At 52.8% G+C, this 132,224-nt stretch overlaps 2 protein-coding genes and 1 long non-coding RNA gene across 7 annotated transcripts in view; all 3 read right to left on the minus strand.

The window, feature by feature from the left end:
- Positions 1-24,764: 24,764 nt before the first annotated feature.
- LRRC32 (leucine rich repeat containing 32) lies at positions 24,765-38,492 on the minus strand. 4 transcript variants are annotated; one of them, XM_034995186.1, is made up of 4 exons: positions 38,272-38,492; positions 33,226-33,316; positions 26,772-28,721; positions 24,765-26,275 (listed from the first exon to the last, which is right to left on the minus strand). In XM_034995186.1, the coding sequence occupies exons 2-3, from the start codon at positions 33,310-33,312 to the stop codon at positions 26,817-26,819; spliced, it is 1,992 nt and encodes a 663-aa protein (XP_034851077.1). In that variant the 5' UTR covers positions 33,313-33,316; positions 38,272-38,492; the 3' UTR covers positions 24,765-26,275; positions 26,772-26,816. The 4 variants fall into 4 exon arrangements, with proteins under 4 accessions (XP_034851077.1, XP_034851079.1, XP_034851078.1 ...); XM_034995188.1 differs by lacking the exon at positions 38,272-38,492 and adding an exon at positions 37,825-38,123; XM_034995187.1 differs by lacking the exon at positions 38,272-38,492 and adding an exon at positions 37,591-37,789.
- A 15,264-nt stretch (positions 38,493-53,756) lies between these two features.
- On the minus strand, positions 53,757-94,995 carry LOC118004023 (guanylate cyclase D-like). Its single transcript, XM_034995145.1, has 20 exons — positions 94,894-94,995; positions 90,872-91,631; positions 88,063-88,358; positions 85,543-85,897; positions 81,933-82,017; positions 81,167-81,263; positions 80,955-81,083; positions 79,749-79,767; positions 79,584-79,633; positions 76,946-77,122; positions 76,554-76,710; positions 76,127-76,276; positions 72,646-72,794; positions 69,361-69,524; positions 68,736-68,928; positions 62,026-62,200; positions 60,935-61,033; positions 60,009-60,103; positions 58,128-58,213; positions 53,757-54,047 (listed from the first exon to the last, which is right to left on the minus strand). The coding sequence occupies exons 1-20, from the start codon at positions 94,993-94,995 to the stop codon at positions 53,939-53,941; spliced, it is 3,447 nt and encodes a 1,148-aa protein (XP_034851036.1). The 3' UTR covers positions 53,757-53,938.
- A 32,911-nt stretch (positions 94,996-127,906) lies between these two features.
- LOC118004108 overlaps positions 127,907-132,224 on the minus strand; it is an 8,725-nt gene continuing 4,407 nt past the window's right edge. Inside the window, exons 3-6 of one of the 2 annotated variants that reach the window (XR_004677481.1) lie at positions 131,558-131,712; positions 130,686-130,854; positions 129,894-130,086; positions 127,907-129,261 (exon numbers count right to left, since the gene is read on the minus strand). This is a non-coding gene — a long non-coding RNA (uncharacterized LOC118004108). Of the gene's footprint in view, positions 130,087-130,685; positions 130,855-131,557; positions 131,713-132,224 lie in introns of both variants that reach the window. The other variant, XR_004677480.1, reaches the window with a different exon arrangement.

Here is a 132,224-nt window from a genome sequence, read left to right on the forward strand (position 1 = left end):
AGAAAGAAAGAAAGAAAGAAAGAAAGAAAGAAAGAAAGAAAGAAAGAAAGAAAGAAAGAAAGAAGAAAGGAGGAAAGGAAAGAAAGGAAAGAAAAAGAAAGAAAGAAACCGGCTCCGCAAACCATCGAGGGGTGGGGGCTGAGGCGCCAAGGAGGCAGCGGCACTCCCCAGGGCTCACAGCGGCCCCTGAGGCCCCACATGTCCCAACGCCCTCAGCAGCCTGGTCCACAGCAGCCTGGTCCGCAGGCCCACCTGCTTCCTCACTCACATGGGACCTCTGACACTCGTATTTCTCAGGCCCAGGAAACCACGTTCCTGGAAGAGCCACCGGCCATGGTTAAGACTCAGAAGTTCTGTCATCGCCCAAGAGGAACGCAAAGCACAGGGTAATGAGGGAACGTTCGCCTGTGCGCACCTGCAGTTATACGCGCTCATCACGTGCGCATGTGTGCGCATCACACGCAAATCCACCTGCACACACACATCTGTAGATCTCCACGCAGGCACGTGTTCACAAAGGCACCTACAGAACACTTAGCCCACAGGCATCCGTACACCCACATCACACCTATCCATCCTCCCACATTAAGGTGCACCTCCGGAGTAATACGCACCCTGCACGAACATACATGTGCACCCCACGCCACGCACATGGATCAACATCAATGCACAGTGTGTATTTGTGCAAAAGAGCACAAATATGCACATATATACATATGCACACACACATACCCGATCATCATACACTTCCATGGATAAACAGATACATATATTCAACACACTTGCATCGTGAGAACTAGTGTACAAACAGTTCACACAATCACGTGCAAATATCAGTGCGCAGACATTCTGCATTTATACATATTCAGACACAATGACAGTCAACACAGGTACATAAGCCTCTGTATCTACATAACAACACATCCCAGCCGTCCATACCCGCATGTGCAAACACTCCTGCACACACCTGCACACACACACACGCACACACACCCTTGCATGCACAAGCGGAAGTTCCCAAGGCCACATGCCAGGTGTGCCACTCGGTCTGGTGCTGAGCCATCCTGCAAAGATGCAGAGACACAAACACCTAGTTCCACTTCACCTGAAAACCCCCAGCCCCTGGGTGTGTGGGAGGGTGAACCAGACCGCCCTCCCTGCAGGGGGCACGATGGAAAGTATGACCCAAGTTGACTTTTGCAATAAGAACAAAGGTGAGGGTTTTTTCCACCCTGTTACCTCACTGCGTCGGGGGTGACCAGGGTCATCACGGCTAACCCACCTCCCATCATCCCCTCAACCCTCAAGGCCGTTCAGGTCCAACATCAGAATTCCCTATCTTTAGTTTACTCAGCAATGAACTCACCGATGACTGACCCCAGTGTGTGCCGGGCCCTGGGCCAAGCACTTGGGGCAGAGCTGGGCCTGGGCCCTCCTCACAGGGCTCACAGTCAGGAGGAGGGGTGGGGGAGCTCTAGGTCAAGTTCCTTAAAATGTATCCACTTGATGGCCAATTTGCCAAGTGATCAATCTTTCAAAAGACTGGTTGGCTGAACACACCAAGTTATCAATTTACTATTAATTGATATTATTTTTCTTTCTGTTCCGAAGTATACAAATATACAGCAATTTCATTTGATGTGTTGAAATTTGTTTTCATTTTGTCTTGTAACAGCATTTTAAGGAACGTTCAGATGTTCAAAAGCTAAGAGTTAGGGAGTGGTTTGGTTTAATAAAGGCACTTAATAGTTATAATTGAAGCAGGGCATTCTGGGAGCTGGGTGGCATGGCGGGCCTCATGGACTGACCCCTGATCCCCAGATGCATGTGACCTGTACCTGGGTTCTCATCTGACTTCCCTGTGATCCTGGCCATGTCCCTTCTCCTCTCTGATTCTCAGCCGCCTCACATTCAAAGAGCTCATCTTTAGGGCCTTGCTGACATTTAATGAGACCCCGGAGCTCCCTGTGACCTCCATCTCCCAGTGTGGCCTGGGTCAAGGCCCAGGAGCTGGAGAGGGTGCTGACTCTGTTGGGGGTGGCCTCGCCCTGCTCAGAAGTCAAAACTGTTAACAGTCAGCCCTCACGCGTATTGTCTGAACCGTGACATTTCTGGGCCCTGTCCCCTGCTCCAGGCAGAAGGGCTTAGTGTGCTGTGGGGGGCCGTGGGGGAGGAGCGTGGGGCTGCAAAGGGTGGGGCCCAACTGACTTTCCTTTCCTGGTAACACGCTCACTAACCTCATTTCCTTTTTCTGAAAGGAAATGCCATTGACATCACACAACTGGATTTTCAGTGAGGCCAAATGAGAACTCATGACCCCCTTGCAGGCAAGAAGGATGCACGCATAGGCTGGGTCCAAGTCTGTCTGGGGTGAACGCTCTCAATCACCTGCACCTCCCCACCCCCGTCTTCCCCTGATCTGCCCCTTTGCTCCTTCAGTGCAGAGATTACTTCCATGCCCAGATTGTGGAACCTTCCTGTACTTGCTCACACTCCTCCCCCTATACGCACATTCCTGCCTAAGTTCACTCTGGCTCTGCCCCCATCCCCCCCTTGGAGGGAACACCCCAAGTCTTCCTCTCCACTTCCCTGCGAGCAGCAAAGACATTTTATTGTGGAAAACTCTAAGCACACACAAAAATGCACACCAAAAATGCATATTCCTTAGTCAGCTTCAACCCTTACCACCTCAAGGCCACTCTTGTTTTTCTGATATCCCCCAGCTCCTCCCCTACTGGATTATTTAGAGCAAATCCAAAACATCAAATGATTTTCCCCTGTCTTTCTCATAAATGGTCTTTTAAAGTTGGTTTGTTCAAAATCAGGATCCAAACGAGGTCCGTACTTTTCACTTGGGTGCTGGGTCTCTTAAATCTCTTTTAATGTATAGGTTTCTCCTTCTTCTCTTATTTCTTCTCACATTTATTTCTTGAATAAACCACGTTGTCTGTCCCCTATTCTCTTCTGTTTTCCGAATCCTGGACTTTCCCCACTGTATCCCCCATGGTGTTGTTTACCATATTCTTCAATCCCCTCCCTTTCCCACAAATTAGCAATTAGATCTAACCACTTGATTAGATTTGGATTCCAGGTTGTCCTATCCAAACCAAGGAGCAGATCTTCTAGTCCAGGGTTGGGAGAGAAGGCTCTCGCCCTCTCCTGCCAGACACGTACACAGAAGCATGGAGCCCCCAGTGCCACTGGCAGCCACCTCCACCCCGAGGAGAAGGTCGGCTATCATGGGGCCACGGGGGAGCCAGCTAAGGACAAGAGAGAACTAGAAAAGCCTGTGCTCTTCATGAGCCCAGGAGCTGCCTCTGGTGTCAGGGCCTCCCACTCCGGACTTGCGGTGGAAGGAGATTGATGTCTCTGCGGCTTACTGAGATGTTGGAGGCAACACAAGCAGGGGGAGCGGCAGGCAGAGGGAGAGGGAGAATCAGACTCCCCGCTGAGTGGGAAGCCTGATGCAGGGCTCAATCCCAGGAGCCTGGGACCATGACCTGAGCCAGAGTCAGATGCTTAACAGACTGAGCCGAGCCACCCAGGCGCCCCCAGCTTCATTTATTCCATTTGGCTTTTGATTTGGGGGATTGTTTTGACTTTTATTTTGATTTAATCCTGTCCTATTTTTGTGTGAAGCACATACCGGGTTCTAAAGTGAATCTACAAAATGAGGCATATTCAGAGACGTCTAGCTTCTGCCCCAATTCCCTTTACCATATTTCCTCTCCCATCCACTAAAGAACAAGTTTGACATTTTATTTTTTACACTTTAGCTGCTTGTTTTAATGAAAGAAAATATGCATTTTTGTTTATTCCCTTCTCTTCCTTTGATAAATGACAATGTACTATACACATTTTATTCCACCTTGCTTTTTCACTTAACATTGTACCCTAGAGATGCTATCATCACAGTTTCTTTGAGATGTTCTGCGTTCCCTTTTTAGATGCAGAGCCATCCATTGTGTGGTTAGCTAATCCCTACTGATGGGCATTTGAGTGGTTCCTAGAGTTTTCCTATTAGAGCTATGGTGCTTTCAGGAATTGCTTTATGCATACTCTTGTGTAACTTTGCCAGTGTATCTTTGGGATAGATTTCTAGAAGGATATTTGCTGGGTCAAAGAGTAAACACACATGTAGTTTTGCTAGAAGTCACCGAATTTCCCTTCAAATAGGGCTTGCACTAATTTTGTATTCCCACCAGGTAATCTATAAGAATGTTTGTTTCACCACAGTCCTGCCAACAAAGGGCATTGTCCAACTTGGGTGTTTTTGCCAATCTGAGAGATAAGATTTGGTAACTTGGGTTTAATTGGTATTTCTCTGATATGAACAAGTTTAAGTATCTTTTTGATATGTTTAGATTCTGATTCACTTTTGGGTCTCTAGTGCCTGGCTGGCTCAGGTGAGGCTCTTAGGAGAGATTTCTAGAAGGAAGGAAGGAGCGAATGAACAAATCAATGAGGAAATCAAGTCATGAAGAGGTGGCCGACTTGCCCAAGGTTATGTGTCCAATTATCACCAGAGTTGGGACTAGAATTGATCTCTTTTTTCCCCTTCCTCTAATTAGTTTTTTTCTAGCTATAAAATGAGTAAACATTTACAGCAGAGGTTTTCAGACAATGGAATGAAGGCAAGTTTATAGTAGAAATTTTGGAAAGTGCAGGGAAGTAAAAACCTAGGGAAAATTTTAATCTTCCCACCCCAGGTCAACCATTTTTAGCATTTTAGTCTATTTTCTCCCAATCTGTGTGCATTTTTTTCAGTTATGATCATACTACATGTATGGTCTCGTATTCTGTTCTTTTTCACTTAATGCTTTTTTGTGTTAAGAACAACTTGCAAAGATAATTTTAATGGCTGTACAATATTTCACTATCTGAATATATGTTAATGCATTTAACCTTTCTGTTACTGCTAGACTGCTAGATTGTTTCCAGATTTTTCCTATTATGAATAAATTCTGCCGTGTTCATCTTTGTTCACATTCTAGATTTTCCCCCTTAGGATTAATTCCTGGAAGTGGAGCTCCTAGAATCCCAGCACTGAGTTCCAAGTTCAGGGCTTTTCTTGGCTGCGCTCAGAGAGGACTGTTTGTTAAGATTTGCCCTTGTAATTTCCCAGAGCCCTGAGCCTGTCTTGGTTCTCAGTGTCTGTGCTCTTGAGTAGAGACACACTCACACCCAAGCCAGATCAGCAGATGGGTTGAACCTGGTGGAGGGTGCAGGCAGCCTGTGATGCTGAGTGGACGTGTCTCTGTTTTGGAAGCACTCACCATCCGGGGGAGCAGGCAGCTAGAGTCCGACCCTCCCACCCTGAGAAGGGCTCCAGCACAGCACCATTCAGAGATGGAGGGATCTGGGAAAGCTGCCCGGAAGAGGCATCAATTGAGTTTAGTGGTAAGGAATATAGGTCTTATCTGACAGATGAGGTTGGGCAGTGGCCAATCCCGAGGGGCTTGTGAGCTAGGTTATAGATCCTGGATCTTGTCCTATAGGCAGTGAAGCAGGGGGATGACAGAGTCAGGTCTGTGTTAAAAACAATCCCTCTGGCTGCCGGGGAAGGGAACAGCAGGATTGCACGTGGGAACCGGACAGACCATTAGAATGAGGCCAACACTGAGGCAAGAGAGCCTGAAGCCGGAACCAGAGCAGTGGCCATAGGGATGGAAAAAGAGGATCAAGACAAGACACACCAGGTATTCAGCTGATACTCAAAACAGAAAGATCTACGTCAGTTTATTTATTTTTTTTAAAGATTTTATTTATTTATTCATGAGAGACAGAGAGAGAGAGGCAGAGGGAGAAGCAGGCTCCCCGCCGAGCAGGGAGCCCGATGCAGGACTTGATCCCAGAACCCTGGGACCATGACCTGAGCTGAAGGCAGACGCTTAACCATCTGAGCCACCCAGGTGCCCAATCTATGTCAGTTTAAAACCTTCTGATAGCCTATAGGAAAGACTCCTGGACTGAGAGTCAAAGTACCTGGGCTGTAATCATGTAAAGTTTCTTGCTTATATCTGGGGTCTCAGTTTCCGCTTTTGTACACCAAGGAATTTGCACTGGGTCATGTCTAAGGGCTCTCGTGTTCTGGAAACTCTATGATCTGAAGACTGCAAAGTGGCCATGGCCCCTGGAGAGGAGAACAGGGGAAAAAACCAGAGGCTAAGCAGAAGGAGAAGCTGGGGCTGGGGTCTCGGGGTCCAGGCTCTCTGCCTCCCCGCCCCATCAATCTTGCAGCGTTAATGTCAGTGGGCTGGCCTGGGCTGAGGCCAGAGGCCAGCTGCGGAGAGGGAGGAATTGTCTCTGGCTCAAGGAACAGAGAGGAAAGAATGCAGAGCTTCCAAAAAGCCGCGAACAAGTCGTCAGCCCTGGCCGGGAGCCCAGAGGTTTCGCAACTGTCCTCCCGGCTTAAATATCCAGAGTGAGCCAACATGGGGAGGGCGACTTGTCTCCCCTCTGTGCATCAGAAACTGTAAGGTGAGGAGGGGACGCTGGAGATGCCTTTGGCTGCAAGTAAGAGACAGCCTGCCTCCAAAATCTCAGTAAGCTGCGGAGACATCAATCTCCTCCCACCGCAAGTCCGGAGTGGGAGGCTCTGGCGCCAGAGGCAGCTCTTGGGCTCAGGAAGAGCACAGGCTTTTCTAGTTCTCTCTTGTCCTTAGCTGGCTCCCCCGTGGCCCCATGATAGCCGACCTTCTCCTCGGGGTGGAGGTGGCTGCCAGTGGCACTGGGGGCTCCATGCTTCTGTGTACGTGTCTGGCAGGAGAGGGCGAGAGCCTTCTCTCCCAACCCTGGACTAGAAGATCTGCTCCTTGGTTTGGATAGGACACCTGGGTCATGTTTGCAATCAGTAATGGTCTCTGGGGGCCTGCCATGTGCGGACTGGCTTAGATGCATTGGGATCTTGGGTTAAACCCGGGGGTGGGGGCAACAAGCGGTATTGGGGTGCTATGAGGAAGAAAGAGAGAAATCGGTGCTGGATGGGCAACCAGCACGTCCACATGGTGATGAGCTTCCACTACCCATCAGCTCATCTGATCCCTACTCAGCCCAGGGCTTGGCAGGACAGCCTTATCTCCAGATGAGCCCTGGGGTCACTGAGGTATAGACAAGCAAAAGGGCTCGCTTGGGTCACCCTGGGTAAGTGGCAGAGCCCAAACTGAGAAAAAGAAAGGCAGAGCAGACAAACCAAGCAGGCCTCAAACTGCCAGCCCTTGAATCAAGCTGCTGACCCCGTTCCCTCAAGCCCGGGGCCCGCGGCCTCCTCTAGGCTCCCGCGGTGCCTGCCCACCAGCCACCCTCTGACTCAGAGCTCATGCAGCGCCAGGGGACTGCCTCCCTCTTTAGCCCGAGCATGCACACTCTCGCTCATGGCGTCAGGCTTCCCAAGAGCTTCGGGATCCAAGGCCAAGGGCGTGGGTTCGAATCCTGGCTTTGAACTTCTGAGTTTCCCTCTGTGCAGTGGGACCATGAACCCCACCTATATCTCTCGGCATAACTGTTGGGTCAGATGACATGACTAACTGTAAAGTGCTATGGTGCCATCAGGTCTGTCTCCTGGTGAAAAAGGGTCCTTCCAAGGGTGTCATCTACACTGGAAGACACCAAGAGACAGGCAGCCGGAGAGACCCCTGAGACAGCCAGATGTGGATCCATTCAACCACAAATGCATAGTTCGATGTCATCTGATGGATGAGGAGATATGCCCAGAGAGGGGCAGTAATCCACGTAAGGGCACATAGGACTAGAACCCCGAGCCCCCGGCTCCCAGGCCTGTCCTCCCTGCACCAGGCCCCCAGCACCGGGTGAGGTCCACTCACCAGCCCGGGGTGGGGTGCTGCAGCTGCAACACCCGTCCCTGCTCGCCAGCACGTCCCCATGTTTCTCGGGCACCAAGCTTCAGGGTTCACTGAGGCGAGGCGACACTGCCCCTCGGGCGGCTTCCTGTTTGGGCCAAACAATGACTTTTGCCAGGACCTGGTGCCAACTGGCTGCAGCTGTTGCCAAGGCCTTGACTTCTTGCCTGCAGAAAGAGGAGATCCTGGCCCCTGGGGTCAGAGGCTGGCCTCCCCCGGCCAGGAACCCCACACTCAGAGGGGCCTCACTGAATTCAGTAATCCCTTCACGTACCGATCACACACACACGAGCACCTTCTGCTTGCCAGGCTTCATCTGGATGCCCAGGACACAGATACGTAAGGGCGAGAGTTGAACTATTCTACAAATATTTATCCCCTACCCATGAGGAGTAGGATGTTGTACAAGGTCCCAGTGATACAGACATGAATAAGATACACCCTAGAAACTCGCTGACTCGTCCGCTTGTCCTCCCTGGCCTGTGCAAGAGCTCAGAGTTGGCTGTCAGTCATTTACCTGCTTATGTGAATTAGTGAATGCAGCTCCTTCCTGAAATAATCTCTCAGGGCACATGGGGAAGGGGTCATAAGGGGTGTGGGTAAAATAATAAAGATGAAATGTTTAGAATGACTTGTTTTCATGGGTGAGAAAAGCAAGATGCAGATATGTAAAGGGAGTTGCTAAGGAGGGGACGGAGCTAGGACCTTGACCCAGGTCTTTAGACTCTAAGCCTTGCACCCCAAGATGCTTCAGAGAGCTTCCAATCTCATTTGAGGATTCACAGGACTGGAGACGCTGGGGGCTGCCCCTGGGTGCATGGGGGGGATGCTTGCTGCTGAATACAATGCAGGGGGACCCGATGACAGAGGGAGGCAGGGAGGGCTTATATGTGACCAGCACCCAGCCACCTGCAGTCATACTGCTCCACCGATGTGGAAAGTAACGAGGTGGAAAATCTCCCCGAGCATCTGGAAAGCCGTGCAGCGGGCACCTTCACCCCGGTCCACACTGTGCCGGTCATTCTCCATGTGCCCCGGTCCGTCCCCTGCCCTGCTCTGTGTCCTAGGGGGCTGACTTCTGCAGCTGATTTACCTCCCCATTAGGTTCGCCCGCCAGGAGGCTGTGGGAGGAGAGCAACGAGAGAGGACAAAGAGGTCCAAGCCCGCCGTCTCCCTGCTCCTCCCTGCCTGGCCACAGCCCTGGCAGCGCCCCTTCCTAGAGCTCCAAGCACGACTGGCTCCACCACACCGTCGCCGCCTCCTGACCCCATCGGCCGTGGAGGGGAACCGCTTCCTGAGGCTGCTGGGTCGGGTGCCCCTCACCCCCTGTTGGTTCCCTTCACCCTGCCCATCCGTTCACTCACTGCTCCTCAGCCCCTCACTTTGAGTGGCCCCATTTCCTGCTGGGATCCCACCTGCTGGAATCCTAGCCAGGACCGAGCTGGACCCTTGTCCTGCCTTCCCGTCTTGCTTCCTGTTTCCATTAGGATGCCCCCCACCAGCCCATCCACACCCGCCTGAGACAGGGCAGTGACTTGGCAAAGTCTGCTTCTCCCTGGGCCTCCTGAATTGTTTCTGGGCTGGTGCTGCTGGGGAAACAATGAGAGGGAGGCTTCCAAGGGATGGGACCGAGTCCCTCTGTGTCCCCCCACCTCCTGGGACAGGCTGGATCTCCCTGGCTCTAGGCCGAGAAGAAGCAGAGTGTCCTGCTGGGGGATCTTGGGAGAGTAGAGGTCTAGACCCAACTGGTCCATCCTCAGGGTGGTGGTGAGGAAGGTACCAGAGACAGGGTTTGCTGCAAGACCGTTAGGAGTCACCAAGGTAAACCCTCCTGGTTCAGCAGCAGGAACAGGCCCAGGAGTGACAGGCACTACAGAAGTCCCTAGGTAGACACCGTCTACTTCAAGCCCAACCTCCCTCCCGGGAGCCACACACACCCCCCAGAGACCTTCGTAACCCATGAGAACCCACACCCAACATATCCTCCTCCTCCCCAACTCCTGTCCCATGTCCCCTCCAAGTTCTGACCAAGTGCAGAAGTTTGATCTTTTCAACTACTCTTGACCCTACCCTCCTCTCTCCCTCGTCTGGATCCCGTTATCTGGGTCCCATTATCTGGGTCCCGTTATCTACACTCGGTACCACAATGGCCTCCTTACTTGTCTCCCTGAACCCATCTTGCTCCCTCCAATCTGTCCTCCACAGAGCAGCCAAAGTAGTCGTTCAGAAATACAAATCTAAGCATGTCTCTTCCATGCTTATGTGGAGCCTAGACCCTTTTTCTTTTTTTTTTTTTTTTTTAAGATTTATTTATTTTAAACGGAGAAAGAACACATGCGTGCAAGCAGGGGGAGGATCAGAGAGAGAGGGAGAGAGAAACTCAAGCAGACTCTGCTCTGAGCCCAGAGCCCGACACGAGGCTCCGTCCCATGACCCTGAGATCATGACCTGAGCCAAAACCAAGAGCTGGACACTTAACCCACTGAGCCACCCAGGTGCCCCGAGCCTAGACCCTTTAACCTGTATGCATGCCAGGCCTCCCTCTCCAACTTTCCCTCTAAAGCGAAACCCTATTTGCTGATCCATAAGCCACCAGCCTTTCCTGGCTTCCTGCTGTGTGGCTCTGAGTCCGTCTTGGAATGGCCCCTTGGAAGGGGTTCCTCCTCAACTCCTCCAGTGCCAGCACCACTGTCTTAGTTTGGATTCCTCTAAAAGCAGAGTATGACGCAAGGTCTCGGTGTGAGTCGTTTGCCAGGGTGGTGATTGAGGAAGCAGGAGGAGGGACGTGGGGAGAGCAGAACAGGGAAGGAAGAAAAGCCCGTGCTCGGGGGTGTTATGTCTGCCTCCACAGTGGGTGACGGGGCTGCATTCCACCAGTGCCCCGTGACACCTGCAGAATGCCTCCCAGAACCCGCCGCCTGCATGATGGGCAGCCGGAAGTCTGTCTGCTGCCCCCCGCCCATTCGGGCAAGGCCCTTCAGTCCTCTTGGCCGTGCTCGCCTGCCCAGGCAAGCTCCTGTGGTGTGAAGAGCCTGCGGGAGGATGCCGGCCAGGAGGCGAGCTTCGGCTGAAATCAGAGGTGAGCCAAGGGATGTGAGCACGGCTTCGGAGGCGGCTGAGCAGGACTGTGCCTTCATCAGCCCATACGTCTGGCTTGTCGGAGCTCAGCTGCACCGGAGGTGCCTCGAGTCGCCGAAGAGGAGGCTGCGGTCAGAGCGCAGCCGAGGAGCTCCAGAAGGAGATTGGGCTTCACTGCCGAACCTCCTGGGTTCCAACCCCGTTCCAGCTGGTACCTGCCGAACCAAATGTACCCTCAGAAATGAATGTCTGTGGCAGAGTCTGATGCCAGATGCAACCAGCAATGTCTGGTTTTTCCTTCCCTCACGGGGCTGCCGCCCTGGATCCTTCCTCCCTCCGCTCCCTCAGTCGAGAGCACCCTGTGTCCTCCACGCCATGGCTTTAGCGGACCTTACCCAGGAGCCCTGGCCCCCAGGAGGCGGCACTGGTTTGGCCCTGTCCCGGCTTTGCAGCCGGGACTTGTGCAATGCCCTCCCCTACTCCACGCTCAGAGCAGAAGGAGCTTCTGTGGAAGCACAGAAGGGTTGACGGTGCATACTTTTTTTTTAAACCCCCATGAGCTGTTTCTGTCCTCCTCCAAATCCCTCTTCTCACCTGGCTGCCTTTCGCACATGGGCAACTCTAGCCTGAGCTTGCACCTCCCATTCTATTCCTCTATGCTCACCTCATCCCTTTGGGCTCTGGCCTCTGTTCACCTGTGATGGGTTGGATTTCATCCCCCCAAATTCATATGTTGAGGCCCGAAACTCCCCATCCCTCAGAATGTGACCTTATTTGCAAATAGGGTCTTTGCAGATGTTAATTAATTAAGAGGAGAGCCTGCTGGAGTAGGGTGGGCCCTTGATCCAGTCTGACTGACGCCCTGGGAATCTGGGGTGGACACAAGCACACGGGAAGAATGCCCTCTGAAGACTGGAATTGCGCTGCCCAAACCAGGGAACGGACCAGAAGCCAGGAGAGGCGCCTGGAATGCATCCTTCACGGGCGCCTTCAGAGAGAGCTGGTACCACCCACACCTTGACCTCGGACTTGCAGCCTCCAGGACTGGGAAACACGGGTTTCTGTTGTTTGAAGGCATCCAGTTCATGGTACTTTGTTCTAGCAGCCCCTAGAAACTCATATGCCCCCTCAAAGGGCAACGTATTTTTCCGCTACAAATATCATTTTCCAATCCTTCCCTTCGAATCCCTTTGTGTCTGTGTTTCTGGGTTTGTGGGTGGACCATGAACCCCCTGGAGGCAAGGCTTGTGGTCACTCTCATTGCTGTATGCTCAGGGGCCCAGGACAGACCCTGGCCCACAGGAGCCCTCCAGTAAAGTTTTCTGAAGACTGCTTGAAAGAGGTAACTTTGATGCTTGCCTTTGAAGCGTGGTCCCTTTGGGCAGGCAGAGCTGCAGGGGAAGGCATTCCAGAGGGGAGAGCAGCAGGAAAGGGCCATGTGGGAAGGAGCGAGCAGACTGAAGACTGGAGACCGGGGAGGTCGGGGGGTGGGGGGCCACAGTGCAGTGGCCCAGTGCGGCCCAGGGCCTGAAACCTCAGGCGGAGAGAAGATGAGAGACACTAAGGAGGATGCAATGTGGGCCTGATGACTGATTTGGAGATATTTCCCCTTTGAGGTGCCTGCCTCCAAGCTCCTCCTTCTTCTGAAGATGCCACACTGAGACTTTCCATGATGTCGGCAGTGACATATAACTCACCCCACCCCCGGTCCCCACTCTGACTATTGGCAGTCTTGGTGAGGGAGCAAGGGAATGGGCCACCCCCTGCCCAGGCTGCTAAGGTTTCTGGTCCCCCGTTGAAAATGTCAATTCATGGAAGCAAGTCATTTTTCACCTTTTTTAAATATCATTTTTTCTCATCACTCCTGAGTAAGGTAAGTTCACTGTATAAACAAATCTGAAAATACAATGGCATTGGGTCTTAGGAGTATACGGTGAATATTGCATTCAGTAAAAATGACCCTGGGTAATCCCTTCAGTGGAAGGACCTGAGATATTAGAAATTTGAAAGACAAAGATGACACTGTGTCATTTTCTTTACCTCTAGACTGTGACTTCCTTTTCCCTAGAGCACCAAAGGCCAACGTGCAGGAGGTGAGAGGGCATGGTTTGCAGGTTGGGTGGGAGGGCTGGATTCAGTGTTTGGAGGTTGGGTGGGGGGCTGGATTCAGTGTTTGCTGGGTGCAAGTCCAATAAACGTGTAAGTCAAAAAAGAAAATAAAAATCATCTGAAGTCCTCCTCCCGCTCTTATTTTTTGGCCAATATCCTCCTTCCAGTCTTTTCTCTCCTAACACGTATTAAAAGCCATACTCCGTGGAGCATGAGGGGCCTCCTGATGTGGTGACCTGAGAATGAGAGACATCGCTTTTGTGGCCTTGTTGCCAAGAAGGCAGGACCTGACAGAGGAAATGTCAGACAAAACCGAATTGAAAACCAGTCTACAGAAAAATCGGCCCAGACTCATCAAATGTGCCAATGTCATAAAACACTGTGGAAGACGAGGAGCTTTCCAGGCTAAATGAGATGAAAGAGACGTGGCCACCAAATAAATGCAGGATCCTGGGTTAGGTCCTGGATCAGAGGGGAAATTGTTAAAAGGACATTACTAGGGCAATTCGTGGAATTTTGATCTGGCCCGAGGACTAGATGGTAGTCTCATAGCAAGGTTACATTTCCTGAATCCATCACTGTCCTGTAGTTACATAAGAGAGTGTCTTTTTCCCTTAGGAAATAACATGTTGAAAGATTTGGAGTAGTGATGTATGCAATTTACTCTCAGATGGTTTGGGGGAAAATGTGGATATACAGAGAACGTGACAAAGCAAAATGTTAACAATTGCTAACAGCTGGGGAATCTGGGCGAAAGCTCTATGGGCGTTCTTTGTACTATTCTTGTAATTCTTCTGCAAGTTTGAAATTATTTCAAAACTGAAAGTTAAAAAAAAAACCAGTTCCAGTCTAATTTAACCGCAACTTCGGTCTCTGGGAGAAAGACCTATCTGATAAAGGACCGCTCTAAAAACATTTCTGCCTTAAATACACACACACACACACACACACACAGAAGAAACTTCATTCTCCCGGTACACTCCTACTAAATAGATCATGTTAAATAGATCAACAAACAATGGTACCAAGTGTTGGTGAGGATGAAGAGCTACTAGAAGTCTTACACGATGCTGACGGGAATTAAACATTAAACAATCACTTTTGGAAAACAGGTTGGCATTGGCTTTGAAAGTTAAACATACACTTGCCTTAGGACCCAACCGTCTCATTCCCAGGTTTTACCCAACAGAAATGAGAATGTGTGTCTGAACCAAAACCTGTATGTGAGTGTTTAGAACAGGTTTATTTATAATTCCAGCCCCAAACTGTAAACAGCTCAAATGTCCTTCGAGAGCTGAATGGTTGGGTGCACACTCAATGGTACCTCCGTTTAATGGAGCACCATTCAGTACTAGGAGGGAACTTCAATCCTTTCAACAACGTAGATGAACCTCAAGTGCATTGTACAAAGTGAAAGAGCCCAGACTCAAAAGGCTACATATTGTGTGCTTTCATTTATATGACACTCTGGGAAAGGCAAAACTACGGCAGAAAACAGATCGGTGATTACTAGGGGCTGGAGATGAAGAAGGAGGTTGGCTAGAGAGGGTCACAAAGGAACTTTCCAGGGCAATGGCCAGTTTGATATCTTGACTGTGGTGCTGGCTTCACAACTGTATGTGCTCATCAAAACTCCTAGAACTCTACACAGAGGGTGGATTTTACCATCTATAAATTATACCTCAATTGCACAAGCAAACAAATGAATCAACCTGAGTTTCTCAATGCTCCTCTCTTCCCCTCCTGCTCTCAGCCGGAGTTCAGACAGCTGCGGTAAGGAAAGGACGGATCTTTTGCCTCTCTTTCTGTTCTGTATCTTTGAATCAAGGCTCAGAGTGGAGTGGAGGTCAGGGGAGGGTAAAGGAAAGTGCTAGATCTGCTCAGAAGGGGGTTTTGTAAACTGGCGTTAGACCCCTCTGGGTGGCAGATGCACACATTCTGGCCCTTGCTCTCATGAGACTAACACTTTTCTGGGTTGTGCGGAACCTCCTTTGTGGCCTCTTCCCCCTAGTCCCTGGGCTCAGGGGACGTGCACCTGGCTGACCCCCAGAGCCTGTTCTCTCCACACCTGCTGAAGAGTCCCTCTGCAGAGGCAGGGCAGACATCTCAGGCAGAGGTCTCTCAGGATGACTCACACTCAGCCATTGTGCACTGGGCCCAGTAGATCCCACAGGAAATATTCCTCTCTTTTGCTGGCAAGCTCTGGAAGCACAAGCTGCTCGCACCGCAGCCCCCATCCCCACCTTAGGCGACCACCAGGGTGGCTGCCACCCTCCTCTCATCTTCAAACCTTTCCATGCAAGAGATGGGCTCAGGTTCTGTGTCCTCTAAGCTCCCGGGGAGCCCCGGTTGCGTGGCTTGAGCCATGTGGGGTGATGCCGGGAGCTTGGACAACTGTCCCCATAGAAAGCCTCCGCAACCATCCTCCTCTCCAGGGTCGGTGCCTGCTGCTAGGCCGGAGGCCCGTGAAGGGGGCGAGGACATCACCAGCTCCGCTCTAGTCCTCCTGGCTGAGTCTGGTGCTACTTTTGAGGCTCTGGGGGACAGCAGCGATTCTGAGACAGGACAAGTCCCATTTAACATCCTATCACGCATAACTATTACGTTATTTTAACGATCTTACACATATTTTATAACCTATTTTTTCACTTCATACTATGTTTTGAGCGTCTTTACATGTCAATAAATACACCTCTATATTCATATCATTTTAGAGGCTTTTTGGGGTTTTTTTAAGATTTATTTATTTATTTGAGAGTGCGAGAGAGCAGGGTGGGGGGAAGGGCAGAAGGCGAGAGAGAGATTCTCAAGCAGACTCCCCATGGAGCACAGAGCCCAACAAGGGGCTCGATCTCACAACGCTGAGATCATGACCTGAGCTGAAATCAAGAGTCGGATGGATGCTTAACAAACTGAGCCACCCAGGCGCCCCTCATATCTTTTTAAATGACTGATCAGTATTCCCTTGTATAGATATACTCTAACTTACTATATCAAGCTCCAATTGTTGGCTGTGTTAGGTTATTTCTAATTTTAGATTATGACTGCTAATGCTATGACTGGGCCAATTTATGTGAAGATGATGAAGCTTCAGCTGCAGGGTCCCTCTCAACTGTAGAAACTCAGGTCCCACAAAAGCTGGATGTGTACTTGGCTCCGATAAACATCCTCACACTCAATTTTCCTTTGGCTACATCTTTATTTCCTTAGGATAAACTCCTAGAAGCAGAATTGCTAGGTTAAAGCAGATGCACATTTTTAAGATTCTTGGAACATATTGCCTAAGAGCCCTCCAGAAAAGTGATCTAATTTACACCTCACCCCCACCCTGCATGAGAACACCCAAGACTGGGGTGGCTTCTGTGGGGTGTGGTTCCATTGTAGCTGCCATCAGCTCCTTCTCCCCAAAGCAGAGTCCTTGAACTAAGATCCAGGGGACCCACGGGTGGAATTCTTGAGGTCTGGGAACTTGGATGAGAAAAAAAGCTACATTTTTATTTTCATCATTAGCCTTGAATTGAAACGTAATAGTTCTTTCCATCATGAGTGTAGACCTTGTACAAACCCCCATAATATTAGCAGTGCCTATTACGTTAGCAGTCCCTTCACCAACAAAAATTACAGATGTTTTCACACCTTGTTACAGTTGTTGCAGATCTCTTAAAATATTGTTCATACCCACTGGTGCTTTGAAATTACAGTAGTTATTAGACCTACCACTAGATCTCATTATTTGAAGTTAATAAAAAACATATATTACTCAGTCACAATTATTTTTTTTTTAATTTTTTATTTATTTGAGAGAGAGAATGAGAGAGAGAGAGAGCATGAGAGGGGGAGGGTCAGAGGGAGAAGCAGACTCCTCGCTGAGCAAGGAGCCCGATGCGGGACTCGATCCTGGGACTCCAGGATCATGACCTGAGCCGAAGGCAGTCGCTCAACCAACTGAGCCACCCAGGCGCCCCACAATTATTTTCTTAATATTTTGATAACTACATTCAACAGAATTTATTTCCTTTGTAATCATGTGTATTTTTTGTTTTAACAAATTAAAACACCTTATTCTGAGAAGGGGTCTATAGGCTTCAACGGACTGCCAAGGGGTCCACGGCACAATAAATGTCAGAACACTTACTGTAAGAGACTCTACCTTCATGTGTTCTTGAAATGTGTGCATGATACAAAATGAAAGAAATCGAACTTTCATGACCCCCCCTGGAGCCAGGCTTTGTGTCAGGTACTGGAGTATAGAGGGGATAGGATGACACCTTGTTTTCGAGAAGCTCATAGTCTAAGTAGGAGATACCATTCCACAGCTTGGGCCACTCATTGCCGTGTTGGCTGGGGTCCAGGTTCTCAGATTTCCCAGGATTTTAAGAAAAATTGGAAAGCCAGATATGATATGTTCTCATATAAGACAATTCTTCCAATTTTTAAATGTTGGCAATTAAACCAGATTTTTTTTTAAAGATTTTATTTATTTATTCATGAGAGACAGAGAGAGAAAGGCAGAGGCAGAGGGAGAAGCAGGCTCCCCACTGAGCAGGGAGCCCGACGTGGGACTCGATCCCAGGACCCCGGGATCATGACCTGAGCCTAAAGCAGACGCTTAACCATCTGAGCCACCCAGGCGCCCCTAAACCAGATTTTAACAAACCACTGTGTGGGCCAAATAAAGCATGCCTAAAGGCTAAATCTGGCCCATAGGTCACCAGTTTTCAACCTTTGCTCTAGGAGGAGGACAGAATTCCAGTTAGGGTGGAACAAAGCAGCAGGGATTCTGAGCTCCCTCCACCCACAACTCCACTCTGCTCCTGCAAATCAGGGAGACAGAGGATGAGAGCCCCAAGTCTTGGGAAGAGAGGACGTGGAAGAAGAGGCTCTATGGTGGGCGGGGGGGGGGGGGGGGGGGCCCCCCCCGGGGGGGGGGGCGGGGGGGGGGGGGGGGGGCCCTGCAACCTGGCTGCAGGCCAGGCAAGGAGAGGCCTGGCTGAGGCAGATGCTGCTGTGGGGAGGGTAATCAAGGGAGCTGTGGGAGCAGTGAGGTCATTAAATGGTTGTATACCTAGAAAACCCAAGAGTCTCTGCAGAGAAACAGAAAGCAAAAACATATGCAAAACCAAAAGAAACAAACAAAAAACTTTATTTGAGTGAAGAAAAATTGATAAGGTTATTAGGTGCAAGATAAATATACAAAACCAATCTCTTTTCTCTGTTTTGAAAATAAGCACATCAAAATGGAAATGGAAAAAAATATTCCACCTATAATGTTGACAAGAAGTACAAAATAGTTAGGAATAAATTTAACAAGAAAGATATAGGGCCCACATGAAGAAAGCTATACAATCTTGTAGAAGGATTGAAAACAAGTTCTGAACAAAAGGAAAGACATACCATACTCTTGGATGGGAGGCTCTGATATCACAGAAATGTCAAACCCCCCCCCCAGATCAATTCCAAACAGCATGAAATGTCTATTTGGAAGAAGAAATGCCTGAAAATAGTAAAAAAAATTATGGAAGATAATAGCAGTGCAAGAGGACTTACCTTATACATATCAGAACAAACTCTAAAATCAATCACTAGAGTATTGGTATAGGAATAGACGTAGATCAGTGAAATATACAGAGGAGGAAATCCAGAAATAGATACCAAACATATATCAGAATTTAACATTTGACAGAGTGAACTTTTAATTATTTAATAAATGATGCTGGCACAATCACTGTTCACCTGGAAACAAAATTTGACCAACCACCCAACTCCATAATCAAAAATACATTTCCGATTACTTAAAAGATTTAAATGTAAAAAATAAAAGAAGGAAAAAAACTAGGAGACTATACGAGCAATCTGAGTGAAACAATCGAATCGAGAACTCTAAAGGAAAAGCAAGGCCCCAAAACACTGGGGGGCAGATACATAAGCAGAGTCAATAGACAAACGAGACTTTGGAAAACATTTGTTACAAAAGTGCTAAAGTTGAATAACTACATTGTACAATGAGGTTTACACCTTGACAAGGAAAAGATAACAGAAAAATGGGCAAAGGACAAAAATGGGTGATTCATGGAAGAGTTCATCCAAATGGCAAACAAACAAAGGAAAAGCTACTCAGATCCAGCAATAGGGAAATGTGATTTAAAGTAACAATGGGTGACCACTCTCCAGACCACTCTTTAGCTATTACCTGCATTTCTGGCAGGGAAATGCAAAAAAGATACTCTTATAAGTTGTTCATGGAAAGGTGAAACATTACTGTATTTTTTAAAGGTAAGCTTTATTAAAATCATCTATATCATATATATAATATCTATCCCTTGATCTAGAATTTTGCTTTAAGAACTTATCTGACAAAAGTACAACTCCCAGAGATATGGGCATATGAACAAGGATGTTTTTGCAGTATGTTTACAATGGCAAGAAAAGATTAAAAAGTGAATGTCTCTCAAGTGGTAAACAGCTGAATAAATTATGGAATATTCACACTATGGAATATTATGTACTGTCAAAAATGAATTAGAGCTAGGGTCGCTTGGGTGGCTCAGTCCGTTAAACGTCTGCCTTTGGCTCAGGTCATCCCACATCGGGCTCCCTGCTCAGCGGGGAGTCTACTTCCCCCTCTCCCTCTGCCTGTCTGCCTCTCTCTCTCTCTTTCCCTCTCTGTCAAATAAATAAATAAAATTTAAAAAAAAAAGAATTAGAGCTATATCAGTTTGCTTGGGGGGGGATTTCTTTGAAGTACTGTTGAATAAAAAAAGTAAGATGCAGGAAAATGTATTTACCATGATCCTGTTTTTATAAAACAATGATACATGCATGTGTATTTGCATATAATTTAAATGTGTCTATCAATGATAATTATAGAGAAAACACACAGAAGGTGTTACTAAACACACATAGATATGAGAATGTTTCAAGTTACCTAGGATCAAAGAGGAGGGTTGGTGCAAGCTAATATGGGTGGTGCAGGAATGGAGGAGGGAGCCAAGCCCATGTTACCTGCCCCCACCCCCGCCCCTCCCCCAAATTACAAAGCAAGGGCCTTTGGAAGGGGACTCTTACCCTGCGGCCTAGCCCCTTTCCCCCCACGATGCTTGACTCCTGGGACCCCTCCTTTGGCCATCCCTCCCACCAATCTATATGTGGCCTTCCATATTTTTCTCCATGATTCTAGAATAGGGCAGCCAAGGCATTGAGAGAGAGAGAAGACAGAGGGTCCCAGTGTAGGCGGCTGCTTTCAGGACATGAAAATTGGCCTCAGGATCTAGAGTGTGGTTCTTACTCTCCTGGGCATTTTGGCAAATCCACAGGAATGAGGGCAACAGGCGAAAAGGACTATTATTAATCCACTCTCTCATCTTTTTTTTTTTTTTTTTTAGGATTTTCTTTATTTATTTGACAGAGAGAGATAGCGAGAGCAGGAACACAAGCAGGGGGAGTGGGAGAGGGAGAAGCAGGCTGCCCACCAAGCAGGGAGCCCGATGCAGGGCTCGATCCCAGGACCCCGGGGCCATGACCTGAGCCGAAGGCAGACGATTAACGACTGAGCCACCCAGGCGCCCCTATCCACTCTCTCCTCTTAAGTCCTCCTCCAGGCTCGGCTTACAGCTGGCGTCCTCAGAGAGGACATCTCAGTTACACCTCCCCTTCGTTTCCCCGCATAGCCATTCTGTCCTTATCCGTGTGTGCGTGTGTGTGCGTGTGTGCGCGCGTGTGTGTGCCCACGGCCCGGTGTGAACATCCGTTTCCTCCAGCAGACAGCAAGTACAGCGAGGGGCGGGACCTTGTACGCCCAGCACCTAACGTGGTGTGTAGCAGGGGCTTAAGAAAAATAAATGTCAGTTGAATGTAGTAATTCACTTACTCATTTATTCTCCTCTTCATTGACTCACTCTTCCATTCATTCCTTTATGCATGTATTCCCTTATTCATTCCAGAAACATGTGCTATTGGCCAGTGATGTTTCCCCTGATCTGGGTCTTCCACTTTCTGGGGTGGCTTTTGGTGTGTGCGGGGTGGGTGTGGTTGGGACATGACTGCAGAATTTCAGGAACACGTCCACGACTTGGATGAGTCGGAAGCTCTCCAGGGAAGGAAAGAAGATTCCAGAAGGCTGGAAGGTTGGGGTGGAAGGTGCTAAAGAACCAGAGAGGACAAAGTCGGGAGACTCCTCTCTGCCCCGTCCAGACCCAGGTTTGCTGGTTCCCGTTCGTTCTGCCTGGGAAGAACCTCTCCCCACCTCCGAGTGTTGAAATCCTACCCTTCCCTGCCTGGCCAGCCCAGATGTCCTCGAAGTCTGCTCTCCTCCAGCTGGAAGGGCCGCTCCCTGCTGCAAACAATCTTCCCGAGCACAAAATCTGGACCTCCCTCGTGGCGCTGACCACTTCCCGCTTGTGATGAGGTGTGGCCTCGCCTTCCACCCAATAGGCAGAGGCCCTGTCTGACTGTTCCCAGGAACCCTGCGGGGCCCAGCACAGAGCGGGTGCTCAAGCCACTCAGGCCTAAAGAGTGAACAGCACTGTGCTTTTGGTGGGCAGTGATTATGACCCCATTTTAGGGATGGGGAAGTGGAAGCACAGACAAGTGGCAGGACTTGCCCTTACGGCCAAAGCAGAGCCTAGACTTAGCCCTGCGTTTCTGGTCCCAGAGGCAGGGATCTTTCCAGGGCGGCTTGGTGGGAGGTGGGAGGAGGGTGGGGTGGGGTGGGAGCTGGGTCCTGAGAACCAGTGGGCCAGAGAGATTTGGAGTTCGAATGGCCAAGTTCAGGAAAAGCACAGCTGGGGAGGAGCCAAGGTATTTATTATGCTTGGTCTCCCGCTCCAAACAGAGCTGATGGATGGAGCTGCTCCAGTTCCTATAAACAGCTCTGGCCTCCCTCCCTTCTGCCCCTCCCCACTCTGAGCCACCACAGCCCCAACTGCTTCTGGGTTGGGGGGGGGATTGGTGGAGACGACCAAGGGAGGGAAAGGAGAAGTGAAGAGTCAGGGAAGGAGGAAAGGAAGGAGAAGATAAAACAGGGTCCCAGAGGCAAAAGAAAGTGATGGGAGGTAGAGGATGTTGAGAGAAGATTTTTCCTTTGCCTCTTCACTGGCCAGGCTGCCCACATCCTGCATCCCCCCCCTCTGTGTCCCCTGTGTCCCCTGCATCTGTCTGAGAAGCCCGTTGCCCCCTTCTCTTTCTGAGGGCTGATCTTAATCCCCATAAGTGTTTAAGTCCTGCAGGGTCGGGGTCCTGCATTCAGGAAACCTTTTCTGAACTCACCTTCTGTGTTGGTTCACAGGCCCTGGGGACACAGAAAGGACTCAGGTAGAAGCTCTTAGTCTGGTGGCAGATGAGGCAGGGATCTCCACCGCTGTGGCCCACAGCAGCCTGGGGCTGTGGAGGGAAATGAGGGCAGACTCCCCAGAAGAGGTGGTACAGGCCAGAGTTGAAACAGGAGTTTGGCAGGTGGGTCCGGGTGGGTGAGACATTTCAGATGGAGGAGATGGGAGAGAGCCTGGTGTTGGGAGGTGGGGAACCCCATGGTCAAGACCACTGACTCTGGAGCAGGGCATACCCAGGTTCCAGTCTCAGCTCTGGTGCTTTACCACTGTGGGAACTTGAGCCTCTGTTTCTTTAAAATGAGGTTGATAATAACAGAAATCTCTTCAAAGATGGCAAGAATTACATATAACAATGTACATCAAGTGCTCAGTGCAGGGCTGACCCGGAAGTGGTCACTAATTGTCAGCTCTGAGCACAGGGTTGGAGGTAGCCAGAGAGAGATGGACCGCAGGGCCCTTGTGAGCTGCCTGAAGGACAGGGGCACAGACAGCAGACTGTGGCTCCTGGGCCATGTTGTGGGGGGGTGACCGCCCAGGGGACTGAGAAGTCAAGGCAGCTAGTGGGCCGTGAGTGCTGCCTGCCTCCCCTCCTGCCCACCAGGCCCAGGAGCCTCCAGGAGTGCCATAGCAGCTTACTGAGTTGAATGGGCTGGATGACCCGGCACCGCAGGCTGAGACGTGGGGAGACGAGGGCCTCCCCTCTCCCTGGAGCCTGCCGGATGCTCTGATGATCTAGTTGGCAGCTGTGTCCATGTTTGGCTGAAAACAGGAATTTCTGCCTTGCTGGAAGTCTTGGCCAGGTAAGCAAACTCCCGTTTGCCAGGAAAAGGGGTCAGGGACCTGGTAGACTCCAGCTGGTGTGGAGGTCCTGGGCTGAGCTCGGCCATGCTATTGCCTTCCCTTAGGCCTTCACTGAGCACCTACTGTGGGCCAGGCCACTGAGTCACGTGCCTTCTCACCCCCAGCCCCATCTATGAAATAGGCATTTAAAATTTTCCTTTGGAGTAGGAACTGGGAGGTGAGAGGTCAGAGCCCGGAGAAGCTGCCTTGGAGAAATCTCCACGATGTTTGGGGCTAGAGGAGGTGAAGCATTACTGAGCTGGAACCTGTGGGAGAGGAGGCAGGGAAGAGAAGATAGGCACCCACAAAGGGGGTAATGTCTGGGTGCCAGGCAGCTGAGAAGGGGAGACAGGGCCACAGGAGGATAGGCACAGGGGTCTGCAAATTGGTGGGTGGGGGAACTCCCTGCCCTCATGACCCCACCTCAGAGGCCCTCACCCGCCCCCCACCCCCACCCCCACCACAGGTGAGGTGGCTCTTGTCCCTTCACCCAGACCTCATAGCCCACACCGTCACCCTCCAGTTCCCTTCCAGAAACCAGGCATGCTCTTCTTCAAGGTCAGTCTTGAACTGCAGCCTGACCACTTGCTCAATTCTCTGGCCCCTGGGAGACCTTTAGCTCTCCAGCTGGGGAGGCCTCTGGGTATCAGGTATCAGAGCTGGATGCTCAGGGCTGGCTGGGGTTGGAGACAGAGATATGGGCATCATCAGAGCGACGGAGTGGTTACGACAATGAGGGTGATGACATTCCTGAGGGAAGAGGGCCTGGGACAGAGTCCTGGTGATTACCACTCAGATGCCTTGAGGAAGATGAGCACATAGCAGAGTCCGAAAAGGAGCGGTCTGAGAGCAAGATGGAAACCAGTGGGGCGGGGGTGCCTAGATGCCAAGGAGAGTGTGCTGAGGGGAGGGCATGGGGGACAGGGAGGATGGGGTGAGAGACCCCCGCAGCTGAGGGGTCAAGGAGGTCCAGTCTGGAAAGAACACAGAGTTCAGCAAAGGATATCCTTGGTGACCTCAGCCAGGGCAGTGTGCAGGGAAGGGAGGGCAAAGGCACGTGGGGTGGGTTGAGAATGGAGGGGAGGAGGAGGGGGCTACTTCACCAGCAAGTAAGGAGGAGGAAAGGGAAAGTGGTTTAAGGGTCTTTTTACTATTTTTCAGGTAGGCAAGACTTCAGCACAGCCACGGTGTGAAAGGAAGACGTGAAGAGAGAAGAGAGGCTGCAGAGGGAGGCCCCAGAGGGTGGGCAAGACAGATAGCACGGCTTCTACCATGAGGCAGGGGGCTGAGCACAGAGAGAAGGTGAGAACAGGAGCTACCCAAGAAGGAAGGTCTGGGTGGGGTCAGGACCCGTTGAGTGTGAGGGTCAGAGGTGTGGCAGGGGAATGAGGGCTGAGGCCCCACGGTCCAGGGTGGTGAGGACCCAGAGCCCCAGTCTCCCCTCAATGGGGTTCACCATGAGCATTCAAAGACCGGGATGGAAGTAGAGGGAGCCCAAGTGGACGCAGTGATGCCAATGATCCGCGGCAAGGAGGAAGCTGGCAGGCCACACTGTTTCTCCAAAATTATATTTTAATACATTCATGTGGGTTATACAAAGAGCTGGTCCCCAGGTGGGAATTGCGGCCTGGCTCCTTGAGGTGAGAGCAGCATTGTGTAGTGTTTTCAAAAATCAGGCCTGAAGGGGCCCACACCTTGCCCTCCAGGCCTGGGGAAGAGTGTTCTGGGCAGTGAGCACCTGTGGTTGTGATTCCAACCAGGACTGGGTCCACCTGGCTGTCCCACACGCCACCAGGGCCCCAGGCTGAGGCCAGGACACCAGCTTCTAGCCCCGGCTCTGCCACTGACTCCCTGAGTGCTTGACCCTCTCTGGGCCTCAGTTTTCTTGTCTATAAAACGGGGCAGAGAGAAGGGTGTTTTCATTGTCTCACACTTTACCAAGCACCATCACGAGCCAGACCACGGGCCAAGTATGGGTAAGATAGTGCAGACAACAACAGAGGCTCTTGGGCTGGCCCCAGGGCTTCCTGGACAGCCCATGACTCCAAGGGCATGGGGAATAGGGGGTTATATCTAGATGGGCTTTTCTACCCACTTTGGTGGGGGGAAAAGTCCCTGCATGACGAGGACCCGAAAGCATTTGGAGCCAGTGTTATCTTGTGATAGGGCAGCTGGGAGAGAAGGCAATCACTCAGGTCCAGCCCCCAAGTCCCCTTCACACCCCCAATGAGGTCTGAATCCACTTGGGTCACGGGCTTTACCACTGGCTTGTGAAGCTCTGAGCAAGTGCCAGTCTCTTCCTCGGCCTCAGTTTCCCTATCTGTGCGATGGGGAGGTTGGATTCCCCGGTCTCAAACTCCAGACTGTGCTCAATGGAGGAAGAGGGAACCAAGAGCAAAAGGTGAACACACACCAGTCTGCAAACGAGGGAATAGGGGAAACTGAGGCAGAGAAGGAGGCAGCCTGTGTCTGCCTGCCCAGGAGAGAGGAGGGAGAGGAGTGGGTGGGGATTGCGGCACGGGATGCTCCCAGGCCCTGCTCCCTCGATATGGGGCCATTTCCTGTCCACCTAACAGCCGACTGCCCCCGCAGTGGCAAAGGTCAGGCCGGGGAGACAGGCGGATTTGAGCCTGAATCTCAGGTCTGGCATTTCTTAGCTGCAGGACCCTGGGGGGAGAGTTCTGGAGTTCTTGTAAAATGGTTAATCCCCACCTCAGAGGGCTGTCCTGAAGAGGCAGACCTGTTCCTGCTGCCGGCAAGCCTGGGGCAAAACAGAACCGGGTACCTAAGGTCCTAACTCCTGGCTCACCAGCTAGGGTGGGGGCGCTGGGGACGACCAGGGCGCCTGCGTAGGGAGTTGGGGGCCTAGAGCAGTACTGGGGTGAGTATGCGCACCCCGAGAGTGCTGGGCAGGGAAAGAGCTAGTTCGGAGCAGGAAGTGGAATGGTCGGCCCTGGGGCCAGAAGCCCAGGCTCCGCAGAACTGCTGCAGCCCCGTAGCCGGATCCAGGACCCACTCACGTGGCTGCTCTTCCGCTCACAAGCTCTTCGTGCGCCAGAGAAGCTGCAAGTCAGTATGGGAAGATGTGACACACAGTCCGCTTGGGCACGTCTCAGACAAGTGTCCCTGGTCTCGCCCCTGCTGCGCTCTGGCCCTGGCGGGGCAGGACCCTCCGCGCCAGCTGGGGCTGCAGCGCCCCGGAGCCCTGGCCTTCCACTCTGCGCGGTCACTGCGCGGCTTCGCGACCCCCTCCCCCCCAGGACTCGGAGCTGCTTCAGGGCAGGGGTGTGTCTCCTCCACCGGAGCAGGATGGGGCACAAAACAGATGCCTGGCCGAGATTTGCTGATCGGGCAGGTCGACCTCGCTCTCTGTCACTCCTGAAACTGGCCAACTTCTGGCCTCCACAGCCGGACCACACGTGTGGCCTGGGAAGTGGGTCGCCTACCAGGACAGCAGCACGTGAGGAAAGGAGCCCTGGGCTGGGATGTGGAGACCCCGTGTGACCTTGGGTCAGTCCCCCCCCCCCCCCCCCCCCCGGGCTCCAGCTGCCCGGCTCACCTGGGCAGGTCTCCCGGCTGCACCGTTCTGCCGCCCCCGGCTTCTCTAGGCTTTGTACTGCTGGCCGAACTTCTGCCGGCGGACACAGCAACAGGTGGCCAGGGTGGTGAGGAGGATGGCCGAGACCAGCGCAAAGGTGAGGATGATGATGAGGTTGACGTTCTTGAGCCCCCCCTTCTCACAGTCCTCGGGGCGCACGTGGCTCAGGGCCACCTCCTCCTGGGAGCCGAAGCGGCAGGTCAGGTCCTGGGTGCCGTCCACGTCCACACGGCCTTGGTGCAGCTGGGCGGCCAGCCAGCCATTGCCGCAGCAGCTCAGCGGATTGCCCTGCAGGTAGAGGCGCCGGAGGCTGGGCTCCAGGCCACCCATGGCGCTGCCGGGCAGGAGGCTGAAGCTGTTGTTCCTCAGGTCCAGTACCTCCAGGGACACGGCCTGCGTCCAGGCGGGCAGACGGCTCAGGCGGTTCTCGGCGAGGTTGAGACGCTTAAGGCAGCTGAAGCAGGGCAGGTCCACTTGCAAGACGGCCAGCCCGTTGCCTTGCAGGGCCAGGACCTCCAAGGAGGCCTCCAGGCCTGCCAGGGCCCCTGTGACCACGTCCAGCCCCGGGTTCGCAGAGAGGTCCAGCTCGGTAAGCGGCGTGTGGAGGAAGGCCCCCGCCCGCAGCCGCTCCATCTCGTTGTCCACCAGGTTCAGGATGCGGAGGGAGGAGAGGCCAGAGAAGGCCACACACCCCAGGGCTCCAGGCTCCCCCGGGCCCCCACAAGGCCTGACCCGGTTTCCCTGAAGGTTCAGCCTCTGCAGACTGGCCAGGCCAGCAAAAGTGTACGGGGGCAGGTCCTGCAGGGCGTTGTCCTGGAGGAGCAGCGTCCGCAGGGACCCCAGCGCTCTGGAGGCCAGCGCCAGCGTCACCAGCGCGTTGTGGCTCACGTCCAGGTGCACGAGGCAAGGCAGGAAGCCGGCGCGCAGCACCGCAAAGCCTCGCAGGCAGTTCCGACTGAGATTCAGGAAGCGAAGGGAGGTCAGGGGCTCCAGAAAGCCCTCGGGGACCAGCTCGATCTCATTGTAGCTCAAATCCAGATTCAGGAGCTGGGAGAGGGGGTGGCTGCTGGCGTTCCGGCTGGGGTTCGAGAAGGGCAAGGCCGACCAGCCCTCAGAAGGTGCGTGGATGCCCTCGCCGCCCTGGGGTGGCCCTGCAGGGAGCCGGATGAGGTTGTTGGACACGTTCAGGTAGATGAGGCTCGGGAGCGCGGCCAAGTCGGGGAAGTGGAGCAGTTTGTTCTCCCGCAGGTCGAGCCAGGCCAGCTGATACTCGGCCCGGGGCTCGGGGGCCGTCTGAAAGGCCTCAATACTGTTGCAGCTCAGGTCAAGTACTCGCAGCTGCTGGAGACTGAAGTCGGAGATGCAGGTGAGGGAGTTCCTGGAGAGATTCAGGTGGGCCAGGTGGGGCAGGGCCTCGAAAGCACCGTCCTCGATGTCCATGAGCACGTTGCTGTGCAGGTCAAGCCGCTCGAGCGCAGGCGTGCCCCAGAAGGTATGGCGGGCCAGGCGGGTCAGGCTGTTCTCGGCCAGCGAGAGGGCGCGCAGGGCGGGCGCCTCCCCCAGCAGCCGCTCCACCAGGCCACTGTACAGGCTGTTCCCCGACAGGTCCAGAGATGTCACACGAGGCAGGGGGCCCAGACCAGGGGTGCTCAGCACGGTGCCCGCTGCCAGGCGGTTACGGGCCAGGTTGAGGTGCTCCAGGTGGGGCAGGGCCTGGAAGACACCTGTCTGGATGAAGCTGATCTCGTTGGTGCTCAGGTCCAGGTGTCGAAGGGCCACGTAGAAGCCCAGGGGTGAGGCCAGGATGCTCCGCAGCTGGTTTCCAGATAGGTCGAGGGCCTCGATGTCCCGTGGGAGCATCGAGGGGACCTGGAGCAGGCCAAGACCCTGGCACGAGACCTCCTTGTCGACCTGGGGTGGGTTGGGGAGGACAGGGAGAGCAGTGGGACTACAGCATGGGGTGGAACCAGACACACCTTCTAGGAAGGATGCCTCAAGCCCCTCCCCAACCCCAGCCAGGCTTAGCTAGGCTTCTCCTCTGGCTCCCAAGGTGCTCCACATTTCTCCCCCCGCAGCCCAATCCTCCCACATCTGGACGATCCCTATCTTGCTCCCTGCCCCCACCTCTGGCACTCAGTACTGTGCGGGGCATCAGAGAGGGACTTAAGAAAGTTTGATGGATACACAGACACAGAAAAGACAGATATGAAGACAAACGAACTCACAAAACACCCTATACTGACTATTATCCAATTTCACAGGAAATTGAGCCATATATCGCCTGGAGGGACCCCAAGCCAGTGAACAGCAGGGTCGAGCTGGAACCTCGGGCCTCCTGGGTCACATCCTGGGTTCCTTTTATGGGCCCAGATAGTTAAATTTACCCAGCGGCTGTTACACCAGAAACCATTTGGGGAGAAATGTTTCCAAAATGCAATTTGCACTCCTCTCACCGGTTTTTATTTTGGCCTCCTACCCTCAGCACTCATTCCAGCCCTCATTCCATGGGGCAGAGCTCCGGGTCCGGTGCCTGCCTTTCTTGCCACGGACCCCCAGCTGAGACCTCCTTTCTGCTGCTTCCACCTGCCCCACCTCCATCAGTGGGCTGGCCCTCCATGGCCTGGTCCAGATTGGCCCCTGGAGATGGGAGTGGGGGTAGGAAGCCGGGGGAAAGATGGCCAGGGTCCCAACCCACATTCTTGGGTGACAAGACTACGGTTTTGCTATGCAAGCCTCACCAAGTCCCATTACCACTCCAGGCTACTTATCCAGAAAGCAGCACCCTTCCCCAGCACCCACTCAGCGTTTTACATTTTATTTAGCACGTTCAGGCCCATGGTCTCCCTGGAGCCTCACAAGAGCAAGAGCTCGCACATCAAATATGATCACCGTTCTGTTCAGAAACCCAAGCTCAGAGAGGGTGGGGGGGCTCCGGGGTCACCCAGCTGAGGAGCAGCAGAGCTGGGGTTTGAACCCGTATCTGTTCACAACCAAAGGCCAACTTCATTCTTCTAAGCACATGTGCCTTCCAGAGCCTGATTTTTTTTCTGTGCAAATATAGTCTCCCTCTCACCTTTTCAAAGACCCCAGGAATCCAGCCTTTCTCAGGAAAGGGTCTGACTTCCACAACCACTCAGCTCAGGCCCACTCCCGCCCTGGGCTTTCTACATCACCGGCCCCTTCTGACCCCTCCACCTGCCTAATGCCTGGCAATGGCTAAAAGAAAGCCTTCACTCTGTGCTACTCTCTGCTTCCACCCCTCCCGGGCAAAATCCAGGACATTCAGCAGGGTTCAAGGCTGTTTGTGGCTCTTGCTGACCTGTCCTCTCTCCACCCAACCCACTCCCACCCCACTCCAGCCCAGCGCATATGCAGTGACCACACCTGACCACTGCCCTCTGTGCCCTCGCTCACCTACCTCTGGGCCTCCTCCCTGCTGTTCCCTGCGCTGGTCATCCCTCCCCCTCCCCCTCCCCCTCCCCAGGTCTGCAGGGGAACCTTGGTGTTTGGTGTACTGAGCCGGGCAGGTGGGGCCTCCTCTGGGCTCTCACCACCCCGGTGCTCCCTCTCTCATAGCTTTGGCCTCTGATTGTGACAGTCTGTGTGGGTCCTGCCAGGCAGGGAGCTCAGAGCTAACAGGGATTGGTGTGATTGGTGTGGATACCTTGGACCTGGCCCACAAAAGGTGCTCAGTACATTTTTTTAATGAATGAAAGAGTCACGGACATCACTGGCTTAGTAAAGGACTCAGGGATTGAATCAATCACCTCTCTGAAAGGAAAGAAAAGAGACAATCCATGTCTTCTAACTGACCATTAGAGTAAAAAGACTCTGGCTCCCCCACTTCCCTGATGGGGAGACAGAACCTGAAGATGGCAGTGACCTGTGCAAGGTCACAGTGAGTGGCGGAGGGCCCCCCCCCCAAGCAGGAACACCAGCCTGGGGGTGCTCCCTGCCTGGCCCAGCTCTTGGCTTCCTCCCCAGAGCTCCAAGGGGAGTGCGGGGGAAGGGAGGGGGACAGAACTGCCTTCATCAGGCACCTGGGTGACTCTTCCCGCTCCTGGTAGTCCAGGGACTTGGCCCTACCACCTCCAACCAAGCAGCTTCCTCGAGGCCTCAGAGGCCCATGGATACCGCTGCACCTGAGCTCCCCTCTAAACCACAAGCCTAGCCCGGCCACCTTGCCAGCCCTGCCTGGCTCTTGGCTTCCTCCCTCACAACCTCTCCACCAGCTCAGGCCACTGGGCATGGCCTCCTCTTCCCTCTCCTCAGCTCCCTGGACCATCCTGACTGAAGGAAGAAACAGCAAAAGGAATAGCAGGACCACCTGTCATGGAGCACCAGCTCTGTGGCAGGCTCCATGGCTGAGTGCACAGAGCCCTGGCCTCGTTTAATCCCGGCACGTATTAGTTACCCTGCTGAACCCCGGGGTGAGCTTCCCCCAGATTAGTCAGAGGCTCCAGAGTACCAGCCAAGTTCCTTTCCCTATTGGTGCCAGCTGAGGACCCAGGCTGACTCCTTCTACACGGTAAATAGTACCAGCCAGCATTTGCTGAGCATCTGCTGTGTGGGGGGCACTGTACTGGGATCCACGAGACCCCACACCCCGTTTCATCTCCGCATATCAAAGGCTCCCAAGACACCAGCCCCTGAGAGCTGAGCCAGGACACAAAGCTGGCCAAGCCCAGGGCCTACGACTTGCTTTCTACTCTGGTGCCCACGAGGCCCAGTGGGGGCCGCTGGTCGGCAGGGCAACACCGGGCTGCCCATCCAGAAGGAAGCTTGAAGGCCAGGGCCGCTCTCAGAACTCTTTCTAAAGGTGCCCACGGCTCCCTGAGCTCGGAGCCTCCAGCATGACAGACATAGCCAAGTTCAGCGCTACCCTTGACAACCTGCTACTCACTCTCTCTGGGATGCCAGGATGCCACTGCCCCCATTTTTTTTTTTAAGGAAGGAAGAGGACTTGCCACCCAACTCCATTTGGCCTTCTGTGCATAGAAGGGCAACAGGGTAGAAAGAAGTACCGGCAGTGGCCAGCATAAGCTCGGGAGAGCTGGGTTCGTGTCCTAGCTCTGGGACTTCCTGTCTGTATGACCCTGGTGTGTCACATCTCTTCTTTGAGCCTTGGTTTCCTCCACTGAAAAGAGGAGTTCTTTGCAGGATAAAAGGAGAGAAAGCCTTCAGTGTGGTGGGGCACCTCACGAGCCCTTAGTGTGTGGCAATTTCTTTTTACTATTTTGAAAATGATCATAATCCCTGTACTGATCTTCCACAGTAGTTCAGAAAGTGCTTTCCTGCCTATCATCCACCCAGAATCCAAAGCTCACCCAGCCTCCCTCTGCCTGTGGGCTGGTCTGGGCCCTTCACCTCTCTGAGCCTCTCTCCCCAGGCAGAATGTGGCGCTGCATTTGGGAATGTCTGAGGCCTCCTCTGCTGATTATTCTGGGATCTGGGAATCTCAGAAGGGCTCTGAGGAGCAAGAAGGGAGGTGGTAACAGCAGGGCATGGCCAACCCCAGGGAAGGGCTGCAGGCCCCTGCCTCTCAGCACTCCCAGAGGCAGCTGCCCCACCTGTGTCAGAAGCTTCCAGTCCCGGCTCCAAGTGGGGCTGCTGGAGGGCCTGTCGCTTCCCCAGCCCCACTCCCGCCTTGACCTCAGTGAATGCCCGGCCTTTTAAGGGGACCTACGTGGTCCCTTTTCCCTGTATCCTGCAGGGTCCCAGTGACTTCAGGGCTAGTCCCCCTGGCCAAGGGTAAGAAAAAGGGACAAAAGTAAATCAAACCTTGTCCCTGCCCTGAAGAAGTTCTTGGTCTACCAAGTGAAACAGGCTTGGACCCATTCACCAACTACCCCATGTGCTCAGTATGAGAGTCCAGAAAACGGCACACAGAACCAGATCAGCCTGGGAGGGGTCGGGCAGGGCTCTCTGGAGGAGGCAGGATTTGATCTGGGTAGCAATGAGTGAGAGGCATCCCATCAGGGAAGCAGCAGATGGGCCCAAGTCAAGGACCTATTAGGAAAGGGGATTTGGCCATGAGGGACCCGGCTAGACCACCCGAAGTTCCCCACACATACATATATTCTAGATCACCCCGAGGGTCCACTGCCCTGCAGGGGCAGCTGGGGGAAATAGAGTCCAATCTCAGTCCCACTGGTCCTAGTTGAATGCCCTTGAACAAGTCGTCTAACCTCTCTAAACTGCAGTTTCCAACTCTATAAAATGGGAATAATGGTACTTACTGACAGGATGAAGAGTACATCAAGTATTTAAACATCCTAGTAGGTACTCATGAAATGCAAGGGTTAAATGCATTAAATGTGTTCCCTTTCCTCTTCTAACTCCCCTGACTTCTGGCTTGTGGGCTGGGGCAGTAGACACCCTGGGGGGCTTATCCCGCCTGGGCAGGGCTTCTTACCATCTCACAGGGCACCTTGTCTCCCTGTTGGGAGGTGGCCAGGCCCTGGGTCAGCACGGCCAGGAGCAGCAGGATCTGGTGGCTCATGGCTCTGCAGAGGGTGGGGAGGAAAGGGAAACATTGTAAGACCCCTGGCTCCTTTCCTCTACCAGCCCCCATCGCTCCCATCCTGCCCGTGCCTGCCTTCAGCGAGCCCCAGATCACAGCTAGAGCTGGACCAAAGGTGCCGTGAATGACCGTGGATGCTGGGGTCTGCAGCTGACCACAAAGGACCTCTCGTGCCAGGCCAAGGAGCTAGGCTGTCACCCCAGGCAGCAAGAGTTTTGAAGCAGGTGGGTGACTTGGTCAGATCAGGGTTTCAAAAGACTCTACCTGAGGGAAGACTGCCTGCAGGGGGTGAGCGGGAGACAGAGGGACTCTAAGGGCTGCCTGGAGCCAAGCTCAGGGCTGTGGTGGGGTCAGGTGGGGAGCTAGGCCTCTGACTGCATTTCCACCCAGGTCCTAAGCAGGTCCCCCATCTCAGTTTCTTAGGCCCCAAACGGAATTCCTCAATCTCCCCACCCCTAGACTTTTATTTTGCCCTTTTTCTTTTGATTTTCTGATTCTGGAGTCCCTGCCATTGTTTGAAGGCTGGGCCTGGAGCCCTGACAGGAAGCCCCGCCAGGAGGCCTGCCCTGCCCCCAGCACTGTTGCTGCGGACTTCCCCAGGAGCAGGCTCCAGGCCCTTTACTTTCACTGAAGTTACCACCAGCGCAGGGGGCCACTCGGGCCTGCTGGTGTTCTCTCTATGTACAACCAAGGTGGCGTTGAGGGGGACCGCAAAGTCAAAGCCCAGTGCTGCGAGGGGCTCACTTACTGAGGACTTGGCCCAACTGCTAGGAGTACACATCAAGTCCCTTTCTTTCTTTCTTTCTTTCTTTTCTCTTTCTTTCTTTCTTTCTTTTCTTTCTTTTCTTTCTTTTCTTTCTTTTCTTTCTTTCTTTCTTTCTCTTTCTTTTCTCTTTCCTTCTCCTTTTCTTTCTTTCTTTCTCTTTCTTTCTTTCTTCCTTCCTTCCTTTCTTCTTTCCTTCCTTCCTCCCTTCCTTCCTCCCTCCCTTTCTCTCTCTCTCTGTCTCTCTCTCTTTCTTTCACACCTTAACTGAATGCTTCCTCAAGTCTGGCTCTGTGTTGGGAACTGGGGTCACAAATAAATGCACAGAAGTGACCAGATGCATACAGAGTGTTCACGAGGAAGGACACATAAAGCCCTCCAAGAGCACTGGACTCAGTCACCCATAACTGACTGCTCTCTCTTTCCCTCCACTTACCTGCTATGGGACCTGTACAAGTCACTTCACCTCTCTGAGCCTCAGTTTCCTCTTTTGAGATTAATGCCAACTTTGCTAAGTTTTGGTAAACATCAAATGAGATGCATTGTATGAAAGTACCTTTACAGAGCCCTTATTATGCACCAGGCACTCTTCTCCATACTTCAAGGTATTAACTCACTTAATCCTTACAGTAATTTAAGGACTTGGTTCTATGATTACCATTCCCATTTTGCAGATGGGGAAACTGAGGCTCAGAGAGATCAAGTAACATGACCAAAGTCACACAGCTCACTAGTGGCAGGCCCACGCCATCTTTACCCTTAACCTCTACTCTAGAACGTCACCCACAGGTGCTCGATAAATGAGTGCTGAATTGCAACTCTGAAGGGTGCTTTAGAAGAAGAGGCATCTATAGGATCTTTGAGGACTGAGTCTTTGACTGTTGGAATCCCCTAGTGTCCTGGTGATGAATTTTAAATTAAGATGGTTACTCTGAGGCTTTTTCTGGTCCACACACGCCTGGGCCACAGTGGTGTATTTCAACCCCATTCCCTGGGTTCAGCTCGGGGCCATGGGCCCCCTGCCCCCCCCCCCCCCACAGCTGTTCTTCTCTCACCTCCTGCATTCATAGGAAATTTGGTTCTGCTGTTTAAGAAGCAGAACATTATAACCCATTTGAAAGCTATTGTATTCAGAATCGAATGGAAACCTCCAGTGGGACCTTTACACTCCTTGGGGAGTGTGCCTGCCCACCCCAGCTCTTTCCCCCAGCTTCATGGCTGTCTCCCCTCTCCCGCTCTGGCTTCTGGCAGCCTCTATTTCCTTCAGTTCTGTGAGCACCTTTGCATCGCCCCAAGCCTTCACTTCCTACGCCCTCTCGTGCTGAATGCCTCCTCATCCTCTGGGTCTCAGCTTAGATATCGCTTCCTCCAGGAAGCCTTCTCTGATTCCCCAAGTCTGGGTAGCTCATCTTCCAGGTTCCCACAGACGCTGAGCGTCAAGTGAGCACAGCACCTGAGCACTCCGTGGTTCGTTCCTCTGACCCCGGCTCCTAAGGGAGGCACCCCAGGGCAAAGAGGACTCACTATCTACACCACCGGGCAGGCCAGGGAGGCACTGAGAACTGACACAAGGTGACACTGGCAAGAGCAGTCCTTCTTGACTCTGTCTTCATCTCCCTGCCATACTCCTGCCCCCCCATCAGCAGGTTCTGTCTGTTCTGCCTGAAAAACAGACCCTGAGTCTGCTACCTCCTTCCTGCACCGCTGCCCCACACTGAGGCACCACCACAACCCTGGGTCTCGAAAGCAGCAACACCTGCTTCCACCCTGACCCCCTTCAGGTTGTCCTCCACACACAGCCAGAGTGACGTCTTTAAATCATATATCAGAGCATGGGTCTCACTGCTTGAGAACCTCCAATGAAATCCAGGCTTTACACAATCTCCTCCCTGACCACATCTACCATTTGTCCTGCCCTTACCAAATTCTAGCTTTTTCACCATTCCTCAAACATAGCAAGTGCATTCCTGCCTCAGGGCCTGGAATTCTATCCCCCAGATTCCCACACATTTTGTTTCCTTGCATTGATCATTTCCTGCTAATTTCTTTCTTTTTTTTTTTTTTAAGATTTTATTTATTTATTTGAAAGAGAGAGAGAGAGAAGGAGCAGGGGGACGGGCAGAGGGAGAAGAACAAGCAGACTCCCCGCTGAGCAGGGAGCCGGATGTGGTGCTTGATCCCAGGACCCCAGGATGCTTGATCCCAGGACGCTGGGATCATGACCTGAGCCGAAGGCAGATGCTTAACCAACTGAGCCACTCAGAAGCCCCTCCTGTTCATTTATTTCTGATTCTATGAGAACAGGGGTCTATTAAGTGGTGCTCACCAAACATCTATTGAACAAATGGCAAAGTGAGGGGTAGAAGCTCTACTTCAGGGGGCTGTGAGGTCAGGACAAGGAAGGACCTGGATTGGTTCTGAACCTGAAGGCAGGGCTGCTCAAAGGAGCCCTCACTACGCCCCTCTTCCGCCTGTCAAATTTCACCCTACCCCCAAGGTGGGCACCTGTGCATCCAGCAGAAGTCCCCGGAGCCCGTGGACCTCTGCCCTGGCATCTCATCTGCGGGCCCCCTTCAGTAGTGTCCCCGACTCGCTGTGTGGCCCGTGAGGGCCACTCACTTTCAAGAGGGAGGACTGTGGTCACTTAGACCCAGGCTTACATTCAGACACTACTGCTTCTGTGCTCCCTGTGCCTCAGTGTCCCATCTGTGCAGCAGATCGCCTGGTGGCTGTTCTGCCACTGGCTTCCCCCAGCCACTGTGATGATGGAGCTGAGAGTGGCTGTGAAGGTGTCCTGGACACATCGTGGACAATGACCCGGAGGGCCGAACGGCCCAGGTGAGGCACGCTGAGGAGGGAGGCCCCAGGCCTGCCGACTAGTAGCCTAGGCAAGAGAAGGCAGGAGACATTTTAAGACTCTGACTGGCCTCCCAAATGCCAGAGAATATCCGTGTGTGTGTGTGTGTGTGTGTGTGTGAGAGAGAGAGAGAGAGAGAGAGAGAAATAGTGGGGGGATGGGGGAAGGCAATGCCTATTATACTATTATAATAAGCCTGTCCCTACTATTTCAGGGCATTAGACACTGTTCTAAGCACTTGATCTGTATTATCTTATTGAAGTCACAATGCAATAAGGTGGTTATCATAATTTCCATTTTACGGATGAGAAAACTGAGGCTCAGAAAGTGACTTAGCCCATAGTTCATAAGCATTTAGGGGGTGGGGGTTAGCCCGGGTCTACATGACCCAAATGCTGTGTTTTCTCCATTAGGTGCTGAGCTGCCTGCTCCCTCCTCTATAGAACTACTCTTATTGTGCCCAGGAGGAAAACAAGGCTCAGAGAGGTGACTTACCCAAAGTCACACAGGCAGTGAATAGCAGGTGGAGTCAGAATCTGGTCTGTCTGCCTCCACTACACCAGGCCAAGATCTCCCTCCTTAACCACCTCCAACGACCCCCACCCCCACCCCTATACACATAAACAGACAAGCTCACAGGGCTGGGCTCTGGGGTGCTCCTCTCCCTCCTCTCAGCCCCAGTCACCAGCACAGTAGGGTCCTGGGAGAGCTGCTGTGGACGTTCATACCAAGCAGTGAATCACTAAGGGCAAGCCCCATTCTGGAGACATGTGCATCCCACGGGGGAATTAGACCTTAACCCAAAGGAATGTAGCTGTGATGGCGGAATTTCAGGCAGCTCGGGTGGGGGTGGGGGTCCCTCACATCTTACCATTCATGAAGAAGGCCGGCTTCAGAACCCCTCAGGGAGAGGTGGGTGCCCCCCCCCCCCAGTCCCCACCCAGAGATGGGCAAGCTATTTGGTGCGGTGGGATGGAAAGCGCCGGCCCGCCTGAGTCCGAGGGCAGCAGGAGACTTGGATTCAAATCCTGATCCGCCCTTGACTAGCTGTGAGTTCCCAGGCAAGTAAGTGCCGGCCTTTTGGCCGCTGTTTTCCCATCTGTCAAATAGGAACGCCGGCCTCTCCCTTCGCGGGAAAGATCAGCTGAGACAGGGTCCCGCTCGGCTCCGGGCGGGGAGTGGGGGCGGCGGCGGGAGGGGCCCACTGGGGGGCGGAGGGGGGCATCGGGATGGCCCGGCCGCACCCCGCGCTCTCCAGGGGCGCGGGCCAGCCGGTTCCCCGAGGGGCCGGCAGCCTTGCCCGCGGGGCGGCTCCTACCTGGCTCAGCGCGGCCGCCGCTCCTCTCCCGCGCAGCCCCGGCACATCTTGCGCAAACCTGCCCCCCCACGGCCCCACCCCGCGCCAGACCCTGGGGTCACGGCCCGCGGAGGCCCACGGCTGCTCCACTGCCCCACGGGAACCCGACCCGCGAGGGGGCGGCTCGGGCTCCAATTTAAATACCTCTCCCGCCGACCCGCCCCACCACGCCCCCCCCTCGGCCAAGCTGCGGGGTCCTAGCGCCCGGCCGGCGCGCCCCCGCGTGACTCGGTTTCTCCGGAACGCGCGAGGGGTTGAAGCATCTTTCCGCGGGAACCCCGGCTGGGAAGGGGCGGGGTGGCAGGGGGCGGGATGAAAGGGCCGGGAGGGAGGGGGGTCGCTAAGGAAGCGCGGGGCGGGCGAGGCCGCCCGGGCCGCCGCACGTGCAGCTCGTGGCCCCGCGGGGTCCGGAGGGGCGGGAGTGGGGCGGGGGGAGCTCCAGGAGCCCGCAGGTCCGCAGAGGAAATCCGGCCTGGCCCCGTTTTCCCGTTGCCGGCGCCGCCGCACTTAGGGTGAGCAAACAGGAGAGGTGACGGCGGGGCTGAACGCGGAAGGAAATGACCCTTCTCTGGCCCTGGGGCGGCCACAGAGGGGGTTCCCCACACCGCGGCCATCCCCTCTGACGAGTCCAGGCAGGTCCCTTCCCCTCTCTGATTGTGCTCTCTCCTATCCGCGCTGCGCTTCCTCCTTCATCTCCCGGACCCTTAGGCAGTCCTGTGAAATGGTACCATCAAAGTCCCCAGTTTTCAGATGGAGAAAGTGAGGCTAGGGATGGGACAGCGAATATCAATAAAAACCAGTTGTCTGGGACTAGTAAGGTCCCCATTTATATTTAGGGAAACTGAGTCTCAGAAAGGTTACACGGCACATCCAAAGTCGCACAGCCTGTAAGAGCGGGTATTTGAGCCCAGTCTGTCCACAAAGCTAAGTCCAGGCCGATCTGGATGCTCTTTTCAGGCACCATCTTGCTTAGGTAGGTTTATAAAGTGTCGAGGGAAAGTAGTATGGTTGTATTCTTGTCTTTTGCATTAGAGGTTGAGGCACATCTTCCCCCAAAGCCACCCCCTCTCCCAGATGCCTTGGCCCTCCCAAATCACAGGTACTCTGCCCTGCTAGGTGTTGACCCCAGGGTGGGGGTACCTGGGAGAGAAAGGTCATGGCCATCCTCTGGGCCCTGGTTCCAAGGATAGAATGTGTCTCTTCCCAGCCCTGACAGTGACACGGGGTGCCCCATTTTACAGATGGGAAAGTGAGCCCCCAAAGCCTCATGGTAAATCAGGGTAAAGCTGGGCTTAGAAGCTGGGATCCCTGAATCCCTAGGTGGCTGCCATCTTTACTTCCTCCCACCTGGCTCACGTTGGGGACAGGCCTGCACAGGTGGGGACAGTCCAGAGAGGATAAAGTGTGATAGCAGGGGGCCCAGGGCCTAACCTAGCCTCAGCGGAGGAGATCAGGGAAGTCTTCCCTAAGGAGGGGCCTGAACTGCAATGAAGGTGTGGGTAGGAAAGGGTGCAGAATAGGGAAGGATGTCCAAACCTCCCTCATCTCTCTCAGCCACTGGAGGCCTCAGATTTATGCTCATGGAGGTCCCAGCTGGTCACCCCAACCCTCTCTCTGGACCCTAGAGCTCTTCTGGTCGAATGGAACCTCTGTTTCCCTGCCTCTAAAGTGAAGAAGATAGCAGCTACTTCTTGAGGTTGGTGGAAGCCAGCAGAGTACAGGGAAGCCAGCCTGGGGCCTGGACCCAGCGGATGTTAGGTAACTGGTTGCTGTTTTTATTGGTGATACCTCTGCTGTAGCCTGCTGGCTTCCTTGTCCAGATCCTTGTGCAAGGGGCCAGATGTCCAGAAAGTGCTGCACAGTGTCTCTGCAGCATGGGCAGAGCACGGCTGCGCCAGAGGCAGGCATCTCCCGGGGTCTCCCATGCAACCTGCTCCCGCCACATCCAGGCCCAGGCCGGCTGAGTGCCAGCTCATCTTTCCCTGAGCTGCTGCCAAGCAGAATCACTGGGCTGGCACAGAGCTTTGGCTGGTCTGGGGGTAGGGCAGGGCTGGAGCTGTGACAGGCTGGGGGACAGCGGTCTGCCTCCCACATACCCCCAAAGGCTGTGGTTGTGGTTAGTTAGTTCATGGAGTTCCACCTCACTCGGTGTCCGGATGGGGCTCCCCAAGATTTGGAGATAGATGGGCAACCAAGTGTGGCTACCTGCTGTGGGTGCCCCTGGGGACGGGAGACTAAAAGCCAAGAACACCACGTGCTCAGCACCCCTTCCTTCGTCCTTTCACTTCTTCAGCACTCATGTTGCTATGTGACTTTTGGCAAGTTGCTTAATCTTTCTGACCTCAGTTTGAGGATCTGCAAAGTGAGACTAATAATATCATCTGACGTCGTGGCTTGCTGTAAAGAATCAAATGCAACCGTGTGTGTAAGGTACCTAGGCAGAGGTCTGGCCCGTGGTACTTGCTCAGTAAACATGACCTCCCTTCCCTGATGGGCCCCAGAAAGCTGAGGAATAAAAGCATCCGGGACCTACCCTTATGGAGCTCCCAGACCAGATGGGAGGCAGATGAGAACATAGGATGATTGAGTCCAGAGGCCTCGAAGGCCGAGTCCGGGAGTCTGAGCTTGATCTGGAGGGGGAGAGGTTGGAACTGAGCAGGGTCAGGGTGGCCTGGCAGCCATGTGTGTGTGGGGGGGCAGTGGCTTTCTTTAAAAGGCCACCAAGGCCAGCTTGCCATCCAGTGTTGATTAGTCCCAGCTCACGCACCTCCAGGAATAGGGAGTTCCATCAATGGGCAGCTCCGTCTGGACTGTGTTGGTATTTTTGTGAAAATGCTTCCATTCCCTCATCCCTCTGTCAATGAAGATAGTAGATGCGTCTTTTCCTGTGTCCTTAGGACTACCACCTTTAACTGAGAAGACCGTCTCAGGCACCAAGTTGGGCTCAAGGCTCCCTGGGAGGGCTTTACCTCAGGCCAAGATGAAACCCAAAAGTTTCAAGTAAGAGTGAGCGGCCCCTGAGACCACACAGGATGGCCCAGGAAGGCAGTGATGTGCACATCCTGTGTGACCTTGGGCAAGTCTCTAAACCCCTGGGCCTTGCTGTCCCCATGTAACTGTAAAACTGAAGTGGAAAGGACCATGGCACCTTGGGCCCTCAATTTGGTTTCCACTGCTCTTTGCTGAACCCCCACTGTGGGCCAGTCTTTCATCTCATGTGGCAAATCAGGATAAAAACAACCACAAAGAGCCTTTCAGTTAGCTGTCTTTATTATCAATTACTGACTAGGCAACAGGTTCACCGAGGTTAAGTAACTGGCCTGAGTTACACAGCTTTGGAGTCAGGAATTGAACCCCGGTCTCTGTACTCCCAGGCCAGATCTCAGTGCAAGGACATGGCCGTCCTCACTCTCTGCCCCTGCCTAGCGCCTCTGTGGGCCCCTGGGAGTCAGGAAGTCCCTTATCAGCCCCTCCTGGGGCCCTGCCTTCTGGGGCAGAACCCTGGGTTCCCCAGTTCTTTTACCGCCAACCCCCCCTTTGCTTCCTAGGGCAACTGGGTTCAGACCGTGCCAGCTGTGGGCCAAGTCCTGGAGTCACGGTAGGAGAGGAAAGCAAATGTTGCTGCATGTCAGCTGTAGGGAGTTTGTGAGCCAAAAGCCCACGTTGGGTGCTTGGGAAATAAGCACTTATAAAGGGGCAAGAGGTGTGTCCCTTGCTCTGAGAAATAGCTGATGTGTTAAATGGGAGTAATGAGGGCTTGCAAGACCAGGCCCGGGGCTAGGTACTACACTGGAACTCTCTCCTCCTCACGGCCATCCGATGAGGTGGGGACTGTTGTTGCCCCCTCTCACAAAAGAAAGACCGAGACTCAGAGGGATGGAGTGACTTGCCCATAGTCACACGACAGAAAAGGGCACAGCAACCATTTCCATCTGCGTCCTCAGACTCCAAGGTCCTCACGCATGGCCAGGGACTAGCTTGGTAAGTTTTCTGTTCTCAGTGGGGGCCCGAGACCAATGCAGGGGAAGGCGAGGCCCTGTGTACCCCTCCTCAGCCGCACAGGAGGCTCCGGGCTCTGAGCCTGGTCATCGAGAACTGGTTCTGAGGAGTCTGCAGGCTCTGGGAGGCCCCAGGGGAGAGGGGGGATGGTAGATGAGAAAAGTCGAGACTGGGCGAAACACGCAGGCAGGATCAGAAGTGTCTCCAGAGCTTGACTGGGCTGCGCTGTGGACCATGAAACCACAGGTCTCTGCAGCACCCAGGCTGCTGGGAACTTGAAGGTTTGTCCCTTTGAGCCACATAACTTTCTCTTCCATTTTAACCATTTGAAGGTTGAACCCCATGTAACCTTTGCTGATCCAGAGTTATTGGTATGGGCTTGGATTATAGTCCACGATGTCGTAAGGAGTCATGTCCAAGAGCAAAGCCCAGGGGGAGACAGCAGGCACATGAGTGCCCCTGAGGACAGCGTGAAGTAGAGGCCGGGCGGCCGAGCCGGCCCGCCTCGAGCAAGTCATTCTCTCCTGGTAGTCTCAGTTTCTCATCTATGTACTTGGGACCGTCATTCTGCCACCTCACCGTTGAGGTGTTGAGATGATACTGTGGAAAGCCGAGTGGAGTATGGGTTGTTGGGTCAGTATGATTATTGATGTCGTCTTGCTCACCTGAGAGGCTGTGACTCTCCGGTTGACTGAAGGGACCTGTTATTGGCAGATAAAGCACCCAGTGATAGGAGACCATGACTGGGAGCGGCTGAGGTAGAGGGACCCAAGTGCTATAGGTGCAGTGGGCCCAGGGCTGAGGTGGACCCTGGGCTCCTCAGACAAGGCCCGGCTCCTGTGAGGGGAAGGACTGTGGCCCAGGGAAGGCATCCCATGGTGGGCGTACCCTGCATCCAGGGTTTCCCTGGAGGTCCCTTCCGAAAGTCAGGTTCCCCGCTGTGCTGAGCTCCCAGCAGGCTCTGGGCTCCTGTCTTCCCCTGGGAACGGGGTCAAAGCCCCAAGCTTCCAGAAACTGGCTCACACGTACTCAGGTGACCCCCACAGATAAAGATCACCTCCTGAAGTTTCAGAGAATCCTACTCGCCCCTTCTACTTCCACTCAAAGAAAAGAGCAGACGCAAGGCCCCAAGAGGGTGCTGAGGCGGTGATTCCCCTTCCCCACCCCACTTTCTTTGACTTGTCCCACATGAGGTACTCCGGGGTTCACAGCACAAGCTCTTCAGAGGCCTCGCCTAGCTCCTCTCAAACTGTGCAGACGATCAGAATCCCGGAGGGCTTGATAAAACAGACTGCCGGGTACCCTTGAGGCTCTGGTTCAGTAGGTCCCAGGTGGGGCCCAGAAGCTTCAGCTCGTGCAAACCCCTGGTGGCGCTGGTGCTGCCCGTCGGCAGGCCGCTCGTGGAGAAGCGCCGCACCTGTGAGGGTGAGGGGCGGCCTTCATCCTCTGTGAGACGGAGGTGACCACAGCCCCTCCTCACGGAGCTGCCCAGATGAAGGCAGGGAATGGGAAGCTATGGCTACCAGGATGATGAGTCTTTCTCACCATGAGTGAAATTCTGAGACCAGCGTGAGGTGTCTGTACACTTTCCAGCTGGGAAGGGGATGGGCTGGCCCAGGCAGCTTTCGTGTTGTAACCCGTTTAATCCTACAACACCCAGTGAGGTAAATATTATTGTATTATTATTATTGTTGTTGTTATTATTACTGTCATTTCCTCCATTTTATATAGATGATATACGAGGAAACCCAGAGAGGTTAAGTGATTAACTCAAGCTTGCACAGCCAGTACGGATGAGTCCAGGCAGCAGGGCTCCATCCCCGACCCATTTAACACTCTAACGTGTTGTCACTGGTTGGAACATTAATTAGCCGAAAGAGCACTTGTTCTAAACCTCTTTAAATTTACCACAGTGCCCCTTGTGTGTAACGTTGTATTTTCTGCCCTCTTGGGTGGGAGGAGGAGTGTCCTGAGGGGGGCAAAGCCGAGGGAGAGAAGCAGCCCAGATAGCAGAGGGCGCCCACGCCGGTGTGCTGCCCACTGCTGTGTGACTTTGGGCCGGTGGCCTCACCTCTCTGAACACATTCCGTCTCTGTGAAGTGGAGCAGTGATGGACAACTAGGGCTGTTTGAAGAGTGAGCTCCTTTGTGTCAGTGCCTGCCTGCCCGTGGCATTCATCCAGTCGATGGCACTGCTTATGATTTCTGGCTGGTTATTGTTTGCTTTTTTTTTTTCTTTGGCAGCAGTTCTATCTTCTTCATGCTGGTTTCATTTGGGGAAGGAGCGAAGTGATTTGTGAAGTTTGCCCTGGCTGTGCTTGGAAGGTGTGGGGAGGGGGCCTGTCTAACGTGTATCTGTGGCTGCCCCCAGGGGCAATGAGAGTGGGCAGCGTTCCCACTCTGCAGGGGGACAGGTGGGGCCTCTGGAGCATGGGCCAGCGGGCGGAGGGCTGGGCACAGCCAGCTCTTACTGGGACCATCTTCTTTGGCACAGGCCACTGTGACCCCTTCCTGTCCTACCACACTGCCTTCCTCATGACCAGAAGGCCTTTCTAGAATACCTCAAGTACTGGACTTTGAGGGAAATCTGAGGCTGGAGGGGGGCAGTACTAGCTCATGTCACACAGCCCAGAGATGGCAGCGAGGAAGCCAGAACTCCAGCCCTCTCTGCAGTGTTGGGCTGCCCGCCTCCCCCTGTGACATCCCCTCACACCCACAGGCTCCCCCCATAGACACAGTGCACCTGCAAAAGCATACGCCCCCCCCCCCCGCCACGGCCTTCGTATATCCCCTCACAGACCATACAGGACACACAGGGCCCCAACTCATGAAAACAACACGCGTCACCCTTACACAAACATTACCCACAGGTACACACTGCCTACAGACGTTGCAAACATTCCAGAGAGACACCCTCGAAAGTCACATGGTCACAACACACAGATACACACCCCCTCACAATTCAACTCTCGCGTTAACACTACACAGGCAGCACGCATCCCAAACATACGCCTTGAGCATACGTGATGAGCACACGGTATATATATATCTCCTCTGCAAACACCAGTCACAAACGCCCCACATACGTTGCCCACAAACACACTCCTATCCCATATACACGGCAAAGACTTAAAATCCCCAGGCTCCCAGACCCAGCGCACATGTGCACATGCGTATGGGAACTAGGCTGTGAGCTCACATTGCTTGTGACTCCGATTTTCTCCAAAGTGGGTCATACGCGAGTCAAGTGGCCGATTTCCTGGGGTGTGAAAGGGAAGAAGGGAAAGGACACAGCTTGACAGACGGCCGTGGCCTCCCAGGGAGCCTGTGCTTCATCCCAGTGGGGTGCTGGGAACTCAGGAGTCCGGGAGCTTAGAAGTCGGGCTGGGGCTGCAGGAGGCAGAGGGCTGGATCCTGTCTCCTAAGCACTGGCTGCCTGTCCCTGTCCCCAAAAAGCCAGCCCCTCTCACTAGGTCTGGAAGCTTGGGAATGGGTATTCAGCCTTACAGACTGCTGTTCTCTGGCCTCTTCTGGGCTGTGTGACTTCTGCCTGCTTGCTCTCCTTCTCCTCTGTATGCTGGCGGCAGGAGACCTGGGTTTGAGGCCTGATCCAGACCCCCGAAACCGCCCTCCCCGCTGCTCGCATCAGGGCCCACCGGGCGTCCTGGGGGCCGGGCTCTGCTTCCCTCTGGCAGAGGCCATCTCTCAGGAGACCTGGGCAGCCCCTCTCCCTGCAGCCTCTCCCCTCAGCGTGGACACTCCACTATCTCCCAAACCCCTCCCAGGCCGACCCACGTCCCCTCCAGCTACTGCCCCGTCCTTTTGTCTCCAGGTGAGCCTTGCCCTTGCTGTATCCATCCCCCCCCTTGCCCCCCCCACATGTCTCCCTTCTTCCTCCACTTGTCTCCAGCCTCCTCAGTCCAACCAGCTCATCGCCAGCTCCCTTGGTCCCTTGGTCACTTGGCTGCTTCACAGCTGCCCACCCCCTCCTTCCCGAATCGCCCTCTCCCCTTGGCAGCCACCCTGTGACGCCCTGTCCTGGCTCCAATGTCACCTCTCTAGCACCTCCTCCCGGACCCTTCTCTGGCCCCTCCTCTTCTTCCTCCTCCTCCTCCTCCTCCTCCATCCGCTCTTTAAATGTGGAAGCTCCTGGGTCTCCCTCTGCCTTCGGCCTGGCTTGTTTCTCTCCTCGCCCTCCCTCCAGGAGACCTTCCTGCCCCGGGGTCTCCCTTTCCTGTTCATCCATCCAGCCATTCATCCTCCACGTGGCGGCCAGATGGAGTCTCTCCAAAACACAGATTTGACCAGGTCACTCCCAGCTTAAAACACTTTGATGGCCCTGGGGGTCCAAGCCCATGTCACATTTCCCATTTTCCTGTCTCTTTCACTACTCACAGGGACCAGATTCCGTATCATGCACCCACATACATCCTCCAGAGGCTCCTTTCCTGCTGTCGCCCAACTGTGCTCAGTGATCTCTGCCACACTCCCGCTCTCCCTGCCCCCCACTCCCTCCTGATCTTCCCACCGCCACCTTCCCCTTCTGTCTCTGTGCCACTCTATGTTTAGAGTCACCAGAGAACCACCCTCCCTAGGGTTGCCTGCCTTGAAGACATCTTGCCCAGTGCCTGGAAGGCCCCGCAAAGGCTTCTGGATGGCCAGAGTCCATTGGCGCCCTCGCTATTTCGTTCTCCCACCGCCCCACTACACCGCAGACACAGACTTTGACCTCTGTCCGCAACACACCCCGATGTCTGCCCACTCAGCATCTCCATCCGCCATCCGGACACCTGGCTGCTGGTCTTGGCTTCACCCGGGGCCCAGCCTCACCTTCCTGCTCCTCTGGACCTCACCCCAGAGCTCACCGCATTTCCTTTGGCTGGTCCCACCCTGTCACTGGCGGTTGAGGCCATCACTGTGGCCGCGTCAGCTTTTTCCATGTAGTGTGTAGCCGTGGCCAACAGGGCAGGTAGGATGGCGCACGCAGTGGGGGCTTTGGAGTCGAGGTCTGGCTCTGCCGTTGGCTTCCTGGGCAACCTCGGACTGAGTCTCAAGAGCTTCATCGAAAATAAGGGGAGAATAATGTCTACCTGGCATGATCGTGGTGAGGCTTAAAGCCCAGGTATTCCATCCATATCGGTTCCTTCTTTTCAGTGGGATGAAGACCCTCCTATGGGCTCCCCACAGGCAGGTGAGCCTGATTCGGCCCTTTAAAAGGCTCCTAGGGGGGCGCCTGGGTGGCTTAGTTGGTTAAGTGACTGCCTTCGGCTCAGGTCATGATCCTGGAGTCCCGGGATCGAGTCCCGCATCGGGCTCCCTGCTCGGCGGGGAGTCTGCTTCTCCCTCTGACCCTCCCCCGTCTCATGTGCTCTCTCTCATTCTCTCTCTCTCAAATAAATAAATAAAATCTTGAAATAAATAAATAAATAAATAAATAAATAAATAAATAAATAAATAAAAGGCTCCTAGGCCTTTGATCAATTTTATAATTGCTCTTCGGGTAGCTACCAATGAAGCAGGATGCGGAGGCTGGGTGCTGGTTGCTTTGGGACCATAGGGTGCTTGGGAGGCAAGGGGGGCATGGGGGAAAGGAGGGGCGGTGGCTCTGAGAGGGAGGGGGCTGGAGGGAGACCTGAGGGGCTGGGAGGGGTCCACGAAGCCCAATTGTATGACGCAGTGATGTGATCGCTTCTCTGGCTCCCGGGAGATCTCCAGCAAACTCTCCACTTCTCACGATGCACTGGGAAGTTGGGTCTCGTTTTAGGGCTAAGTCAAAGTGCTGCTTGTGGGCTCCGGGTGGACACAGAGGGAAAACACAGACTGCCCCCACAGCCTATCTTTCCCCATCAGGGCCATGCACCTGATGCAAATTGGGAGATGGGCCAAGTGGATATTGTGATGTTCCTCAAGCTAGGATTTGGGATTTGGACACCACGGTCACCTAGCCTCCAGGCCACTGAGTCCAGATATTAGGAGGTTATTAAAACTACTAATAAGAATGCCTCATAATAGCAATCCTCTAGGTTGAAACTGAGGGTCTGAGCAATTTGAGAGGACAGGTGGGGCTAGGCAAGGAAAGGGCTGGGCGCCAGAGGAGTCAGTGGGAAGGATCCATTGGCAGGAGCTCCCTGGTGAAGAGCTCTGGCCATCAGCAGTGGGAACATGCTATGTAGGAAGGTGACACGGCAAGGTCCGTGCTGCAGGTAGACCGGGAATGGCGTGGGCCAATAGGGAATGGAGGCAGGAGAGTGGCCCGGAGGTCGATGCCATCACCGAGTACCTCAATAGTGGGGTCTGGACAAAGGCAGAGGCCGGTGTAGTGGGTGGGACAGACTTGGGGATTGATGCTGGGGATGGGGGTTGGGGAGAGAGTCATGGGAACGACAGGGGAGGGAGGGTGATCACTCCTGCTTCTGACCAGGTGACCAGGCAGAGCACAGTCAGGTGATCTGTGCCTTACTGGGGTGATGCCCAGCAGGCAGCTAGATGTTGGGCCTGGAGCCCAGAAGGAGATCTAAGTCAGCAATGGAAGAGAACTGCCAACAAGAGCTTCATTCTCCTGCCCACGCATGGGGACCACTACACCTGCCTCCCAGGGGAAGGTTTGGGGGCCATGTGAACGTCAGCTAGGTGTTATTCAATAGGAGTGCAAATGTCTGGAGACTGGACAAAACTCTGACTAAGCCAACTTGGACCAGGCTTTTTAGATGGGGAAAGGACACTGAGACCTGCAGTCCTCTCACTGTTCCTCACTCATCAGAGAGAGCCCCCAGCAGGACTCCTCTGTGAGGTGGGGCCCCACCTCCTTTTCTGGCTGGACAGTCAGCCCCTGGAGCCTGGGGCTGGGGCGGGGCAGGGAATCCTGGGGTGGCCTGAGGGGCTCCTGCTTCTCTCTGGAACAGCTTGCCTGCCCCCTAGTGGACTTCTGAAGAGTCTCAAGGACACCCTGAAACTGGAAAGGGACCTTGAAGATTCAGTCCACCCTGTCCACATCCCAGTAGGGAGACTGAAGCTCCCAGCAGGAATGGCTTATGCGAGTGCAGGGCTGGAGCTGGGACGAGAGGGGCATGGCTGACCCTCCGGAAAGAGCCCAGGCTTTGACGTCCCGCAGCCCCAGGTGAACACAGTGGCCGTGGGGATGATGACACCCCCTGCCTAGGGCTACAAGACCAGCTCTCTGACACAACACACACACCGCATGTTCAGTAACGTGTGGCCCTTTCGTCCTGCTCTACATCACTTCACCCCCCTAGAAGAGCGTAGACTCAGTTCAAACGGTCTTTGAGCAAACCTGGATCTTCGTGCAGGTGGATTTCCTCAAAGTGAGGTTCACCTGCCACCATAGCGGCCTCCTCCACCTCCCCTGCCCTATTATAGTTCTTCTCCTACTGGGGTCACAGAAAGAGGGCTTAGACCCAGCCCGGCCATTAGTAAGTCCCCAGTCTGCAGGGACAGGGAGGGACAGGGGGCCTGGGGGACTGGGGGCCAGAGGAGGTACCCCTCCTGCAATATGCAGGGGTGAAGCAAGGATTTCAGGGAAGGCTTCCTGGAGGAGGCAGCAGGGGAACAGAGGTGTGGAGGGTGAGGAGGAGTTGCCCAGAAAGGGTGGGAAGCAAGGGGTTAGGGAAGACTACCCACGCTAGTGCAGGGGTGGAGGTGAGAGCATCCATAGCCGCAGGAGGGGTGGTGGTGAGGAGAGACAGGGCAGCCAAGGGAAGCCATGGGCGGACACACTGCCCATACCTGGCCTGCAGGGTCCCAGCTAAGCATTTGACTAAGCAAGCCCAACACAGAGAAGAGCAGAGGAGAAACTAGGCAGGAGAGCTCAGGAACTGGCATTGCAGAGGGGAGACTGTTCGCTGGAAGACTCTGGGCTAGCCATTTCTTTAGTCTGTTACTTCATCCATTCAGTTTCCCACTGCACACCTCCTCCTGGGCATTGGGCTAAAGGAATGAACTAGATACAGCTCCTGCCATCCAGTGAGGGTCAGGCATGCAATTACTGATTCCATATAGGGGGCGGTTTGAGAAAGGGTTTCAGGAAGAGGTAGTTTCTAGGTGGGCTTTGAATGATGTTTGGGAGTCCGCCAAATCTGGAAAAAAGGATAAAGACGTGTAGGTAGAGAAACTGCAAGACTAAGATGTGGCATCATTCGGGGCTTGGGGGAGAGCAGTCTGTCATGGCCAGAACGTTGAGTGGAAGGGGGCAGATGGGGTGAAGCCAGCGTGAGTAGAAGAAGGCCAGCCTAGAGCATTTGGCTTTCCCAGGGAGTCCGTCCTAAACTGTGCCTGCCTGAAGAACCATACACCAAATGCTTCCAGATCACCAGGCCCAGCAACGACCTTCTGTCTGCCATCATGAGTACTCCACTCCTTAGAGGTGCCAAGAATGTTCTGTTGCTGGAAACCAACTAAGGGACAGGAGGATGGCACCAGGCTAATGGCAAAGGTGGAGGACTTCACAGGGACCAGCTAGCACTGACTCACCATGAAAGTCATGACTTGGGGCCCCATCTCTGGGGTTCTACCAGGGCAGATGCAAGGAAGCCCCATGCAAATGCCAAGCTGGCTCCTCATGAGAGGAGTGTGAGCTCCTCAAAGCCTCCTTAGCCTCAGCAGGAAGGTTCTGTCCTCACCCGCCATTCACAGAAAAGCTGGGTGCCCCCTGCGGCTGCCCCCTCTCGAGCTTTCCAGGGACCACTGCTATTTCTCTGGGCCTTTGTCACACTGTGTAACCACCTCCTATCAGAAGACAGAGGCATGGACAATCACTTCAGCCCTCTGAGCCTCTGTCTCCTCATCCAGAAAATGGGCAATTAACTTCTGTCTTGGTGAGTGTTGTGGTTGAGACAATGTACATGGAAGCTCCAGGCACAGGGCTGGTAGTGGTACGTGCACAACAAGTAAGCCTTAATGTCTCCCAGCATGGAGGAAACGAGCCCAGCCCCGGGGCGGAGGCACAATCCAGGAGTAAGGCAGGCGCTGGCCTTTGTCCTCAGCAATGGTGTCCCCAGCTGATGAGGGAAGGTTGGGGAAAGGCGAGTACCCCCGGGCGGGGGGGGGGGGCGGGGGGCATCTATTCATATGCAGTGTGTCAGCATTAGAGACCGAGTTGCCTCCTGGAGTCCCCAGGTTCTGCCCTGGAGGGTCTGAGAGGGACCTCTGAGAACAGAGCTGCCTCAGCCCTTCTCAACATGGGCAGCTCAGAGGGTGGCCGGAAGGACAAGGCCTGCTCTCCCCACACCACCATTCCGGAGGGCCCGAGAGCAAGGAGACCCATGGCTGGATCCAGGCACAGTCTGACACCAACCCACACACAGACACGGCGTGCACTTGGACACACACCCTCAATGCACGAATATATGGAGATCTGGCGCTGCTCCCAGACGCACACGCACGTGGACGCATGACATACACAGCTGAAGCAGTACGTGTGCAGACCCCCGAGGCCCACAGATGTACAAATGCACACGTGTGTCTGCATAAACGCACATCTGCGCGCCCTGACAACACGCACACGTTCACAGACGAGCACACGCGTGCCGATGCGGCACTCGCCTGCTCGGCGCCCTTTCGCCCCCGACATCCACATAACGTACAGAGAGCCACGCAGGGCTGTTCACACATGGGTGCGCCCCAGGTGACGGCGTGTGTTCACAGCTATTGCCACCTTTGACCCAACGGCAGCCCCGTAAGGCAGGCAGGGCAGGGGCCTGGTCCCTGCTGTACGGTGAGGAGCCCAGAGCACCGAGAGCCTGGGGTCTGGGATGCCACTGGAAAGCTGGCTCTTGCTTGGACTTCTGGTCTCCTGGGTCTGCCCACCACCCTGGGCTCCATTTCCTCCATGGGTGCTCACCGAGACTCACCGTGCACAAAGCCTCACGCCCAGAGGAACCTCGAAGTCACCCACATCCCTTCTACAGATGAGGAGAGAAAATCCACAAGCAGAACAGAGTTCAGTGGAGGAACCAGGGCCACGCTGCTGTCCCCGCCACCCCCTTGGCTACACCACAGTCACAGACGTGGGCACACGCAAAGCCGTGGCGTGTCCCACTCCCGGGCGCGGGCGGCTCCTCGCTCCTCAACACCTCTGCAGGTAGGGTCCCCTCTCAGCCTCGTGTGCTGTGTCCGCAGAGCTCTCTCACCAGGGAGCTGAGGGCGACCGGCCCCGTTCTGCATTTCCAGAAACTCGGGAGTAAAAGGGTTAGGCCCAAAGTCATGCAAGGTCAGGAACGGCAGTGGCGTCCCCCAAAGCTGAGTCTAGCACTTTCCACCACGCAGCTGTTCGTGGCTCTGTACACACATCATCCGTGAGCCTCTCCCATTTCCTCTCTCATGCTCCAGTGCAGGCGCGCATACACACACGCATGCACGCACACGCACGCACACGCACGCACACACACGCATGCACGCACACGCACACATACACACACGCATGCACACACACGCACACACAGACACGCACGCATACACACGCACACACGCACACACGCATACACATGCACGCATACACACACGCACACATACACGCACGCACGCACGCATACACACACGCACACACAGACACGCACGCATACACATGCACGCATCCACACACACGCACACACACGCATACACACACACGCAGCCTAGCTTCTGCGAGCGCACCCCCCACTGAAACATTTTTCCAATGACCCCCAGCTCCATGTAGTGCCAGCTCTGTTTCCCAAGGGGTCTTTTGAAGAAGGACAAGTTTGTTTAGGGCTGAACCTGCCCCCTGGCCCCTGGCCCTCTGCCCTTAGTCAGGGAAATGAATTCCACCTGCTTCTGTCTGCCTGCTCTGAAACCAGCCCGGGGGCTTTGGTGAGCACTCTTTGATGTCAGAAGCCAATCTAATGAGTAGGTTGTGGATTTGTTTGCTTTTTTTTTTTTTTTTTTTTTTTTTTCGGTAAGACAGAAGTCTCACTTTCCTAAGAACTAAGGAATTATCACTCCACTGCCCTTCCTTCCCCTGAGATTCTGGGAGCCCGCGACCTGGACTCCCCGCACGGTGCTCACAGATACCCAGAGGGTGAGGCTGGTTAGGGAAGGAGGCAGCATACTTACAGTGTTTCAGGAACAGGGCTTACATGGGCTTCGTCAACACCCATTTTAGAAATGACAAACAGTCTCGGAGACGTGAGGTGATGTCAGGAGGTAGTCCCTCTATGTCGGGGGCCCTCGTCTGCCTGGCCTGAGCTCCTGGTCCCCGTCGTGCTTTTCCCTTTGACAGCTGTGCCACCTGCCTCTGGGCCCAGGCACTTCAGCTGTACAGTGGGAACAGTGTTCTGGATGTGAGGAATAACAAGCTCTATGATAACAAGCTCTCAGAGTCCAAACGATTTGTCAGGAACAAAGCACTGCGTGAAAGGGAGGGAATATTTCTATTTTTATTGTTTTTGTGTCAAGCGGCAAGTTTACCCACAGGATTCATACTGGAATGCATCAATTAATATCGCTCTAGGGCACTTAGTAATGAGTACCCTGTTGGCTGCCAGGTTGCTCAGCAAGGGAATTCTTTGTGGGGACTGGAGCAAGGAGAGGGTTTGGGAATATCTAGGCACGAGACTTTCGGGGCTGGCACAGGCCCCTGCTCCCCTCGGTCCTCCTTCTCAGGGCCCAGCAAAGGGCCTCCCCGAGCTCCCGGGCCTGGCCATGCTCTGGCGCGCTTTGGCAAATGCCACCCTGATTTCTTGGTTGATGAGGTCCTGCCAGGGATCCCTAGGGGAAAAGGAGAAACAAGAATAATAAGACCACCACCCAGAAGAACAGGGGTGGGCATTTTGAGCCCCCAAATGCTTGCAAAGAGCCCCTCTGCTTCTTGGGCTTCTCCTGCTCCCCGCAGCAAACCCACCATGGGCATCCTCAGACCAGGCTCAGAGAGGAGAAGTGTGGTAGACTCGTGTGCATGCGGGGCTTCGTGTCCAGCAGCCTCCCAGGAGGTGGGGAGCTGGCCCCATCCCCTGCTCCAGATGGTTGCTAGGAAGCCAGAATGCCATGGGTTGAGGGGCTCTGTGACTTTTAGGGTACCAGGCATATCTGGGATAGGGACCTTGGACCCCCACCCTGCACACACTTTCATTTTTTTACTTGCTTCCCTTATGTGCCTGGAGGAGGGTAGGTTAGGGTTATGACCTTTGCGTGGAGAAGAGAGCAAGGATCTGGGTGACAGCCAAGGCCTCACATCAACCTGGCAGGGGACACTTCTGAGCCTGGTTGGCAGGGATAGAGGGAAGACAAGGGACCATTCTGCAGAGTGTTTCTGTGACATGAGAAGGAAGGCACTTCTGCGGGCCCTTCTGTTGTGGCTACACCAAGACATGGGAGGGGGCCTTGTGTCCCCTTCCCCTGATCTTCACCAGCTTCCCCAAACACCCCCAAATAGATAAAGATAAATAACTTCTACAGGTATGGCAAATACAGCAAGTGAGGATAAAAGCATCTTTAGAAAACTTGACTTTAAAAAAAAATTCATGTTAGAGCATATAGTTCAAGTAAAAATTTGGTAACTGCCTTACAGACAACTCCAAGCCAAGTCCCCCTAAGCCCTTCCTGCAGAGATTCCGTGTGTGCGTGTGTATGTGTGTCTGTTGGTCTGTCTGTGATCTCATCTCCAAGTACGAAGAGGGCATGTGGTGGCGTTTCCATGTGTGCGTGTATCTGATGCCTACGACGGATGTAATGTGGGTGTGCACACGTGTAGGCACACTTACGTTTGTGGGTCCCGTGTGTCTCCGTGCTAGGTCTGAGCCTATTCTCCCCCGCCTGCCCGAAGGCCTGGGACGCTCCCAAGTCAGGTGGAACTCCCTGGGACTCATCTTAGCTCCCTTCCCTCCCTGAGCCAAGAAGATGAAAACGTTTCTAGCACTTTCTAAAGTTTCCATCGGGGAGTGGAAAAGTCATCAGCTGACGAGCTCAGGATGACAAATGGTTGCCAGACCTGCTATTCCCGCTCCTAGGTTGGGGTAGGCCAGGGCCTGATGGGAGCCAGCGGGAGCTTCAGAGCTCCCCTTCCCTGGGCTCCTGGCACTGAAAGCCCTGCGGTGCATCTGCCGCAGACCAGATCTCCTGGTGCTTATGTAAGCAGGGGAAAGTTTCATAAAGGAATCAAAAAGAAGTGTCAGGAAGCGGCAAGTGCTATGGGGGTGTAATACTGGGAGATGGGAAGGAGGTGACAGCAGGGTTTCCTTTAGCGCATGACATCTGAACTGCCTGCCTGCCGAACGAGCGGCGTCAGAGCTGAGGACTGCAGGATAGCAAGGGAACGGGCCAGGGTACTGGGATAGCAGGTGCAAAGGCCCTGAGTTAGAAAGACGTTCAGGGTGTATTAAGGTAACAGCAAGGAGGTCCTGAGCAGGTGGTGTGCAGTGGAAGGTGGCCAGAGAGCCCAGGCCAGGGGCAGGCCCAGGCCCAGAGAAGCGGGCCTCCAGGGTAGCAGGAAAGAGGTTGATCTTGAGGTTCAGAGCAGTAGAGAGAACCAGAGGGTATTAACCGGGGGACTTTCCTTTGGATCCTGTTCGTGTTGTACTTAAGACCTTGCTCGAGGGGCGCCTGGGTGGCTCAGTCGTTAAGCGTCTGCCTTCGGCTCAGGTCATGCTCCCAGGGTCCTGGGATCGAGCCCCACATTGGGCTCCCTGCTCCGTGGCGGCCTGCGTCTCCCTCTCCCACTCCTCCTGCTTGTGTTCCCTCTCTCGCTGTGTCTCTCTCTGTCAAATAAATACATAAAATCTTTAAAGAAAAAAAAAAAAAGACGTCGCTCAGGCTGCCAGGTGGTGGGTGGAGAGGCACAGTGGATGGGGGAGTGGTGAGCCGCCCCTGCCCCGGGCAGGAGACAGGTGCTCAGGTGGAGCCCTCGGGTGGGGGTGTGGTGGAGGCAGAGCCCCGGGGACTCCAGGACGGCGTCCTCCACCTTTCAGATGGAGGATTGCGAGGCCACCCACGAGGAGAGAGCTCTGGAGGTGGGCCAGGCTGCCAGGTGGGGCTCCCAAAAGGATCTGTTGAGGGACAGCGAGCGCTCCACATCCCAGAGCTCCGGAGGAGGGGTCAGGCTGAGGCCCTTGATAGATGTCAGCAGCGTCTGGGTGGGAAGGGAACCCCTGCATTTCGGGGTCTGGGAGAGGCACGGGGCTGGCTGGCGGGGAGCCTGAGGAGGGAGAGTTGGAGAGGAAGGAGCCCAGCTGGGAGGCCTGGGGCATATTTCTGGGAAGAGGGAGGGCAAAGGGGAAATGCTGCCGAGCTGTGGGTCGGGTTGAGAACATAAAACTGGCCCGCAGATCTAGTGACACGGATGGAGGTCACCGGTGACCTTCACAGAGTCTTCTGGGTGCGTGGGGGTGAAAGTCAGACTGCGGGGGCTGGGCAGGGAGTGGTGGGTGAGGAAGTGAGGTCACCATCAGCAGACAGGCCTTCTGAGAAGTGCGGCTCCCGGCGGGGGCGGGACCTGGAAGGCTGTAGGGCGGAGGAGGCCTGCTCTGTAAGACCCAAGAGAGGCGGGCTGGAGCAGAGCACCTTGATGGACAAGGAAAGGACACGAAGGGCCACAGCTGTTCTCCTGCGGATGGGTGAGCCAGGGTGCCGTGGCACACGGCGTTCCTCACCCCACGCTGCTGCCCAGCAAACTGTCCACACAGACACTGTCTGCGAAGTGGAAGGACCCTGGGCTGCGTGGAAGCCTTTCTGTGAGCAGAAGCTGCTTCTGCACCCACGAGGCTGGGGTGGCCTTATAAAAAGGGTGCCCCTGTGTGTCCTGCACCCTGGTGGGCACACAGTGTGGGCCCACCGGCCCCCTCCCCTGCCCTGCTGTGCTGGACTCTGCTCTGTGTCAAGGGGAGGACACTCGAGATGGCCTTGGGGCACCCTGACAGCAGGTGCAGAGGAAACGGCCTCCGTGAGCAGCTCCCTGCCCGTAGCCCCGGCCCCGCCAGCCGGGCCCCTTGGGCTGCTTCAGTGCTGGGCATCCCACACACTTCTTGTCTTTGAGAGGTGGGGGCAGTCTTGGGTGCGGGGCCGTCCTGGAAGAGTGGAGGGGAGCCAGTCGGAAGTTCTGATGACAGAAAACCCTAGTGGGGCTCAGCCCCCACATCTGCAGTGGGCCCCTGGGCCCCAGGACCTTCTCATTTCTAGGAAACTGTCATTTTCAGCCATTGGCAGCACCCGGCCGCCCTGCCCTGGGCCCTCTGTGGACTGGCTCCTGCCCGAGAAGAACACGTTGCAGCAAAACAGCTCCCCCGCCACCCCGCCCTTATTGCCCTCAGGGAAGGACACAGGGTCACACAAAGGGAAGAGCCTAAGTGCCAGGCAGGCACAAGCTCTCTGAGGATCTGCCTCATTTGGCCCCTGACATGTGCGTGTCCTTTGATCTATAAATTCCTCATTTGCAGAAAGAGTCTGAACCGGGACAAACGCCCAGTCACTTTTTACCAGCGCATCACCGGGACCCGGCTCAGAGTGGGCAGACTGCGCGTGCGCAGCACCAGGAGCCAGGTGGAGCTCCCCGCGGCGCAGCCCCGTGTTGCGCTCCGGATGCTGTCGCGAGGGATGTGTGTTTCCGAAGTGCTCTGACCCGAATGGAGAGCACAGATCAGAATGAGAGACCAGCCAGGCAGCGTGACCGCATCCACAACCAACGCGTCAGCAACAGGCTGTCTCTCAACAGTGGGAAGAGGTGACTATTTAATCGCTAAAGAATTGTGTATTTTCCGTTTTCCCCATCGGGCAGGTGATAATCTTATAATCAGAAAAAGAACAAACCAAACTTCAAACAAAAAAGGCTGAGCTTTGGGGGAAATTCCTCTTACTCACCCAGGTTTGATGTCCAGAGGTGTGGGGAGGGACCCACGGAAGCCTGCCTTCCCCACCAGCCAGTAGGTCTCCTCTACGCCCTTCCCCTGGAGGAGAGAGGAAAGGGGATTGAGCACAGCTTCTCAGGCAGAGAGCAAGGCGGGAGGAAAGGGCACAGTTCCGAACAGCTCCGTGCAGAGCAGCCTGGAGCCGGGAGCCAGACTGTTTGGGTCCACATCCTGGCTCCATCACTGGCTAGCTGTGTGACTTTGGCCAACTTACTTCACCTCTCTGTTCCTCAGTACCTCATGAGTTGCTGTGAGGATTACATGCATTAATATTTATCTCTTAGAGAAGTAACTGAATAATAAATCGTGAATTCTATGACCAGCAGATCTGGAATGCTAAGATCCCAAGATGCTATGATCTGTGATTTTCCCAAACTGTCGAAGGACCCCATTGCCTGAGATGGGGGTACGGCTGCCTGGAACTTAGGAGTAGAGGGGGCATTAGGGTCACTGGGGCCAGGGCTGGCTGGCCTATGGATTTGGCCACGGATGGGTATTGCCCCGTGGAGCTCCCAGGCCATCCTGAAGAACTGTGGTTGGTGTGCTGGCCCCGCCCCCCTCTCTGCATTCCCCTCTGGCATCAGAATCCTCTGTTCCTCAGGACATCTCTTGCCTACTCCCCCAAACAAGACTTATTCCGGCTCACTCTCCCATAACCTCCATAGTAAAGGTTTCCACATATGCCAGTGCTCACAGGCTGTGTGACTGTGGACAAGTTGCTGCTCCTCTCTGAGCTGTACCCTCCTGCTCTGACATTTCACAGCGTAATGAGGTGAGTTCCACCGAGCACACAATTTCTAGGGCCTGGTCATAGTTCTGGGCCTTTAAATGTCTGGGCTGCTCCGGTCTTAACCACCAGGCCTGTCTGTACCTGAGGAATGGGGGGAATGAGAGGAAATGCGATAGGAAGAAAAGTCACTCACTCACGGGAACACTGAACCATTACCTTTATTGAATGTTAACATTTCAAAAAAGAACGCAGAGGTGCTCATGGGCAGGTATCACCCAGTGTCACCCCTGCAGCAGCAGAAGGAGGTCGTGGGAGTGGTGGGTGCCTAGAGAAGGTATGGTAGCTACCACTGGGGAAAGGGAAGATGGGTGTTCACAGGGGCGCCTGGGGGGCTCAGTCATTAAGGGTCTGCCTTCGGCTCGGGTCATGCTCCCGGGGTCCTGGGATCGAGCCCTGCATCGGGCTCCCTGCTCAGCGGGAAGCCTGCTTCTCCCTCTCCCACTCCCCCTGCTTGTGCTCCCTCTCTCGCTGTGTCTCTGTCAAATAAATAAATAAAATCTTAAAAAAAAAAAAAAGATGGGTGTTCCTGGGTCAGGGCAGGCTTCCGTGAGAGGTGAGATCTGCTCTAGGGTTCTGAGGGATGAGTAGGAACCCGACAATGTTATGAGAAAGCACAGGCTTTAGAGACATCAGATCTGGGATACAAGCTAATGTGACTTTGAATGAATCACTTTGCCTAATTTCATTTCCTCAACTATAAAATGGGGACATTGAGCCTTCTTTCATGATTGCTGTGGCAATAAATATGTTAATGTTGGGCACCAGCCTACTGCCCAGGTATGTTATCAGTAGAAGTAACTTCTCGATCCTGGCCCTTCTTCCTATGAGGAGTCAATGAGGGAGTGGTTCCCAGGAAGAAGTGTTATTTTTAGAATTTGGGGAATGATGAGGACAGGTGATCAGGTCCATCCTCGACTACAGACAGAGTATTTCCTTCTCTATCAGTCAAATGAGTAAGAATCTCTCCAGCTCCCCACAGAAACTGGATTTGGCAGGGGGGGGGGGGGATTTTTCCATCAATTCCAGGAAAGAAACTTCCCCTACCTTTAGCTCTGTCTGGCCTCTGATGTCAATTCTGTAGCCTTCGTCCAGGCTGAGCAGTGTCTGGACTGTGCTTCTGCTGACGTGAATTCTGTATGCTGACAAGAAATGTAGCAATCAAGTCACCACCTGGTGGCAGCATACCTGGTGTTTAGTAATATCATTAAGACCTGTAACAGCCCCAGTGCCAGCCAGTAATGCACACAATTCTGATTCCTACAACACCCTTCACCTGACCTTCCTGTCCCTCTGGTAGACTTGGTCACTAAAATAGAGGCCTCGAGGAAAAGCAGATTCCATAGATTGAGTGTTCAGAGGAACTCAAGATGAAGTCAGAACACGTAGGAACATAATTTTCATTTATAGGGAAGTCTATGAAGGCTGAGTCAGAGCAGATAAGCTGTTATTTTTCTTTTAAGAGCAAGACTCCCCACTAGGGCCACCACTTCTAGTCATGCAGGATATGTACCAAACAACATTAGGGAGCACACGACTTCCGTAGCCAGAAGCAGACTCCAACTTTTACACCTGCTCTAACCAAGCCATCAGAGTGGCCTCTGCTGCCAGCAAGGGCCTAAAATGGCATTAAAAACTTGAGAGGGGTCTCCTCGTCATAAAGATGTGGAAACCAAGGCCTAGAGGAAGAGTATTTTGCTCGAGGACACCAAGCAAGCCAGTGGCAGACAGGGCTAGGACCCAGGCCTCCTGCCTCTCAAGTCATTGTCTTCTCCCATGAGATCACCACAAAAGCCCCATGGAAAGTTAGAAGAACCAGTGACATACATTATCTCCATGTAGTTGTTTTACTGACAACTAAGGTACACTGCCACCAGGTGGTGGTTTGGTTACTAAGCACTGTTTCAAATAGCCAGCTTGCCGGGGTCATTGAGAGTCCTCACCCAGGCAAGATAGAAATATAAGACACTCACGCAGCCCTGTGGACTCCATCCGGGATGCAGTGTTAACAGTATCGCCGAAGAGGCAGTACCTGGGCATGGTGAGACCGACGACCCCTGCCACGCAGGGCCCTGAAACTCAGATGTGCCCAGTGAGTTCCAGGGGGTCCTGGACCCAAGAGAGGCTCCCATGGCAGTCTTGCCCTTCCCCATGCTGCCCCCACCCCTGCTGTCTCTACCCCACCTCCTGGGCTCCAGCTGGGGGTGAAGATGAAGCTATATGGAGTCTCCAACTGTACCCAGAGAAGAGATGATATCTGTGCCAGGCTCTGGGCCGGGGGTAGGGGGACACAGATAAATCAGAGCCAGTTTTTGCTCTTGGGGAGCTCCCAGCCTCGTGGTGGGGGGGCATGTAAGCTGTGATCAATGTTGTCAGATGGAAGCATCAGAGCTGTGCCAGCCCAGAGATGGGGGTCTGACCCAGCCCAGAGGACTTTCTGGAGGAGGTGGTGCATGAGCTGTGTCTTGGAGGATGAAAGAATGAGTGGGCAGGGAATGGCAGGAGCCCAGAGGCAGAGAGCCCACCTGTCTGTGGGAAGTGGCAAGCAGCTGAGCGTGGTTGGAGTGGCAAGGGGGGAAGTGATGGGAGATGAGGTTGGATGGAATAGCAAGGGCCTGGGAGGCTGTGAGGGGGGCAGGAATTTGGATTTTATCCTACAGGGGAAACCATGGAGGGAGGAAGGGGTGGGGCCCTGAGAAGCATGTATTAGAGACCCCTCGGTCTCTCCTAGACCCATCCCAGCAACATTTCGTTGTTGGCATAACCACAGAAGGTCTCTGTCCTGCCTCTTCCATCAGACTATCAGCTCCCCGGCACAGCCTCAGATGATTCTGACAGAGGCTGAGACAAAACATGTGCGTGTATGTATATATATGAATGAAACTGAGCATCACAGATTCTTTGACTTACAACATCTCAGAACCTTCAAATAATAGAAGAAAAAGAGGAATGTCAAATTTTCTATCGTAGAGCTTTAGAATCTCAGAATGCCAGAAGCACACCATTGGGGTTGCCCCAGCCCAAGTCGGTCTGGCCCGTCGCCCCCACGGCCCCCAGTTTGTACCTGAGTGCAGGCCAGCGCGGATGTAAATGGGCACGTCGGGCGCATGCTTCATCTGGAAGCCCCTCAGAGAGCTGAGGATGTCCAGGGCCACGTCGGCCATCTCAGCCGCGTGCCAGCTCCCGTTGCACCGGGGCAGCCCCGAGGCCACCATGTAGGCATCCCCGATGGTCTCCACCTAGAAGCCACAGCCTTCACACTCCGTGCAAGAGCACGCCCTCGCTGGACCGCCCCAGCGCCCGCACAAGGCCCTTCTGGGGAGCCCTGAGCCGCCCCTCAAATCTCTGGCCCACAGTGCCGTCCCTATCGGGCCTCCCGCCCCAGGCGCGCTAGCGACAGTTAGATCTGCACACTTCAGATCGCCTTGGTCTGAAGTGGAGCGGACCGTGCCTATCTGGTCTCTTCCCGCCCCAGGCCGTGAGCTGGCAGCAAGACCTGGGCACCCCGTCTGCACGACGCCACAGCGACAGATCAGGCCTTCATCTGGAGAGGAGCACGTGCGTATTGGATACGCATATATACCCCCTGGGGGGGGGGCGTTTGTAAGTAAGTACACCTAGTATGCCTTCCAAGGTGTACTAGACAAAATGTAGGTTTGGGAATCATATAAACGTGGGTTCAATCCCTGGCTCTGCCATTTACCTTGGGCAGACCACTTCACTTGTGCGAGCCTCAGTTTCCTCTTAGGTGGACTGCACATTAAAGATAAAGTATTGAAAGAACTAGGCTTTGGTTATCAGAAGGGAGGTGGCTGGAGGGGTGGGTGAAACAGGTGATGGGGGTTAAGGAGGGCACTTGTGATGAGCACCGGGTGTTGTACAGAAGTGTTGACTTACTAAATTCTACACCTGAAGCTAATATTACACTGTATGTTACCTAAAAAAAAAGTTTTTTAAAAGACTTTATTTAGGGGCGCCTGGGTGGCTCAGTCGTTAAGCGTCTGCCTTCAGCTCAGGCCATGGTCCCAGAGTCCTGGGATCGAGCCCCGCATCGGGCTCCCTGCTCAGCGGGAAGCCTGCTTCTCCCTCTCCCACTCCCCCTGCTTGTGTTCCCTCTCTCACTGTGTCTCTCTCTGTCAAATAAATAAATAAAATCTTAAAAAAAAAAAAAAGACTTTATTTACTTATCTGAGAGAGAGCATGAGCAGGGGTGGGGCAGAGGGAGAAGCAGGCTTCCCGCTGAGCAGGGAGTCTGATGCGAGGCTCGATCCCAGGACCCCAGGATCATGACCTGAGCCAAAGGCAGACGCTTAATGACTGAGCTACCCAGGCACCCCCCCAAAATTTTTTTTAAAGGAACTAGGCTCATTATAGTCGCTCAATGGATGAAGACTTCTGTCACCACCACCATCATCATCATCACCATTTCCTTGGCTGATGGTGTTGGAGATGAAAAAATCCCAGAATCTCAGAACTCAGAGGGACTTTAAAGGCCTCCCATCTGCCTCCTCAGTGGCTGGCCTGGCCTGCTTGCATCTGTTAATAGGAAAGTCCCCCCTTCTAGAGGTGGCTGCTTCTTCCTCTAGGTAACTCTGGTTTGGACCCAGATGTGTACTGTGGCTTTCTCTGCCACCGGCCAGGCCAGCCAAGGTGAAGAAGGTGACGCTACCTCACCGCCCCCCCAAGTCTTTCCCTCTCCAGGCTCAAGAGCCCAGTTCCTGCGCTGCATCTCCGGCAGCCAGCAAATACCTCCTGGACCTGGGGAGCAGAGCTGTCCTTCTGGCGCCGCACGTCTGCTCTCCCTCAGCACCCGGTGGGCAATAATAATTATAATAATAATACATCCCCTGCCCAAAGGGGGCATTGTAATTCAATAAATCTCTCCCACATTTGCTGTGGACTGTGCCCTACTCCCTATGTCCCCCAAACCTCTCCCCCACCCAGGCTATCTATCTCTACCCCAGCACCAGGCAGTGATCTGCCCTAATCATGCCACATTTTGTTTAGATAATTTGCTCCCAGTGGGCTGGCAATCAGGAACTCCCATTACTTACAGAATTTCCTGACTAATTCCTAACCGTTGTTCCTGGTGCCCCATGCTTCCGCCAACGGGAACCTTTCTGCCGTCCGCAGAGACACTCAGTGCTTGCTTGATGGCTTGGCCCCTCTGCCTCAAATGCTCTCTCTCGGTCCCTGTCTGCTGAGATCCAAGCCCTCCATCAGCCCAGCTCCCACTTCATCGAGTCCGTAAAATCTTCCAGGTCACCAGATGCTTCCCTCCTCGGGGCTGTGAGCTCCCCCTCCTTCTCCATCACCTGCTCTTGTCCACCCAGCGCTGGTGGGCTGGTGGTGAATGTGGCAGGAGTCAGGGACATGGCTGGTCCCCTCTGTGTACATTTTCCACAGAGGAGAAAGACCTCCCACCCCCGTGCCCCAGGAGGGAAAAATAGGAGTGAGGCCCAGCTTTCCCTCTGCCCACCCACTTCTTCCCTACAGGAGGAAGAACCCGTGATCTGCCTGGCAAGGTTGGAAGGACTAAATGCTTAAGAACTTGGATAGCAGCTATTACATGCCAGACGCTGTTCCAAACCCTTCACAAATATCAACGCATTAGACCTTCACAAGAATCCTACCAACTCACAGGGGGATGGCGGGCCAGAGAATTAAGTCACTTGCCAACGTCACAGTGCAGATCTGAACTTGGTCAGTCCGGCGCCAGAGCCCGTATGATGTGCTGCCTCTTGATACACAAGGCTTGGTTCCATTCCCTCTCTGTTTTGGGGAGCGATGCCTGCTGTGTGGGGTTTCCCTCTGCTACTGCCCTGCACGTGGTCAGCACGTGGTCAGCATGTGCGTGTCGGGCAGCCCCGCCTCCCGGAGGCAGCCCCGGAGACCTACAGCGCGCTGGCCCCGCTTCTAGCCGCCAAGCGTACAGTACGGGGACAGTACGTCTGCTCTGGGGACCCAGCGCTGCCTTAGTTGGGTGACCCAAGGTCCAGACTGGGGAGGAGGAGCATGGTGGTTTCTCTAAGCTGTTACCCTGACCTGTAGCCCTCGATCTGCCGGCCACCTGAGCTGGGAGAGTTTGGTGTCGTTAGTAATCACCCCTACAACTCCAGTGACAGAAAGGTGACCAGGCACAAGCCCCACTGTCTAGGAGCTTGGATCCATAATCATGAGCACTCAAAGACTCCTATGATCGTGGGCACTCAGCCACAAGCAAGGGTATACACAGGTAGACACAGGTGTGGTCCTTTTGCAGATGGGAGAACACAGCCAGAGGAGAAGTGAGGGCAAAGGCTTCCACACTAGCAAACACAGATGTGCATTCCAGCTCCACCACTGACTTGCTGTGTGACCCTGGGCTAGTTACTCACCTCTCTGAGCCTGTGTTGCGTCTGAAGGAATACGGCCTCTGCGGGCCATTGCAAGGGTTCATGAAATCCCCTGTGATAGTCCCTCGGTTGGGCCAGTCCTCTGTAGAGGCTTACCTAGCGCTGGCCCCACCCCCGACCCCTGTCCCGTTCCGTGCTTTCAGCGGGAGGCGTCAGCACCTCGCAGCATTGGCATCACGCTGGTGAATGAAGGGGCCATAGCATTTCCTCTCACATTGCTTGATTGGCGAAACCATGCTAAGCCATAGGCACTTTCCCCTGTTTTACAGATGGGAGCGTGAGACTCAGAGAGGTCAAGTGATTTGCTCAGGGTCCTCTTGGCAGCATGGCCAAGGCCGGTCTCACCTGCAGGGGCTGAGTGGCTGGGGTAAGTGCTCTCCGCCCCTGTAGCCCACATGGGCTCAGCGCTGGAGCTGCGTCCATAAAGTGCTCATCCAGGGTGCGCTGGCAGGGGATCACAAACCCCAGCGGAACCAGGAAATGACCGCCTGGCTGCCTCCCAACCCAGACCGGATTAAAGAGCAGTAACCAGATCCTGCTGGGGATGGAGGGGAAACCGAGGCAGATGGCGTGAGTGATGAGAGACACACTTGCACATCGTCAGCAACAGGCTGCCTGTTTCCCCACATCTGGAGGGGTGTGCAGGCCTTATTTTATTTCATTTCATTCTGCCAGAAAGATGCAGACCTCTTGGCCAGGGTTCAGAGCAGATCAGAAAGCATGATTCAGAGCTGGGAGGGACACATGTGTGAGAAAAGATTAGCAGGAGAGGAAAAGACAAGGCCAGGGGTGACTCAGGGCACATCAAAGCCGCGGGGCTCAGCAAGACGAGATGAGAGATGAGGCATCTTTTCCTGGGGCCCACGGGGCTAGGGCGGCTCTGGAAGCAAGAGGGAAACTCAGCCAGCATGAGAGACAACACTCCGAGCCAGGGGCCGGGGCAGGAGTGCGGGTTCTTGAGCAGGGAGCGGGAGGGAAGCTGCATTCTTGGAATGTTGGTGGCTCGGGTCTCTGAGGCTCCGTGTGGGGCAGTGTGGGGTAGTGGACAGAGCCGGACAGTGGTGGTAGGCATTGCAGATTCCTGGCTCTACCACGTACCGGCTGTGTGACCTTGAGCAAGTCACTTTCCTCTCTCTGGGCTTCAGCGAGCTCCTCAGTCAGTATCTATTTCCAGAGGACCTACAATGCGCTGGACATTGCCAAGCACTGGGGACAGAGTGATTTGGGTTCGAACCATAAAGTGTGGCTGTGCTATCTAGGGGTAGTTATGAGAGCACCGCACAGGAGCTCCTGACCATGTCTGGGAGGGGAAGGAGGCTAACCTGAGACCAGAGGATGAGTAGGAGGGAGCCAGGTGAGGAGGAGGGAGAGCAGTGTCCCAGGAGGAGGCAATCACGTGTGCAGAGGCCTAGTGGCTCCGAGAGCAAAGCACGTGTGAGGGGTGCAGAAGTCTGCGTGGAGTGGCCAGTGATACCATTGGGGAGGTAGGTGGGGCCAGTTCCTGGAGGGTCTTGTAGGCCACTATGAACCTGTGGCTTTCTCCTGAGGATGTCCATGTCATGAGGATGGCGAGCCCCCCGAAGGAGGGGGGGGTCTTGGGATCAGAATGCCCCAGTTCAAATCTCAGCTCCACATCCCATCCCATTGGAAATACGTAATTAGATAAGCCCCTACTTACCCATTTCCTCTTCTATACATTAGGGGCACTACTACCTACCTCACAGATTGTTAGGATGGTTAAATGGAATAGTACATATAAAGCACTTAGACTAGTGTCCAGTATGCAGTAAGCACTCAATAAGTACTGGCAATTATTGTTGTTGGGATACTGTACATAGCGCTATCAGCAGACTGTCTCTGAAACTTCCTGCCCAGGCCTCCTGTCCATCCTGGCTTCCACCCCAGGGCCCGGCCCTCCCCTGTCCCTGCTTCCCTGGAGGGCTGTGGCTGGAAGGGGACTGTGGGTCGCAAAAGAAGGCTAAGGCCAGTGGAGTCTGAGTATGGCGGTTTCTGGGGAGCTCCCTCCCCATCCCACCCCCACTGTGTCTGAAGCAACCCAAGACCTCCAGCAACTGGATGAGAATAAGGGACAGGATTGGGGTGGGGTCCCCACAGCAGGCAGGGAGGGATAGGACGCTTGTCACTTTTACAATCTCAGTTTACACAGCACTCCTACAAGAGGGATAGGATTCGCCCATCATCTGTGAACCCCCCAGGGCTAGGGTCATCATTCCTGTTTTATAGGTGAGGAAACGGAAGTCCGGAGAGAGGAAGCCATTTGCCTGAAGGTACACGGATGCTGGTGGCCAAGCTGGGACTCAAACCCAGGATGGAGATATGCACAGGGACTAGATCAGGGAAGGTCTTGACAGCTCTGCCCCTGCTCCTCTCTCCAGTGTCCCCCAACCACCACCCCCTCCACCACTGGCCCACTTCATGTCCAGCCATTTCAACACATTCAGTACTCCTCATCTCACTAGGCCCATCCTCTTAAGGCTCAAGCTTTGGCACATTATTCCCCCATGGCTTGCCTGGAGCAACCATACCCAGACTGGACAGCACTAGGAAGACAACACCTCCTCCAGGAAGACTTTCTTGCTTTTTACTCGACACATCTATCCCTAGCTGGATTGGGGGCCCGCTCAGCCTCCTCTGCCTGCCCTGATCATCACTTTGACTCTTTCATCTACAGCACTGAGAGCTCCCGGAGGGGAGGCACAGGAGATGACTCGTCTGTTGGCCCTTGCCCAGCACAGGTGGAGTTTATTTTCTCCCCCTCGAATCTGGGTTGGCCTTTTTTGTCAGGTAAACTCTATGCCCAATGTGGGGCTCAAACTCATGACCCTGAGATCAAGAATTATATGCTCTACCGACTGAGCCAGCCAGGTGCCCCTGGATTGGCTTTTTGACTTGCTCGACCAGTAGAATATGTCAGACATGGCCACATGCCCAATCCCAGCTCAGACCTCCTGAGGATTCTGTGTTTCTGCCTTCTCTCTCAGAACCCTGCCACACCATGGGAATGATACCAACCAGCCTGCTTGAGGTTGACAGACCATGTGGGCTAGAGCTGTCCCATTCAAGGTTCCAGAGATGTGAGAGAGCCCAGCCAAGATCAGCAGAACTTTATATCTCACCCACAACTGCCCACAGATATATGAGTGGTCCAGCTGAGTCCAGAGAACTTTCTAGCTGACCTATAGGTTTGTGAGCAATAACAAATGCTTATAATTTTACACTACTGGGTTTCGGTATTATTTGTTACACAGCAATAGCTAACTGATAAAAACACACAGATAAATGACCGGAAATGAATGTATGACACAAACACAGCAGTAAAGGAAGGAAGGATGCGATACCGGCCTCCTGGTCTCCTCACCTTGTACACATCGTGGCTTCCCAGAACAGCATCGAACAGTGTGTAGAGGTCGTTGAGCAAGCCTACCACCTCAGTGGGCTCACTCAGGGCTGAGATGATGGTGAAACCCACAATGTCACTGAAGTATATGGTGACCTGGTCAAAGTACTCTGGCTCCACAGCTGCCCCCATTTTCAGAGCTTCAGCCACAGACCTGAAGGAATGGGAAGGACCAGAGTCACAAAGTGGGAGGACCCCCTTCCCACAGTTTGGAGGTGAGGGAGGGATCTCGGGAGGAAATTCCTGGGTTGAGCATCAGGGGATCTGGGTCAGGTCTGCTTGTGTGCTGGCTGCCCTCCAGCAAATACCTGTCCCTCTCTGGACTTTACTTCCTCTGAAGTCAGATGGGGGACACTGTACCTTCTCCTTGCTCTCAAGGGAGCGAGGTAGCAGAATTAATACTTAAAACCCCAGCATAGTGCCTGGTACATATAAGGGCTCTGTGAAAATATGTTAGATAAATAAACAATGAATAAATTGAATGAATTCATGGAGCCCAGATTTACTGAGCACTTACTCTCTCCCAGGTCCTAGGCTCAGAGCCACTGAGACTAGAGGCACAATGAAGTCCTAAGGGGCCACTCACAGAGGGAGCATCTGAGAGAGCAGCCTCTCTGTCTTCTGCCTCTCCAGCTCCAGTTCCTCAGTCCGCTCCTGGATCAGGTCCTCCAGGTTCTGGGAATACTTTTCCAGCATCCACAGCATAGAGTCAGCAACACTGGTCTTCTTGCCTTGATTGATGCTTTTGAACTGAAAATGGAACAAAAATCTCAATTCATCCATGAAGGTCAGCACACTCACTCTCAGGTTGGAAATCTCAGCCACAGGAACGAAGCAGACACAGTCCCTGCCCGGAGGAGCTCCACTGGTGGGGAGCAGATATGGAACAGACAAGGGATGGCGGCAACAAGAGAAAGCACAGACAGCTGGGAAGAAAAGTGAGCTAGTTCTCTATGAGCAGGTAGTCAGGGAGATGACTTTACAAAGGCGCCTATGCCCAGCATAGCATTACCACTGCTCTGGTTCTCACAACAACACTGTAGAAGAGACGTTCTTTGTTCTTCTTAAAGATGGATGGATGGATGGATGGATGGATGGATGGATGGATGGATGGGTAGATGGGTAGATATGATGGATGGAAGGATGGATGGGTGGATGAACAGATGGGTAGATAGAAAAGATGTATGTAGATTATTTATGTATATAATCGTTTCTACCTCTCCATTTCTCTCCTTGTTCAAAAAAACTTTTTTACAAAAGAAAATAATACATAGGTAAGGATACTGGGACCAAAGAAGAATAAATGCATGCTATTCTGGTCCAGCAAAATGCATGCTAGAAGTTGGTCACAATTTTGAATATGAGCTTCCTAGCAACAAAGCAAAGAAGGAAATAGAGATTACACAATCCACAGAGTCCATGAGACAGTGGAGCCTTAAGGTGGTTGTTCAAAAGAAACACAATTACTGCTCTTTGCTGCACAGAGAAAAATAACTCACATAGGTCTTCATAAGAGGACATTCATGTGTGGTCATAAATCATACGTTCCATGAAAAACTTGCAGGAAATATGGCAGTGTGTTCCCTAAGGAGGTTTACTAGAACCTTCCCCAATCTGGTTTGCAGCTTTCCAAAGTGCAGTCCGTGGGAGACGCAAATTAATGATGGTCAAAGTGAAGGAGTCCACTCCTGTCTAAATCCAGCAGCTTAGCATTTGTATGCGTGTGTGTGCATGTGTGCGTGTGCGTGCGTGTGTGTGTGTGTGTGTAGGTGTGCATATCCAGCCTCCATCAATACCAAACATCTGTAAGGTGGGGAGTGGCAGCAGCCCCTAATGCCCACCTACTTTGTATTGCCCGTTAAAAGCAGAGGCGCAAGCTTTAAAGGTCAGTCGGGGTGGCACGGCAGCTGCTGACCTTGAGACACCAAGGACACAATGCTGACGGGCAGCTCACCTCTGCAAGGAAGGCCCCCATTATACAAATGAAAAAGCAAAGGATATGAGAGGTAAAATACTTGCCAAGGACCTCATAAAGGTGGAACTGACTTTCAAACTGAGATCTTTCCTCTGCTAATTTTATCAGCAGCCACCCCACTGAATTATTTTAAAATTTGGGATGTGTTTTCCATTGTTTCCCTCGGGTTGCCCAGGAACACAATTATAGGATTTGCAAATAGCAATCATTTTCTTCTTCCTTTCTAATATTCATCTTCTTGTTTAATTGCATTAGCTGGTACTCCCAGAACAATGTCAAGTGAACATGAACCCAAGCCCTTGGACTTCGAGGTCAGCGTTCTTTCTCTAATGCCTCGCTCACTCTCTCAGAGAACCATCGTGTTTTTAACTTCATTCTCTCACTTGATGGTCACTCCAGTATGGCAAGTGGGGCCAGAGTTCGTCTTTCTGGGCAACTTTTAGGGAGGTTGAAGCTCAACAGAGCAATCAACTTGCCCAAGGTCAAGGAGGTGAACTGAAGTATAGATGTGAAGGCAGGCATTCTGGCCCTTGGCCCCCACAGTGTGATGCAGTTCCCACCCTCATGCTGTCTCTCACGTGCCCGTGCCTGCCTTCTCCGCCCCAGAGCCTTGGGCAGGATCTTTCCTCACAGTCACCCGACACTGGCCACCGCAGTCTCTGATCCCTGGATAGATCCCAGGCTCGTGTTTGAAGAATTGGCTGCTGGTCCTAGCTCTGCAACCCGCCCTCACCGTGGCCACTGAGAGCTCATTTCCTCTGAGACCCAGATTTCTGTGGGATGGGGACACTGCCCCTGAGGCCAGAGCTGAGGTGGGGAGAGGGTGTGGGAAGTCAGGGGATGTGGGGAGGGTTCCCGGAGGACACCTGTGCATTTCTCCGGTCTGTCTTCCTAGATCTCGCTCCCTCATCACCTGTCTGGACGCCCCTCTCGCTCGCTGAGCCTCTCCTTGGCAACGTGCCACCGTGGCTGGGGAGTGGAGGGTAGGAGGGGAGGCACGAAGCTGTCACCTCAGGCTTGATGGGTTGGTCCCGTGGGAGCCATTAGCCAGCTCAGTCAGGCCCACACACTCCACCTCCGCCCTGCAAACTCGTACGGGCTTGCCTCACCCCTCCGGCTGCAGTTCCCAAGGCAGGCCGGGGGCGGGGATGCACCCGTGCCCCTCACAAATTCCACTCACGGACAAGGGGCACCAGGGCTGCCTCCACGGCCACAAAGGGCCTCTGCTGTGGTGCCGGGGGCCCCAGGGAGGGTCGCGGTTTCCAGCACCAGCTCTGCAGACAGACAAACCCGAGTTTGGATTCCAGCCTCACTTGTGCTCCCTGAGTTACCTTGGGGGAGCCCCTCACCTCTCTGTGACTCAGTTTCTCTCCTAGGAAGCCAAGATAATACGGGTACTTCTTTGGAGGGCTATTATAAGGATTAAATGAAGTGAGCATAACACTTAGCATGGGGCGTGGCACTTAGGAAGGCACTCAACAAACATCCCTGGAACCCAGGGTTCTGAGAAAGTTTTCCTCAGAGGCTGGACCTCAGGCCCAGCCCTCCAGAATGGTGGTGCTGGGGGCGCCTGGGTGGCTCAGTCTGTTAAGCGTCTGCCTTTAGCTCAGGTCATGGTCCCGGGGTCCTGGGATCGAGCCCCACATCGGGCTCCCTGCTCAGCAGGAGGCCTGCTTCTCCCTCTCCCGCTCCCCCTGCTTGTGTTCCCTCTCTCGCTGTGTCTCTCTCTGTCAAATAAATAAAATCTTAAAAAAAAAAAAAGAATGGCGGTGCTGACCTGCGCACCCTTACTACATAGGATTTCTTGGCCCCAGCGGTAATGTCTGGCTCCCACTGGGCAAAGTGAGGTGAACTGATGAGCCATTTCGTGTGAGCACTGGCCTGGGGAGCACTGACCTGGGTGTAGATCTGGTCTAGGCTGGGTCTGTCCTCCGGAGCCTCCTCCCAGCATTGCTCCATCAGCTGGATACACTCTGGTGGCCCATGGTCAGCAGACACCAGGGGCCGGCACAAGGGAGGGGGTGATACCACCTTCCTGATGATTTCTGCAATAAACACATGCCATGTGCATAATGGGCTCGTGGTCCCCAGCAAGGCTCATGGGAAGGGGTTGGCCTCGGGTCCTGAGAGAGAAGGCAGGGGAGGCCTTTGGGGGTGCAGGGATCGGGCCCTGAGGGTATTCCTTGGATCCCCTGCTCTGTACCCCAAGGCATGCTGGCCAGTGGACCCAGGATTGCCCAGGATGTGACCAGAGAAAGGGTCTCACGCTAGGAGCTGGAAGAGCAGGTTTTGAATTCTGGATCTGCTACGACGTCTCCAGGAGATGGTAGACAAGACAGAGATCTCTCTAAGCCTCAGTCTTCCCATCTGTGAAATGAGCTTAATAAACTGCCTTCTTAAGAGGGGTGCAGAGGAAAGAGAGAACCTAGCAGGCTCTCCCCCACCCCCAAGGCCAGCTGCTGCTGCTGGCCAGCAATGCTCACCGATGTGCTTGAGACCTTGACGCTGTGGCTCTTTCCACCAGCCCTGTCACCTGGAGACTTTCTGGTGCCAGTTCCCGGGGTAAAAAACAAGACTGTCTGCTTTCATTATCATCATCATTATTATTTTCCCAAGACAGCCCCTGCCATGATCTTCCCATCCCCACTCCCTGTAATAAAGACCACCAGACTAAGTCGAGGTCCAACAGATCAGTGTTCTAGCTCTGGCTCTGCCACTTGCCATCACTCTGTGCCTCAGTTTCCCCATCTAACAACTGCTCAAAAAAGCTCCACCTCGGGAAGCTACTGGGGACACTGGGGGAGCTGAGAGATTCACAAGGGCACTGGGAGGAAGTGGGGCTGAGATCAGGAGGGGACTTCTAGATCCCCCACTGACGTTCTAAGTTATGTCACTTCTCTGAGCCTCAGTTTACTCATGTATAAAAAGGGCATAAAATAGTACAGACTTCCTAGGGCTGAGGGGTACAGCTGGTTACTCCCTGAGGAGGACTAGGACCCTCCTCTTTTGGCCGAGGAGGCGGGGGCCCTTAATGGCACTGAGAAGAAGCTTCGTTCTGGATTGCAATCCCCTCCCCGCTCCTTGTTGGCCCCCTGGTTGGGGACAGGCCATGAGTCTCATTTTACAGATAGGGAAACTGAGGGTCCTGGGAGTGAAGTAGCTCACGCACAGCTACAGGGCTGGTAAGAAGAAAACTCTAGATCTGAGCCTGATCTCCTCCTGCATGATTTTCTTTGCCCAGAGGCCTCCAGCCTGCAGGCATCAGACCCTGAGGGCCTCTGGGTAAAGGGTCTGGAAAGCTGTATGCAGATGGAATCAATAATACATCACACACGCATGTACAACTCTTTTTCAAAAAGTATTCGGATGGTGTTGGGATGAATAAAATACAAATCCATTTCAAAGTGTTGCTGATTTCAGAGCAGATTCTGTCTTTGGGTATTGTCTCGGTGAGCGGATATTAAAAATCAAATAGTAGCATGTGACATTAAAGTGGAGTCCTCGTACGTGAACATGCTGAAAGCCACCAGCCCAGGCCAGGCCGGGTCTCGCATTCCCTCACCACGCCAGGCGCGCTGCCCACACCCAGTCCGCACCGCATCACCGTGACTGAGGGGCCATGTCCGTGGCTGCGGGAGGGGGCTGCCCATCCAGCTTTGTGGGAATGTGCTCCACGGATGGAGACTTGAGGGCAAGAGCATGGACCCACTGCTTCCCGCTGAGAAGTCCCTTCCCTTCTCTGAGCCTCAATCAATTATCCCAAAAGAATGCCCTTACCCCCTCACAAGGTTGTCCAGTGGAATAAGGCAGTTATTATTCTGGAAGCTGCAGGTGCCCCCCTACACACACAGACACACACACACACAAGATCTTGAAAAGATATTATTTCTGAGAGCGAGGAGGGTCTGCTTCCACGTTGGGAAGTCAGGAGAGAATGTGGGGTCCCCCATCAGCACATCCCTAAAACCACTCAGGCAAATTATTTATAGAGTGCCCACCAGGGGCCAGGCACTTCGTGTAAAGAATTTCACTGAATCCTCACAACCACTCTGGGAGGCAAGTATGTTCTTCTAGCTGTCCCCCTGCTGCCTGTGTCCAGGCCAGACCATGTTTGGTCCCCATTTTACAGATGAGGAAACTGAGGCTCAGACCCTGAAAGGGATTTCAGACTTAGGTCAGTGTCCCCCAGTACCTGTGCTCTTTGCGTTTCCTCCCTGAGACCAGGGAGGGCACCCCCCGCCCAAGAAGGAGCAGGCCCTGGACTGACAGCCCAATCCAATGGTGACCATCCAAGGATTCCAGGCCTGGTCCCTTCCCCTAAAACCTCATGAAGTCCAGGCCCAAGGGGCCGTGCCCTGGCAGCCTGGCTTGCACACTCCATCTGGCCAGTCTCCCCTCTCCTGGCGGGCAAATGTGGGGGGCCAGGCCGCTGAGGAGTGTTAAACAAATGGCCTGACAAAGGCCCCTCTCCTTCCCACTCCTCCACCTCATAAATCTGGGGCCTGGAATGCTCATTACTCACTGAGCAGTGCTTTGGTGGAGAAAGGAAGTGAGCCAGGCCTCCCTTGAATGAGATTATCCACTGGGGGTGGGAGGGGATGGAGGGCTCAGCTTCGTCGCTGCCCTGCACTATGGCTGAGATGCCAGGCTGTCTGTGGGGACAGGTCCCCAGGACTGGACACAGGCAGCAGGGGGACAGCTAGAAGAACAACACAGAGCGGGAGGAAATGTTTCTGAAGTTGGGCCCTGGCACCGGGGTCAGAGAAGAAAATGTCTAAGACCAGGTGATGATGAGGAAGGTATGAGTGAGGATCCTGCACACCTTGAAGGAGATGAGATGCTTTTGAAGGAGCCCCACCTGGACAGAGAAGCAAGCCCCCAGATACTGAGCGGCTTAGCCACATCCGACATGGGCCAGATGTCTGGCCCATTTTTTATTTCATCCCCATTTGAAAGATGAGAAAACTGAGGCTCAGAGAGGGGGAAGTGATTTGTGTAAAGTCGTGTAGTAAGTTAGTGACACAGCTGGGGAAAACTGAGGTCTGCATGAGCACAGAGTCGACACTAAGCAAGGGGGCTGTTTAGGGCATGAGCGCCCACAGACACCGCAATGACCCTGGAAGAGGCAGAAGGGGGTGGAGGTTTTCTCCCAGAAACCAATGTCTTTAGCCCCAGAGCTGGTCAGCTGACATTTTGGCAGAGCTGCTGAAGGCTGCCTGGCTTAAGCCAAAGAAACTCAATTCTCACAGTCAAACCAGGCCAAGTGTGTCTGTGTGGTTATTCCCAGGCCTGGATTTCCTGATGGCCACAGGGCTCCCCAACTACATGGGGACTCCAGCCAGGGGAAGCCCGAGGAAGGAGGACAGGGGTGCTGTACCTTCTGCGGAGAGCCCCGAGGAGCTGTAGGGTGGGCCTCGCGTCAGCACCTCCTGCAGGACAATGCCGATGCTGAAGATGTCTGCTTTGAGGGTCCCCCGCCCAGGTGCCCCCGGCATGCGCAGCAGCTCCGGAGCCGTCCATAGCAGCTCTGCAGTCACAGGGCAGGGCCACACCGTCCTCACCCACTGACCCCCAAGCTGGGCCGAGATGGGCGGACGCTTCACACGTGTGGTGTCCTTGCCCAGGAGGATGTAGGTGCTTCTGTTCTCCCCCGTTCACAGGCAAGGGGCTGGAGGCAGCTCAAGGTCACACCACGGGAGGTGCTGAAGGATTGGACATCTCCCCCCTCCCCCTGCCTCATAAGCATCCAATTGAAACAGAGGCCTCAGAACCTACTGGAGGCCCCTGCCTACCCCTGAGCTGACCTTCTGGAGCTGGCCGGGGGCGAGGAGCCCGCTGAACATTCAGGAGCTCTGCATAACCGTGGTCAGTGACCTTGAGAACAAAGCGTCCATCCACCACACAGTTTCGGGACTTGAGGCGGCCATGAGGGAAATGCTGATGGTGCAGATACCGCATGCCCTGGAGTGGACATAATGGTGGTCCATAAGGCCTGTGATGAATGAAAGGGGCCCCTGGTCCTCTCAGAATCCCACAGACCCTAAAAACCCTTCCTGCCTTCTCTCACCTTTTCCCACACTGTTCAAGTTTTTCTTAGACAAAGTGGAAAGAGACCAGGTCTTGGAAATCTGAGCATCTCTTGTCTCCCTGCCCTCCCCATGGCCCCCGTAGCTTCAGACCCAGGGAGGGTTCTCACACGGATCAAATCCAGCAGCAGAGAGGCCTTGAAGGTCCAGTCCAGCCACAGAGCCTCATTCCGCAGCAGGTCCTCCAGGCTGCCCCGGGCACAGTGCTCCAGCACCAAAGCACTGACCCCAGGGGCTACAAAGACGCCCAGGCAGGCAGCAACATTCTCATGCCTCAGCTCCCGCATCTGTTGGGGCAATGGGCACAGTAGCAGCCCCCAGGGGCTTGTCGAAGGCTGGACCAGGTACAACCCACATCTGGGCCTCCAGTATTTAGCACCCAGCACAGGGCAGAGCACAGAGAGACACCAGAAATATTGGATGGATGGATAGATAAGATGGATATGTGGATGGATGGATGGATGCATGCATGGATGGGTGAATAGATAAATGGATGGATGGATGGATAGATGGATGGATGGATGGATGACGGATAGATGGATGGATGATGGATGGATAGATGATGGATGATGGATGGATGGATGGATGCATGTATGGATGGATGGGTGAAAAAATGGATGGTTAGATGGATGGATAGATGGATGATGGATGAATGGATGCATGGATGCATGGATACATGGATGGATGGATAGAAAATGGATGGTTGAATGGTTGGATGGATGGATAGATGGACAGATGATGGACCGATGAATAAGTAGGTGAAAAACTGAGTGGAAATGTCGTGGGTAAATAAGTAAGTTGTAGCCAACTCCATGGTATAGGCATCTAAGCCTGTTTCCCCAACCTAAGTGGCACCATGTACCTGTAAACTGTACATTCTCTCCCCCCAAGACTCAAGGACTGATGAGGAGAGGCAGAAGACCAGAAGGGATCAGCCTCAAGAAGAAAACAGCCTCCCTGATGGCTGCCCAGCAGGTCAGAGAGCTCCAACCCAACCAGCAATGCTAACATTTGTCCAAGCAAGAGAGATGGGTTTGGTGTGGACCTCCTCACAAAAACAGTTCAAGGGTCAACTAAGTGGGGGAGACCTGAATGTAAGTCACAATCATACTAATATATCTGGTGAGTTGAGAATGGCCTCCATCCTTTGACCCTCCTGATATCAAGAGGCGGGACATCTGTCCTTTCCCTTTGAGCGAGTTCTGTGATGGCTGTGACCAACAGAACATGGTAGAAGTGGTCTTGTGCATTTTGAGTCTGGGTCTTAGGACACTGGCAGCTTCTCTTTTCTGTCTCTTAGAGCCCTCTCTGTTGGGGCCTTGAATGGCTCTAAGAAGTCCCTCTACGCAGAGTCATCATGCTGGAGAGACCACGTGGAGAGGCCCTTAGACTACACAGAGTGGAAAGTCAGGTCTGGCTAAGCCCACTCTTCCAAATGCCCTGCCACGCGTGTAAGTGACCAAGTGTGTAAGTAAAGCCATTGTAGGCCCTCTAGACCTGAGGTCAGCAGACTCTCTGCAAAAGTACAGTTCATAAATATTTTATGCTTTGCAGGCCATACGGTCTCTGTCACAAATACCTCGGCCATCTGAGGGCAAAAGCTGACAGAGACAGTATGTAAAGGAATGCGCATGAGTTCCAGTAAAGCTTTTTCTATAAAAACAGGCCTGTGGGCCATAGTTTGCCAACCTCTGACAGCCCATTTAAAGCCTAATACCATTGAGTGGCTCCCAACCACGCTCAGCTGAGCCCTGCCCAAATTTCCTACCCACGCAAGCATATCATAAAAATGATTGTTGTTTGAAAGCACTACATTTCGTTACGCGGTCACAGATAACCAGAACATAGTGAAGGTTCTGAAAAGCCCGATGGCTAACTCAAGCAATTTCCAAACTTATTTGACCACATCTAGGACTCTTCCTTTTAAGAAACATCTATTCACTCTGGTTGCAAGATGCCCACCAGGACATGCCTACCCTCGCCTCCAGTCACTTAATCTTTCCAAACTGGATTTCAGGTGGTGGTCATGTGGGAAATAATTATAATAAAATTCACCATTTATCAAAGGCACACTGCTGAGCAGGGACAGTTCTAGGTTATTTCATATGTCCTCTCCAATCCTCATCCTTCCCCAGGAGTGGACTTCATTAGTTCCATTTTACAGGAAAGCTAAGCGTTTCATGGAGGCAGAACTCTCCTTAGGACCCTCCTGACTCAAATCCTGTGCTCTGTCCTCCAGCCCACAGTGCCTCTCAGGATGGTGGCAACCTCAGGAGTGAAGGGGCTCATGTGGTTAGTGATGAACAAGTGACTGGAAGCTCCCTGAAGGAAGGAGCCCTGTCCCTCTTCTCCACAGCTGTACCCCCAAACCCAGAACATGGCCTGGCACATAGGTGGTGCTCAGTACACAGTGAATAAATGGGTGGACGGGTGGAGGGTTGGAGGGCAGGGGATGGGGTCCTTCGAGGGTGTTGATGATACTGATGGAAGGGACTGTGTCCCTGGTGGTCGTGGTGTTGGCCATGTTGGGGTGGTGACGTGACTTCAGGGATGCTGGCGTGTGAAGATGGCAGTGATGGTGTATAATAGTGGTTGGGGGGTTGGCCATAGGGCAAGACTGTGACTATAGGAAGGACTCCTTCCGGAGGCTAGAAGCTTCTATGTTGAGTGGGGCCCACTCCATACCACTAGGGGTCTCCTGGCAGCACCCGCTCCACAGCCCGCCCCCCACCCCCTCTGCAGCCCTACCTTTCTCAGGAGGCTGAGACAGCTGGGCCGCAGCTCAGGGGCCACTCTCCCTGTTAAGGAAGAACAAGAGTTTACCGTCTCTGGTCCCCAGCTGGGTGGCCTTGGGTAAATCCCTCGGTGTTTCTGGGCCTCAGCTTCTTCCCCATAAATGTATCCTTTCTGTACGCTCCGAGCCAGGCAGAGCCTAGCCAGCGGAAACCAAAGTTAGACTTTCCCTTTGGTGGGGCGAAGCCAGGGGCCCGGCTTTGGCTGACAGACCTGCGTTCAGTCCTAACTCCGCCACTGTCTAGCTCTGTGACCTTGCGTAAGTGACTTTGGTCCCCTGAGCCTCGTGTTCCAGCTCCAGAAAGTGAAGATGAGACCCCCACCCACAACGCAAGGCTAACAACTGGTGCATATAAAGCATGTGAGCTCCCAGTCTCAAGGTCAGCTTTACTCTGCAGGCCTCAGGCACCCATGACACCCCAAAGCCTGGGAAGTGACTGGGGCTGGGGAGGGCGGTCTGTGACCCAGGACCTGTAGGAGAGGGGAGGGTGGGTGAGAAGGAAGCTTTGGGATGTGGCTCTGTCCTCGCCCCGGCCTGGCCCAGAGCTAGCTGCATTCTCAGCCCTTTGCCCCCTGTCACTGATGGGTTTCTGGCTCCTCAGCCGCACCCACGGCCCGTCAGCTAACTCAGAGGAGCAGACAAAACACGCTGTGTACATCATTAAAGCCTCCTTTCAGCATAAAAGAAAAAAGATGGGATTCCCCTGGAGAGAAGGTGGAAAAGAAGGAGCATGAGCCTCATGTCGCTTCCTGTACAGTTAGCCCGGCTCGTCAACCGTGAGTCACAGAGCATGAGAATGGAAGCATCAGTGAATTGTCGAATTTGCGAACACAGCACCTGAGAAACCACAGCAACTTTAGAATCCTGCTGGTCTAATCTCTGACTTTGCAGCCTTCCTATCAGCTGGTGGCGAGGCTCTGCCCAGAGGTTGTCTCGGGCTGGGTGCCGGCCCACACCTCTGAGCCTCAGGGACCTGGGATCTCACTGTCCCTTGCCGAAACAGGTGGGACAGTGACCTAGGCTAGAAGCCCTGGGGTGGTCCCATGCTGGGAGTGCTCAGGCCCAAGTGGCCAGGAACCGGTTGTTTCTTAAGGTCCGATCACGAACCATGCTGAACTGGGAGCTGGGAGTCCTGCTTCCCACTCTTACCATGCCACTGATTTGCTGTGGGACCCAGGAAAGTCACCGGTCCTCTTCAAGCCTCGTTTCCCATCCCGTAACAGGAGTAGGGCATACCGACGACCAAGAGGCCATGGGCTCCCTCGGCTTCTCCCAAACTGACTGCAGCTCCTCAGGCCTGGACATGGGGTGGCAGAGGCCCTCACCTGGTACAGGGCCACATTGGTGGGCTCCTGGGGGGCCGGCAGGCTCCTGGCTGACCCCTGGGCCACCGACCTCAGGCTCCCGCCATCCACCGGACTCCTTGATTCGCTCACGCTGTCCATGTGCAGCCTCTGGGGGGAGCAGTTGTGGTCAAGAGCCTGGCCAGGCTTCAATCAGTGGCTTGCCCAGCCAACCCGGTGCCTGCCCCACCTACCCGTCTGCTTGGGGGCTGATGGATGAAGGTGAGCTCCTGGGCTGTCAGCAGGATCCGGTGGGGGCCCCGCACCAGCCACAGCTGTTGGATGCCCAGTCTGGAGGCAGGAGAAAGTGCAGGGCAGAGGGATGGCACACATGTCACTCCCACCTTGATCTGGTCCCTTGGACCTGTGCTGACCCCAGAGCCCTCTTCCTGTCTCCCCAGCAGTACCAGCTGGGCTGGGAGGGCACCGCTGAGCACTTCCTCCTACAGAGACCCTCGGCCCCAGCTCAGGGCTTGCCATCTGGCCTGATATGCCTGCTGGTCCCTAGCCTGCGAGTTCCCAAATTACCTGGAGGCTTTCTGAGGTGATCAGAGCCTGGGGTGAGGGCTGGGCGTGGAGGGCTACCCCTCCCAGGTATGGCTGAGGCTCAGGGAACACAGAGGACTTCAGACCCAGGAAGAATTGTTTTCAATGCTGAAGGGCCCAGGGAGTCATCCTGGTCCATGTTCATAACCTAAAGCTCAGCAAGGGACAGACCTGTGTAAGGTCCCAGGCTTCTTCCCCAACTTTCAAATGGACCTTTTCGGGAGGCACCCCAGCCTCGACAGGGCCCTGACCGAGGCTCTAGGACGGACAGGAGTGCTGGGCAGTCCTTGAGGTGCTGGGATGGGGAATAGGAAAATCTCCTGCAGGTGGCCAGGTGTGCCTACGGAAGAGAGGCCCTGCAGGGTGGGGGGCACCGAGGGGCAGAATTAAGCTCCAGTGCAGACAGAGTCTCACCTGATGAGGCAAGTGAGGGCCCCGCCGGCCAGCACCAGGAGACAGGCCAGGGCAAAAGCGAGGAGGCTGCCCGGGGGCTGTGCATCTGTGGCTGGAGCAGGGCGGATGTGAGTCTTAACAGTAACAACAGCACAAGGCGGGCAGCCCCCTTCCCCCAGCTCCTGCACCTCGTCCTTGGCCTTCCTCTGGGAAATGGGAACAGAAGCCCCTACCCAGACCCTCCCCAGGGATGAGGCTCAGAACGGCCTCCAAGTGGGAAAGTCCTATCTGTGGACTGGTCATCACACACAGATACTGATTCCTAGCGTTTCTGTCTGGGTTCTTGGGCTCCCTGTCCCCAGGTCCCCATGGACCCTGCTCAGGTCCCATTATAGTCCTGATCATACTATGGTCTTCTGTCTCCTGGCATAGCAGGTCCCTTCCCACTAGACAGAGTAGCTTGATAGCAGGGCCTGTGTCTTATTCATCTCACTGTGCCTGGCACCCAACATAGGGCCTGGATGTGGCAGGTGCTGAATAAAAATTTTGTATCCCTCTCAATTGCTGTCCTACTTTTTACATCCTCCTTAGGATGGGCCACTTACTGTTTTGGCAGCCAGTCTCATTGTCCTTCACTCTGTTAGGAGAGCCCTCCTTACACTGATTCCAAATCTCCAGCCCTCACGTCAGAAGTTGGCTATAAAGAGGCTGCTAAGGATCACTGGGCAAGGTTGGGAGGGCTACTTGGTTTGGGCAACACCAGCATCCGCTTAAGGTGGGCAAGAAGGCTAAATGCCCAGCCCTGTTCTGGAGAAAGGACATTGACCTCAGCTGCCACAGGAAGGGGGCCATCCCTTCCTCCTTCCTTGCCTCCTCCTGTCCTCTTGTTGGAGGACCAGCACTGCTGTCTGCCCTCTGCTGAGGCCCCCAGTCTGAGTTAAGTCCATCATAATAATAGCAGCAAATACCTTGCAATCCTCTTATACTATCGTACTGCATGAAGCACCTATTCTGAGGTTATTATGTATTTCAATTCGGTTACTCTGCACAATGATCTCTGGAAGTAGCTATGGTCATGATCACAATTTGGCAGAAGAGGAAAGAGAGAAGTAACAGTCTGGGTGCCAGAGACTGGGTTCAAACCCAAGCAGTTTTGCTCTGGCCTCTGGGCTCCTCACCACCGCACCATCCTAACACTCTCCCAGGCTCCAAGGGGCTAAGCTCTGAGGCTTAATCTGGAGGCGACGAGGGAGCAAGCATACAGCCCGCGCAGAAAAGCATTTCGGACCTAGAGGGCAGCGAGTGTCAAGGTTCTGAAGCAGGATCGGCCAGGTGTGATCGAGGGAGGGCAGGGCAGAGCGGGAGGAAGACGGGCCAGGATGCTGAGGGGCCAGGGTGCTGTGAAGTCTGAGGCCAGGACTCTGGTGTGACTCTAGGTGAGGCCACAGCTCTGCAGGTTCTGCTGGGGGCGTGCCCGATCTGATCACGGTTCCAAAGTATCCTCCAACCTGTCAGGTTGTGCAAGGACAAGGGGGAAGCAGGGTAGCAATCCAGTGAGAGATGATGAGGGCCTGGCTCGGGGAGGGTGCAGTGAGTAATGGGAACAGCTCTGCTTCTGCGCAAATTCTAAAAATGGAGCCCTCATGGCGTGCTGACCGACCAGATGTGGGGTGTAAGGAGACAGAGGGTTCTTGCGCCTCTGGGAGGTTGGGGGGCCGTTACCTGCAATGGGGAAAATGATGGGAAGCAGGCTGAGGGGCAAACCAGGAGTTCAGGGTCAGACAACATCAAGTCTGAGATGCCCACCAGACCTGCAGGTAGCATCTTACTGGACATGTCCAGTAAGAGGTGGGGCAGATGCAGAGTGTGGGAGCCAACAGGCTGGAGACGTCAATCTGGGGGCCACAAGAATGAATGAGATGCCAAGGGAGTGAGTGCAGAGAGAACACAGAAAGGCTCAAAGCGCCGAGGCCACAGGAGTTGGTGGTAACAGGTCAGCACTGCAGGAGAACAGAAAGGTGCCGGAGAAGGAGCAGGGGAGGCTGGAGAGCGACGGGGCGGCAGGGAGGAGGGAGTGGAGCTGACCGCTCCCTGGCCGAGCAAGGCACAGACTGACTGCTAGCGCTGGGCCTCAGCCCCATGGAGGCCACAGGGGCCTCGATATGGCTGCTCCTGTTACGAGAGTTGTGGGTCCGTGGAGAGGGTGCAAGAGAAGAGGGGAAGTGATATTTAATCCCCTTAGCATGGACACCATTTCAAGGAATCTTGCTCCCAAAGGGAGTCAAGGAATGCGGCAGAGGCTGAAAGGAGAGGTGAATGAATGAATCTCTAAGGTTAACATTTCAAGACAGAGATAATCAGAGAAAACAAAGAACGTGGCACATCCTCTTGCCAGCAAGACCCCTGAGGCTCAGGCGGCAGGGAAGCCAGCCGTGGACAGGACAAGTCCAGCCAGTCCTGGGGTTCCTAAGTGCCCCCTGGGGGAGTGGTTTTCACTGAGAACCTGTGACCACACAGCCCCTTCCCATCTCCTCAAAGTACAAGCTCTGCTCCTGGGCTCTGCCTTGCCCCTCGTACAAGGACAAGCCGTTGAGGGTGCTAGGTCTTTGTTCCTATTTATACATGAGAGATGGAGACCCAGAGAGGGTATGCAACTTGCCCAAGGTCACACAGCTAGTGGGCAGCAGCATTGGGCACATTTGCCCCAAAGCCCCTGCTGTCTGGTCTCTCAATCCATAATGTCTGATCAGTTATACTGGAGATAATCATGACTATCCTGGGCTAGAGTGTGAGTTACCATTTTCGGATCCCTGAGAGAAGACACATCTTGTGGCCAGGACTGCTACTCAAGCTCCCACCACCTCTTGGTGTCCCGTCTCAGAGCCCTGTCCCAGAGCACCTGCCCTACCCTGTCCCCCGTTAGCTGGTGAGCTTCATCATGGGTGCTAGCTGTGAGCAGGAGTCTTATCTGCCATTGCATCCTCAATTCTCAGCTCGAGCTTAGGACACAGCGGATGCTCAATAAATGTTTGCTGACTGATGTGTTGAGTGAATGAATTGAAACCTGCTAGACAGTGAAGTCTGTGAGCCAGGGCTGATGGAGGAGGATCTCCTGTGGGCTCCGTCAGCCCCTGGCTTCCCCATTCATCGCTCTGATCGCACTGTGTTGTATTGTTTTCAGCTGTCCCTGTCTCTGCCACCAGACAGAGGCCCCTGGAAAGCAGGCCCTGGGGCTGGTCTTCAAGTACATCAGCTCTATGAGGGCAGGGACATCATTTCATTCACTCCTATATCCCTGGGGCTGTGCACAGTGCCTGGCATGTGGGAGGTCCTCCAGCAGCATTTGTGGAAGACGAGGGGCAAAGAAACAATTGAGGGAAGGTAGCTTCCTGAGCTACCTGCTAGTCTAGGGGACAGGTGACACTGGTCCTCCCCAGCGAGGGACACACACCCTATGAACATAAAGCAATTCACCCAGGTGCTGTGGGGAGCACAGAAGAGGGGTCCCAGGCCTAACAGGCAAGGTGGGGGGCACTCCAGGAAGAGGAAAATGCATTAGATGGATGGACAGCTAGATGGATGGATGGATGGATGGATGGATGGATGGATGGATGGATGGATGATGAATTACCTTTTATGCACAGCATATTGGGGTCAAACCAGCAGCTGGAGTCACGTGCCGGAGGGGCCCCTCCTGGAAAGTGTATGGCCCTGTCCAGGGGCTGCACTCGCCACGTGCCTGTGTCCAGAATGTGGGTGGGGACCAGCTGGCTTCCCTGACCATCTGTGTCCAAAATCACATACTGAGCCAGCCTCCTGCCCTTCTCATCCGTCCGGATCCTCTGGCTAAAGCCAGCCACGTTCAGAGCCCCTGTATGGTCCCCCAAGTGGGCCCCTGAGAGCCCAGCACCATGGCTTTGAGAGCGGTTCAGGGCATGGGCCAGCAGGACAACAGCATCATAGATGGTCCCAAAGAGCGGGGACACCTGTGGAAGAGAAGGTCCCTCAACCCCTTAACCCCATGGCACTGACTCCCAGACATCTCTGAGCCCTGCCAGCCGCAATCATGTGGATTATCACCCCCACCCTGCCCTCAATGCAGCCCTCTCTGTGGTCCCACCGTGACCTCAGTCCCCACTCAGTGGTGTCACAGTCCGTGGCCACCCCCAACTCCGATGCCTCACAGGCACCTCAAACCTGCCTGATATGTCTGAAACTGAACTCCTGTTCTTCAAGGTTTCTGTCTAGTTCTGTTGCCCAAACCCCACTCCTCCCGCACTTTGGGAAATGGAACTACCACCTGGTGTCTCAAGTCCAGGTTTGATTCCCGACTCCTCTCTTTCTCTCTTCCCATTCGTCATTGAATCTTTTTGGTTTTATTTCAGAACTTATTCACAACCCAATTGACTCCTCACCCCCTCTGCTCCTGCCACCTGGGTCCAGGCCCCCTCACTGCTTACCTGGCCCACACAGGAGCCTCCTAAAGCCTCCTTGCTTCATCGGGTCTCTTCAGGCCACTCAGGCAACCAAAGCGATTTTATTTATTTGACAGAGAGAGACCCAGCAAGAGAGGGAACACAAGCAGGGGGAGTGAGAGAGGGAGAAGCAGGCTTTCCGCGGAGCAGGGAGCCCGATGTGGGGCTCAATCCCAGGACCCTGAGATCATGACCCGAGCCAAAGGCAGACGCTTAACGACTGAGCCACCCAGGTGCCCCAAAGCGATTTTTTAAAAAAAAACATAAATCAAGGGGTGCCTGAGTAGTGCAGGCGTTAGGTGGCCAACTCTTGGTTTCAGCTCCGGTCATGATCTCAGGGTCATGGGATCGAGCCCAGGGTTGGGCTGTGCGCTCAGCACGGAGTCTGCTTCAGATCCTCTCTCCCTCTCCCTCTGCCCCTCCACTCATTCTCTCTCTCTGTGTGTCTCTAAAATAAATCTTTTAAAAAAATGACTCAAATTATTCCTTACTTAAAACCTGCTGATCATTTCCCATTTCACATATAAGTTGAAACTCCTTACCCTGGCATAAAATGCCTCACATGGCCTGGCCCAAAGCTCATCTCAGACCCCTGTTGCCACGTTTCATGACAGTCCAGCCTCTCTACGCCCTCTGCCTGTTCCTCTAGCCTCCAAAGCTCACTGTGCCTCCAGGCCTTACACCTAACGCTGCCCCTGCCTGGTCGCTCCTCACCCAGATCTGCACCCTGGCTGCCTCCTTCCCATTCAGGACTCAGCTCAAGAGGCACCTCTTCGCAGTGGGCCCCCCTGCCTGTCCTAACTCCTGTTGCCCATTTCTCCATCCTGGCCATTCTCTGTCACTTTATCCTATTTCATTTTCTTGGTGACATTATCACTATTTGAATTTGGTTATATGGTTGCTTGGATATTATCTGTCTCACCCTAATGGAAGTTCCCTGAAGGCCAGGTCTGTCTTGTCCATTGCTGTGTCCCTGAGGCCTGGCCCAATGGCACAGCAGAGAGACCCAATGCACATTTGTCAGATGAATGCCTCGTTATAAAACCTTCCATCAGCATCTGCAACCCTGTCATCACCTCCAGACACGGTCGCCTTCTTGTCACCAAGAAACAGACATCCCAAGGGGGACTCAAGCGGCTGAGTCCTGTACGCCAACACTGAGCCTGCACCCGCACCCCCCGCCCCACTGGCCCCCCTCAGATTCACAGCAGTGACTCCAGAAAACCTTCCCATTCTCCCACACCCCAGCATCTCTCCTGCTGCTCTGCACAATTTGCTAGGCAGATGCAGAGGGAGAATGTTTGTGAGAGAAAGAGCAGCTGGGCCAGAAATGAAAATTGCAAGCGCTGAGCTGGAGATAGAAAAATAGAAGCAAAAAGTCACAAGAGAGGGAGAATTGACGAAGCGGGCCAAGAGCGATCAATAGGCACCCACACGCAAGCAAGCACGTGCACACACACAGACAAGAGAGAGAGAGAGGGAGAGAGAACTAGAGATGGAGAGAGAATCCCTAGGGACTAGGCAGGGACACTTTGTCCAATAAGGGACAGGTCATGTGCCCACAGTGGAGCTGGGGCTGGCCGGCCGGGTGGGTAGCTGGCCAAGGCCAGGAAGGCCTAGAGTATGTGGGGGGGCGCACGTAACCTGCCTGCCTCACAGGGCCCGGACGGACCCACCTGCTCCGGCTCCAGCTGGGCGGCCACCTCTCCACTGGCCCTGGCGGCTTCAGAGGCCTTGTCCACGGGGCTGGACTCCAGGCTGATGGTGAGGACGGCGTCGTAGACCTCCTGCAGGGGTCCGCTGTCGCTGAGAGCCAGGTAGGAGTGGTTGCGGTAGGGCAAGGCGAAGAGCATGGTATCGTAGGGCAGGAAGACCAGCCTCCCGTCTGCCAGGCCCTGGGCCCACGCTTGGCTCAGCAGGGCGGTCTGCTCCGGGCCCCCCAGGAGTGCCGAGTGCATGCAAAGCACCACAACTGGGGGGTGGGGGGAGAAGTGGCAGGCTTGCCTCTGCTGGCCTTCCCTGACACCCAGGATCTGTGGCCCGGGAGAGCTGCTCCTAACTCTCAGGTCAGCTCCCCTACCGTGAACTCATTCCTCTGCCTTCGCGCGAGAGATAGGCCCTTGGTGATAAGGCAGCCAATTTCCTCCCCAGGCCCCCAGGACAGAAGAGAGCCCCTGCCCAAGGCAAGGGTCTCACACATCTATCCAAGGTAGGGGTCCCCTGTATCTTTCCTCTTCTCCACCTGGGTCCCTGACCAGGGCTACAACCTTAGCCAACGAAGGGTCTCCACTCAGGTTCCTGCTGCAATCCCTTTCTCTAGCAAATCCAGGAAAACAGAGCCACCCAGGAAGCCTGGGGGGTCTCCTTGCTGGCGCCTGAGGCCCCCTGGTCATGTAGAAGTCAGAGCCTGGAGCCCTGGGCTCTGCTGAGCCCCTGGGTAGCCATGCTGTGTAAGCCGTGGGCCACAGGCCTCTTGCTCCCTGTGCCGGCGTAGAGGGGACGACCTTCAGAGACTCACACACCAGGACTGGGAAGAAAGAGAACCAGGGCTTCCTTTGCCCTATCTCTTCTGCACTGTTGGCTCTGGCTTCTAATCAAAAGAACCCTTTGTTTGATAAGTTGGGGGCACTGTTCTGCAGTTGGCCACGAGGAAAGCTGATAACCACAACCTGGGAGGAAGCGTGGACTGGGACGGGGGGGGGGGGGGGGTTATTAGCCTCATGTCACCATGTCTAGTGAGGACACTAGAGCCCAGAGAGGTTTAGTGAGTTGCCTGAGGTCACACTGCTGGTAAGAGTTGGGGCCAGGAGTGTGACTCCAGCAATCTGACCCCAAAGAATATGCCCTGAACCACTCAGCCTCCTGGCTCCTGAAAGCCGGCAATTTGGTTGGAACTCAATACTCTGCAACAGGGGTGGAGAAGGAGTCTGATGAGGTGTCCCCTACCCCTTGCCGCCAAGCTCCGGCCACACAGAACTGAGCTGTCCATTGTCCCAGTCCCGTGGACGTGTTACTCCATTACCTTGCACTAGCTCGTCCCTCTGCCTGGAGCGCCTTCCTCCCCATTGCCGCCTGCAATCAGCTTCTCCTTCTCAGGCCTGCCTGGTGTCACCTCCTCCGGGAAGCCTTCCCCACTCCCAAGCGAAGCAGCTCCCGCCAGACCGGAGCTCCTCACGGCTGGGGCCTGGACACCCTCTCCCCACCTCCTCCCCAGAGCCCAGCCAGGCTCGGGCCCAGGGCAGGGCTCAGTGGCTCTTGGCTGAATGAGGTGTTTACAAAGCGCTCAGCCACAAGCAGTTGCTGCTCATGACCCTGTGAGGTGGCTGTCATTATCCCCATTTCACCCACTGGAAAGCCGGGGCTCAGGGAAGGGATGTCCTGTTCCTAACGGGCAGCGGGCACCCCTGGGCCAGGTCTCGCTGTCCACCTGGCGTGAACTCTTGGCCGCACGAGCCCAGGGGCTGCCCACCCGCCCTCCTCAGGCTCTGGCTGCAGTTCCCTCAGGTGGAGGGCGCGGCGGCGGCCGTCAGGAGTCTCAGCACACTTTCCCCTGCTGCCCGCCACGCATTCTCATACTTGCCACCTTTGTCCCATTCTACTTTCTCTCTTCCACTCAGTTCTGTTCTTCTCTCTTTCTAGCCCATTCTTTCTTTTTTTGTACTGCTAGTCTCGATTCGCTAGTTTCTTGACCCCGATGGGCCACAAGCCACAGTTTGAAATAACCCCAGTCTAGATTAACTTTAAGGTCCCTTCTGTTCTCCAGGTGCCGCCCTTGCCCTACAGTCTCCCCACCGTGCGTCTCCCTAGCTGACTACTTCCTGAAAGACAGGCACTTGCCACCTCCTCCAAGAAGCCTCAGACCCCCAGGGCCCAGCCCTAAACCTCATCAGATTCTCCAAGCCTCTGTTCCCTCGGATGGCCTTGACCTCTCTGTCATAACCACCTGCGTATATTCCTGTCTCTCCATCACATCATTGCCCCCGGAGACCCGCCCCTTGTCGGTCCTGTTCCCCCACGTGACCCAGCACTCGGCACAGCAGGGGCCTGATAAAGGCAAGAAGTGGCTGGCTCAGTTGGAGAGCATGCCCCTCTTGATCTCCGGGCTGTAAGTTCAAGCCCCACGTTGGGTGTAGAGATCACTTAAAAATAAAATCTTAAAAAAAAGAAAAAAAAGTGATTCTGACTCTAGCTGCCTTCCTGGGCTCAAGTACTGCTTCGCTCTCATTTCCTTCAGTGTGCCAGGCGGGAAGCAAGGAAGCTTTTGGCTCCCACTCCACAACCAACGCTTGAATCAGAGCTCAAAATCCGACTGCACTGCTTGCCAGTTACATACCTTCTCTGAGCTGCAAAGTGCAGAGCTCAACAGGACTAGCTCACAGGCTGCAGCGAGGTTAACTGCAAGGCTGTGGTCAAGGGCTCAGGCCAGTGTCTTCATGGCCAATGAAGTCCTGTGCCCACAGGAGGAAGGCACCCAGGTACACTTACTTTTCAGGCCGTCCACACTGCAGAGCTGCTCCAGGACCTCCGTGGCCCCCTGCTCTCCGGGTCCTAGAGAGGTCACCAGCCCCACAGGCAGCCCATGTGTCCTGAGAGTCATGGCCACCTGCCGGGCTGTGGCCACCCAGATGTCCTGGTGGGAGGACACGATGGCCACGCGTGCCCAGCCAAAGTGTCTCATGATAGACAGCAGCACGTGGGCAGCCGAAGGCAAGGTGGGCACTAGCTCACCTCCCCCTTCTGGAGCTTCACATGCCCAAGAGAAGAGGGTCTTGTCCCAGCCTTGAGCCAGCAGCGCTGCTGCTTGGCAGTAACCGGGATTGACAGGGCCCACAAAAGCAGCTGTGGTATTCTTGTGGGCCAGGAACGTGGCCAGGGCATGAGGGGTGTCACAGCCTGTGGAGAGGACCACGGAAACCAGCCTTGAACCCAGCACCAGTGAGGGGTCCTGGTTGGCTTGGTCCACAGCCAGTTGGGCAGCCACACTGGGGAGGGCCTGGGCAAAGATGGGGTCACAGTCCCAGGGACCCAGCACCCCTAAGGTGAAGGTCCCTGCCCCCAGGGCCAGATCAGGGAAGGAGCCAACCCACAGGAGGGCACCCCAAAGCACCACAGAGAGAAGAGGAGGGAAAAAGGCTGTCCTCGGATGACTGACAGTGGCCCCCCATGGGCCCTGGGAGGGCAGGCACATCTTCTCGTGTGGCGGCACCCAGCACCAACCTTCAGGGTACAAGCCCCTCTGTAAGTCCTGGGAAAGGGAGACAAGAATAAAATTTGCGCTCTAACACTTTCTGCCATTACTCCCTGCGTGATTTTGAAGCAGACGGCACCACTCCCCAGAACCTCAGCCTCCTCACTGATAAAATGAGGGATTTGGACCCATCATGTCTGAAGACTCCCCCCCCATTTTAGGGTCCTAACATCCTCCCCAAGGCCGACTCACAGCCTGGTGATGCCCATGCACGATCCTGGGCTGAAGCTCAGTCACTCATTGTGGGCTCCAGAGTCAGAGCTATCCAGCCCCGTCTCACTGCTTCCCCGCCTTGTTGCCCTAGACCCATCTCTGAGGTTCTGACCCTCACTTCCCTCTTCTATAGAAATGTGGGAAACAAAGCTTACTTTATGCAGGGACTGTGACCATTAAGTGGGCATGACATGAAGCACTTAGCACAGTCCCTAGTACTTAGGTGTTCCATAAATCCTGCTTTTCTCAACCTATTATTTGTTTCCTGCACTCATCCCAGTTGGGCCAGTTCTCCTGGTGCCCCTCTGAGACTCCTATGCCCATCCCCTCAAGCCCGGCACCGTCCTCCAGCACTTGACTCTGCTGGGCTCCAGGGCCCATAGCGCAAGCATGTTTGTAGCAAGTGGGTTTACAATACACGTGCACAGTCCTCTCTCTAATCCGCTCAGCCCTGTTCAGACAAAGGTCATTCTATCTCCACGGTACAGATGAGGAAACTAAGGGAGACTGAATGGAGTTGGCAGAGAGCCAGGATGAGGACAAGTCTCTCTAACTCATCCTCCACCCCACACAGGACCTCCTTGACAAGGACATTTGGACTAGAGCACCCCCCACTCCATCCCACTGTCCCAGGACTTTGATGTCCACCTTGCAACCCTGCCACTTCTGCTTGGCCTCTGCCTACAGCCTGGTCATGGCCCATTCCCCAGGCACAGCCCTCGGCCAAGTCCTCCCACCCCCTTAGTGCAGCGAGCAGCCTTCCACTCTGGGTGCCCCATATGGATAAAATCCAATCTCACCCTTAAGAAACTGCCAGGCCGGTAGGGAGGTAGGTTCCAGCCAAGAGAAGAGCTGGTCGACCACAAGTGCAGGCAGTAAGCAGGACCAGTAAGGAGGTGCTGTGAGCTTAGGGAGGGCTTCCCAGGGGAGGCAAGCTGGAAGCAGCCTACGCTTGGAAGTGTAGGTCAGGAGAGTAAAGGGATGCCTTCTCAATGCCAACAGCAATGGTCTGTGCAGAGGAAGTCCTTAGAAATTATGTTCAGGGGCACCTGGGTGGTGCAGTCGGTTAAATGTCCGACTCTGTTGGCTCAGGTCGTGATCCAAGGGTTGTGAGATCGAGCCTGTGTGAGCACGGAGCCTGCTTGAGAGTCTCTCTCCCTCTCCCTCTGCCCCTCCCACTCGCGCTCTCTCTCTCTTTCTCTCTCAAATAAATAAATCTTAAAAAAAAAGAAATTATGTTCAGTGCAGAGGGGTAAGAAGGTCCTTGGAATCACAGAGCGGAATAAATCCGGATTTTATCACTCACTTGTCCCTAACCCTGGATGAGATGCTTAACGTCTCTGGCCTCCATTTTCTCGCCTGTAAAGTGGAGATGACAGTAGTTATCTGGCAGATATTGTGGCAAAAACTAAAATGCATAGAGTATCTACACTGGGGCAATCATTATGGTAGGGAGGTAAGTAAGTAGTAAGTAGTACTTGCCGAATGGGAGTAAGAGGGTACTTACTCGGAAGAGTTAGCATTATCACCAGCACTGTCACTGCCACAATCATCACCATCTTGGGATCTTTGGGGAGTGGCCAGGCTACTGTGGTGTAGAAAGAGCTGGACAGGGAGGTGGAGGCCTGAGTTTCAGCCGCAGCCCTGCCCCCACCCCCCTTGAGGGCTCAGCCTCCCGATCTGGGAGAGTAGCCAGTCGGCAGTGCTGGCCACCCCTGCGATGCCACCCTTCTCCCCGCTCCGGGCTCAGGGACTTGGGGAGGGCTGCTCTCCTGCCAGCCTCCGAGGAGCGCCCTGGGCCCTCCCTTCTCCTCTGCCATGATGCGCCAAGTGGTCTCCTAGCATCCCCACCCCTCGGGATGAACCCCTCCGGAGCAGCTGGGCTTGTTCTGGGCTCCCGGAGAGCTAATTGTTTCCGGTTGGAAACGTAAGCCTACTTGCCTGATATGAATGACAACCGCCTCCCCCCTTATTTGTACTTTCTAAAGCACCTGTGATCCACGACTTTGCCTTGTCCTCTCCGAGGCCCCCAAGAAGAGACCTTTTACCCTCTTCTTCAGAGGAGGAAACTGACTCTGGTGGAACAGCCATGTGATGTCTGAGCTCTCGCCAAAAGTTAGAGCTGAGTTGGAATTGGAGCTTGGCTTCCTACTTCCCAACCAAAGACAATAATCCCCATTTTATCAAACACCTAGAACATCACAGCTGAAGGATCCTTGAAGAGCTAAACATCTAAACCAACCCCTCTGTGTAAAGATGGAGAAACTGAGGCACAGAAGGCATATGGATTTCCTTCAGTCTCACAAAGCAGCAGCAAGCTGCCCTGGCCCCATGGTCCCGCTGGCCACACTGAGCGTCTCAGGAATCCTGCAGCTGATGGCATGCAGGGACTCAGAGAACTCAGGCATGGAGCTACTTTTAGCTCCAGCTCTGCTCTCGACTTGTGGAACAGAGCCCACACCCCTTTCTGTGCCTTGGTTTTCCCATCTGTACAGGGAGGGCTTAGTTTAGATGTAGGTACCCAAAGATCCTTCAGCTCTAGTGCTCTAGTTGTCAGTAAAAATCAGGAAATGATTTGTTTTTGTCTCTGAAGCTGGCCACGTCCCATGTGTCAGCCCTTCCCCCAGGAGTGTGTGAGCTGCCAGTGCTCCCACCTCCAGCACAATGGGTTAATTCAACACCCTTCTGGGGAAAACCATTTGTATTTTTAGACTCTAGGAGATGGATGCCAGTGATTAGGCACATATTGCTTGGCTCATAGAGCCAAGCCCATGGAATTAATCAACTCATAGTATCCAAACCCAAAAAGATAAAGATGCCTTTGGCTGCATTAAAAGACAAATGAACAAAATAAAAAAGGTAATAGGAACCCAAGGAAGGAGGACAGAGGATTCCTGTTAGAGCCAGGGCCCCTTCAGCTCCTGTAGCCAAGGGTCACCCTGCTGACACCCCCCCCCAACCTGGCCCTTCTTGCCTTCCTTCAGGGCAGCTCCCCGAGGACCCACCTACCATGCTGTGCTATGCTGTGCCATTGGGGCTGACTCACTGTCTCTTTGAGGATCCTAAGGTTGCTGCACCGGGTCTCAGATGTCAAGCTCTTCAAGTAGGTTCTGGCTTGGGGAGCCCCCATTCCCACCACAGCCCCCATGGTTAACACTCCAGCGCCAGCTGCCTGTCAGCTTCCCAGCCCTCTTGCCCAAGGAGTGCCTCATATATGGCTCATTTCCTCCCTGTACCCCTCAGGGGCATGAAGAAGCCACTTGGAAAATTTGATCTATTCAAGCTCTAGGGCTCTGGGGAGCCAAGCAGAGAAAGGAAGGGGAGAATGAAGGACAAAGGAACTGAGGGAGGAAGGGAGGGAGGATGTCTTCAGCACTTCGGACAGCTCCAGGCCTGGCTTGTACTCCCTGGAGGAAAGAAAGATAGGCTAATGCTAAAGTAACCAGCATTACTGAGCATCCAGTATGTGCCAAGCCCTGTGCTGGGCAGTATTTATACAACCCAGTGAGAGAGGTATTACTGTTATTCCCATTTAATAGATAAGGAAAATACTACCCAGAGAGGTTAGGTAATTTGACCAAGGGCACAGAGCTAGTAAATGGTAGGGCCAACTACACATCCAAGCTTCTGCTCATCACAACACATTGATTCTTTGGGATTATAATGGTGATTTTTCTGTCTTCATTTTTGGGGTGGACCCTTCTATGGAAATAGATACCACAGTCCAGTGGATTTTCAACTTTTCCTTTTCCACCTGTTCTCTCCTACTTAGGCAAAATTGACCTTTACTAAGTACACAAAATATTTACCATGTGCTAGTGATCCCAACTCATTTAATTCTTACAACAACCTTGTAAAGTGGGTGTTGTATTTTGCTTTGTTCACATCACTTAATTCATACTAACAATATTTACTGAGCACCTACATGTTTCAGGAACTGTTCACTTAAGATACACCAACAAACGAAAGAACCAAAGTTTTTTTTCCCCTAACAGAACTAACTTTCTAACAGGAGTAGGGCATCAACACACAATACACGTGATAAATAGATTTATTTTTTATTTTACAAAGTGATAGGTGGTATAAAAAAAGAAAAAGTAAAGAAGGTAATAATGTATTATAATTCAGTATAAGTATTTTCGATATTGCTACACAATCTTCATATTTATCTCAATGGTCAAGGAACACACTGGGTGGATGTGTCATAAGTTAGTAATTATCTTTTTGTTGGATATTTTTAGCCCTAATCTTGTTCTGGAAGGATTTTAGGGTCCTTGTTGATGTGCCAGACTCATGCCTGTTTGCTCTCAGATCCATTCACTGACCTCCCCAAACCTGACTGGGCTCCGGATAGGGAGGTTAGAGAGGGCCCTCTGTCCCACAGAGAGCTGACCTTGAAAACTTCATTCCCAGCTTCCCTTGCCCCTGGTTTCTGGCTGGATCTAGCCAAAAGGAGACACTCACAGGAGACTGGAGGCAAGGGGAAAGAGAGAAGCCAGAGATGCCCCACTCCCACCCCCGCCTGTGGAAAGTATCCCAGTGACGGCTATGTCTCTCTGGTTCTGGCCTCTTCAAACAACCCTCTGGATGCAGCTCCAATTTCTGGGCTCAGGTACTACCGCCTCCTTCCCCCCTTCTCCCTTCCCCAGTAGGGGTGGTAGAGATTTCCTACTGTTGCCAATGTCTGAACTGCTTCATATCCTACCATCTTTGTAATCACTCTGCCACTATTGATATACTGATGAGGACTATGTTTTCCAGAATATACCATGACTCATATACTCTATATCTGAGTTGTTTGCAATTTCTCACCATTATGAATAATTCTTTAATAGATATCATGCCTTTATCATCTTTTGAATTTTTTCTTTATGATAAACCTTCAGGAATAGCCATACTAGATCAAAGAATAGGAACATTTTTAAGGTACTCATTACATATTGCTTCATATTATAATGTATTAATGTCAAGGTATTCTTTAGGTAATTGGAGACGTTTGAATATGGACTGAGCAGTAGCTGATACATGGTTATTCTTAAGATTTTTAGGTGTACTAATGGCGAGGTGGTTATGTAAAGAAATTTGCCATTTGTTTTCAACTATGCATATTTGAATTATGTAGAGGGAAATGACATGATGTCTGGGGTTTTGAAATTATCGTACAAAAGGGAGAGAGATAAATGAAGCATGAAAATATCTTAATTTTTGAATGTAGGCTGTGGTTGTACTTGGGTTAATTATAACTATTCTTCCTACTTTTGCTTGTGTTTGAGAACTTGCATAACGAGAAAGTAGTGTTAATACCAATTAACAATGTAGGTATACAAATTTCACCAAATCTTCTTCAACATTCAGTATAATAATTTTTTTTAAGATTTATTTATTTATTTAAGAGAGAGCATGCACGAGGGCTAGTGTGGGGTGGGGGGAGGTGCAGAAGGAGAGGGAGAGCGAATCCCAAGCAGATTCCCCTCTGAGTGCAGAGCCCAACTCAGGGCTTGATCCCACAACCCTGAGATCATGACCTGAGCTGGAATCAAGAGTCAGATGCTTAACTGACTGAGCCACCCAGGCATCCCCAATTTTTTCAATTTAACCAGCATTTAAAAAAATCATGCATTGTATTAGTTTTTTATGTTGTATGACAAATTACCACAATCTTAGTGACTTAAAACAGCACATGTGTATCATCTCAGTTTCTGTGGATCATAAGTATGGGTGCAGCTTAGTGAGACTTCAGCTTAGGGTCTCACAGGCCACAGTCAGGACATTGGTCAAAGCTGAGTTCTCATCTGGAGGCTCAGCTAGGGAAGGATCTGCTTCCAAACTCCCTCAGGTTGTTGTCTATAGGATTCATGAGAACTTGCTTCTTCAAAGCCAGGAACAGAGAGAATCTTCTAGCAAGATAGTCTTAGAAAACATAACGTAATCTAATGCAACATAATCATCAGAGTAGCATCATACCATATTCTTCACCATATTCTATTGGATCGAAGCAAGTCACAGGTTCCACCCACACTCAGAGGGAGGGGTTATACAAGGGCACAAATGCCAGGAGGCAGGAGTTGTGGAGGCCACCTTAGAATCTATCCACCACAGGTATATTATAGTGGAAGAAACTGACAGCCTGGAGGAGTTCATTCCACAGCAAACTGGGTCAAGGCTAGAACCAGAACCCAAGCCTCCCTATGAAAATCAACATCACCTTCTTTATGACTTTGCTAAAGGGAGAGGAGAGCCATCTTCTTTTCTTCCCCCCATACTCCACCCCTAACTTCTATCATCTCTCTCTCACTCTCTGCAATACCCCAGGCAGGACCCTGTTCTCTAGTCTAAAATCTTCTATTAGGAAGGTCACATAAAGATCATTCTTGCACTAACGGACCAATGGTAGATATAAACATACTAGGATTTCCAGCCCGGGGTATCTGCTGGACTGATACAAGACAACAAGGCAACAAGATGATTTGCTCCAAGAGAATGAAGGTTGACTCTTAGACACTTGGGCCATGAACAATCACTGGGGACAGTTTTTGAATGGAAGGAAGAATCAGTTATTATCTCAGAGTGGGTAAACTCATCCTGGCACAGTAACCAGGAGGGAACTCTGAGGTCTACAGACCTCGGTTAAAATCCTCAACCCATCATTCTCTCTCCGAGTAACCCTAGGCAAGTCACTTAGCCTCTCTGGGCTTCAGTTTCCTTACCTATAAACACAGTGATACTATTATAATATCTATCTCACAGGGGAGCTGTGAATGAGTGTTAAAGCATTCAGTAAATTATGGACACTAATGACAATAATCACTATCATCACCATTACCAAACACTTACTAGATGCAGATACAGATCACATGATTCTAAAAAGAAAGTGCTCAGTGCCCTTGAGTCATACAGGAAAGGGGGATGTTTAAAGAAAGAAAAGTTTATACCAGTCAGGATCCCAGCTAGAAGCAGAGGCACATGCAAAGTAGGATAATTCAAGGAGGATTTATTTACCAAGGAACTGTTAGCAAAAGGATATAGAATCTAGTGCTATCACCTGTGGTTAGCAGTAGCAGAGCTGCTACCATTCCTGGCCCCAAAGGGGGGTCGGGCACCATTACTAGACCCTAGGAGGATAAAGTCATGAGAGAAGGCTGCCTTGATGGAGGCAATGACCTCTGGTTGAGGGATACAGCCAGCTCGAGACAACCCTGCAGGGAAGCAGCAATGGAAACAAATCTCTTGACCTCACTCCTTTTGATCTCCCAGGTCTCTCCTTGGTCAAACCCAAGCAGAAACCAGCAGGCATGGAGGTTTGATGGTGAAGCCAGCCTCCCAGGTCAGAGTAAGGGAGGGGGAGAGATCACCTGGCAGGCAAAGGGAAAGTATGTGGTACAGTCTCTACCTGGTGTAGTGATCCAAACCCTCATTCCCAAATGAACTGAGTCCTCAGTGGCCTGCTCTTTACTGGGTTGCCCTATTCACTATTGACCAGAACCCAGTGGCAAGAGAGGACTAACAGGCTCCCCAGTTAATGTCCTGGGTGCTGGTCACAGTCCTCCCTGCCCCATTGTAAGACAACAATGACATTTTCTCATAGCAGTTGGGACCCATCATTTGACTCATATAGTCGTGAATTCCGTTCTCTGCCTGTTGATTCAGGGTCATGAGGATCCCAACATTGTCAAGGGACAGTTTCAGCTTCCAATTCCTAAGATGAATTACTGCATCCTCCGGTGAAACTGTTCCTCTCCTAGGAACTAGGTGCTCCAAACTGCCAAGTCCAAGATCAGGCATAGGTGGCAGCAAACATTCTTCCAGTGAGTTTGTGGGTTAAGAGTGAGAGATACCACTGCTCTTTATTTTTTGGTTTCCAACCTGTGCATTCTGTCCATAGGAAGACAGCACACTTGGTCACTAGTATAAAGCATATATTGCATCCTGTAAGTACAAGCTAGTGTCTCCAGCTCATTCTATAACTGAGCGTCAGCAGACCATTCCACAATCCCATCAGGCCAGATGCTTCTGGATGATGGGAGATGAAGCTCAACCAGTGAGCCCACTGCTGCAGCTTGTTTGCAGTCAGATGCTCCCCTAGTCGGATCACTGTTGTAGAAGACACCATGGTAAATCCAGGAATAATGGTTCTGGCAAAAGCACAGTGGGCAGGGAAAGCAAATCTATACACAGTTACAGCCCTATCTCTGTGAGTAGGAAAAAGTGTTGCCTCCTCTGTGAGGGGAGAGGTCTGATATAACAGGTAGCTGGCTGATCCTCCGAGGGAAATGGTGCCAGTTTGTGTGTTTGGCGTGGCCTCTGCTATTGGCAGGTTGGGCACTGAGCTGGGGCAGTGGTCAGATGAGGCACGGAAGTCCGTGTTACGGAGCCCACACACAGCCTCCATTCTGGCTGTCGGGGCCACTTTGTATGGCCATTGAACGAGCACTTGGGGCAGCCGGGAAGAAGCTGACTGATAGCCACAGCTCATCTTGTCCACTGAAGTACTGAGGGCTTCCTCTGTCATAGATGCCCTCTGGTGGGGCATTCATGTGGGATGTGTATCTTCACACCCTGTGACGATACTGAGATCCATCCACATACCTCATTGACACCAATTTTCCAATTTCATTTATACTAAGACCTTGGTCATCCAGATGACCAATTATCAAATACCCATGAGTCAAAGTGAATTAGGTCCTCAGGCCATCTCTCCTGCACAAAATTTTTTTTAAGATTATTTATTTATTTATTTGACAGAGAAAGAGAGACACAGCAAGAGAAGGAACACAAGCAGGGGGAGTGGGAGAGGGAGAAGCAGGCTTCCCACCGAGCAGGGAACCCGATGCAGGGCTTGATTCCAGGACCCTGGGATCATGACCTGAGCTGAAGGCAGATGCTTAATGACTGAGCCACCCAGGCGCCCCCTTCTGCACAAAACAGACAATGAGAGGGACCCCCTGAATTTCTGCCCACTGGGAAGATTTCCCTTCATCACTTGGGTCTAATACAGCTGCCATCCACAGCGTATCATAGTATCTATCCATGAACCAGGTGCACTTTTTTCTCCTCCACTAACTGATGATAAGGAATTCCTAATAAGGTCATGGGTACGGGTTGGAGAAGTGGCAAAAAGCAGGGGTAGGTACCATGGGAGTTTGAACCATCTCCTTGGTCTCCCATTTGCCACCTCCGTTTTATTAAGGAGTGCTTCTGTGCATATCAATATTATTGTTCAGGGGATCAGATAACACCCAGTTCACTTGTCAGCTCTGGTGGCGCGGTCACTGGATGTTTGCAGTGTGTTTCAGTCTCTACCGGGGCCAGGAGCAAGTCATCAATTTCTTCCTAAATGGATAGAAGTTGTCCACAAGAAAGAATATGGCTTGGGGCACCTGGGTGGCTCAGTCATTAAGCATCTGCCTTCGGCTCAGGTCATGATCCTAGGGTCCTGGGATCGAGCCCCGCATCGGGCTCCCTGCTCCGCGGGAAGCCTGCTTCTCCCTCTCCCACTCCCCCTGCTTGTGTTCCCTCTCTCGCTGTCTCTCTCTCTCTCTGTCAAAATAAATAAATAAAATCTTTAAAAAAAAAAGGAAAAGAAAGATTATGGCCTTACTATATACCACCACCACCGCACTTCCCGCCGTGAATGCATCCCTTATGCTTTAGTGAGGGGAGTATACTCCAGCTTCTCCTAGGGCTGTGAGCAGTTTGCATATAATAGATCCACTGCAACACATTTACTTTCCTGAGACTTCAGACTCTTTCCTACACAGAATTCCAAGGAAGTTCTGACATGTCAACCTCATCTCATGAGGCCATCATGTGTTTAAATTTCACTTAGGCAAACTAACAGATGATTAAAACCACTCTTAGGGACGCCTGGGTGGCTCCATCGGTTAAGCGTCTGCCTTCTGCTCAGGTCGTGATCCCAGGGTGCTGGGATCGAGTCCCGCATGGGGCTCCCTGCTCAGCGGGAGGCCTGCTTCTCCCTCTCCCTCTGCCTGCCGCTCCCCCTGCTTGTGCTCTTTCTCTCTCTCTGATAAATAAATAAATAAATAAATAAATAAATAAATAAATAAATAAAACCCTTCTAGGTGATCAAATGAAAAAATTAAACCCCAAATACCAGGCTAGGGCATCTGTCAGTGAATTTGGCCCAGTCAAGTCTTACAATTCTTCCCCTTGGTCTAACATCCTTGGAATCCACTCCCACAGGCTCCTGCCAATATAGATTGACAAAGTCTTCTAAGAATTTCACTGTATAGACAATCTTCTTGCGCTGTAGGCTTTGTATTTCTCCTCCATGCCACACTCCAGTTATGGGCTTGGAGGCCATTAAGAATGATAAGCATATATTCTGAGGAGCGTAGGGATCTGCTTCTGGAAGGACTGCTCCTGGTTGGACCACTGGAAGTCTTTTATGCAGAGAAGAGGGTACATTCGGACAGGTATGGAGGGACTGCCTCTGCCGGCAAAGGAGGTTCAGGGGAATTTGCAGGTGGAAGTTCTCAACCCCAGCCATGTCTCCCCAATGCCCTCTCCTTCCTTGTTAGTCCCTCACTTAATGCGAGGCGCCTGCGCTGGGGATGCGGTGCCTCTGCAGCCTTTACCACCAGAACCTGGGTTCGGTCCTGCTACCCCCGCCCCAGCCCCAGGGCATAAGGGAATCCTTCAAGCTCTCATGGGAGCCTTCTGCTGTTTACGCATCTTCTCAATTCCATGGTCATAGTTTTTCATTTATTTCCTCTATATTTTCTCTTGGGCTGTAGGAAGAAGCCAGGTGCCTCCGCCGTCTTTATAAAGAGTATTGTTGCCACAGGGCCATGTGCCACAGCCACCTGATACACCGACTGGCCTTCCAAATGCACGACATCCCGTGCGACTACTAACGATCACCTGAGTCATGGCGCTTCTACTGGATGCCGTGAGTTGCCTCCTGTTTGCCTCAGCAAGGAGATTATCCCCGCATTGCTCAAATACAAGACCGACTCAATTCCCGAATCCTGTTTGAAGGGTCTGCTTCCTAAAGCAGCTCCTGGTGCTCAGTCAGGGTCCCAGCAGGAAACTGAAGGCACACTCAAATTAGGGTAATGCTAGGAGGGCTCCTTCACAAGGGCCTATTATCAAGGTGGAGATGGGGGTACTGTAAAGAATATTGTAAAAACTCGAGGCTAATGGTAGCAGAACTGTTGCTTTCCCAGGCCCAAAGAAACAGGAGAGAGCTTTCCAGAGCCCAGAAGACAGCAGGCTGCCTTGAAATGCGGAAATGCACACCCAGACTGCAGCATCCCTGCAGGGAGGAATCCAGGGAGTGAGAGGCCCCGATGATGCTGTCCATACAGGCCAGCCCCCGGGAACTCAAAGGGGTGGTTAAAGGTAAAGTGCTGATCTGGGTGGGCAAATGGAAGATGCTGGTGCAGCCACTTTACCCCCGAGAGTCAGGAACCCATAGCTTTAGTCCATCCAGAAGGGGAGGTTTGCCCAGGAGCAGATCACAGGAGTGCACCTAGGGAGAAAGGGGCAACACTGGCAAATGTGCAGAGACCAGAGAGTGCCAGGTACATCCAGATGTTGGCTGTGTGCCTAGAAAGAGGGTCTGGGGCAAGACACACAGCTCATGGGCAGGCCTGGCTCAAACCTGGACCCAAATCTCCACCCATCTGGAAGACTCCCTATTTCTGGAGTCCATCTTCCTGCATTGGGCATCCAGAGACCTCAGAAAACTCTTCTCTCAGTGGTCTATCCAGGGCTGATGGCTCCAGCTAGGACCCCACACATTCTACCCTGCTGCCCACCCAGGATCCACAGCCTTCCGGCCCTGCTCTCACCAGGGTTCATCTGACCAACTAAGTCTTTAATCAATTTGTCCTGAGTGCCCGGCCCTGCAATCAGACCTGGCCTCCGTGCCTAATGGGGCCATGGTCTGGTGTCTGCCTCCCGAGAGAAAGTCCTGGGGCAAAAGGTCTGACAGAAGAGAGTGCAAGATGCACACAGAGCCCAGCAGAGGGGACCAACTGCCTGGGCAGAGGCAAGGAAGGCTCTGGGAGGAGGTGTCACCCGACAAGTTCTCAGGAGTCCGAACCAGTTTTCCACGTGGATAGGAGAGGAAGGTAGCTGAGCCAGTGGGACCAGCAGAGACATGTGTCTGGAAATAAGGGAGCATGGAGAACACCGGGCTTCCTGCGGCTGGGGACACAGCAAGGGACGAGGTTGGAGGGACTAAATGAAAAAGGGCCTCAAGTACTAGGCTCAGTTTAGATTTTACCCTAAGACAAGGGCAGGTGTGGGGGGAGGCACATAGGGTGCATTTTCAAGACCTTCCTATTGAAAGTACATTTGCACTTTCAAGACGTTACTATCGTTGTCCCCATTTTACAGATGAGGAAACTGACACTCAGGGAAGGTACATAACTTGCACAAAGTGACCTGGCTTGTGCAAGACGCATCCATACATTCTATGAGCATATTATCTCTGAATTCTTGGGGAGACCAGCAGAGTGTGGTCCAGTTATCTAATGCTGGGAAACATCCTCAAACTTAGCCCTACCTACCCACAACAATCCCATCCTCAAACTCAGCCCAACCCTACCACAACAACAGCCATTTCTTTTGCCCGTGAATCTGCAATTTGGTCAGAGGCTGGCAGGGAAGGTTTGTCTCTGTGCCAGGGAGCATCAGCTGGGCGCTTGCCGGAGGCAAGTCCTAGGGATGGGGGCATGTCTGGGAGCAGGAGGCTGTTCCTGGGAGGGCTGGTCAGGTCTCTGCTGGTCTCCCAGGTCCTGGCGGAGATGGAGTCACAAGCAGAGGGCAGTTGCCTGGCATCAGGGTTGAGACCAGGAGGTGGCTCTTCCTCTCCATCTTAGAGGGCTCTCTACAGGGGTCTTAGAGTCCACACCATCTGCCCTCCGGAAAAATGGCAGCCCTTAGCTGAGGAAGGAGCTTTACGTGGCCTCAGTTCCACCTCTCGGGCAATATCTCTACCCATGCTTGCACACCTCCACTGGAGACACTCACTGTCCCTGGACCAGCTGCCCTGCTCGGGGCTGCTTGCTGTTAAGGCTTCTTTCCTGCCTCCCTCTGGCCTCGACACCCGGGTCCCTGTCCTACACTCTGCCCACAGAACAAGCCTGCCCCTCGTCACCTTCGTCAGCCCCAGATAGTCAAGAAGCATCACAAACATAAAGTACCAGTAAATACTCAAAAGTCAGGATAATCACAATAGTGAACACACAGTGCATATTATGTTTAGGGCTGTTCTAGGTGCTTGGCATGTAATAATTTGTTTAATCTTGACACTCCTAGGATAGACCTCCTCTGTCTTGTTCATTTCTGGGTCCCCAACACCCTGTCCAGCACTTACTAGCTAGAGCATATGTTGAATTATTGCCCCTATTCGGTGATGAGAAGACCAAAGCACAGCGAAGTTATTACTTGCTGCAGATCACACAGCTTAATCTTAAGGGGCAATGCTGGGATTTCAATTTATCGCTCTAGCTCCAGACTCCGTGGGTGCCCTCAACTCCCATGGGTGCCGCCTGTTTTTTTAACATCATGTCAACCATTCCCCCACCTTTTCTCTTCCCAGCAAAGCATCCCCAAATCCTTTCCTGTTCCGCATAGAGGCAGTGATGATGACGTGACATGAATCGTCACTTATGTGGCATGTGATATGCTCCCGTCTCCTTGAAGCCTTGTTGTAGCCTCTATAGTGTGAGGTTTGGAGGAGCAGGGCCGTCCCGGGCCTGCTCAGTGCTGTCTCCCCAGAGCCAGGCCTGGCACATAGCATATGCATAATAAAGAGAAGTTGTGTGAGATAATTTTACAGATGAGGGACTGAGGTTCGTAGAGCTTAAGAAGCTTGCCTGTGGTGGCAGGGGTGCCTGGGTGGTTCAGTCGGTTGAGCGTCCGACTCTTGGCTTCAGCTCAGGTCGTGATCTCAGGGTGGGGAGACTGAGACCCACGTCCGGCTCCACGCTCAGCAGGGAGTCTGCTTGAGATCCTCTCTCTCCCTCTCCGTCAGCCCCTGCTCGCTTGCTCTCTCTCATAAGTAAATAAATATTAAAAAAAAGAAGCTTGCCTGAGGTGGCAGAATTAGTAAGTGACAGAGCCCTGCTTTGAAATCAGTCTCTGTCCCTAAAGACTGTTTCTCCTGCACCATGCTGCCTCTCTGGGGCTCAGTTTCCTCATCAGTTAAATGGGGTGGGATCCTAAACCTCCTCAGGGTTGTTGCAGAGACAAAGGGTCCAATGGGTGTGCAGGTGCTCTGCACACGGCATGGGGCTTCCCGGTTTCCTTCTCTTCATCACTGAGGCCCATGCAAGCCCAGGTGTAGAGCAGGAGCTGGGGGGCCTCGGTGGGCCCCAGAGAGTGAGGGTGATGCTACAGGACATCAGCAAAACTGGGATGGACGGATGGATGGGTCAGCACCTGGGTGGGTGAATGGAAGGCTGGACAGATGGATGGATGAAGAAATAAGTGTTCTTTTGAAGAAGACTTAATGCGGCAATGTGGACTCGGGCTAGTATTTTAGCCTTTATCCAGCAGAGGGCACCAAGGCTCCAATCATTGGCCTGGAGGAGCATGGCTTGGCCCTGCAGGAGGGCCCTGCAGCCGGCAGGGAGCCTGGCTGGTAGCTTGCTGGCAGCTCTGGCAGATAAAAGGAACGGAGACATAGGGAACAACACCAGAGTCCGTGGGGTGAAGAACAAGGAGTAAAGAGCACAGGCTAGAGACAGACCCAGGAGTCCATCTCCACTAATGGGGACCTTGGGGGGTACTTCACACCCAGCGTTGTTCCCTTTTGTAAAATGGGAAAATTAGTGTCCTTTTAGGCTCGTCATGAGGATTAGATGAGATATACTCTAGGGAGTGCGCATTGTCGGCTCAGAGAGGTTGGTCTGACCTACCCGAGGCCACCCAGCAAGTACAAGGTGGTCTCTGAGGATCCTAAGGAGATGTCTAGGAGACCAGAGTTGTATTAGGGTAAAAGTGATTCTGTGGAATGGAATGAGTTCTAGGTGAGTGTGGCAGTTTTGGGGGAGGGAAGCTGCTCAGAGGCTGGAGGAGTTTCTTGGAGACTCTGAGTTAAGAGAACCCCCATCCTGCCACCCGGGCTGGATACCAAAGACCCAGCCGACAGCCAGCCTAGAAGCTCCAGGTGCATCTCAGTAGCGTGGGAAATTAAGATTTTAACGTGGAACTTGACTCACACGTCCTCTGGCAACGGGGTGTGAATTTGCCACCTCAACGGGTACTTCAAGGGTTTTTCTGTTGGCATGTATTTTTCTGTGTTGCTGTCACTCCTGAGCCCTGCCAGGGATGTATCGCAGGGACCAGGCCTGGCTTGAGCTTCCTCAGAATGAGCTTGATGACAGGCGACCCCCGCAGAAGGCCAAGCCCTGTTCTGGATGGCTTCATAAAGCATAAACAGAAACCCGATGCCATGTTTCCCTGGAGGAGCAAGCGGCCTGGCCAGGCTGATGAAGTGTCCAGGGCCAGCACACAACAGCAAGCAAGCTCCCAGGGGTAAGCTGGTCCCCTGGCCTGCACCGCGGCCCTGGGCCTGAGCAAGAATACTGTCCACGTTGCCATGCTCCTATTTCTGAACGTGGCTTGCACAGGATCAGCCTCCCTTTTGGGGAGAGCAACCAAAAGTGGAGCAGTGATGCTTTGTTTTGCCCTTTTTCTTCTAGAACCTGCCAAGGCGCTGCTGGCAATGTAGAGTTGGGTGGGACCTCGGCCAGCCTGGTCTAAACCTGCTCCTGCTGGGGCCCCCGAGACCGACTCAGGTTTCAGCAGCCCCCACTGCTGCTCGGCAGGGTGAGCCCACAGCCTCCGCTACCTGGAGGGTCTATCTCTTCCCTGGCCCCAGGACTCCCTGTCCCCGGCTCAAGCAGGATCTTTGCATTCATTCTTTTTTTTTTTTTAAAGGTTCTTTTTTTTTTTTTTTTTTTAGATTTTATTATTTATTTGACAGAGAGAGACACAGTGAGAGAGGAAACACAAGCAGGGGGAGTGGGAGAGGGAGAAGCAGGCTTCTCGCTGAGCAGGGAGCCTGATGCGGGTCTCAATCCAGGACCCTGGGATCATGACCTGAGCCGAAGGCAGATGCTTAACGACTGAGCCACCCAGGCGCCCCTTTGCATTCATTCTTGATAAAGTTCCTCCGGGCACATCCCATTCATGAATCCAGCTTGTTGGGATTCACCTCTTCATTCTTCTGGGACGTCGACGTTTTCTGATGTCCCACTCTGGGCCAGCTCTGTCTTTGGGACCAGGAGACAGGGTGAGGAAGCCGGGCCCCTGTGAAAATCTCCTCTCAGGAGGGACGCAGAGGGTTGCCACCTAGTGGAGGGCAGAAGCCCAGAAGGAGGTGGGAACGATGCTTTGGAAGGAATCCTGCCGACTGGTGAACCTCCCCCCCCCCACCGCCCCCGACGGCCGGCCTCATGTGCCTGCCCATGGCTGCTTCACCCTGACCTCCCGCACACGGACTGAGCAGGGCAGAAGCGACGGAGGGCAGGTTGGTGGAGCCCCGCCCACTGACAAAAATCCAGCAGCAAATGGTGAGGAGTAGATGGGAGAACGGAGAAGACCGAGAGCAAAAGTGTGATGGGCAAGCGAGCCCCCCTTGTCCCGTGGGCCCCTGCCAGTGCCTGGGAGCGTGTGGGGCCGAGAGTCGGCAGTACCCAGACGGGGCAGGCCTGGCACAGGGTCTGTAGAACTAACCAGGGCTGGGACAGAACTGAAGGCACAGAGCCGACACTAGGCCATGGAGGCCTGAGGAGCCCACTGCGACTCCCCGTCAAGGGCCCCTGGGCAGTGAGTGGGGGAAGGAGGCCGCTCCTCCCTCTGCCGGCCGCCCACCAGCCGGGCGCCCCCTAACAGGCAGCCTGCCCCTTCCCACTGCGACATCTAAGCCCACTCTGTGGGCCCTTCTTGCTTCCCTTAAGGACACAGGACGTGTGACGTGGCCTGCTCCCAACCCTGACTGAAACACTCCCTTGCCCCTAAGATGTCGATCTCAAGCCTTTGGGCCGAACTCTGGCGATAGCAGGGCAGCTGCTGGGATATAAGCCCTGACTAACTTTCTCTCTGTTGTGCCTTCCCCAGGACTCCAACCAGCCGTCCAGAGCTGCTTCGCAGGATCTCCCGGCTTCTCCTCCCCCTGCCACACTCGCATCCTTGGGTTGTCTCGGCGGGTAGAGTGCAGGGGCAGGTCAGACTCGTAAGGGGCTGAAAACTCTGCCCAATGGGCCTGTGACCTGGGGAGCCTGAGCCCCCTCACCTGTGAAATGGAGGACATTTGCCCCGGCCTCCCGAGGCCGCTGCGAGGCTTGTGGGGGTGGGGGGCAGGCACGCCTGGCACTGGCCGGGAGATGCCCCGTAAATGTCTATGAGGCCTGGATTCTGGAAAGCCTGGGTCCAAACTGCAGGGTGCAAAACCTGTGGGTTTGATGGGAATGAAGCCAGATCCTAACCCTTGGACGGGTCTGAATTCTCTCTCTCTCAACTGAGTCTTGATCCATGTCTACAGGGAAAACATTCCGAGGGCTGGAAACTTGCAATTAAGGCCAGAATAGACTTCAAAGGGAGGAAGCAAGGTTTCTATGAACTTGAGTGCCAGCAGCAGTTCCTGGTGAGAAATGACTGCCCGTGCACCTGCCCCAGCTGTGTGTGTGTGTCTGTGTGTGTGTCTGTGTGTGTTTGTGTGGCTCTGTGTGTGTCTGTGTTTCTGTGTGTCTGTGTGTTTGTGTGTGTTGTGTGCGTGTGTCTGTGTGTGTGTCTGTGTGTGCGTGTCTGTGTGTGTGTGAGACTGTGTCTGTGTATGTGTCTCTCTGTGTGTGTCTGTGTGTGTGCATGTGTCTGTGTGTGTGTCTGTGTGTGTGTGACTGTGTGTCTCTGTGTGTGTCTGTGTGTATCTCTGTGTGTGTCTCTGTGTCTCTGTGTGTGTCTGTGTGTGTGTCTGTGTGTGTCTCTGTGTGTCTCTGTGCGTGGGTCTGTGTGTGTGTGAGACTGTGTGTCTGTGTATGTGTCTCTCTGTGTGTGTCTGTGTGTGTGTGGCTGTGTGTGTGTCTTGTGTGTCTCTGTGTGTGGGTCTGTGTGTGTGTGGCTGTATGTGTGTCTTGTGTGTCTCTGTGTGTGTGTGTCTGTGTGTGTGCATGTGTCTGTGTGTTTGTGTGTTATGTGCATGTGTCTGTGCGTGTGTCTTTTGTGTGTGCGTGTGGCTGTGTGTGCGTTTGTCTGTGTGTGTGTGTGTGTGGCTGTGTGTGTGTCTGCGCCTGCTCTCTGGCTTTGGGCTGTGACAGGATTGGACACCCTCTCGGAGAGCTGCGTGTGGCTTCACGGCGCTTCTCTGACACAGAGGCAGCCAACAGGGCCCGCATGCCTGGGGCCCGCCTCACAGCTGCTTCTTCCGTTATCGGGAGGAGCCTGGCTCTGGCAGGGGCCGCGGGGCAGCGGGCGCCCAGCTCCTAGCCCCAGGCCAGGGCATGGGTGGGAAAGGGCACCCTGGGCAGGGATGAGGAAGGGGTGCGGACCTGGAAACATTGGTTCAGGAATTGGCTGAGAAAGCAATGTGGGGCAGGGAGCGGGGGAGGGGAGGCAGTGATCAGAAGGAGAAACAGAATTCAGAGCAAAGTTGTCATAGACAGGGATGTGGTAGAAAGCCAGAGAACAGGGCAGAGAGACACAGAGGCTAGAGAGTTGGAGGCAGTAGAAAGAGAAAAAGGGAGAGGGAGAAAGAATAGATTCACGAAAGAAAATTAAGATAGGAAGTCGATGTTTAGGGTCATAGAAGAGAATAAAGTCACAGAAAGAGGAGGGAGAGGGACTCCCAGAGAATCAGAGGCAGAGAGGAAAGAGCATATGATAAGTAGACAGGGAGCGAAAAGAGAGATGGCAGAGCCAGGAGGGGCCTTAACATCTACATTCAACCCTCCCCCCATTTTCCCGATGAGAAAACTGAGGCCCAGCAAACCGGTGGCAGAATCAAGCTTAGCACATGGGAGACAAAGATGGTGAAAAGAGAAAGAAACCTGGAGAAAAGTTGAGAGCCTGACAGAAAGCCCCAAAGAGGAGGGGAGCAAGAAAAGATGGGGGCGGTGGGGTTGGGGCCTGGCCGCAGACCAGGCCGCTGAAGCAGGGAGCCCCAGGTGCCCAGAGCAGTGAACACCTCCCTCCCTCATTTGGGGGTCTGGCAGTGACCCACAGAGCCAAGGGCCTCCCACCTGACCCCGGTCCCAGGTAAAGGCAGAGAAACTGGGGGTGTGGTTTGGGCTGAAGAAGCACCAATGCGGTGGTAACCATTTTCACACACTTACCAGAAGGGAGCACATGGAGGTGGGCACCCTGGCAGGTCTAAGTAATGTCAGCTGACGGCAAAGTAGGAGATGGTATAATTGTGAACAACAGAGGCCAGAGTTTCCACGTTTCTCGAGGTGGGACCATGCAGAGCAGGAGCATCAGAATTGTAACAGTGAGCATGCTTCCCGATGATTCATAGTTATCAAGAATGGGTAACCCACCTTAGTGAACATTGCTCACAAAGATGTGGAAGTATTGCATGCATTTGAGGGAGAGGGTCTCAAATCAGGAGTCCAGAAATGTATTCTAAGGGTACAAGATTTATTTTTTTTAAGATTTTATTTATGGGGGCACCTGGGTGGCTCAGTCGGTTAAGCGTCTGCCTTCGGCTCGGGTCGTGATCCCAGGGTCCTGGGATCGAGTCCCGCATCGGGCTCCCTGCTTGGCGGGGAGCCTGCTTCTCCCACTCCTCCCCACTCATGCTTTCTGTCACTATCTCTGTCTTTCTCAAATAAATAAATAAAATCTTTAAAAAAAAAAAAAGATTTTATTTATTTATTTTTAGAGAGCGAGAGAGACCGCACAAGCGGGAGGGGCAGGGAGAGAGAGGAAGAATCTGAAGCAGACTCCACGCTGAGCACAGAGCCCGATGCGGGGCTCGATCCCAGGACCCCGAGATCATGACCTGAACCGAAACCAAGAGTCAGATGCTTAATGGACTGCGCCACCCAGGCACCCCCTGACGGAATAAGATTTCTAAGGGCATTTTAAACTGTGTGTTTTCCTTATTTTATATTATATTGAAAATTCTCTTTCTAGTTGATCAAGAGTACACTTACCATGATGAGCACCAAATAATGTACAGAATTGTTGAATCACTATATTGTACACCTGAAACTAATATAACGCTGCATATTAACTCTACTGGAATTAAAAGAAAAAGAAAAAAAATTTAAAAATGATCTTCCCAGTTATGAAAACCAATGGTCTCTTTTTCACTGACAATTCAAAATTAAAAGAGGTTTTTGTAGAATAAAGCTTGAATTTCTTGCTGAGGGTTACTCAAGAAAGATTGAGCTTTGAGGGGATCAATTCAACAAATGTTGACCATGCGGGAGACTGGGCCCGGCCTTGGGTAGCCAAGCAAAGGAAGTCACGCATCCACACAAAGGAGGGGGGCAGTGGCTGTGATGGGAGGTTGGTTGTATGTACCAAATAAGTAAATATATTCAGGATAATGGGAGCCAGGTTTCCTCACTGTTGGAGGAGAAAGTCACAAATATAGGAAGAGAAATAGAGAATGAGCTGTGTGGTGTGGGAGTGGAATTGGAGGAAGTGGGGTGAACTCAATTTCACAGATGCTTTTAGTTCTCTCCACTGAGAAGACCTGGGAGATGTAACACCCCGATAGCCATGAGCACCCCAAATACCTAGATCTTGGCTTCTAAAAGGATCCAGGGCTCCTTGTAGAAATGGCTTATTCTTGAGGCCCAGAAAGAATGAGGAGCCTGTTGTTCTGGAAAGTGAGGAAGTACTTAAAGATGGGGATATATCCAAAAGTCACAGAAGTCACTGTGTCTGATCTGGAACACTTTGAGCATCAAAATAAATAATGATAGTAACAGATTACAGCGCATTGAATAAAATAAGAAACCATGAGTCCAAAGAGGGAGGAAGGGAAGGGAGGAGGAGGAAGGGAGAATTTGACGGGGAACGGGATATTCATATCATTTCAAAATACCTCCCCACAAAAATACTCTTTCATTGCAGATGGAAAAGGAATAGTTTCCTGAGTAATATTCCTGTGCAGAAGCTTGGCAAACACAATCAAGGTGATCAAACAGCACCAGTAATAAGACAAACTGAAATCATGTGCTGCCTGATAACGTGCGCTGAGAACACAGCATCGCTTCTCTGGCATTCCTGCTAAAGATTGGAAACCTGAATCTAATCATGAGAGAAGAACAGACAAACCAAAATTGAAGGGCATTCTACCAGGGCAAGGCAAGAATCACTGGCTTATAATCTTCACAAGTATCAAGATCGTGAAAGTCAAGGAAGGACTGGGAAACTGTTCCAGTCTGAAGGAGACTAAGACACAGACATAACAGGAGACTCTGAACTGGATCCTTTGCATATAAAGAACAGGATTGGGACAACTGGAGAAACTCGAAGGGGGCCTAAGGGGTAGATTATGGTAATGTACACATGTTCATTTCCTGACTTTGAGGGTCCTAGTGTGGTTGTGAAGGAAGATGCCCTTGTTTGTAGGAAACACTAAAATATTCATGCGGGAAAAAATACATTATGTGTACTCGCAACTTTTCTGTAAATGTGAAAATTGTTTTAAAAATTTTTAATAAAGGGGCACCTGGGCGGCTCAGTCAGTTAAGGGTTCAAAGATCCAGCCCCATGTTGGGCTCCGCATTCAGCAGGGAGTCTGCTTGGTATTCTCTCTCTCTCTCTCCCCCTGCTCATTCTCTCTCTTTCTCCCTCAAATAAATAAATAAATCTTTTAAATTTTTTTAATAAAATTAAAAAATAAAATTTTTTAAATAAAAAATTTTAATAAGACTCAGGATAAAGAATTTTTCATTGGAGCAATGCCAAACCTTCAAGGAATTAATAACCTGAATTCATACAACATTTCCGTACCAAAATCAGAGTAAACTTCTGCTCATTTGTCAAGAGCCATCTCACGCATCACCCTTGCAGTAAGTCTCCCTTGACTCATCAAGCCACCTGGGGGTCTCCGTGCTTCCCTCTATCACAGGACTGAACTCTGTCCCCCATCTCAGCCACTCCTGACGGTGAGCCCAAGAGCAGAAATCATATCTGAACCACCTTTGTGTCCCAGGACCCAGCCCAGGAAATGGCTGCTGAACTAATTACTTAATTAGCACATAAAGAAAGCTGTTCACTTAAGAGGACCCAGAAGGGTCTGCTCTGGCTGAAGGCCACACAACAGTCAGATGGGGAACCAAGTCCCAGGCTGCTCTGAGATTCCTGTCAGTGAGGCCAGTTCCAGGGCTGCTGGGGAAGTCACCGGCTTCCAGACAGCTGCTTTCTCAGCTGAACTCATGACACACATGAGTCTCTCATTTATTCATTTAGTTTCCGGCCGTGGCAATATTCCAAGGGTGGCATACTTTTTTTTCCTGGTAAGATTTACAGATATATATATATATATATATATATATATGGATATGAATTGTCATTTTGTGCTGCTTTAAATACATCTTCATACCTTTCATGCCACGGTCAAACGGCCCAGGGTAAACTCTCCATTATCGGCATGTGGATTATCCGTGGCCCGCATGGACTCCCAGATGGCTTCCCTGGGCTTCCTGGGTCACCTCTTCCTCTCACCTGAAGACTCGACCTTTCCAATTTCATCTGAACCAAATAAATTTTTAGTCCCGAGGCTTGCTCACTCACCTGTGGCCTGTTCCTGTCCAGAATGGCCCAGCTTAGCTCAGCTTGGGCTGAACTCAAAGTGCAGTCCCTCAGTGAGCCCCACTGTGGGAGCCAATCTGTCTCACCACCCCTCCACCTGCTTCCTTGTTTTCATGCAGTTCAGCCTGGGACACCGTGTCTCTGGAAGACCCCTCTGGAGGCAGAGTGGAGACAGGCAGGAGGAGAGACTCAGAAGAACACTGTCACGGGTGCTGGGATGTCCCGCCCAGGGTCGCCTTGGTCCACCTCGAGTTCACAAGCAGCCTCAGGAAACAGTCTCATCCATGCTGACGCTTCCCACCACAGTACCTTCCTCCCCCTACTCTCTGCCCAGGAAGAGAAGGGCCTGCCTGGGAGCCTGCTCAGCCCTGCAGACACCTCCAGGCCCCCGAGGGACTGCGCTGTAGTGTTTGTTCTCCTCGCTCTCTGAACTGCCTGATTCACTTTGAGGGTCACCCCCCAAATAACCTATGTGCATCCAAGTCCTTGTCTCAGGGCCTGCTTTTGGGAGAACCCAAGTTAAGACAGCCAAGGAAGAGGTTGATCCAACAGGGCCAGGAGGAGTGATAGGGCCTGACCCAGGGGAGGGCTATGAGGATGCAGAGAGCCTGCAGATCCCACAGAAGTTTCAAAGGCAGAACAGGGCATGATCTGGCTAGATGTAGGGACAGGGTGAGAAGGGGGGACATAGTGACACCCAGGTTTCTAATTTGAGCAACCCCTTTGCTGCCATAAGAAACAGTAAATTAGGGGCACCTGGGTGTCTCAGTTCTTTGAGTGTTTGACTCTTGGTTTTGGCTCAGGTGGTGATCTCAGGGTCGTGATCTGGGATCCAGGGATGGAGCCCCACATTGGGCTCCGAGCTCAGCATGCAGAGTCTGCTTGTCCCCCTCCCTCCCCTTCTGTCCCTCCCCCCACTCCCTCCCTCTCTCCCTCACTCACCCTTATATGCACACATGCATGCATGCATGCACTCTTTCAAAAAACAGATGAATAAAATCTTTTAAAAAGAAGAAAGAGGGGCACCTGGGTGGCTCAGTCAGTTAAGTGTCTGCTTTCAGCTCAGGTCCTGATCCCAGGGGCCTGGGATGGAGCCCTGCGTTGGGCTCCCTGCTCAGCGGAGAGTCTGTTTCTCCCTCTCCTTCTGCCCCTGCCCCACCCCCATGCTCCCTCTTTCATATAAATAAAATCTTGAAAGAAGAAAGAAGAAAGAACAAAAGAAAGAAGAAAGAAAAAAGAAAGAAAGAAAGGGAGAAAGAAAGAGTAAACTAAATTTGGGGGAAAAAAGTATGACCAGCTTTGATTGGATTACAATTTCAAATTTTACATATATTATAGATAATCCTCATAACAACCTTGTGAGACATTCATAAGTATATTGATTTCTCATAATGTCAAAAAGAAAAAAGGGATTTAAAGTGGCTTATTAGATTTTACAACAATACAGGATAAGGTATACATAGGATTGTGTATCAATTAGTGGAGTGTTAAAGGTAGTTGTGAAAACGATGATGTAGAAGAATATTTAATGACATGGAAAGCTCTTTACAACATTTTATTAAGTTAAGAAAAATTAGCCTACAAGAGAACAGAGGAGCCCTAACCGTATATACATGAGTATATACATGGGTGTATGGAATGGGTTCCAAATGCAGACCATTCAGATATATACAAAAAAGTGGTAACTGCATTTTTCTACCTAAATTTAATTTATATTACAAACCCCCATTCTGTGAGATGGAAACTTAACCTCAGTCATTTCTGGGTCCCCACGCACACAACGAACTCCACCTCCTTTTCCCTGTCCTCAAGTGCCATCTGCCCACAATGGGGGAATGTCCCCTGAGACATCCCATGAGCCTGGCCAAGCCCACTGTCAGTTCTCACGGGCGGCGCTGCGGGGTCGAGGCCTGTTCCTGTCCACCTGACCCTTCAGTCCAGGCAGCTTTTTTGGTCCCTGTGTCAGCAGAAAAAATGCCCCCCTCCCCCAACACATATTCACTTCCTAATCCCCCCCGAACCTGTGGATATTACCTTATATGGCAAAAGAAGAATATTGCATTATATAGAAAAATATGTGATTAAGATAAAGATCTTTTTTAAAAAATCCCATCCCATAATTTCAAAAAGGAAACTGAGGTCCAAAGGAATGAGTTCCCCTACTGCAGATCATCCCTAGAGGCTCCTGATTTTCCCCCTTCCCTTTTTCACATCAGAATAAAACATAATGGGGCATGATAATGTAGAAAAGTGCCATCAGTGGGCAAACTGAATTCACTGATAATTTCAGCATTTACTAAGAACCTATATACCACAAGTTCTGCTAAGTGCTGGGGCTCGTGGACCCTGGCCCTCACTGAGCTTAGGTTCCCGTACAGAGAAGGAATCTTCCTAACCTTTGTTCAGTCAGTCTCTTCTATCCAAAAACCCTACAGATGCCTCTCTGACCCATCAGAGGCCAATAAGACGTTCTCTGTCCTTTATTCTGTGTGTATTTCATGCATTCAGTTGGGTGCCTTAACTCAGGCAGAGACAAACCAAAAGAACAGCAGCGACTGGAGCCCCACCTCACTCAGCTCTTCTTTGGTTCCTGTACAAGAGGCAAGCCATGTAAGGACGATGCACATGCATGCACACGTGGATAGAGACGGAGAAGAGCATAAGACTGATATCTTTATTTCATTCTCACCTAGGACAGAAATTTACTGGTGTATTTAAATTATTACTTATTCACGATTTCTAATGATTTGCCTATTTTAAATTATTATTTGTTTACAATTTTAATTTTACTTATTTTTAAAATTGTGTTTAATTATTTTTTTAAAGATTTTACTTATTTATTTATTTGAGAGAGAGAGACCAAGAGAGAGGGTGGAGAGCAAGGGGGGAGGGGCCAAGGGAGAGGGAGAAATAGGATCCCCCCTGAGCAGAGCCCCCACACACAAGGGGCTCAATCACAGGACCCTGAGCAGAGGGCAGACGCTTAACAGACTGAGCCACCCAGGTGCCCCTTAATTATTTTTATCGTATTATTTATAAGGTAAGTTTTTCTATTGAGACATAGTTGACATATAACATTATTTTAGTTTCAGGTCTATATCATACTGATTTGGTATTTGTACATATTGTGCAATGATCACCACAATAGGTCGTTAACATCCTTCCCTATACATAGTTACAAAAATTTTTTTTCTTGTGATGAGAACTTTTAAGATCTACTCTCTTAGCAACCTTCAAATATACAATACAGTATTGTTAACCATAGTCACCATGCTGTACATTATTATCTCCAGGACTTTATAAATGGAATTTTGTACCTTTTGAGCACCTCCACCCATTTCACCCACCTCCTACCCCCACTGCTCGCAATCACCAATCTGTTCTCTGTATCTATAAGTTCAGTTTGGGGGGGGGGGTTAGATTTCACATATAAACGAGATCGTGCAGCATTTGTCTTTCTACGTCTGACTTACTTAGCATAATGCCCTCCAAGTCCCTCCATGTTGTCACAGATGGCAAGATTTCCTTCTTTTTTGTGGCCAAAAAATATGCCATTTTTTACACGTCCACCACATCTTCTTTATTCGTTCATCCATCAGCGCACTCAGGTTGCTTCCATATCTTTGCTATTATAAATACTACTGCAATGAGCGCGGGAATGTATATTATCTTTCTAAGTTAGTGTTTTCCTTTTCACCTGATAAATACTCGGAAGTGGAATTGCTGGATTGTAGGGTAGTTCTATTTTTAGTTTTTTGAGGAGCCTCCATGCTGTTTTCCACAGTGGCTGCACCAGCTTGCATTCCCACCACGAGTGCATGAGGGTTCCCCTTTCTCCACAGCCCCGCCAACACTTGTTATTTCTTATCTTTTTGATGATAGCCATTCTAACAGGTGTGAGGTGATATTTCATGAATCCTATGCTTGGATTTTCATGTCCTTGATGATGAGTGATATAGAACATCTTCTCATGTGTCTGTTGGCCATCTGTATGTCTTCTCTGGAAACATGTCTGTGCAGATCCTCTGCCCACTGTTTAATCAGATTTTTGTTTTGTTTTGTTTCATTTTGTCACTGAGTTGTAGGAGTTACATATTTTGTTGTTGTAGGTGTAATATATTTTGGATATTAACCCCTTATCATATATATGACTTTCAAATGTTTTCTCCCATTCAGTAGGTTGCCTCTTCACATTGTTGATGGTTTCCTTCACTGTGCAGAAGGCTTTTAGTTTGATGTATTGTTTTATTTTTCCTTCTGCTTAAGATAAGGATCTTGAGGGAAGGAGATTATCCTGGACTATCCAGATGGATTTGAACTGCAATCACATGTATCCTTGTAACCAAGAGGGAGATTAGACAGGCATGAAGACAGGACAGAGGGGTAGCCACAGCTAACGAACGCCAACAGCCACCAGGGGCTGGCGGGGGCAAGAAGATTCTCCCCCAGGGCCTCCAGACGGGGTGTGGCCCTGCCAGCACTTTGATTTCAGTGCAGCGAGATGACTTTGGAGCTCTGGCCTCCAGAACTGTGAGACAATAAATGTCTGGTTTCAAGCCAGCAAGTGTGTGGTCATGTGGGATAGCCAGCAGCCACAGGAAACTGGCACAGCCCCACATCGGGGCGCCGTGATGGTCCCGCTGGTGTGCATGAGCCAAGGGGAACCCCGGGAGCTCTCCATCATGCCCCACAACCTCCCCGGGGCCCAGGACCTCCCTCTCCCTCCCCTAGCCTCTCCTGGGCTGGGGAACATTCTGCAGGGCTCTCACCGCCCATCTGCTTGGACTCCCCAGTCATCTCCGCTCTGCTCTGCTGTCCAGCACCTCAGCGCGGCGCCAGGAGCTCAGGTGCCCTGGCCTCCTCAGGGTGTGTAGACAGGGAAGGCACAGGTCCTCCCTGCTCATGGAGTCCGACAGCACCCTTCTGCCTCGCTGGGGCAGGTCCCCACGCCTCCACTTCCTGGGACGAAGCAGGGGCAGGGGGACAGATGGGACAGACAGGAGGGAGACAGACAGGGCCCTTTTTCAGCACCCACACTTCCTCGCCTTCCCTCCATCACTGTCCCCCCGCTCCATTAGAGCATTCCTGCCCGGTCTGGACTCTTCCTCTACTCTTCCAATGTGTTGCTTATACTCAAACCTCAAAAGCCAAATATTTGCTTCCTTTATTATTTGTTTTCCACTGTGGCATGAAGGTTCAGTCCCCTGGGATCCTGGGTGAGGGAAAGGGCATGGGATTAAAGGAATTGTGGGAGAAGGAAAATAAACGTTTAGTAGCTCACTGCTACACATATATTACATATATGTCATATATATGTGTGTATATATATATAATTTGTCTATATATGTACATATATATAATCAAATGGAAATTCTACCAGAAACAAGACTTACAGTGGTTATCTTTGAGTCACGTATTTTCCCCATGCCGTATTTCCCAAAATACCTGACCTGAACATGTATTATTTTTGTAACTGAGGGAAAAATGTTATTGTAAAGGAAATTATGGAAGAGGTATGACATTCGAAAACAGCTCTCAAGTAGGTAGGAAAGCAACAAGCACAGAAATAGAGCTGCCCCTACCTGAAGGTCAATGTGCCGCTCTGGCTGGTCACGCGCTTTGGGTCGGGCTCCGCAGCAGCCAATCAGCACGAGCAGCGCCGCCAAAGTTCCCGAGAGTGAAAGGGACCCTCAGCTCAGAAGGACTGCTATTCTTAGGCCTGAAAGCAGACAAGAATTTGTGCCAAGGATCTGACGGAGGCATATTCTTAATCTGCTTTTTTACAGAGAGGAGAAGAATGAAGCTGAGTGGTAAAACGTCTTGCCCAGTGAGAGCTACGAAGAGGCAGAGCTGGGGTTTGAACCCACAGAACAGCCATGCAGAGTGATCATTTTAAAACATAAGTCATGGGTGAAGGGAGTCAAAAGGTACAAACTTCTAGTTATAAGATAAACGAGTCCGGGGAAGGCGTGCACAGCATGGTGACTATAGTTAATAATACTGTGTTGTATATTTGAAAGTTGCTAAGAGAGTAGAACTTAAAAGTTCTCATCACAGAGCGCCTGGCTGGCTCAGTTGGTTAAGGGTCTGTCTGCCTTCGGCTCAGGTCGTCATCCCAGGGTTCCTGGGATCGAGCCCCATATCGGGCTCCCCGCTCAGTGGGGAACCTGCTTCTCCCTCTCCTCCCCACTCTTGCTCTCTCTCTCTCTCAAATAAACAAATAAAAATCTTTTTTAAAAAAAGTTCTCATCACAAGAAAAAACAATTTTTTGTAACTATGTGTGGCGATGGATGTTAATTAAATTTATTGTGATAATCATTTGGCATGTATCAAATTATTAGATTATACACCTAAAACTACAACATCGTATGCCAAGTATATCTCTACAAAAATAAGTATTAGATAAATCAAATCAAATCAAATCATGTCATTCCTATGCTCAAAACCTCCCATGGCTCCTTAACTCATTCAGGGCAAAAATGAAAGTCCTTCTGATAGCCTACAAGGGCTGGTGGGTTACTGGGAGCCCAGTAACCACCCTGGCCTCATGGCCTAATGTTCTCCCGTTTCCGTTCTCCACCCCCAACAAACCAGGTCAGCTCCACCTTAGGGCCTTTGCCCCAGCTCTTCCCCTGGTCAAGAACCAACCCCCTCCCTGCCCCTACAGGTAAAACTGTCTGGCCAAGTCCCTCACCTCCTTCAAGCTTTGGCTCAAAGTTCCTCTTTGAAGGAGTCATACACCAACCATCCTATTTAAGATTGTAACCTATTCCTTTTTCCCCACACTCCCCCTAGCACTGCTCTATTTTTATTCACAGCACTTGTCACCATCTAACACTCATGTTTGCTCTTTGTCATCTGCTCCCTCTGCCAGAAGGCAAGTTCTCCGAGGACAGGATTTGTGCCCTTGGCTCACCGATATTACCTAAGTGCTGCTGACAGGACCTGACACAGTGTAGAAGCTCACCAGGTATTTGTTAGGTGGTTGAATGATGCTCAGAGAATGCTCCCCACCTTGCCTGGTGCATAGTAAGTGCTCAGAGAATGTGGCTGTCGGGGGCCGGGGACCACTTCCCTTTGCACGCATTGTATTGGGTCAGGTCCTCTGTTAGGCACTGGGATGAAAATCCTGTCCTCAAGGATGTCCCACTTTCTCGTGAGTTTTCTCACTAAATGCTCATGTGACCCACAGGTAGGTATGAACAGTCTCATCTTACAAGTGAGTACACTAAACTCACGGAGTCAGGTGAACTGCCCAAGGTCTAGCTAAGGAGTGACTCATCTGACTCCGGGAGCTCTTGGGACGGTTGCAGTAGAGTTGGCCGCTGAAGGGTTAGCCGGAGAGTCACAGAAAGAGAAGGCTGGACAGCACATCACAGGTGGCAAGGCCAACGCGCCCCAAGGCACAGGTGTGTTTGCATGTGGGATGTGTTCAAGGGCAGCCAGGAATCAGGTAAGGGCAGATCTATCTGGCCTGCCACTGTGGGGCCTCCCCCACCCCTGCTCAGGTCAGCAGGGGTCGGTGCCCAGCCTGGAGACAGGATGTGCCCACCGAGCTCACTACCAAGACGGGACAAAGCTTGCGAGTTACAGAAATAGCCTCCCCCCTGGCCTCCAGCTTCACTGGCAGGAATGGCCCCCTGACCCTGGCCTACTTGGGTCTACTCCAGGCTGTAGCTTCCTTGGGTTTAGAGTTCTGGCTCCTCAGCAGCCACCCTGGTCAACAGCCTACAGAAACAACTCCCAGGCACCTTCACTCAGTTTGCTGTGAGCCTGAAGGACACTAAAAAGCAAGCCAGACCCTTCCCCACACTCCTTAGCAGTTTGGTTTCAGTGGGGCAACTGGCCCCATATATAAGGATAAGGATTGATCCTTATATACTGAATGTTTCCTTGTAATTCTTGTGCCATGATTATCATAATTTATAAGGATTGAGATTTATTGAACACTGACTATGTACTTTTACATTCCCTACTTAATTGCCTTCTCTTTTTTTAAGATTTTATTTATTTATTTGAGAGAGAGAGAAAGAGTGAGAGAGAGCACAAGTTGGGGGGTGCAGGGAGAGGGAGAAGCAGACTCTGTGCTGAGCAAGGAGCCAGACAGACACAGGGGCTCAAACCCAGGACCCTGGGATCATGACCCGAGCCGAAGGCAGATGCTTAACCAACTGAGCCATGCAGGTGTCCCTAATTTCATCCTTATAACAACCTTGCAAAGTAAAGATGACCTCTCCATTTTACTGAGGACCTGCTGTTTATGCAAGGCCACCACTGGTCGGTGACTGAGATTCAGGCATTCATCCCTTCCTCCCTTCCTTTATTTATACATGGAGGCTTTCTGAGCTTCCTCCTCTGCTCACCCCCGTGCCAGCCCGAGAGGGCACAGGTGGGATTTGAATGCAGATTCCATCTCAGGTGACATTTATTGGGAGCCTTCAGTGTCAGGTGTTTGATCCATATCTTAACACTTAATTCTTGCAACATGTACACCAGGAGGGAATCTGCTGTCTCATTTTACAGGCTCAGAAAAAAACGGTTGGCCTAAGACTACCCCATGGGTAGGAGGCAGAGCCCAGGACCCAACAGACCCCATGTGCTCAATCTCCACCTCAGGTTTCATATTCCAGTCTCACATTTGCTCTTGCGTTCCCTCGTGCCACTCTGGTGGGTCCTACGCTCTTATTCCTCTCAACAGAAGCAGCCCTGGTATCTAATAGCCCAGCTCCCAGCAGGCTCTGTGGGAGGAAGGTGGCAGAGGGAAGCAGCCCCCTTGGGGAGCCCATGAGTGCAGCCGTTGTTTGGGGAACTGCTCCCCGGCCAGGGCCCTGGAGCAGTCAGGGGCAGGAAGGGGGCCAGGCTGCTCCACTCTGCACAGGGTGGGGGTGGGGTATCTCCAGGCCTGAAAAGTCAACCCAGACAAGGGGTCACAGCCACTCCCTCCTTCCCCCAAGATGTCATGGGTCCAGCAGGCTCCCCCTGGCTGTGCTGGTGCCCTTCACCATCCTGGAGCACCTGCCTGGTGGAGGGGTGGGGTGAGAATTCAAGCTTGCCAGGCCCGGGGTTGGGTTGAGTCAGGTGCCAGGAAGGAGCTTTGGGAGAAACTTATAACCACCACTCCACTGGGCTGGGAAGACTAAGGGGGCCACTAGGGTGGGAAAGGGGCCTGGAAAGAAGAACATAGAAAAACCAAGACAAGGAGAGAGGGACAGAGAAGAAAACACAGATGCAAAGAACACGTAGAGAGAAAAAAGACAAAGAGCACAGAGGCCAAGAGACAGACACACAGAGAGAAAGGAGAGGAAGAGGCTGAGAGAAGGGAAGAGGGACTCCCCCCACCTCCAGGACGGGGAGAGGCCTCAGGCAGCTCCTCAGCTGGGGTTTGGCCACAGCCTGCTGGACTCTGGGAAAGAGGCAGGGACCACACCCCTCTGGAAGCAGTCAGCGTCCCTCAAGGAGGAGGGTGTGGGGAGGAAGCCAGACATGAGCCACGTCTGAAAAGAGAAAACAGCAGGATTTTGCAAAGGCCTGAACTGGCTCTGGGCAGGGCGGTTACGCAGACTGGGTTCTCTGGTCTGATATTTCACAGTGGGCAGAAGGGACAGAGCCCCAGGCAGTCTTGGGCTGCGTAGGAGAAGGACTGGGTGGGCAAGGTTGTCCGAGAGAGAAGCCTGGCTCCCTCACCACCACTCCCTTGCAGATGGAAAACAGAGACCCAGGGAGGGAAAATGTCTGGCCAAAGGTCACACAGTTTCCAGGTTTTCTAGAACAGCAGCCCCTCAGTCACTCATTCAGTGATTCACTGAATTATTCCACAAGCATTGGCTGAGCAATTGCCATGTGCTAAGTACTGTGCTAGGTACTAAGGGGACATTGATGAATAGTAGATGGCCTTCCTTCCCCAGAGAGAGGCAAGCATGACAACGCATTGTGCTAAATGCTGTGATGAAGGGGAGCTCTAGGGTGTGGAGCCAGTCTGGGAGTTCAAGGGTAGTTCCCCAAAGAGGAATAATAGGGCTAAATTGAAAAGTTGAGTAGGAGCCAACCAGGAAGGTGGGGAGGGGGGGATGAGGGGAGGGGAGACATGCCCGGCAGAGGCAACAGAATGAACAAAGTGCATTGCATCCAGGTCACAAAATTCAGCTCACTGTGCATCCCAATGCACAGGAAGCTCAGTTATTTTGTTTGTTACTAATCTGACTTTCCTCCCAAACCACACCCTGCCTTGGTTAGCAGGAAAATATGACATAATGTCACCTAATGTGGTTTAAAGCTGGGTCTGATCCATTGTAAATGATCTCTTCAGGTAATGCTCAGTCTGTCTTGTGTAAAAATGTTCCATCTTTCAGGTCTCTACTACCTCCACCTGCCTCCCCAGGTGTGTGTGTGTGTAGGGGGCTCTAATGTGTGTGTGTGTGTGTGTGTATGTGTGTAGGGGGCTCTAATGTGAGCAACCAGGCAGATGCTGGGTTGCCCTGAAGGGCAGATGGAATCCATACCATCTCCCTCTCCAGGGTGATGATGGGGTCCTCACAGGAGGTCTCCAGCCCAGGCCCAGTGGTGGCCCTGGCTGGTCTGGCTGCACCTTGGCTGGTGGTGCTTACAAAACCACAGTCTCTCGCTTGTTCCCCATCTGACCTCCTGCCCCGTGGTCTTCCCTAAACCTCTGCTGCCCGGGTCCTTTACCCTCCCAGGACTATTTGCTCACTTGTTCTCAGTTCAGCCTCCAGGTTACTTGGAATGCAGGACAGCCCAGGAAAACAAGCGCTCAGGACTCCCTCTCTTGGACCACAGTGTGAGGCTGCATGCCCCCGTTCCTGCATGGTATTGCAGAGAATGAATGCATCATCCCCTGTTCTTGTATATTTACCTCCAATTTTTCACTATTATGAACAATCCTGTAATACACGTCTTTGAACCTTTTTCTTTGTGCACATATGCAAATGTTTCTCTGAGGTAGATACCGAGAGGTGAGTCACCAGGTCAAATACACCAAGGTATGAGTATTCTAAATTCTGAATTGAGTCTGTGAGTTGGCCTCCAAAAAGTCTACACCAACTTACATTGCCACTCAACATTGGATATCATTGATATTTTTCAAAATTTGTCAAATTTTTGAAATTTTTCCAAAATTTCTTATTTGCCAAATGAATTTCATTTGGCATTGCCCAAGCAATATTCCCCTTTAACTTCCATTTCTCTGAGGAGCTGCAAGGCAGGCATCTTTGCAGGCATAAATCCATTTTATTTCTCTTATGACTTTCCTGTTCCAACACTTTGCCCAGTCTTTTATCAGGTTGCCTATCGTTTCTTGTTGATTTACAGAAGTCCTATTTTCCAGACATTGATCTCTTTCTCTGTGGCAAATATTTCTCTTGATTTGTCATTCGAGTTTTGCCATTATGCTGTCTCCTTTTACAAAAAGTTCCTGAGAGGCGGTCAAATGTAGCAAACCTATCCTTTAGAGCTATCGTCTTTTATTTTATATTTTGTTTTTTCTAAGTTAAAGTATAAAGTTGCTCAGGTATCCCAAATGGTCTCCCACACAAGGGACTTAGTGACTGACCCACAAAGGATTTAATCCAACTTTCCCCACCAGTGAGAGAGCCCTGTGCCCAAGCAGCCACTGCCACCCGGCATCACCTGTCTGCCACCCGGCATCACCTGCCCCCCATCCCCGATCCAACAGCCAAAGCAGGGCTCTCTGCCAGGCCCCATGTTCCTCCAAGGGGCCACCCCACCATCTCCACTTTAAGCTCAGATAAGGGTGCACGGTGCCCGGGCTCCTTGCCTGGCAGGTCTGCCTGCTTGGCCCAAGGCCATGGGCAGTCCTGGTGGGGCAGGGTACAGCCTCCACCTTCCTGTGGATATGACTTTGGTCCCTTTTTCTCCTCTGGGATCTGGCAGCTTTTCCTTTTCAGCCCACAAAACACTCTAATTACACTCTAGTCACACTCCCTATCCCTGACCACCCTGTTGGCCCCATCCAGGGGTGGCTGCAGTTCCCAGAGCCGGGCAGAAGATGCATGCTCTGGCGTTTGCCTCACTCCCTCCCTTGCAGCCCCTCACAACCTGACAGCCTGAGCCCATGCTGTGCAGCTTTTCAAGGTCCCCTTTCCCACTTCTCATTCCCAGGTAACCGCAGAGCCAGGGATCCAGGTTGTTTCCAGTGTCTGCCTTCTCAAAAATGCTGATCCACTGTCCCTTCCCCCTGAGGACCCCACATTCTTGTAGGACATCTGGGGGCCTTCCCTGCAGCAACATTCTAAAAAAGGCCGCACTTGTGAATTCCAAGGTCATTTTCTGCCTAGAGCTTCTCTCATTAAAGACAATATAACTTCGTTCCTTACAGGACAGTCCTCCTGAGCCCATAGCCCATCTGAATTCTAGGGTGACCACTAAGGTACATATAGACATTCAGAGTAGCACCCATCAGCCGCTGTGCCTGAAATGTCACCATATGTATGTCACAATGTCATTCCCTTGTGTAAAATGCCTTTTCGGGGAGCTTTCTTTAAATGCAAACATATTCCACTCTTTATGCTTCAGTATGAATTAGATTATCATTGGGTCCCCCTGTGACAAGAAAGACTATGACAACCAGACAGCCCAGATTTTCCAGGGACATCCTGATTCTAAATATTAAAATATTTTATTGATATGTGCGTAACCAAAATTTGTACTCCCTTTATGTGAGTCTATTTTTTCAATGAAATTATTTATTACGTGTGTGACTACCTATGGTTTAAATTTTGTAAGTTATTCACACTCAACCTTGTCCCAGGCCCTGAGCTAGAGCTAGGGATACAAGCACAAAGACGCTGGACACTGATTCAAGATGAGGCTTATGGCCACAGGAGAGGACAGGTGGGCAACAACTGTATCCTACAGAAGGTAAGTGCTGGAACAGAGGTTTGACCCCAGCACTTTGGAGCCAGCGAGGTGGGTAACTAACTGCTTGAGGCAAAGGGGAACGTCCCGAAGGACCTCCGGATGTAGCCGTATGGAATAGAGGGCCAAGGGCATTCACACAGATGTAACAGCTGTGCAAAAGCCCGGAGGCCAGAGACAGCATCTTGCTTCTGGGGAACGGCAAAGCCCCTGGTGCTGTTAGGGCCAGAGGACAGGGTGCGTGGAGGAGCGGAGGGAAGCAGCAAGACAGGGGCCAGATCACGAAGCGCCTGGCATTTACCAGGCTAGAAAGGAGCTTGTGGGTTTTATCTTGATCGCCATCAAGAGCCCACAGAGGATTTTATTTCTTTCTTTCGAATATTTTATTGACACACTTACAGAAAGATTCACATATCTTAAGCGTACATGTCGATGAATTTTTACAGGAAGTACACCCATGTAAACGGGCATCCCAAGCAAAATACAGAACATTTTCACTACCCAGAGGTACTCCCAGGCCCCTTCCGGTCATTATGCACTCCCCCCCGCCCCCACCAAGGTTAACCACTTGTCCCGTCTTCCAGCACCATAGGTTCATCTCACCGGGTTTGAACTTGATGAAGGTAGAATCGCACAGTATGAACTCCCTGGTGTCTCTGAGAGTCATTGGAACAGCCGCTATAGCGGTAGCTTGAGCGAAGCGCGGGCGCAGTCTTGGGTCCGGGCGCGTGCGCAGACTCGGGTCCGGGCGCGTGCGCAGACTCGGGTCCGGGCGCGTGCGGTCACGGGTCCGGGCGCGTGCGCAGTCTCGGTCTGGGCGCTCTGGCATAGTGCTGCGGACCTTCCTGCGCGTGTCTTTTAGAGCCCATATGTACACATTTGGGGGAATATTTCAAAGTGTGGAATCTGGCTCAGCTGTAATATGTGGTGCCAGATAGTTTTCCAGAGTGTTCGTAGGTGAAAAGTTTTGAGCAAAGAAAAGGCAGGATGAGGCAACGCGTCTCGGAAAAGGCGGAGTGTGAGGGGCGCAGGGACATCGCAGGGGAGCTGCCCTGAGGCTGGTGGCTGGTGGGTATGGAGCTGGGCAGATTGCCATCTCGGCCGGAGAGGGAGATCAGGGAGTGGTCAGAGCAGGGAGGACAGAGAACGTGTGCTGTGGAGAAGGACTGGGACCAGAGACAGGCCCTGGACACAGCCATGGTGAGGGAGCCGTGGAGACAGAGAAGTCTTCGCAGGCTACCGAGAAGTCATAGCCTAGGAAAGAGGGAAGAGCCAGCCAGGGGAGGGGGACAAATCATAGGCACTAAGGGGAGGGTCTGAGGAAGAAGGGCAGGTCTAGAGCACCGGAGACACCAAGAGGGCCGCTGATTAGGACCGAACGAGAGGTGTCCACTGAATTTGATGAGAGCGTGCGGGGGACCTGGCAGAGGGCATGGTCAGTGGTGCTGGTGTGCACGCCAGTCTGCACACTGGGCTGCCACACGATGAAGCAGGAGAAATAAGCAACAGGCTTAAAGGGCTCAGCACTGCATCTGGAAGCTTGACATCCGTCCTACTGAACTCATTCCCCCTGGAGGCTGGGTGCCGCCTCCGGCAAGGGGCAGGAGCAGTCCGCTCCTCCCTTTGTCTCCCCTCTTCCCAGCACCCTCCCGAGCTTCAGTAGTTGTCCTCAGGGCCCAGGCTGAGGAGGAGAAGGTGATGGTGCCAAGGGGTTAAGCCTGAAGGGCCAGGCAAATCTCTCAACAGCTCCGTTGTTTATCTGAAGCTTAAAGGTTACTAGAGGGGGTAGAAATGGGAATCGCTTCTTGAGATGAGAATGAGAACAAAGCAAAGCAGCCTGGGTCCCTGTCCAGGTCCTCTCCTTCCTGGGGACACCCTGCCCTTTCCCTTCCCCAGGTGCGGCACTCATGCCAACCCCGGGGGACCTCCCTCCCAGCACTAATGATGACAGCCACAGATGAGCACCGAGCCGGGCCCCGGTGCTAAGTGCTTTCCTCACAGCCTCTCTTTCAACTTTCAAGGGGATCTGCTGAAGAGAGTGGAGCGTATCATTACCCCCATTTTACAGGCGAGAAAACTGAGACCAGGGGAAGTAAATTCACCTGCCCAAGAATACCGGCCAGGAGGCTGCAGACACTGACTCCAAAGCCTCTGCGTGCTCTAACCCCCACCCAGTCCATCTCTGCACCCAGGCTCTTTGAATCTCGGAGTCATGTTGACCCCCACTCCATCCTCTGGGAAGGCCCAGACCTACCCCTTTCCTCTCCACTTCCTGAAGTAGGAGTTCTGCTGTGCATTCGGGAACAAAAGGGCCACTGTGATAGGGTGGAGTTTTTTACTGGCTGCATGACCTTGGGCAAGTCATTCGGCCTCTTTTCTTTATAAAAAAGTGGGGATAATAATCTAACCTGCCAGGGTGGTGGTGAAGAGAAACTTGAGTTGTACATGAAGGACCAAGTGCAGATGTCTCAGAGTCAACAGTCCATCGGGTTCTGGTCACTCCTTCCTCTGGTTTCCATGTTTGGACCTCCCTCTTCCCTTTCCTGTCAGAGGCTTGGTCGTTTACATGGACAGCTCCAGTGATGGTCTTTGCTGTGTAATCTGAACAAGGGCTCATGTTTGCTTTGGGTAACCCAGAATATCGCCTTGGACCCTGACATTAACATCCCCCAAAACCTTTCAGCCTGAGGGGTTCCTTGCCTGACACTGACAGACCTTACAAAAAAAAAAAAAAAATAGGGCTGGAGTGTTGGCTCAGAGCCACTGGACCAGCCTACCGAGCAGGTTAACTGCTGGGGTCCTCATTTGAAATGCACACCTTGACTCAAAGGCTGATGGGCCAGTAGCACCTGACGGGTCTTCATCCAGTATTCTCTGACTTTTTAATTCAATGAGGTTCCTCCTGTGGACACATATTCTCACATGCAAGCCCCACTCACACCTATGGTCACAGTCAAGCCCACGGTCACACACACACTCATAGCCAAGAGTATATACTCCGAGGAGTCACCTACTGCCAATTGAGGGGAGGGTGCTGTTGGCAGCCAGCAGGTGGGATGCAGAACTCTGTGACAAGGGAGATGTCATGGTCCTGCCCAAAGGGGTTCTGTGTCAGCACCCCCACTCCAAAAAGGGAGTGATGCTTTCAGGTGGGAGGGGCTTTGATGCTCCTTACAATAGAGTAAGTGGGAGGCACTCACCTTGGAGAGCTGTGACACAAGGCTCAGGTTGGAGAGAGGGATGGCTGCCTCAGCCATGCTCCTGGGTGCAGGGGTGTGACCTCCATGCTTCACTTCTCCTGCTGCTGGACAGAACTCCGGTCAGGTGAAGGTTCTCTCAGATGATTCAGGGCCCTGGGGTGCCAGAGTTCTGGAGGTGGATAGGGTGCATAGTGCTAGGGCAATGGCAAGGAGCCACCCATCCTTGGTCCGCTACATTCTGTGATAGCAACACCCCTGCTGTCCCCTCATTCCTGCTGGCGGCCCTGGTCACCAGCATCCATCCCCACTGGCATCTTTTGAAGGGCACACATTCCCATCTGATCAGACCCATCTTAGATCTGGGCAAAAGGGGCCCCTGCCTGGGCCCTGTGCTCTAGAGGCTCATGCACATCACAAAGACTGAAATACAGGTATAGAGATGCAGATAGTAAGAAATTATTTTGGAAGCCCGTTAACTGACTGAGCAAACAAGAAGACCAGAGATGGAAGTCAGAGACAAACTGTCCCCATCTGTGCTGGGCCAGAGGCCCCAGGGCTGAGGTTACATCACTCTGTGAGCATCAAGCCTCCCTGCATCAGACACACTGAAGTGTTAGGAGGTAAGAGTGCATTGGAGAGGCAGAGCCCTCACCCCTCACATATCCAGGTGGGCTCTCAGCTGCCCCCAGCCTGCCCGGACAACCTTGGATCCACATGGCTGGCACCATTAGCCTCACAGCGAGTCTGAGCACCCTCCAAGGGGTTTGGCACAGTAATTAAATCAGGGCCAGGAGGAGGGGGGGAATTGAGTGCAGGAAGTAAAGCAGTAACTGCAAGGTCCAGAAGGAAAACAGAAGCCCAGAGGCACTCACCTGGGACCTCCCTGGTCAGAGCTCTGGGGACAGCACAGCTGGGACACTGTAGCACTGTGGGTCCTGGCAGCCTGTAGGAGGCAGGGAACTGTAGGACAGCTGAGGAGGCAGGTCCAGGGTGGAGGCAGGGATCACTTCAAAGGTACAGAGCTAAGCTGGAGTAGAAGCCAGGTCTTTTGGTAAGAGGACGCTTCCTACCTCCCCACACCCTGCAGGAGCCATGGAAGCTCCAGGCTCATGATTTGCTCCCACGTGGCCAGGGCTTTGTTTCTTCGTCACAACATAATGCTGTTAATGAGACCAAGGCACTGAGCCTTGTCCCTAGGCTGGGCTCTCCTCCCCTGACGACAGCTCCTATCCCCAAAAGACAGACACAGTCTTAAGAATAATTGGTCAAATTCAGCAGATAGGTTTTCTGACGTTGGACTGCTTTCATATCCTCTGACTGTCCCCACCCCAACTCTCCAGACCCACGCCAGGAAGCTGGCAGCCCAGAGCTCATCTCAGGTTGACCTATCAGTGGTTTGTGAGCAATTCAAGGGCAGGATTGGACCCCACCCCTCCATGGGTCTGCAGCACCCAGAACAGAGCTTCTCACAGAGGCCTCAAGGGTACCTGATGAATGAATGAATGAATGAATGAATGAATGAATGAATGAATGAATGAA

Source organism: Mirounga leonina, unplaced genomic scaffold (genome assembly GCF_011800145.1).
Source record: "Mirounga leonina isolate KUSES-001 unplaced genomic scaffold, KU_Mleo_1.0 Mir_92, whole genome shotgun sequence".
In the NCBI taxonomy this organism is placed as follows: Eukaryota; Metazoa; Chordata; class Mammalia; order Carnivora; family Phocidae; genus Mirounga; species Mirounga leonina.

What these genes read in the sequence shown, in the direction of transcription:
- LRRC32 (XM_034995186.1), bottom strand. Translation starts at nt 33,312, where the DNA reads ATGAGCCACCAGATCCTGCTGCTCCTGGCCGTGCTGACCCAGGGCCTG. An exon ending in ACAAGGTGCCCTGTGAGATG is followed by an intron (nt 28,722 to 33,225) that starts GTAAGAAGCCCT and finishes AACCCACCCCAG; the next exon opens with GTCGACAAGGAGGTCTCGTG.
- LOC118004023 (XM_034995145.1), bottom strand. Translation starts at nt 94,995, where the DNA reads ATGGGGGCTGTGGTGGGAATGGGGGCTCCCCAAGCCAGAACCTACTTG. An exon ending in ATCAGCCCCCAAGCAGACGG is followed by an intron (nt 81,084 to 81,166) that starts GTAGGTGGGGCA and finishes TGCTCCCCCCAG; the next exon opens with AGGCTGCACATGGACAGCGT. An exon ending in CTCGGGGCTCTCCGCAGAAG is followed by an intron (nt 72,795 to 76,126) that starts GTACAGCACCCC and finishes TGTTTATTGCAG; the next exon opens with AAATCATCAGGAAGGTGGTA.